The 144,179-nt window shown below is 43.1% G+C and overlaps 2 protein-coding genes, 3 long non-coding RNA genes and 2 pseudogenes across 8 annotated transcripts; 3 read left to right on the forward strand and 4 right to left on the reverse strand.

Moving 5' to 3' along the window:
- Window positions 1-878: 878 nt before the first annotated feature.
- Window positions 879-32,165, reverse strand: LOC139355507 (putative golgin subfamily A member 8G). 3 transcript variants are annotated; one of them, XM_071067287.1, is made up of 20 exons: window positions 32,089-32,165; window positions 15,638-15,686; window positions 9,757-9,876; window positions 9,108-9,167; window positions 8,854-8,934; window positions 7,963-8,001; window positions 7,654-7,701; window positions 7,481-7,565; window positions 7,276-7,385; window positions 6,158-6,244; window positions 5,945-6,052; window positions 5,672-5,759; window positions 5,175-5,293; window positions 4,744-4,812; window positions 3,316-3,391; window positions 2,670-2,884; window positions 2,486-2,586; window positions 2,306-2,403; window positions 2,060-2,215; window positions 879-1,935 (listed from the first exon to the last, which is right to left on the reverse strand). In XM_071067287.1, the coding sequence occupies exons 1-20, from the start codon at window positions 32,163-32,165 to the stop codon at window positions 1,754-1,756; spliced, it is 1,968 nt and encodes a 655-aa protein (XP_070923388.1). In that variant the 3' UTR covers window positions 879-1,753. The 3 variants fall into 3 exon arrangements, with proteins under 3 accessions (XP_070923388.1, XP_070923390.1, XP_070923389.1); XM_071067289.1 differs by lacking the exon at window positions 32,089-32,165 and adding an exon at window positions 20,135-20,731 and having other exon boundaries at window positions 880-1,935; XM_071067288.1 differs by lacking the exons at window positions 15,638-15,686; window positions 32,089-32,165 and adding an exon at window positions 11,902-12,317 and having other exon boundaries at window positions 880-1,935.
- A 13,995-nt stretch (window positions 32,166-46,160) lies between these two features.
- Window positions 46,161-56,516, reverse strand: LOC112428922 (golgin subfamily A member 6-like protein 25). Of its 2 annotated transcripts, XM_071067290.1 has the most exons (13): window positions 56,082-56,314; window positions 54,801-55,078; window positions 53,049-53,177; window positions 51,621-51,671; window positions 51,438-51,531; window positions 51,236-51,342; window positions 50,431-50,489; window positions 49,960-50,101; window positions 48,952-49,632; window positions 48,219-48,294; window positions 47,693-47,781; window positions 47,369-47,507; window positions 46,164-47,281 (listed from the first exon to the last, which is right to left on the reverse strand). In XM_071067290.1, the coding sequence occupies exons 2-13, from the start codon at window positions 54,882-54,884 to the stop codon at window positions 47,208-47,210; spliced, it is 1,725 nt and encodes a 574-aa protein (XP_070923391.1). In that variant the 5' UTR covers window positions 54,885-55,078; window positions 56,082-56,314; the 3' UTR covers window positions 46,164-47,207. The 2 variants fall into 2 exon arrangements, 1 of the variants encoding a protein (XP_070923391.1); XR_011606268.1 differs by lacking the exon at window positions 48,219-48,294 and having other exon boundaries at window positions 46,161-47,281; window positions 56,082-56,516.
- Window positions 56,517-58,039: 1,523 nt separating this feature from the next.
- On the reverse strand, window positions 58,040-62,686 carry LOC105468330 (uncharacterized). The gene is made up of 3 exons (XR_011606269.1): window positions 62,537-62,686; window positions 61,529-61,627; window positions 58,040-58,109 (listed from the first exon to the last, which is right to left on the reverse strand). It is a non-coding gene; the product is annotated as an uncharacterized lncRNA (long non-coding RNA).
- Window positions 62,687-63,196: 510 nt separating this feature from the next.
- LOC139364035 (U3 small nucleolar ribonucleoprotein protein MPP10-like) lies at window positions 63,197-64,396 on the reverse strand (annotated as a pseudogene).
- Window positions 64,397-65,993: 1,597 nt separating this feature from the next.
- On the forward strand, window positions 65,994-78,938 carry LOC139355508 (uncharacterized). Its single transcript, XR_011606270.1, has 3 exons — window positions 65,994-66,599; window positions 76,695-76,856; window positions 78,636-78,938. It is a non-coding gene; the product is annotated as an uncharacterized lncRNA (long non-coding RNA).
- An 11,110-nt stretch (window positions 78,939-90,048) lies between these two features.
- On the forward strand, window positions 90,049-90,733 carry LOC139364135 (uncharacterized; annotated as a pseudogene).
- Window positions 90,734-95,840: 5,107 nt separating this feature from the next.
- Window positions 95,841-126,718, forward strand: LOC105466238 (uncharacterized). The gene is made up of 3 exons (XR_011625433.1): window positions 95,841-96,595; window positions 125,384-125,511; window positions 126,412-126,718. It is a non-coding gene; the product is annotated as an uncharacterized lncRNA (long non-coding RNA).
- The last annotated feature ends 17,461 nt before the right edge of the window (window positions 126,719-144,179 follow it).

Here is a 144,179-nt window from a genome sequence, read left to right on the forward strand (position 1 = left end):
AATACTGTCTACTAAAACTCCTTTTTGTTTCAACTAAGTACTCTCACATATATTAGTTTATAATAATGTTTGTTATTAATTTTTAAAGTGTTTTCCATTCAAGGAAAAGAAGTAAATTCCTATGTCAGAGTAACCAAGGTGTTTGAAGAATAGGTATTAGCCAGAGAGGTCTAGATGGTAAAATCAATCTTCAAGCCTCAAAGAAGCTCCGTGAACAGAGGAATGCCAGGTGTCACACAGCTTTCCTTTAATTCATTCTTGACTAGAGCCTGTATGCCTGTTCCAGGGACATTTAAACTCGTAAAGGATTTCTTATGATCTTTACTACATACATTAAGAAGAATGCCAGCCAGCACCCTTTTGTGTACTGGGACATGTAGTCATGTGATTAAAACAGGTAACATGAACTCTGATTTTCAAATGTATTACAGATACAAATGCTCTAAGCTAGGAAAGGTTTTCCACATCCACAGTCAATCATGGGAGCCTTTCATTCCTCAGAAATAATCCCTTTTTAGGTCATCAGAAGAGTACAACTGCTGCAGCTCCTGATGCAATATCTTCATGAGCCCAGAGCACACACGAATCCTAAGGGAACTGCCATAGTACAGCGCTCATTCTTGGCGCCGGAACAAATGAAACACACTGTATCCCGCACATTCCTGCTGGAGCAGGCCACTGTCCTCTTCTGTGAGATTTAAAAAGCTCCCCAAAACGTTATTACTCCCATCACCAGTACACAGAAAATGGGGGAAAGGCTGTTTCCAGTTCTCGGACTTTAAACAACTCTAATGTCAGTACTCACTGATTTGTTTTGTGCGACCACCACAGCAGGCGCCACAGAAAAGGCAAGTAGGCAAAGTAAAAAGAAACTTTATTAGCTAGCCAAAGTGAAAGAAGAAAGGGCAAAGTTCACAGGTCTCCAGAGGTGGAAGCCAAGGAAGTCGCTCTGGCGTTCTGGGGCGAAGTTCCTGAGTCCGCATATGAGGAGGCGCGGAGGAAGTTCGTGCTGCCTGTCTGCCCAGAGCGGCTTTATGTCTTGGGCCTGGGAGTGGGCGGGCAGTAGGCCGGACATGGGCGGGTCGGGCCGTGTGGTAGGCGCGGCCAGGTAGGTTTGGGTTTTCTTGGTCTGACATCAGGTTGCCCCTGCGCAGTTGACCTGTGTCTTCCCCTGGGCGCAGGAAAGTTGGTGATGAAGAACCCGGAAATACGCCATCTTAGTCCCTTTTGTTCTTTGTTTCCCTCCTCCCTCCATCCAGACACTCACGGTGGCATATTACAAAGTAATCAACAGTGACACTTGCAGGTAAACCACATATTGAGCGAATGAAGAGCTCACTGTGATTTAGATCAAATAGTAGAACATAAGCAAATTTTATCTGAATTCTGTAATGAACATAGATGCTGCAATAACATTGAAAAAGCAAGGCAGCCTATTCCAAACCAGTGAGAATAGTTTTGTGCAAACAGTGGGTCTTTGTGTGTTTGAACTCCCACCACGTAACGGCAAACTCAATATACATGCTAATGACCTACAATTATGAAATTAAAACAGAAAAATGCTGAAGGATGCCAGAGTGAACCTCAGTGAAAGCCACAGAGACCCACTTTTTTAACTTTTTACAAATAAACTTAACTATAAATTAGAAACACAAATAATCATTCAAATGAAGGAAATGAATTGTGTAGGAGATTAACCCCCTAACTTTCTTTTTTAAAAAGGTCTTGAGCAGCTCTTTGATGACGGTGATGTTTATCTCCTCCTTCTCCGCAGCCAAGCCCAGCAAAAGAACGGCACAGAGCGGTTGCTGCCCAAGCCTGGGTGCTCCTGGTGCTCCTGCGTGATGGTCTGTGCAGCAGGGTTGTTGTGGGGAGACCCCTCCGTGGCCTCGTGAGCTGGCTCCTGGCTGTTGGTGAGGCTCATGTCACAAAGATCTTTGGAGAGAGGGAGTTGGGAATTTGGAGACAGTGAATGGGGGATCTGAGCACAGTGCAAGCCCCGCCCGTCCCCCCCCCACCCTGCTCCTGCCTGCCCGCCCCGCCTGAGGGCTCTACTCACCACCATGCTTGTGGGCATCCCCAGTCTCCTGGGGGGCTGGGGCTCCTGGACCGGGCTCCTCAACAGGGTTCTGGGAAGAGGTCAGGAGTTTGCTGTGCTCGTTGTTCTGGTCAGCATAAGCCGCAACATCATCTCCTGCAGCGCCAGCAGCTTCACCTGGAGGGAGGGGTGCTCAGCCGTCACACTGCTGCTGGCGCCCTTCACGCCCACCCCACCCCACCCCCGCAGAGATGTTGCACACGCTACCTTCATCTCCTCCCTGTCCTGGGCCAGCCTGATGATGTCCTCCCCGAGCTGCATCTTTAACACTGCCTCCTGGCTCATTTATAAGGTGACGAATTTTCCTGCAGGAGGACAGGACTCAGACGCTGGGGCCCCTCTGAGGGCCCTGCAGCTCCCCCTGCCATGCCCTGACCTCCCACTCACTGATGGCATCTCTCCCTCCAGTAGTGGATGAACTGAACTTCTAGTTTCTCCACACGCGCTCTCAGGTCTGTCTGCTCCTCCAGGAGGTCCATAAGGCCGCTCTGGAGCCAAAATAATGGGGTCACATCTCGGCAGTGACCTGCCCCACCCCTGCCCTTCTTGGCCCATGCCAGCACTCACTCACCTCCAGCTTCTCCATGATTTCCCGCAGGCCCCCCTGGGGCTCCCCGATCACAGACTCGCCCCCAGTCCCTGGGGCTGGGACCACAGAGGAAGGTGGCAAACTGGGTGCAGGGGGAGTCAGGCTCACCATGGCCTCCCAGCTCTCCAGGTCTTCTGGAACGCTCGGCACGGGCCGAGGTCCCTCCTCCTCCTCACTGTCCAGATGTCCTCCATGTCCTGTGGGGAGTGGCCAGAGGGCTCCTCAGACAACCCAATAAGGGAGGTACTGTGGGCCCAACTCTGCCTCCACCCTCACTGGGTAACCCTGAGCCAGCCCCTCCCAGAGAGGAATGAGCTGCTGTTCTTTATTTTTATTTTTAAGACCCAAGATCTTGCTATACTGCCCAGGCCCAGTCCCACTACCAGTCGGTGTGGGAGTTCTGACCTGCTCCATTTCTGACCTGGGCCAGTTCAGCCATCCTTAGGCAACTTGGTGGCCCCACCGCTCCCAGGAGGTCACCATATTGATGCCGAACTTAGTGCAGGCACCCGGTCAGCATAATGACCAGCTGTTCTAAAGATCTCTTCCAACTCCTCAATCCTATGCTGCTAACAGTCCCCCCTTCCTCCTGGGGCACTCTCCTCTTCCTCTGAGTGGTCTCCCATACCTTCCCCAGGGAGAGCCGTGAGGCTCAGTTGGTCCTGCAGCTGCTGATTCTGCTGCCTGGCAGCCTCCAGGTGCTCCTAAGGGGCCAGGAAAGAGTAAGAAGGCATGGAGTTTGCCAGGTCGTCCCCCTCATGGCCCCGTCCTCAGCAGGTCCCTCCCCTGGGTCTCCTACAACTTTTGGCGGGCAATCTCGGCCACCGCTTTGCCCCAAGCTTCCTGCTGCTGCAGCTGGTTCATTAGCTGGGTCTGCTGCAGTAACTGCCTGTGCAGCGCCTCCTTCTCAGAGGTCAGCTGCTGATAGGCGGCCACCTGCTGCTGATAGGTGGCCACGGACTGCTGCAGGTGACCCAGGTAATGGTCTGGCTGCTGCTGCAGACTCTGAGCCTCTTGGCTCTTCAGCTCCACCTTCAGGAAGACCCTGGGTGTGAGGGCACGTGGCGGCTGGCTTCCAGATTCTGGACTCATCAATAAGGTAGTGAGGGCACTGTGGGGCTCTGTCGTCTTCCCAGGCCGCTGGCCCCTTGCTCCAGGCCTAAGTGACTGCCTCCCTTTCCTAGAACACCATGCCTCCTTCCTCAGCCTCAAATCTCATACCCTCCTTCACCATTTAAACTGTAGGCCACAGACTGGTGGAAAAGCAGTGGGAGCCAGCCGCCATCTGCTAAGCGTGTTAAGAGGCCTAGTGCTTTCCATGTATTATCTCATTTAATCCTCAGCACCTCTGTAAGGAAAATGCTAACTTCCTTTTGAAGTTAAAGAAACAGAGACTTAGAAATGCAAAGTACTTGAATGGTGACCAGTGGAACTGAGGCTGGAATCCAGTTTTAATCTAAGGAGCCTTTTTGTTTTGTTTTGAGACAGAGTGTCACTCTGTGGCCCAGGCTGGAGTGCAGTGGTGCAATCTCAGCTCACTGCAACCTCCACCTCCTGAGCTCAAGTGATTCTCGGGCCTCAGCCTCCTGAGTAGGTGGGATTACAGGCATGAGCCACCATGCCAGGCTACTTTTTTTTTTTTTTTTTTTTTGTAATTTTAGTAGAGATGAGGTTTTACAATGTTGGCCAGGCTGATCTTGAACTCCGACCTCAAGTAATTCTCCTGCCTCAGCCTCCCAAAGTGCTGGGATTATAGGCGTGAGCCACCGTGCCTGGCATAAGGAGCCTCTTATCCCATTGCCTCTACCCCTATGATTGGGGGGCTCTATGCCTCTAGCTGGGATGATGATGTCCAGACCTGGGAGGAGCCCAAGGCTACCCACCTCTAAAAGTCAGAGGGCAGGAAGCAAGGAACAGTCTCAGGACTGCCCTGGAGGGTGGTGGAGTCACCTCCCCCAGACTGGAGCTGCTTCTGGCCTGGCACCTCCCATCCCCAGAGGCTGGTGCCCGCCTCCCAGGCCTTCTTGGATGGGGTGGAGGTTACCATCTCCTTTACCTCACCCAGCTTCCCCTGTAGCTCCTCTATTTGCTGCTCCAACTGCAGTGCGCTCTTGTTCTCGTTGTTCTGGACAGAGAGAAGCAATCAGCAGCCACCCACTGAAACTGGAGACCCCAGAACTTGGTGTCTGCCTCCCACGGCATGGGGAAGGGTGGAGGCAGGTTAGAAAAATCATCCCCTCTGTCCCACAGCCACCAGAGCAGCGCTTTGGCTCACAGGTGCCTTTAGAAGTAACATTTCACATGAGGGCTACGTTGCCGCATTTCACAGGTGGGGAAATAAAGGCCTGGAGGGCTAGGGAGGAGGGCAGGCTCCGCAGGTGGGGCAACGCAGCAGCTCCTCGACGCCGCTCTGTGGCTCGGGCAGCTGCTGAAGCCTCTCCTCCTGCTCCCGAGCCTCTCCTTTTGTGGCTGGTTCAGGAGACTTACGTGTTGATGGTTTTCCACGTGGGCCTGGAGCTCTGCTGACACCCTCTCTAGTTCCTTCCTCAGGTGCTGCAGCTCCTCCTCAGGGGGCACAGCTGGGGGGTCCGGGGACAGGGGTTTAGCTGAGAAAGGAAGTAGACAATAAGGGCCTCTGGATTCTCCAAAACCAAAAAACAACAAAAAACACCCTCCTCTTGGTGCACAGCTCCTCTCAGCCTCCCCAAACTTGGCCTCACTGCTAATGATTCCTCCCACCCGGATGGTAGCCAATCTTCCAACCACTTTCAGATGGAGAGCACTGTGGGTGGCTGACAATGGGCCCTCTGTGCTGATGGGGACACTGAGGCTCACACAGATGACAAGACTTGCCGTCTCCTGGCACAGACCTCTTTCCCTCTGCCTCAAAGCCCTTCCATCCACCCACCTCCCTGGGGCATTCTAAGCCCCCCACAGCCCTCTGATGCCAGGCCTGCTCCCAGGTCACACCAGCCCCATCTTACCCATCCGGTTCTTGAGTTTGGACAAGCTCCTCTCCAGCTTCTCCACCCGACGCATGTCGTCCTTCTTCTCCTTCTTCAAGGTGTAAACCTGCCCAAAGCACAGGGGAAAAGGGCCCTGGAGAGAGGGGCTGGTGGCTGCCATCTCCCTCTCTGCCCCCACCTCCACAAAGCCCAGACCCATGACCACCTCTGGCTGTATATTCCCATTTTACGGATGCCCAGAAAGATTCCGTGACCTATCTAAGGTCAGGGGGCTGAAGGATCAGATCTCACCTCCTGTGACATTTTCTTCATCCTCTGCTGCCACCGGGCCCTCTCTCCTTTTAGATGTTGAACATATTCATCCCTCTCTAGATGGGCTTCTTTTAGCGACTCCTTCAACTGCAAGAATGGGCACAGAAGTTAGGAAGGGCTGTCACTGGTCCTTACCTGTTCCTGGCCACCTGGGGTCATCTTGCTTCCCTCCCTCCCTCTGCAAAACCTCACCTGGGTCAGCTGTGCTTTCAGAAGTGCCTGCTCCCGTGTGGACCACTCTAACTTCCACTCCATACGTGCTTTCCTGTGGCTCGAGGACTGGATGGTGAAGAGTGAGAAGTTTCAATCTGGGGAGCCTGGGCCATTCCACACAGTGCCCCTTAAAAGAGCTAGGGCTAGACTCAGTATACAACTCAGTCAGTAAACATCGAGGCATTTCCAAGCCCATGGTCTGGTTTTTAAAAGAACTCAGTAAAGTTGGAAGGGACAGGGAAAGAGATCGAATTTATAGCTGGCTAACAGAGGCCCAGAGAGATCACATAATATTGCTATTGTTATTACTGTCATTACTACCACTGTCTGAACCTTTATGGAGTGTTTCACCAGGCACCATGCTAGCAATCCCCTTTAATCCTCACAACCACCATAGGAGACAGTTACTATGATTTCCTCTATTGCGTAGATGAAAAAACATGGAGTATTTGAGGTTAAATGCTTGCCTAACATCACTTAGGCACAGCTGGGATTTGAACACCCAGGTCTATCTGATTCTCTAAGCCCATTTTCTTGCTGGAGTTGAAAGCACAGATAGGAAGGGGAAAAATAATCTTTTGTTCAGTTTTTGAAATGATGATATCTTTGCATAGTCCAAAACTCAGAAAGTACAGAAGGGAAGTATCTCCCAGCCACCTTGTTGCTCTCTCCCGAGTTTTTTTGAACTGTTGCAGACATGTTTTATGTATACTATCATAATATGTGCACACACACACACACACATGTTTCTTCTCTACAGAAATGGTATTATACTAAAGGTACTCTTCTGTACCTTCACAGAACAAGTACCCAATACCCCACCTAGGACTTGGCCAAGACCACAGCCAGGTAAGGGCAGGGCAGGCACTTGGCCTCCAAGCTCTGCATCCAGTGTTCACCCCCCACCGCGCCCCCCAACTCACCCACAGCAGCTGACTCAGCCCCAGGCTACCTCTAACAACCACATACAAAAACAGCAAGAAATGGTCATGCTGCCTCCTGGGCAGGCCACTCCATCCTGCAGAAGGGACCTAGGGGCTCACTCCTCCATCTGCGAAGCCGGGCTCCCAGGGGACGGGGCAGGTGGTTGGACTCACCGGGTTCGCCTTCTTCTTCTGTGTGGCGGTGACAGCACAGAGAACCTGCTCTAACTCTCCTTTACGCTGCAATGAACATTGCAGGCGGTCGGCCAGATCCTTGGACTCCTCTGTAATGAGAGAGTTGAGATGGGGCCCAAAGGACTCCCCCTAAAGACCTGTCAAAGTGCCAGGCTGAAGGATGACAGGGCGCCCAGATTCCCACCTTCAAAGTATCTGAGCGAACGTTTCGCGTGAAACAGGTCCGTACTTAGTTTCCCTTTCTGTACGTTCAATGTCTGGATTTGAACCTTTGGGAGAAAAGCCAAGCAAGTGCTGGAAGAGAAGGAAAGAAACATTCCCCGGAGGACAGGAGAAAACTTCACACCCTCCACTCACCTGTAGCTCCCTTTCGGCTTTCTGTCTCTCATTGTTTGCCTTCTTTTCCTATAGGAAGAGGAAGACAGAGCTCTTAGCAGGGGGAGGCAGAGATGGCACAGCAAGAGACATGCCCCCAGAAAGCCACCACTGCCCCAGGACAGGCCCACCCATGGGACCAGGTTATCAGGGACCCTGTGGGGATGGGGTAGAATCTGAGGGGTAAGCCTTCTTCCCCAGGCTGGGAGTGGGCGAGATGAGACTGGGGCCTCTACGTCTGAGTGCCCCCCAAACCCAGCCGTCATGTCGTGAGCAAACAAATCACATTACTTCTTCCAGCTGATGTTCCACTTGTTTCTTCTGTTGTTTCTGTGGGGAGAGTCAAATTAAGGTGATGGAAGGTGGCTCCTCAACTCTATTCCCCAGGCCAGGAAGCGGTAGGCAGGGGCCAGGAATGGATTTTAAAGGCAAAGTTCTCAGACCCAATGGGAACACGAACTGGTAAACCCTCCTCAAGCACTCAAGGACAGAGGATTCCGGTCTTTGTTGGTTTTCACCCACAGCCACAGATCTCAAAGTCTGAATCTGGAATCTCTTGAGAGGACAGGAACATAAACCTCTAGCGATGGAGTTTGAGAAAGGCCCCCCTTCCGCCTGCTTGTGATTTAGAAAAGTGCGTTCATTCCATAAACATTTACTGAGCACGAACGGGCCAGGTACGGTTCTTCACAGCAGATACAGGATGGAAAAGGACAGTCAGGAGCCCTTGGCCCCGAGGTTTCCATTCTAGGTGGCCTTTAAATCTCGGACTCTCAGAGCTAACAGACACCTTTGATACTCACTACCTCCTCTGGAAACACGAGTCCAGAAAGGAGAGGCGGCTTGTCCAGAATCAAAGAGCAAATTAGGGACTGAGCCACAGCAGAAATACAGGGCCCCTGACAACCAGTCAGGCTGTCACTCCCGCGAGAGGCCACAACCCCAGGGCGTGTGTAGCAAGGACTCGAGCAGGGGTGTGTGGAGAGGAGACAGTCGGCAAAGAGGGCAGCAAAAGAACAGCCATGCTGCGTGCTCTGGGGTCCCTCCAGGTGAGACCTGAGCACCCCAGCTCCCTATTTGTCCTTGGCACCAGGTCCGCCAGCCCCTTTCTTCAGGGTCCCAAGGGGAAACTGGGGCCCAGGATTGGCAGTGTGGAATCAGGAGACCCCACAGGACTCTTACCAAGGATTTAATGGTGTTCTTCAGTTGACTGATTTTGACGGACCTCGAGTCCAGAGCTGCTGGTAGTTCTTGGCACGGGCTCTGAGACGCATGCAGAGAGGAGGAGGAGTCATGGAGAGGTAGAGAGAACAATCATTAGGGCTGGGGTGTGTGTGGGCTATCTCAGCTGGCAGAGGGGCACCCAGTCCCCACTGTGGGAGGAGGTTGGAGGATTGGCCTGCAGGGTCACTGCACCTCTGCCCAGAGCCTCTTACCTCCAGTTCCTTCAGGGGAGCAAATGATATAGGGCTGTCTCCGAGGATACCCGTTGCTGACTACAAGAGATGAGAGTGCACATGGAGATGTTCTGTCCCCCTCAGTGTCAGAGCCCTCTGACTTCCTTTCTTCCCCATCAACTGGCAACATTTTCTTTTCTGCCTATCTTGGACCCTTTGTCCCATAACTCCTTTGTGCCAACTTCTCTCATGCTTTTTATCTCCCCACCATCCCACCCTGGGGCCCTTTCAGTGAATCCTGATGACAAGTGGCTGTTCTCATTGTCCTGGCTTCCCCTTGAGACTGGGGATGAGGAAAATCGAACAGCAATGACCATATCCTGGGTGTCCTGGGTGTTTACCGCAGGCCGTGTACTAGGGATTAGCATAAAAACAACAGTAACAAATCTCATTTAAACTTCACAAATGGAAGTCAAACAATAATACCACCTCTATTATACAGATGTGCAAAGAGAGGCCCAAAGAGCTCAAGCAACTTGCCCCAAATCATATCCCTAACAGATGGAGAGGCAGGATTCAAACCCAGAATTCTGAACCAGTACCCAACAGTCTATCCACAATCTTAACTATTACCCTCTACTGCCCCTTGTGCCCCTTGTCCCCAGGAGCGTGGTCAGCCAAGACTCACATCCCCAGGTGAGTGGGAACCACCAGAAGTGGCTGTCTCAGGGACACTGCCATTTGTTTTCCCGTTCTTCTTCGCTCCTGCTGGACCACCAGGGCTGTTTCTCTGCCAGTATTCTTTTAACTGTGGGAAAGAAGAGCAGTAATACTCATGGGAACCATCAGCCCCTACAGCCACATCCTCCTTACAGTTTTTACAAAATACTCTATACACCATCTGATTTAATGACACCAACAACTGTACAAGGTGTTGTCACAATCATTTGGTGACTGAGAGGGATTGATATGGATAGGGAAAAAAAAAGAAGAAGAAAAGAAAAAGGCGATACTGGAACTTTAAAACTCAGTCTTCTGACTCCAAGCTCTGGGGTTTTGCCAAGGATCAGCAGCTGCCAGGGACCAAAACCAGAGGCAGAGGTAGAAAACTAAACATTAAGTAGGCAGGAACTGGTTGCCATGTGGTTTAGTCAGACATCCTCACACATCTGTTAGTGTGAAGAAGTGCACCAGTACCTCTCAAACTTTTTTTTTTTTTTTTTTTTTTGAGATGGAGTCTCGCTCTGTCACCCAGGCTGTAGTGCACTGGCCGGATCTCAGCTCACTGCAAGCTCCGCCTCCCGGGTTTACGCCATTCTCCTGCCTCCCTAGTAGCTGGGACTACAGCAGGCGCCCGCCACCTCGCCCGGCTAGTTTTTTGTATTTCTTAGGAGAGACGGGGTTTCACCGTGTTAGCCAGGATGGTCTCGATCTCCTGACCTCGTGATCCGCCTGTCTCGGCCTCCCAAAGTGCAAGGATTACAGGCTTGAGCCACCGCGCCTGGCCACCTCTCAAACTTTTATATCAATGTGTCCTCATGGCAGAAGGCAGCCTTTCTGTTAAATCTGGGAATTTATCAGAAAGAGGACAACCCAAACCTCATTTCAGAGAGAAGTCTGGTATACTCTTAGAAACCTATGTGACTGTCATCCCTAAGTGAATTAATGTCTTTTCTCTTGATCTCAAGAGAATCAAGGGAACCTGATGCTTCAGAAGGATGTCCCATATTTATCCTGTGGCACTCAAAATACTGCAGGATGAGATAATATGAGGAAGATTCAAGCTGTCAAGTTCAGTTTTCTGAGATCTATTCCTCAGAAGATGAGCAAATCTCACTTCAGAGACCACTGACTGAAGGGCAGTCTGGTCCCAGAACCATGGAGAAATAGAATATGAGGTGGAGAACTCAGAAAAAATTGTTAAAATCTCTCTGGAAAGTAGAAAGCTGGGAGAAAACCAAAACAAAACCAATTTTCCCATTGCCACCCAGAGATACTGTCAATGTTTTGTGCTCACGGGGGAAGTGTAGGCTTTTCCCACTGTCAATGTCAATGTTAAGGGAGTGAGGCAGCCTGGAACCTCTTCCTCCTAGGTCCCATAGTCTCCATTCCCCTTCCAGCTGGAAATTTGCACTATGACCAGAGGAACGAGAAATGGGGTGAGAATGCTTAGGGGACTGGGTCATAAGATCAAAGGCCGGTCTTCCAGTAATGACAGTTTCTAGGTGGATTGTGACATCACCACATTCTACTCCTCCAGGTCGGGGGGAGGGACCACATCAGTAGTGTGTCCGAGTCACTGCTCCACAATGGAGGAGGGAAACACAGGGTTGGGACCCAGGTCCTTAGAGATGCCAGTGCAAAGAGCCCAGGGAGGGTGACCTTGAGGTAGCAGGAGTGGAGAGCAGAGTCTGCAGCAGGGAGCCCCAGGAGTCACCAGCGTCCCGAAGTCCCGTAGTCCCAAAGTCACCCAGGGATGACCGGCAAGGGTGGGGCCTGGGGCTGGGGGACCCAGGTTCTTGGACACGTGAGCCCAAAGAGCCAAGGGAGGTCAAGCTTGGGGCAGCAGGAGATGAGGGCCCATTAATGGAGTGGGGAGCCCCAGGAGTCACCCACCCAAAGTCACCCTGGGGTGACTGCCGAGGGCAGGGACAGGGCTGCTTGGTGAAAGGGTGGGGCTGACTGACAAAACTTTGGTGGGGGTAGCCCAGAGGCACTGGGGTGGGGGACCCAGTCTGGTGTGCCTCAGAAGTGGTATGGACTCTGGCAGGAGTCTTGTCATCGGAGGGCATCTGTGACTGGGTTGGGGGGCCATGACCTAGTGTGTTTTTACCTTTTTCTTGGCTGCTGCCAATTTGCTCTCTCGAATTTCTCCTGCCATGGCAGGGTGGGGAGGGAGGCGGGGTTGGGGCCACATCAGCAAAATCCCAGCGAGCACTGATCAACACCTCCAGTCACCAACCAGGTTGCTGTGCGACTGAGCCAGAGGAGGCGTAACCAGGGCCCCAGTAGAATGCGGAATAGGGGTGTGGCCTTAATGCTCCAAGCCCATTGGTCAATGAGAAAGATGAAAGGGAAAGGGGGTGTGGCCAGACAGCAACATGGCCAGAGGGACCTGTGGCTCACAAGGAAATGTGCCCACGCAACCGCTGTCCCCACCCAGTCTAAGACGGGGAGAGGCCACCCACTCTGGGAGAGGGGAGGGGCTGGCTTTTGCTTTAAAAGCTTTAAAACTTTAAAAAATATATGTGTGTGTACTTTATATGTGTGTTTTTCACTTTTTGTGTATGTATCTGTTCCTCCAGAGTTATCTTCATGACCCAGCTTCTATTCAAGGTCTATGATTTTGGCCTATATTTTTCATAAAGCACAAAAATTTTAACTGAGATACAGATCATATAAAAATGGAAAATCCATAGCATGCTTGATGGTTAATGAAGCAGACTATATTATTCAACATTCCAATAAGATAAAATAATCACAATGGTTTCTCTCGTTTGGAAAAATGTTTCTCTTATTCTTCTATGTTATTGTTAAGATTTTTTTTTTCTTAAACAAAAGACATGCTTAATATCTGTAAAAACCAAAGCTTTTGGGCCAGGGGCGGTGTCTCATGCCTGTAATTCCAGCACTTTGGGAGCCTGAGGCAGGCGGATCAGGAGGTCAGGAGATTGAGACCATCCTGGCTAACACGGTGAAAACCCATCGCTACTAAAAGTACAAACAATTACCGGGCATGGTAGTGGGTGCCTGTAGTCCCAGCTACTTGGGAGGATGAGGCAGGAGAATGGCGTGAACCCAGAAGGCAGAGCTTGTAGTGAGCCAAGGTCATTCCACTGCACTCTAGCCTAGGCTACAGTGCAAGACTCCATCTCAAAACAAACAAACAAACAAAACAAAACAAGGAACTTCTATTTCTCTCACTTTCTAATATTATTTTAATACGTCCTCCAGGGATTTCACTAACACATATTTTAGACGTCATTCTGATCTCCCTGTCCCTGCCAAGCCCACCAACTTCTGCCCTGTCAACTATCCTCATGTCTCTCTGTGTAACATACTGATTTACTTTTTGCAGAGAATCATCTAACCAATTAATTATTTCTTCTCATGTCTAATCCATCCACTGAGTCTCTTATTTCAACAATTACATTTTTAATTTTATTGTATTCAGAGAGAGTGTCTCACTCTGTCACCCAGGCTAGAGTGCAGTGGCACGAACCTGCAGCCTTGGCCTCCTGGGCTCAAGTGATCCTCCCACCTCAGCCTCCTGAGTAGCTGGGATTATAGGCAGGTGCCCCACACCCAGCTAATTTTTTTTTTTTGGTGGTGGTGGTGGGGTATTTTTTGTAGAAATGAGTTCTTAGCATGTTGCCCAGGCTTGTCTCCAACTCCTGGGTTCATGCCATCCTCCCACCTCAGCCTCCCAAAAAGTGCTGGGATTTCAGGTGTGTGTGTCACCATACCCAGCTATGTATTCTATTTCTGTAAGTTCTATTTCATCCATTTTCCTTTCAGGTCTTCCTCATCATTTCTGGTGGTCTTACTGCTTGCTTAATTTTATGAATGAATTTGTATATATTTTTATATATATATTAGATTTCACATGTAACTATTTTCCCACAATTTTAATATTTGAAGTTTGTGTTCTGTATCTGATAATTCCAAAAACTACAGTCTTTGGGAAATATGTTATTCATTATTTTTAACAATTCTCAAACATGTTGGGTTGACTACTTGAATGTTATGATTTATCTGAATTCATAGTTGCCTGCTTTTAATCTTTGGCAACCTATAGGCTTCAGTTAGAGAAAACTTCCCTCAAAAAGTGTCGGTGTCTGCTTTTGATGAGAGCTGTGGAGACAACTAACATAAGCCCACTTTACCACCATGCATAATGCTGACATTCTCTTAGATTCTCTAGGAAAATCTCAGGATTACACAAGGTTTTCAAATTTGCCTCCCCAAACTTACTCATTTATACACAGGAGACTAGACTGCTTAGTATTGTTGGTGACTCCCTTCCTCCTACCCTGGAAAAAACAAAACAGATCTCTCATCTGAATGTGATCACAGACTAGGAAATTCTGAAGGTGAATAACTGGAGGCTGGGGGCAGCAAGGAAAGACAGGTGTCTTTCCTGACCACAGAAAAAGGTCAGAAGCTGCCCTGAAGGCTGTGTGCTCCAGCATTTCTATTTAGCTCAACAATCAGTCCCTCCGTAAAAGTGAACAGAAGCTTCTTAGAGCACCATGTGGCCTTTATACCAAAAATTATTGCTAAAAGTCATGGTCATGGTAAAAAAGCTATGGCTTTGGAAGGCTTTCTCAGTAATGTCCTAGAATTAAGGTTACAGCCTGCATTTCATGTTAACTGAACAGAAAACCGGCCTGAACAACATCCTTCTGTCCCATGGCGTGCTCTCAGCTCCTCTCGGTTGGGCCTTGGGCAGCCAGACTGTCTGGTTTTAATCTTTGCTCTGCTGCCTGTGACCTTGAATAAGTTACCTACCTTCAGTTACCTCATCTACAAGATGCAGATATTAGTAATACCCTCTTTTTAAGTTATTAAGAGGATTGAAAGAATTAATAAAAAGTAAAAATTAAAAAGACTTGGTAAGCATAGGCACAGAGGGGAAAAAAAAGGAAAAATCAATCCATAAATAAAAAGACTAGTGCCTAGCACGTAAAAGTTCATCAGGAATTAATTCCATAATATGAACTCAATTTTGCAAAACTTCAAAGTACATATAACTTTTAACTTACTAGGTATACATACCAATAATAAATTTACAACTGTAGCCATGTTTGCCTACAGTAAATATAACAAAGACTAAACAAGCAGGTACTAAATCATTAAGTGATTATCAGTTAGTATCTTCAATTTTCCTATACTTCTGTATTTTCTATAGATCGTCTTTGCAACAAGAAGAAAACAAACCAAATGAATGAAATGAATTCTCTCAAAAAGAATTAAATCAAGACAGGAAGAAGGCTCACAAAGTAATACAAAATATATCTTATGGTTTATGTAAAATTCTTAAGAGAAGTACCTTCTTTGCTCCAAGCTGCACTCTGGCTTTGCCTTTGAGTCAGGAGGCATTTCTTTGAACAATGACCAATTATCGAGTAGGCACTGCTTCATCCGTACAGGAAGAACAAAACATCTCTAGAACACAGCACCATTCCTGATTCCCACTTGAGAAGGCCTAACAAAATGGCATATGCCTCAACAGCAGCAGATCGGTGTTTAAAGTCTGGAGTCAAGGGGGAAAAGTAAAATTGGAACGTTTCTAGAATCTCACAAAAAGCAACAAACCAATTTTCTAAGTGCCCAACACGAGCAAATTAGAACCTTAAATAATGGTCACTCTTAATGCCTATCCTGGCATAGATTCAGCACCAAGTACAATCTCATTTTACTGGTTTACCTTTTTCATCCTTGAAAGTAGGAGTTATGAAAAAAAAACACTAAAATTTCTTTAAGAGAACCTTCTACTTACAATCTAACTTACATAATCAAAACACTCTATTGAGGGTGAAAATTGGGTATTATAAGAAAATAATCACCTGTTTTGTGAGAAGTTTCATGCATAATGCTCCTCCACCCAATACACACCTTAAAAAGAAAAAGGAAAACATACAAAATTATCTCAAGAATTATTCCTGCTTAAAAAATGTCTACACGTCATTACTAAGAAAGTATGCACACAGTAAAGATGAAAAGAGAACATGCAAGCATGAACATAATTGTTAGAGATACAGGACTATGAGTAACTTAAAAATTCTATTGGTATTACTCTCATGTAATTGCTCTGAAATTGTAGTCAATTGTTTGAAATGGCTCTTGGAACAAAATAGTTTGAAATTTTTGTGATGTCAAAAACTAAGAAATTAGCCCTAAATGTTCCAAAGAATAGGGGCAGAAGAACATGTTCCCTTAAATGGCATTGGAGAATTCTTTACAACTCAACTTTCTCTCCCATCCCGTGATGGCCAAAAGTTTTTCCTCTGACAATGGCATTGACCTTACCCTATCCAGAATACGAACATCTGCATGGTTTCATGGTTAAAATTGTTTTTACTTATTCTGTTGTGAGAATCAAATGGTTCAAACCATGCAGCTCCTCTCTGGGACTCCTCAAGTCCTTTCTAGGTCTGAAGACTGTTTTCTGAACCCAAGACAGCTTCTGGGGATGTACCAAATCTCCCCGTAGAAAATTATTTAGATCAAGATGTTTTAACCATAACTTTTTCTCAAACAAAATAATTTCATTTCTCCTTTACTGTTATTTTAAATTTCAAAATACACAGATAGCATGCCTAAAATAAAATCAAGGGGATGACAGTTTTAGAACACAAACTGTGGTAATTTTGAAAACACAAAAGCTAAGACCACTGATTAGGTCTATGTGGACACCAAGTCCACCACAACCTGTTCTGTCCACCGGGTCTCTGCCCACCTTTCCCTTGCCTGAGATTCCTTCTGCCTCCTACCCTTCCAAATGCTACATTTCCCCCCGGAAGAGTTGCCAAGACCACTCCAGCCTGCACATCTTCCATTCCAGCTAAGCAAAGGCATCCTTGCACTGACTAAATCAAATTACTCTGTAGAGAAGGCATCTAAAAACTTCTACTGGAGACCATTCATTCACCTTAATAATTGTTATCGTGACATTATTCAATAATAAAATGAGGGAAAGAAGTCCTCCTCACTCCCTTATCCTGGAGAATCCAAGCCAGTGTCTTTCCCACTTGCTTTGCCCAAACCCTGATACCTTTCGAAGTAACAGTTTAATGGAAAGGAAAGAAAATCTAAAGAAAAACGCTCCAAAAAATTAAACTTGGGCAAAGAATCATGGGATTAAAAATTTTTACTCTTTGTGTGTTTGATTTCTGAAACACAGAAATCTATCTTCCACTCCTTAAATCTGCCACTGGGCTAAGAGAGTATTGTAAAGAATGTACACTTACTGATTTAACAGAATTAGGACCTCCAGGCACTCACTGAGATTTTGCTTTCACAACCACTCAAAGTCCAGTCATTAGTTAATGAGTTAACACCACACTTGGTCTTCACGTTTTGGAAATGCTGACAGTAGACAGGGACTTGTTTTGGGAAAGGAAGTATACAGTAGACATTGCTACCCATTACCCAGCCACCACCACCTTTCCTTTAAAGTATCCCACTCTTCCTTTAAGGTTGCAGAGTCTCAGAAAGTGGGAAAAAAGGAAGTTTTTGCATTTTCAGGTCAAAAGAAAGTACATTTGTACAACCACATAATACCTCTGCAAAGGTTTCTTAAAATATAACACAAGACAGAAGTACTTCTAGCACCTCCACAAAAAGTAGGATAAGTAAACTTTTCCTCAATATACACTGTCAGCAGCATCGACACCTAAAAGTGGTCGACTCTACTACTGTATTAAGTTACATTCATTTTGTCAATATGTGTTCCAAATTCCTACTGCTCTTTGTCTCTGAAGGGTTCCTGCTGAATATTGAAACAGTTCAATAATACTAGGGAAAAAATTCTTAATAATCAAAGTAAGGTTCACCTAAGGATAATAAGCTACATATACAGACACAGTCAGATTTTCAACTTTAAAAAAAGTTGAGTTGTCAAAGTTGTACAACAAACACTATCCTAAGCTTAGGCTCTTCTGGCAGTTGATTTATAATCTCTGTAAAGAAAAGCCAGTCAGAAAATGGCACATTTTGTATGATTCCATTTATATGAAATGTCCAGGATAGGCAAATCTACAGAGATAGAAATTAGATCAGAGGTTTCCGGGATCAACGGTGTGGGAGACGGGTATAGGGAGTGACTGCTAATGTGTATGGTGTTTCTTTCTAGGGAGATGAAAATGTTTGGAAATTGGGTAGTGGTAATGTTTGCATGATTCCAAATATACTAAAAACCACTGAACTGTACACCTGAAAGGGAGGCTTATCATATAAAAACCGTATGACAATAAAGCTGTTAGTTTAAAAAATGTTTGGCTATGTCAAGACATAAAGAAATAGCGTCATACCTAGAAGATACAGGATATAAAATACATGGAACAAAACTGCTCAATAATCTGTCTACAATCACACAATGCTTAATCATTACCCTGACTAAAATTGCAAGCTTTGTATTTTATTGGTATTTCTCGGTTTTTACTTCTTCCTAAGTCAGTCAATAATTCCTCCTCCTCATTTAATTGTTGAGTACAAGACCCAAGACATTTTGATTCTGCCGCCAATGAGGTTCATATTTCATTCCCCGTTCCATCCCCAGGACTACCAAACCAGTGTATGTTCTCCTCACTTCACTATAAGACAACAGTGTGGCCCTCAACTACTATCACACTCTTCAAGGCTCTGTGAGGACAATGTGTCTCATATTCTCTTCCGCTGTCACCAGATTATTCTCAGACAGTTTCTTTACTGTTACTCCTCTGTTTCTCAACCAGTTACACAGAAAAATGAATATCCAGGGATGGTGTCATGTGCCTATAGTCCCAGCTACTCAGGAGACTGACGCAGCAGGATCGCTTGAGAATGGGAGGTTCAGACTGCGGTGAGCCATGATCATGCCACTGCAGTCCAGCCTGGGCAACAGAGTGAGATTATCTAAATAAATAAATACATACATAAATAAATAAATGTGGTCTATCCATGCCATGGAATATTATAATATTATCAGCCTAAAAAAGAAAGAAGTCCTATCACATGCTACAACATAGATGAACCTTGAAAACATTATACTAATTAAAATGAGCCAGTCACACAAAACCAAATAGTGTATGATTTCTCTTACATTAAATTTGACATTAGTCAAACTCATAGAAACAGAAAATCGAATGCTTGTTTCCAGAAGCCAGGGGATAGAGAAATGGGGAGTTGTGTAGTGGGTATAGTTTCAGTTCTCCAAGAGCAGCAAGTTCTAGCAACTCGTTATTCAACAACATGTATATACTTAACACTACTGCACTGTATACTTACAAATGGTTAATACGGCAAATTTTATGTTGTGCCTTATCAGCATTTCTTTTTTTTGGGGGGGCGGCGGAGTCTCGCTCTGTCGCCCAGGCTGGAGTGCAGTGGCATGATCTCCGCTCACAGCAAGCTCCGCCACCCAGGTTCATGCCATTCTCCTGCCTCAGCCTCCCGAGTAACTGGAACTACAGGCACCCGCCGCCACGCCGTGCTAATTCTTTTGTATTTTTAGTAGAGACGGAGTTTCACCGTGTTCATCAGGATGGTCTTGATCTCCTGACCTCCGGATCCACCTGCCTTGGCCTCCCAAAGTGCTGGGATTACAGGACTGAGCCACCGCGCCCGGACTATCACCCTAACATTTTTAAAAGAAGGGGCTTGTGATTCCCTTTGTTGTCATCACCCATTTTTTACTTCAGCATTTTGAACTTTAGGTTTTCTGTAGCTGTTTTCCTGAGCCCTGGATTTACTGGCTCAGAATGTCTCCACCACCTTGTAACAGCAGGTAGACACTTCTCAGCATCTTATTGGGCTCTGTGTGCTTGATGCTTAAAGTGACATGGAGACATGCCACTTGCTGAGAGGCAAAGCAAGGCAAAAGGTGACTGCCTTCCTGGCATCGATGAAGGCAGAGAGAAGGGATTTGGAGGCACAGAGGTTAAGGCATAAGCAATAAACAAGGGTTGCCAACAAAAGAACTAACCTCTCTCCTGGCAACATTTGCAGGTGTTTTCCACACGGCCAGTGCATTTCACAATGTGAGCGCTGTCCAGCACCAAAGGGAATGGCCAACGGGCATGGAGCAGCCTGCAGCGTCCAGCACCCAGGAGGATGGCCAGCAGGCATGGAGGAACCTGCAGGGTCCAGTTCCAAGGAGGGTGGCCAGCAGGCACGGGGCAGCCTGCAGCGTCCAGCACCCAGGAGGAAGGCCAGCAGGCATGGAGCAACCTGCCTGTCCCAGGAAAGCAGGAGTCACAGGACACAGCTGGACCCAGGTAGGCATGTATATTAGTTTCCTGTGGCTGTTACAGCAAATTACCAAAAATTTAGTGACTCAAAACAACAGAAATTTATTTACTCACAGTTTTGGGTAACGGAAGTCCAAAATCAGTATCACTGGGCTGAAATCTAGGTATCGGCAGAGCCAGTGCTCTCAGAGGCTTAGGGCAAAATCCATCCTTTGACTTTCCCAGCTTCTGGTGGCTGCTGGCATTCATTGTCTGGCAGCTCCAGCACTCCGGGCTCTGCCTCCATGGTCACAGGGCCTCCTTCTCTTCTGTCTGAACTTAAATCTCCTTTATCTCCCTAAGGAAGCATGTGCCAGGATTTAATGCCCACTGAGACAAACCAGGATAATCTCTCCTCAAGATCCTTAACTTAATCATACCCGAAAAGATGCTTTTTCCAAATAAGGTAACATTTACCGGTTCTAAGAATTAGGACTTAATGATTAGCTCCCACTTATCAGTGAGAACACGCAGTATTTGGTTTTCTGTCTCTGTGTTAATTTCCTTAGGATCATGGCCTCCGACTGCATCCATGTTGCTGAAAAGGACATGATTTTGTTCCTTTTTACAGCTTCATAGTGTTCCATGGTGTATATGTGCCACGTTTTCTTAAAAAGAGATTTATGCGGCAATATTCACAATAGCAAAGACTTGGAACCAACCCAAATGTCCATCGGTGATAGATCGGATTAAGATAATGTGGCACACACAAACCATGGAATACTATTCAGCCATAAAAAAGGATGAGTTCATGTCCTTTGTAGGGACATGGATGAAGCTGGAAACCATCATTCTGAGCAAACTATTGCAAGGACAGAAAACCAAACACCTAGCATGGTCTCACTCATAGGTGGGAACTGAAGAATGAGAACACCTGGACACACGACGGGGAACATCACACACTGGGGCCTGCTGTGGGGTGGGTGGAGGGGGGAGGGGTGGCATTCGGAAATATACCTAATGTAAATGACAAGTTAACGGGTGCATCACAGCAACATGGCACATGCATACATATGTAACAAACCTGCACGTTGTGCACATGTACCCTAGAACTTAAAGTATAATTTAAAAAATGGAGATTTATTATGGGGTCGTGGCTTGCATGATTATGAAGGCAAGAAGCTGTCATCTGGAAACTGGAAGACTCAGGAAAACTGGTGATTTAATTCTGTCCAAGTCAGAAGGCCTGAGAACCAGGAGAGCTGATGGTGTCCATCCCAGTCCCAGGGGAGGAGAAGATGAGATGAGATGTCCCAGCACACGCACAGAGGCAGAAAGAAAGGGGCGAATTTCCCCTTCCTCCTTTTGTTCTACTCAAGCCCTGACCAGGTTGGATGATGCCCATCTCCACGGGGCCATCTACGTTACTGAATCCACTGACTCAAAGGCTAATTCTGGAAACACTCACAAACACACCTAGAAACAATTTTTAATCTGAGCACCTGTGGCCCAGACAAGTTGGCACACAAAATTAACCTTCACACTGTAATCCCAGGACTTTAGACTGCCAAGTGTGGCGGATCACTTGAGACTGGGAGTTCTAGGCCAGCCTGGGCAACATGGCGAAACCTGTTTTTTTTGTTTTTGGTTTTTTTTTTTGAGACATAGTTTCAGTCTTGTTGCCCAGGCTGGAGTGCAGTGGGATGATCTTGGCTCACTGCAACCTCCACCTCCCGTGTTTAAGTGATCCTCCTGCCTCAGTCTCCCAAGTGGCTGGGATTGCAGGTGTGAGCCACCATGCTTGGTGGCAAATTTTTTATTTTTTTAATTTTTGGAGGAGATGGGGTTTCGCCATGTTGGTCAGGTTGATCTCAAACTCCTGACCTCGGGTGATCCGCCCGCCTCGGCCTCCCGGGGTGCTGGGATTGCAGGCATGAGCCACCGCACCAGGTGAAACCCAGAATGGAAAAACCAAACAAAAACCACAAAGATTAGCTGTCCCGGTGGGCTGCGCAGGTAGTCTCAGCTATTCTGAAAGCTGGTGTAGGAGGATTGCTTGAGCCTGGGCATCCAGGTAGCAGTGAGCTATGATGGTGCTGCTGCACTCCAGACTGGGTGACAGAGAGGGACTCTCTCTCGAAAACGGAAAGGGGAAAAGAAAAAGAAAGTAAATAAAACTGCTAAATCAAGGAACAGCTTGACAGTATATTATTGAGAGAAATAGAGGCAAAGGTTAGCAGACACCAATGTTCACTCAGTGGGAACTGCAGGTGTTCCCTGGACAGGAGGCTGCTACTTTTCCAAAAGAAGTCTGTTATTGACTACCGATTAAAAAATACACTGTACGTTTGTTACAATATACAAATGGCGAAACTTTATATAGCCAAGATCATATTCCAGCACTGCTCTAAGACTTTTCCTGCTCTGAAATAGCTACTGTTGTTACCTCCATTGTAGAGAAAACAGATGCCAAAGCTTGTTGTGGAAGAACCAAGGAAACTCATTACGAAATTGACTTGTTGTAAGTTTTGGCCTTAAAAGTTCTTCCTGCTCTGCTCCTACATTGCCACATTTTAGTTAACATCTCTCTTAAAATACTGGTCCTTTCTGTATTTGGAGGGACTCCTCTTGCAATTCGAAGTTTTTTCTTCCGGCTAAGCAGTTGTTCATAAGATCATCTGTGTTTTATGTCAGTTTAAGTACCTCTTTAGACATTGTTCAGTTAGAAATCTAAATAGGAGCTAACATTGTATGTAACAGTTGCTTACAACCATTTTTGTCTGCTAATACAAATATAAATCAGTGTTATTACAAATGCAGGCTGGGAAGGGAGGTAATATATGCAGAGAGAAAAGCCCCATCTCTGCTTGGAGTTCAGCACTGGGTCTCCTCCCTTCCTTGTCAAGGCTGCCACAGTGACAGAAGCACACAGGGCTGCCTTTTAGTGACACTTGCTGGGACAGACCTGGCACAAGGGATTGCAGATTTGCATGGTTCCTGGCTGCCTCTGCTAGCCTGACTCAGCAGCCCACTCCACTCCATGCTGAGCTTGGACAGCTCAGGTTTGAAAAATTCCCCCTTCCCTTGGACCAACCACCATGTTTCAGCAAGTTGCCCAGGCTGCTCTTAAACGCCTGAACTCAAGGGACCCCCCACCCTGGCCTCCCAAAACTGCTAGGACTACAGGTATGAGCCACTGTGCCTGGCCTACAGCAAAATGTGTCTGGAACTTGTGGGTTCTTGGTCTCACTTACTTCAAGAATGAAGCCACAGACCCTCGTGGTGAGTGTTACAGTTCTGAAAAATGGGGTGTCCGGAGCTTGTTTCTTCAGACTTTCAGATGTTTTTGGAGCTTCTTCCTTCTGGTGGGTTGGTGGTCTACCTGTCAGGAGGTAAGCTGTAGATCTGCCTAGTGAGTGTTACAGCTCTTAAAGCTGGCGTGCACCCAAAGAGTCAGCAGCAGCAAAACGTATTATTGCAAAGAGTGAAATAACAAGGATTCCACATTGCAGAAAGAGACCCAAGAGAATTTCCTGGGATTGCCTCGGGCAGCCTGCTTTTATTCCCTTATCTGGCCCCACCCACATCCTCCTGACGGGTCCATTTTACAGAGAGCTGATGGGTCCATTTTACAGAGAGCTGATTGGTCCATTTTGACAGAGTGCTGATTGGTAGGCTTACAATCCTTGAGCCGGACACAGAGTCACAGAGTGCTAGTCAGCTAGATACAGAGTTAGCTAGATACAGAGTACCAATTCGTGCCTTTACAAACCTGGAGCTAGCCACAGAGTCACAGAGTGCTAGTCCTCCGAGTCTCCACTAGGTTAGCTAGATACAGAGTACCCATTGGTGTATTCACAAGCCCTGAGCTAGACACGGAGTGCTGATTGGGGCACATATGACCCTCTGGCTAGGTATAAAAGTTCTCCAAGTCCCCACCCAGTTCAGGAAGCCAGCTGGCCTCACCCAATGGATCCTGCAACGGGGCTGCAGGCGGAGCTGCCCGCCAGTCCCCAGCGGCAGCCTGCACTCTTCAGCCCTTGGGCTGTCGATGGGACCGGGTGCCACCGAGCAGGGGGCGGCACCCCTTGCAGAGGCTCGGGCCCACGCGGGAGCCCACCTCAGGCAGAGGAGCTCAGACACTGCAGGCTGCAGGTCCCGAGCCCTGCCCCGCCAGGAGGCAGCCAAACCCCGCGAGAATTTGAGTGCAGTCCCAGCAGGCCAGCACTGCAGGGGGACCCGGCAGCTCCGTGTGCGGGTCCCACGGAGCCCGCGCCAGCACCTGCGAGAACTCACACTGGCCCGTGACCACAGCCCGCAGCCCCGGTTCCTGCCCACCCTCTCCCTCCACACCTCCGGGCAAGCAGAGGGAGGGGTCTCCGGCCTCAGCCAGCCCAGAGAGGGCCTCCTGTGGCGGGTTGAAGGGCTCCTCAAGAGCCTCCAGAGTGGATGCTGAGGCCGAGGAAGCACAGAGAGTGAGGGCCGCTAGCACTTTGTCAGCTAGCACTGGGACTACAGGTATGAGCCACTGTGCTGGGCCTACTGCAAACTTTTTAAGGAATGTGTGTAAGCTAGACTCACAAGGTTGCCAGTTCAAACCTCACATGGAGCAGATAAGCAATTAAGAGTTTTGGCTTAAAACTTTTCTCCTGCTCCCAGAAAACGAAAGGTGGTGTTGTCATTGTTCTTGGTCAATAAAGCACTTATTACACAAAGAAGGTAATAGGACATATCTGAGAACAATCTGTTGAAATGTAGCTGAGATTACAATCTGAAAAACTGAACAGAATTCCAAAAGAAAGCCGTGTTATTACAGCATAGTAAAATGTAATATAAAGTGTCCCATGTGTCTGAAATGTGATGTCTCTGAAGTAGCTAGGAATTTTTGTAGCTCCAACAACCCATTCTACCACATAATCATTGAGATTGCAATTAGAATAGTTACTAAAAATTTAACAAACAAGGAAAATGGAACCAACAGAAAACTATACTAGGTTAATTTGTAGAGAAATGATAACTGCATAGTTTCTTTTAAAGAGACAGACATTATTTTAAGGATTTTTACATTGAAGAATTCAAAAAGCAGTAATTTTTGGGAATTTGTTGATTTGCATTTCAAAGGAACTGCTGACAAAGATTCACCAGTAACAATATGAACAACTTGAAAACTACAGATGACACCACTGAAACACTACTAAAATATTTTGGGGACATAGGCTTATAAGACAGAACAAAACTTCTCAGATGCTGTCTTTGATGTGAAAATTGTCTGCTTCTTACTTTTCTAAACACACAGTGGTAAGATTAACAATATTCAATCACCTATGTTCTTTCCTGCATATATAATAATTAAAATACCAATTATAAAACTAATATATCTTCTCCTTATTTCTTATGGATATGATTTCAGTGTTTCACTCAACAGTGGTGTGGTTTAAGTGATTTATTTCATTTACAAGTTGAACCACAATCCACCCAAAGGGAACTGACAGTCTATAGGCTCATAGTGCAAATAAACACTTTAGGAATGCAGCAACTGACATTTTTAAAGTACAAAACGTACAATTCTTAGAAGATACATGCAAAAAGCTCTACTAAGCAGATGGCCACAGAACTAGAACATTGATAATTGTACTGGCGATGTCCATAGGACTCCAGATGTTTCCAGACTCAACTTGAACTCTCAACTGAGGCTTGTTTTGTATTTTGCTTTTCCAGTTTCACTAATGACACAAACATGCTATAAAATGAAAAGCCAGACATTCACATTTAAAAAGTATATTCTGAAATGAAAGGCAAGAACAGCATTTTACATATAAGAACACTGTTATGTTGCCAGGGTCCTTACTAAACAGAGATAGTACTACTGTATTTTAGACCAGTAACTTTTGGGGAGGGTATCTTCTGAAAACAAAGCAGTAGTCTGTACCATTAGTTTAATTTGTTTCTTGTCTTAATATGTAGATTTTTGGGTTTTGTTTTGTTTTGTTTCTTTGTGTTTTTGAGACACAGTCTTGCTCTGTCACCCAGGCTGGAGTGCAGTGGCGCAATCTTGGCTCACTGCAGCCTCTGCGTCCCGGGATCACATCATTCTCCTGCTTCAGTCTCCAAAGTAGCTGGGACTACAGGCACCCGCCAACACTCCCGGCTAAATTTTTGTCTTTTTCAGTAGAGACGGGGTTTCACTGTGTTAGCCAGAATGGTCTCGATCTCCTCACCTCGTGATTCGCCCCCCTCAGCCTCCCAAAGTGCTGGGATTACAGGTGTAAATCAGCATGCCCAGTTCATTTATTTCTTTCTTATGACCAGATTTATCATCTGAAATAATAATGCAGAAGTTATTATATGTTAAAGCTGTTCAACTATTTCAGCCAACAAGAAGTGTCTCCCTGGCCTGGCCAGGTTCCAGTTCTAAGGACGTCAGTACTAGACTACAGCTTTACGTGACTAATGGAAACCATCAGTCTGTTTAAACTATGAATTGCTGGAAGGAGAAAACAATTCTCCTTCCTAAATTTTTAAGCGGGTTTTGAAAAATGAGTGAGAAAAAGAAGCAATTACATTCAAATCCCTAGAGTCAAGGGCATATCCTACAACAAAATCATCTGAATTTCAAATCCAACAACTGAAAAGAATCATAAGTCATCATTTATATACAGAACACATCACTTTTCAATCTAATACTGGCAAATGCGCCTCTCTACAAATACTCTTTTTTTTTTTTTTTTTTTTTTTTTTTTGAGACGGAGTCTCACGCTGTTGCCCAGGCTGGAGTGCAGTGGCGCGATCTCGGCTCACTGCAAGCTCCGCCTCCTGGGTTCCCGCCATTCTCCTGCCTCAGTCTCCTGAGTAGCTGGGACTACAGGCGCCCGCCACCGCGCCCGGCTAATTTTTTTGTATTTTTAGTAGAGACGGGGTTTCACTGTGGTCTCGATCTCCTGACCTTGTGATCCGCCCGCCTCAGCCTCCCAAAGTGCTGGGATTACAGGCTTGAGCCACCGCGCCCAGTCTACAAATACTCTCTAAGCAATTGTAAGCCATTTCACATAAAACTCTTTTAAGTTAAAGATGGTTAAATGAGTGACAAAAAATGTAATTCCCTTACTGTCTGGCCTATAACCAAGACTTGGTGGGGTCCTTTTCACCAGCAAGCTGTTAGTTAAAAAATGTGACATATACAGAGAGACTACAGGGCATTACAAAGAGAAGATTAATGTTTCTAAACACTGTTGCATTTCATCCATGCTGAGTGTGCCATGGTCACTGTTAACACAACCAAGGAAAGTCTATGAGATGGAGAGCTTAATTGTGGGGATTACTAGGAAGGGGCAGCAATGAGTTGACACTGAAGACAAGGGCGTTGGTTGATCACTTGGAGCCTGAAGGACAGTTCTGAGATGGGCGCCCTGACTACCTGTGTGTCCATCGCAGGGGAGATAATCAGGAGGACGAATGGGGAATAGAGTGTCAATGAGCAAAGATGAAAAGATAAGGTTTCTCAGTCCAGAAGCCTTGGAAATACAATCCCTAAACTGTAAAAGGGTGTGGGAGAGGCGAGCATCACCTTTCATCACAGCATTCTCTGTTTTTAAAGAGTCGAGTCTCGCTCTGTGGCCCAGGCTGCCGTGCGGTGCTGTAATCACAGCTCACTGCAGCCTTGACTTCTTGGGCTCTAGCGATCCCCCCACCTCAGCCTTCCGAGTAGCTGGGACTACAGGTGTGTGCCACTTCGCCCTGGCTGCATCACAACTTTTAATAACTGGCTTACAAAGAGAAACTTTAGGCTAAAACAACTAGTGTGCCTAAAGAACCAGTATTTATTTTTGAGAGCAAAAGCTGCAGGAGGTATAAGTCTACTCTACCAAAAGCTAATTTTATAACCCAAATGCTGCCTGTTGAATAATATTCAGCCATTTAAAAAAGTTTTGGAAGCGGCCTTGAAAGTCTTTATAGATGTTAAAGGCAGTCTCAAGAAAACTTACGCTTTCATACCTTCCTAGATAAATACATGTGTTTAAAGAGCTGGAAAGGGCCTAAAGTGATTTTCAACCTGGACGGCACATCAGAATCACCTGGTACCATTAAAAAAACACAACCGGCCTGGCGCGGTGGCTCAAGCCTGTAATCCCAGCACTTTGGGAGGCCGAGACGGGCGGATCATGAGGTCAGGAGATCGAGACCATCCTGGCTGACACGGTGAAACCCCGTCTCTACTAAAAAATACAAAAAACTAGCCGGGCGAGGTGGCGGGCGCCTGTAGTCCCAGATACTCGGGAGGCTGAGGCAGGAGAATGGCGTGAACCCGGGATGTGGAGCTTGCAGTGAGCCAAGATCTGGCCACTACACTCCAGCCTGGGCGGCAGAGCGAGACTCCGTCTCAAAAAAAAAAAAAAAAAAAAAAAAACACAACCCAGGCTACCCAGGCCACAGCCCTGACCAATCACCTCAGAATTGCTGGAGATGAGATGCAGGCTACCCAGGACACAGGCCCGACCAATCACATCAGAATTGCTGGAGATGAGGCGCAGGCTACCCAGGCCACAGCCCGGACCAATCACCTCAGAATTGCTGGAGATGAGACGCAGGCATAGGTTGTCCTGGTTTTTGTGTTTTTTTTTACCTCTCAGGTGATTCCAATGTGCAGCCTAAGTAGCGAACCACTGACCTAAGCAGTAGGCTCCCAGGGATCATCTAATCATGTCTCATGACTCTTCCAGTAAATGGATAGAGCAGACACTTCAATTCCTTTTCCATTTAGAAAGAACATAACGAGCCAATCACAGCCAAAACCCTTTCCTCTACCTGAACTCAGGAATGCTCCAGAAAAGGTTCACTAAACTCAGTGCAATCTGTATGAGGAGTTCAGGAGAACTCAGCACCTTGTAGGCCTACAGATCTGAATGTTTAATAATGCTCCATCTCTAAGGCATCACTAGAGTTGCATCTGAAGCATTTTCCAAACTATAAATGAGTAACCACTCCTAAGAAGATATATGCAAATGGCCAATAAGCAGACAAAAACATGTTCACCATCATTAGTCATCAGAGAAACACAAATCAAAACCACAACGAGATACCACATCACAGCCACTAGGATGGCTATAATAAAAAAGACAGTAACAAGTGTTGTCAAGGATGTGGAGATATGAGAACCCTCATATTTTACTGGTGTAAAATAGTACATATACCTTGTTAAACAGTCTGGCAATTCCTCAAAATGTTAAACATAGAGTTACCATATGACCTAGCAATTATATACTCCTGAAAACAGGTATTCAAACTTGTACACAGACATTCAAATCAATGTTGTTTATAAGAGCCAACAGGTAGACACCCAAATGTTCACCAACAGATGGATAAACAAAATGGGATATTGTCATAAAATGAAATATTATTCAGTCAAAACAAGGGATGAAGTACTGATACACGCTCCAACCTGGATGAACCTTGAAAACACTATGCTGAGTGAAAGAAGGCAGGATATTGCATGAGTCCATTTATACGGAATGCCCACAATACACAAATCTGTATGGACTTTCTGTAAAAGTAGATTAGTAGTTGCCAGGGGCTGGGAGAAGGGAGACTGACTGCTAATGGGTACAGGGTTTCTTTTGGGTTTGATGAAAAGTTCTAAAATGAAATGGTGGTAGTAGATGCACAACTCTGAATATACCAAAAGCCACTGGATTGTACAACTTCAAAAGAGTGAATTTTATGTGACTCATAATTCCGTTAAAAAAGAGTATGTTTATAGTTCCAGAACCAACTGCGTATATAATATGCTAAAAATCTTGCTGTCTTCCCTACATTCTAAAGGCACAATTAAGCAGTTAGCCAGCTGCTCACTACAATGGGATCACATTGTAGCCAACAGTGAATCAGTGTTTGCAGTTAAAAAGATTTTCAAATATATTATCTCCTTGACTCACATAGTTCCCCTGAGAAAAAGATGTTAACAATCATTCCCCTTTAAAGATGAGTAAGTACGTTCAGAGAGATTAAATATGGAAGAGTTTCTCAGGTTAAGTTGCAGCGAAATGCCAGACTAAACTCCCACCTCCATGTCTTTCTCACTTTACTGCTCTGCCTAGAACAAGAAAACAGGAACTGGGTGGGAAGAAGCTTACACATCATCTAGGCCATGCACTGTCTCTTTTCTCTTTTTGAGACAGGGTCTTGTTCTGTCGCCCAGCCTGGAGTGCAGCAGTGGTGCAGTGGTGTGATCACAGTAGGCCATTTATTCTCAACAGAGGCGATATCACCTCCAAGGAAGCCACAACTAATTCTCAGCAGGGAGACATTACAAATCTTAAGACACTACAAGATTTGTGACTCTCCAAAACTCAACTCTCCCTGACAATCTTATTCCTTAGTGTTGAATTTCTCTCTGAGTATCCTATAAGTAGCACTGATGTGGAGTTCATGGAAGATACATGAAATGTATGCAAGATCAGTGCTACAAAACTATGGCAAATAGTTGGCTTGCGTCAACAAATGACCCAAGGATTTTTTGAGCATGTCCTACCTGCAGCAACACAAAATCTCTCTGTCACGTTCCAGTGTATCTCAATTCCACAGCATATACCAGGAAAGAACAACAAAAGAGTACCCAGAGGATTAAAGTCTATGCCACGGTAGGTTGACATTGAAAACCATAAAGAACAGGTAGAAAAATAAGCAAGTGCACTGGTAAGTTTCCATTAGGTTGGTGCAAAAGTGATTTCGGTTTTTGCCATTTCTTAGGATACTACTTAGTGTCCTATAACACATCACTCAGACTCTCATAGTGCCTCTCCCAAATCTATTTATGAGAAACTCACTGAGAAACACTTGAACTGGATATTAGAAAAGCCCATACGGTCAAATTACGGACGCATCGCTCACTAAAGGCTTACTCTGATTCAAAGATGCTCGACACATACTGTGATTAAAGGGGTTTATAAAAACCTGTCAATCACTTAGGAAAAAAAGTTAGATCACTACCTGACCCCCACACAAAAACTGAAGATTGATCAGAGACTTAAATTTTTTAATGACACTGTAAAAAAAAAAATATATTCTTAAATGTCAGTTTGATGTCATTCTATTAAAACTTAAAGTACTAAAAGCATAAAATCTGAGTCAGGTTCCCTGGATTCAAATCTCATCTCTATAGCTGACTAGCTCTGTGCCTTTGGGCAATTCCCTATGCCTCAGTATCCTTGTGTGTAAAGTGGGAATAACAGTGCCACTCCAGAGTTGTGGAGAGGTGGAACTAAAATGAGAAATAAAACCAGGTAGAACTATAAAAGCAAAAGTCAAACAGCACAGGTAAGGTGAGGAGTGGAGGCTGACTTAGTAAAAAAGGGAAGCAGGCATTATAAAATTTCACCATAGACAGGAAGAAGATGCAGCATCCACCACTCAATTCTAGGAGGTCCAGATCGTCAGGGCCCACCCCTTCCTATCACTTCCTCACCCCCTTTGGAATCCTGATTCTTAATTTTGTAAGGGGGGCCCAAAATTCTCTGTCATCCTGCTCAGGACAAACTGAGTTTTTTTTTTTTTTCCAGCATGCTGAATAAAACAAATGTTAATATTAGGCAAGGAAGTGACCATAATTATAAGTTTTATTAACACATGACAAAATTATTTAAAAGGATTATATCTTAAGTCTTATATAATTTTAAAGTACTTTTTAAAGATAAAATGACAGTTGAAAACATTTATCCTGGCCGGGCGCGGTGGCTCACGCCTGTAATCCCAGCACTTTGGGAGGCCGAGGCGGGCGGATCACAAGGTCAGGAGATCGAGACCACGGTGAAACCCCGTTTCTACTAAAAATACAAAAAATTAGCCGGGCGCAGTGGCGGGCGCCTGTAGTCCCAGCTACTCGGGAGGCTGAGGCAGGAGAATGGCGTGAACCCGGGAGGCGGAGCTTGCAGTGAGCCGAGATTGCGCCACTGCACTCCAGCCTGGGCGACAGAGCGAGACTCTGTCTCAAAAAAAAAAAAAAAAAAAAAAAAGAAAACATTTATCCTTACAAAGAAGCAATCACTTAATCCTCCTTCAAATGAGAAAAATATTATATGTCAAAATGTCATACATACCTGGTGACCTTGACCATCTTTGGGTTGTACTGCCTGACCAAGGAAAGCAAAGTTTGCATTATTTTGCCAGTGTCCATAATACCCTTTCAAAAAAGAAGACATTGCATACCTTTAAATTCAGAGTCACTTTATATAGATAGTAGCAAAACCCCCATGTATAACTGCAATACTGCCATTCTTTTCAGTGCAGTGATTCTCACCAAAATTCACACTGAGATATTCTGGAATCTACAAATCATCATCCCTCAGCAAACAGTAAGAATGCCTGTCCCCAGGACTGGATTTTGTAGGCACAGAGGTCAATGACAGCAAATTTCTATATATACAGGCACATTTTATTAGGTCCTTCGTCATAAAAAGTATTTTAGATTTTTGTCCCGTAAATTCAAAATAGAGACTCTCTCCTTCCAACTCTCCAATACAGGTGGCTAACAGAATACACTTTGAGAAACACTGCTTGATACCATTTTTAAAGGCACCCAAATTAATAAGGCTATAAAATGACTTTACGTAACAGTGAATCTCAGCTTTTCAGTCAAAAGTAGGACATTACTCTAAACAAACCCATCTCTATTAGGGAAAAGATTTTTTAAACCATAACCCTAATGCTTTTCAATAAAAATACTCTTTAAAAATGGAATAAAGCAGTGTGAGCCATCAGAAACACCATGGCTGCAGACTTGGGAAAAATGCAGATTTCTGGGCTGTGGCAGGTGGAATTCTGATGGCTCTCAAAATTCCTGCCTTTTTTAGGGAAAAAAGACTTTATGGGAGTGTTGTTTGTTTGTTTTTAAGTAGGACATTACTCTAAACAAACCTATCTCTGTTAGGGAAAATATTCCTGCCTCTCAAAATTTCTGCCTCTTTTAGGGATGAAAGACAAAAGAAAGAAAAGGAAGGAAGGAGGGAAGGAAGGAAGGAACGAAGGAAGGAAGGACAGAAGAATGAAGGAACAAAAAATTCCTGCCTCCTGGTGTACACAGCCAGAGGAGTTCCCTCCCCTAGAATGTGACCAAGATCTGTGAAAATAGTGGGATAGCCGCTCCTGTGACTAGGTTATGTGGCAGACTAGAGCAGGATTCTCCTGATGCTTTTGAAGAAGTCAGCTACCATGTTGTGAGAGTGTCATGGGCTGGGACATGAGCCTTTAAGTAGCTGAGAGCAACCCCTGGCCAGCAGTCGTTGAAAAATGGGCCCTCAGTCCTACAATCACAAGGAACTAAATCTGCCAACAACCTGAATGAACATGGACGAGGATCGTGAGTCCCTTGATTCAACTTGATGAGCCCCTGAGCAGAGGACACAGCTAACCTGTACTAGGAAAGTATAAAACACATGCATGGGAATGATATATTTCAGCTTTAAGGATAATTGTCACACTTCTGGGAACGAAGGGAAAGAAATGTATTAAGACCTTCAGTTTCTATAAAAAGTAAGATCAGAAGCAAATACGACAAAATGTTAATACTTTGTGGTGGGTGCTTATGTATTGAGCATTCCCTTTGTTCTGAGTTCAAAATACTTCATAATTAAAAGTAAATGCAGGCCAGGCACAGTGGCTCATGCCTATAATCCCAGCACTTAGGGAGGCTGAGATGTGAGGATGGCTTGAGGCCAGCAGTTCGAGACCAGCCTGGTCAACATGGCGAAAGTCTCTACTAAAAAAAAAAAAAAAAAAAAAAAAGAAAAAGTCAGGCATGGTGTCTCACACCTGTAATCCCAGCACATTGGGAGGTCAAGGCGAGTGGATCACGAGGTCAGGAGTTCGAGACCAGCCTGACCAATGTGGTGAAACCCCATCTCTACTAAAAATAAAAAAATTAGCTGGGCGTGGTGGCGCACACTTATAATCCCAGCTACTCAGGAGGCTGAGGCAGGGGAATTACTTGCACCTGGGAGGCAGAGGTTGCAGTGAGCCATGATTGTGCCACTGCACTCCAGCCTGGGAGACAGAGGAAGACTGTGTCTCAAAACAAAAACAAACAGCAACAAAAAACATATATATACACCAAAGAAATTAGCCAGGCATGGTGGCACACACCTGTAGTCCCAGCTACTTGGAAGGCTGAGGCATGAGATTTGCTTTAACCTGGGAGGCAGAGGTTGCAGTCAGCTGAGATCAAACCACTGCACTCCAGCCTGGGCGACAGAGTGAGACTCTGTCTAAAAAAAAAAAAAAAAAAAGAAAAATTAAATGCATAATGTTCAAGTGAGTTGAAGAGGAAAGAGGTATCAAGGAAGGTTTTGTGGAGGTGACTTTTGAGCTGGGTCTTCAATGAGTTGAACATGGGATAAGAAGGGAGGGAATAAGGACATTTCAGGTATGAGAAATAAGGAGCAAACAGTGGAAACAACCTAATGTCTGTCTGTCAGCCAATGAATGGATAACAAAAATGTAATTCAGATGGTCTCCAGCTTACGATGGTTCACCATGAGATTCTTTGACTTTAGAATAGATTTACCAAGGTAGTAAATCCATTTTCAACTTATGATATTTTCACTTAAGATGGGTTTATCAGGACACAGTTAAGTTGAGGAACACCTGTGAATCATACAATTTGGCAATAAAAAGGAATGAGTGCAGATCCGCTCCACAACATGAATGCACCTTGAAAACATGAAGCGAAGTGAGAGGAACCAGATACAAAAGGCCACATATTGCATGTTTCTATTTATACAAAATGTCCAGAATAGGCAAATCTTACAGAGAGCAAATAGGTAGATGATCACTTTGCTATGTGCTGGGGGAAGGTGAAATGGGAAGTGATGGCTAAGGGGATTGGGTTTCTTTGTGGGGCAAAGAAAATGTTTTAAAATTGAATGTGATAATGATTGCACAATGCTGCAAATATAATAAAAAATCATTGAACTGTACACTTTAAATGGGTGAATGGTATGATATGTGAGTTATATTTCAATAAAGCTATTATTTTTAAGAGAGAAATAAGGAGCAAACAACAGGGGCAGAAAAATAAAGGTATGAGCTCTGGGAATCAGTGAGAAGTACAGAGAAAATTAAAGGAAGATGCTGGAAAATGAGGTTGGTAATGTATATGGGGGTCACACCGAAAAACTCTAAAGAATGTAGCCTAAACACTAAAGAATGGGAGAATGGGGTCAGAGGAGGAGACAGGATCACAAGCTGTGCTTTACATGTTTGTAGAATTCAGTAAGACAGAAAGATTTCAATAGATGACCACAGACCAAAAATAAAGATACATATATATATATATATATGCATGTGTATATACACATATATATCTAATATATATACATTACATATATGTGTGTGTGTGTGTGTGTATATATATATATAGAGAGAGAGGCTGTTAGACTGTGATAGTAAATGCATAATAAGTGGGCTGGAAAAGAACTGATTGGAACAAACAGGTTGAACTATAAGGAGAGAAAGCAGAGAGGCTACTCAACAAGGCTGGGTTTCCAAGAGGGCATGATGAGAATATGACCAAGGTAGCAAGTCCTGGCTCCATGTCTCCTTAATGGCTTAGTACTATGTAGCTTGCTTTCTCCACATCAGACCTTCCTTTTAGGATCCTAGAATGGAATTTTCTTACTGGAAAACACTCATTCTCTTGACATTCAGGTAGGCCCAAGTCTACCACACTCAATCACATTTTCTCTTCATATAATCTCTCAATCATCCTCTGTCCTTTAACTGTTTTTCTATAACCTGATCAAATGGCAACAAAAGTGAGAATGTTATAATCATATCTTTTTAGCGGTAGACTGTATCTCAGATAAAAAAAATGGCAGATATTCAATTTCCCAAAATATATATGCAGAAAAAAATAAGTCTGGAAGGATATATGCTCAGATAATCAGTTAATTTATTTACTTGTATTTTATGAATTCTTTTAAATAAACACATTGCTTTTTAAAAAAAGACTAAAGGTTTCTGTCAGTTAAAAAATGACACTGATGAAGCAGAGTCCTTACAGATCATCCAGTCTGACCCTGGCCCATACGGTAGCCACGTGTGGCGTATCAGTTCCTTAAAAATGCAGTTCCTGTGCTGCACAAGATGTGTCAAGTGCTCAAAAGCCACATGTCACTAGTGGCTCTGTGCCACACAGCAGGGACATAAAAGATTTCCATCCTCAAAGAAAGTTCTATTGAACAGCACTGCTCTAATTAAATAAAAAATACCATTGAGGACAACATAGTAATAGAAAAGATTGAAGAGGTAGTGCTGATACTTAAAAACCTGGTATTTTCAGCCAGGCATGGTGACTCATGCCTGTAATCCTAGCACTTTGGGAGACTGAGGTGGGGAGGATGGCTTAAGGTCAGGAGTTCTAGACCAGCCTGGGCAACATGGTGAAACCATGTCTCTACAAAAAATACAAAACATTAGCTGGTCATGGTGACATGCGCCTGTAGTCCCAGCTACTTGGGAGGCTGAGGTGGGAGATCACCTGAGCTGGGGAGGTCAAGTTTGCAATGAGGTGAGATTGCACCACCACACTGCAGCCTGGGTGACAGAGTGAGACCCTGTCTCAAAAAAAAAAAAAAAAAAAAAAAAAAAAAAAGCAAACAACAACAACAACAAAAAACCCTGGTATTTATTTTTAAGTACACTTTTTCAAACATTCAGAAGTTATTTCATCCTTTCTTCATGGTTTACATTCTATGCCTGGTTTAGGATTGGAATCTGATCAAATAAACATGTTCAACAGAACCACTTCTCATGACTCTATAACAGATGATCAATATGTATTTGCTGAGGAAATTTTTCAATTTTCTTATTTTTTTTCACAAAATTTATGGTTTCAAAGGACCAAACTTGAATACTACACCTTCATGTTCTAAGAATCAGAGGACATATATAAAACCTCAGTTGCTTGATAAGGACTACATCAAAGTGAAAAGCCACGGGAAAGAACTAGAAAGTATACTTTTGACCCTAGTTCTGTAAAGTTTCCTTATGCCACAGATAATACACATCCCCATTCCTGCCAAATTCCTTCCCTCATCTCCATCTATGGTCTCAAAGTTATAGTTTTGGCCAGGTGCAGTGGCTGGCACCTGGAATCTCAGCACTTTGGGAGACCAAGGAGGAAGGATTGCTTGAGGCCAGGAGTTTGAGGCCAGCCTGGGCAACACAGCAAGACCCTATCTCTACAAAATCTTTTAACAAAATTAGCCAGAGGTGATGGTATGCACTTGTAGTCCCAGATACTTGGGAGGCTGAGGCGGAGGATCCCTTGAGCCCAGGAGTTCAAAGCACAGTGAGCTATTACTGTGCCACTGGACTACCGTCTGAGCAACAGAGCAAAACCTTTTCTCAAAAAATTTTTCTAATTAAAGATAAATGGTTATAGTTTTATGAAACTTGACTGCAACTGAGGGAAAAATCCCACAATTGGCAAAATGAATTCTACCTGCTTGCAAAACTTTAGGACTCACAGAGAATGAATAATAGGAAGCCCATATTAGAGGATCCACATCAGTTAAAAAGTTTTTCCAAATAAGAGTGACTCTGAGTTCCGCAGAGTTGAAAGACTGGGTTCAAATCAAAGACTTGTAAGATCTTGAGGAAGTTACTTAATCCCTCTGTGACTCACTGTTCTGAAATGTAAATGAAGACAATTTGTAACCCAAAAGCATAAACATGAAAGAGTTTTCTCGAAGATTGCAAATCCTAAGGATAATTTCATTTTAATATCAGTCATTTAGTCTGGATACACCATAATGCAGACTAATTTTCCCTCTGCGTAAGGTCCACACAAAAACATTACCAATAAAATTTACTTGTGGATCAACTTTTGCTCCTGAGGCTTCATCATTTCTTTGGTTTAAAAAAAAAAAAAAACAAAAAAACACTAGACCGGGCACAGTGGCCCATGCCTGTGATCTTACTTAGGAAGGCCAAGGCAGGTGGATGAGTTTGAGACCAACCTGGGAAACATGGAAAATCCCTGTCTCTACAAAACAATACAAAAATTAATCAGGTGTGGTGGCACATACCTGTGGTCCCAGCTACTCCGAAGAGTGAGGTGGGAGGATTGTTCGAGCCCGTGCAGAGTTTGCAGTGAACCAAGATGGCACCACTGCACTCCAGCCTGGGTGACAGAGCAAGACCCTGTCTCGAAAAAAAAAACAAAAAAACACTATAAAATTGAAATTCACCAAAAAATGTGCATACTTAACCTTCTTTTTATTTATTTATTTACTTATTTTTAGTATTTTGAGACAATGTCTTGCTATGTTGCCTAGGCTGGTCTTGAAGAGCTGGGTTTAAGCCATCCTCCCGTCTTGACTTCCCAAAGTACTGGGATTACAGGTGTGAGCCACCACGTCCGCCAGACCTGCTACACTATTCTTGGCCCCTCAATGACTATATGAATTTTAGGATCAGCCTGTCGAGTTCTACAAAAAAAAATTCTATTTGGATTGTGTGGGAATTTCTTGAATATATAGATTAATTCATTGAGTAGTATGTTTATAGCATTGAGTCCTACGACTCATAATATATATGGCATATATTTCAATTTAGTCAGTTCTTCCTTTAAGTCCCTGGGGAAGTTTTATATTTGTCTTAGTCCCTTTGTAGTGCTATACCAAAACACCTGAGACTGGGTGATTCACACAGAGCAGAAGTTTATTTTCTCAGTTAGCTGGAGGTTGTGGAGGTTGGGAAGAACAAGATCAAGATTCCAGCAGACACTGTGTCTAGTGAGGGCCTGGTCTCTGCTTCCAGGATGGTACCTTGAATGCTGCTTCCTCTGGAGCAGACAAATGCTATGTTCCCATGAGGCAGAAGGGACAGACTTACCACCACCCCCAAGCCCTTTTATAAGGCACTAATCCCATGCATGAGGGCTTGCCCTTATGTCTTCATCACTTCTCAAAGGCCCCACTTCTTAGTACTGTCATCTTGGGAATTAAGTTTTAACACTTGAATTTTGGGAGACACATTCAGGCTACGGCAATACTCTTCATGAAAGGCCTTGTGTATATTTTGCTAGATACCTTGTCAGGGTTTTGTTGCTATTGCGAATAGAATCTCTTTTTCTATTACATTTTCTAATTTGTTATTACTGATGTATGGGAACGCTAATAGTTTTTTAAGTGGATCTTGAATTCAAAAACCTTGCTAACTCTCTTACTAGTCTTAATAACTTATCTGTATGTTCTTCTGGATTTTCTGCATAGACAATCATATGGTCTGAAAATACAGGTAGATTTTTCTTTCCAATTTAAAAATTTTATTTCCTTCATCTCTTTCTTTCTTTTCCTTTGTGTGTGTGTGTGTGTGTGTGTGTGTGTGTGTGTGTGTGTGTGTGTGTGTGAGAGAGAGACAGAGCCTCGTTCTGTTGCCCAGGCTGGAGTGCAGTGGAACAATCTTGGGTCACTGCAATCTCCACCTCCCAAGTTTGAGATTCTCCTGCCTCAGCCTCCTGAATAACTGGGATTACAGGCACCCGCCACCACAGCTGTCTAATTTTTGTATTTTTTTTTTTAGTAGAGATGGGGTTTCATCATTTTGGCCAGGCTGATCTCCAACTCCTGACCTCAGGTGATCTGCCTGCCTTGGCCTGCCAAAATGCTGGGATTACAGGCATGAGCCATCTCGCCCGGCCAATTTATTTCTATTGTCGGTTGAATTACATACATTTCTGATGTTGTGCCAATGCATGCCACTGCACTCCATAAGCTAAAAAAATGGCAATTTCATATGTATTAGCCTAATGCATTACCTAGGACCTCCAGTGCCATGTTCAATAGAGACAGTGATAGAAAGTACCCTTGTCTACATCCTAACTTTGATGAAAAGTGCTTCTAAAATTTTACTATTAAGTATGATAATTGCTTTACATTAAGGAAGATAGGGCTGGGTGTGGGGGCGCACACCTGTAAACTCAGCACTTTGGAAGGCTGTGGGGAGGATTGTTTGAGCTGGCGAGGTGGAGGTTGCAGTGAGCCAAGATGTTGACACTGCAACCCAACCTCGGTGACAGTGACACCTTGTCTTTAAAAAAAAAAAAAAAAAAAAAGGAAGCTAGCTTGCTAAGATTGCATTATCTGATGTTGACTCTGTCCCTGCATTATTGTAATAAAACCTAATTCACCACGATGCATTGTGTGTGTGTGTACATTGCTGCATTTGACTTGGTATTATTGTATTTAAAATTTTGGAATTCATGTTCATAAAAGTTAATAACAGCTAACATCTATTTAGTTTTCTATGTTGTGGACATTGTTAAGTTACTTTCCTTAAATTATTTCATTTCATCCTAGAAGGCTTCTTGTAGAGGTTATTACCCCCTTTATCTACGAGGGAGTTAAGGCACAGTGAAGGCAAGTCATTTTCCCTAAGGTCACAGGGAAGATAAGCAGTGGCAGCAGGAGTACAAATCCGGATTGCCTGGTTCCACAGGCCGAGCACTAAGCACTGCCCTGTGCCCTCGCCCTGTGACAAAGACTCGTCATTCAGACTGTTCTACCATGAACTGTCCTTGTACATCCTTGTTCCAGTTTTGTACCAATATTATATTATTCTCTATAGATAATTAGATCACTCTTCTTTTTTTTATTTAAAAAAAACTTGTCAAACTTTTGTAAAAACCTATTTCATCCTATCACCTTTGCTAGTCTGATGTTGACAGTTTTGCAGTGGCCTCCAGGTTTTACAGCATTTGCGAGCTCCTGTCCTGGGGATACTGGGGAGGTATACAGCCCATAAAGCCAGGGACACAGACCACAGATCAGCAGCGGACTCCCCACCCTCTAGCACACTTGTGTGTGTTTGTTTGTTTGTTTGAGATGGAGTCTTATCGCCCAGGCTGGAGTGTAGTGGTGTGATCTCAGCTCACTGCAACCTCTGCCTCCCAGGTTCAAGGGATTCTCCTGCCTCAGCCTCCCAAATAGCTGGGATTACAGGTGCATGCCACCACACCCGGCTAACTTTTATGTATTTTAGAGACGAGGTTTCACCATGTTGGCCAGGCTGGTCTCCAACTCTTGAGCTCAGGTGATCCACCCACCTCAGCCTCCCAAAGTGCCGGGATTACCGGCATGAACCACCACGCCCGACCAGCATCCTTTCAAGTACTGGGGTCCACCCAACCTCCCAGCTTCCAGCTAGGAGTCATTTGATTCCTTTATCCCAAAGGACCTGTCACCGTTTTGGTTTCCAAAGCCCTGCAGGGTCCAGGCTGTTTGGCCTCCAACCACTTTGTATTCTTTTGTGCTTTTCATTCATGGAGATAAAGATTAACTTATTTTTCAGACTGGGTATGTCCTTTTTATTTACGAAATTTTAAATTTTTATTTATTGAGATGGAGTCTCACTCTGTCACCCCGGCTGGAATGCAGTGATGAGATCTCCATTCACTGCAACCTCAGCCACCCGGGTTCAACTGATTCCCCTGCCTCAGCCTCCTGAGTAGCTGGGACTATAGGCGTGCGCCACTATGCCTGGCTAATTTTTGTAGTTTTAGTAAAGACGGATTTTCGCCATGTTGGCCAGGCTGGTCTTGAATTCCTCATCTCAGGTGATCCACCTACCTTGGCCTCCCAAAGTGCTGGGATTACAAGTGTGAGCCACCATGCCCAGCCTTTATTTACTTTATACATCTCACCTATTACTGCCGCAGTCTGCAGAAGAGAGGATGCCCTCAACCCTAACTTCTCCAAACCATCCCAAAGGGGACATCTGCTTCACGTCAACAGTGTTGTTGTTTTTAAAGACCATCTGTCTGTCTACAAGCCAGATTATAGCAAAAGGATGTCGAGGGAGCGATATGAAAGCAAGCCTGAGAGTCCTGGAGAGAAGGTGGCCGAGCGGCCCTTTGAAGGTGGTCACTCCCTCAGACCCTGCCCTTCCTGCCTTGTTCCTCCAGTTGTCAGATTTGCTATTGGGGCCCTCACGGGGGAGGAAGTGAGGCTGGACTGGGAGGGAGACGGAGAAGCTGCCAGGGGCCCTTTTGGATCCAGAATTGAGGCAGCAGTTCCAGCCAGGTCTGGAAGTAGTGACTGCCCTCCAGCACATAAGGGAATGGTACTGATTCCAAAACGTGGCGAGAACTCCCTGGCTGGGAGAGGGAGGTGCTTGCTCCCTTGAATCATCTGAGCCCAGGCTGGGAGGCCCAAGGAGGACAACGAGGCCAGCCCACTCTAGCCCTATCCGCTCCCTTTAACCCTGAGCTAGTTACCCTCCCCGATTTGTCCTTTTTCCTAAGTGCCCTCCCTGCAAAGTCTGCAGAGAGCAGCCCTCCCTCGCACCAGCTCATACCACACTGTCCTTTCTTTCAGCAACCCCATGGGTATGAACTTGAGATGATGCATGTCCTGAAAGCCTCTTTGAGCTGAGGGAAGGTGTGGGTGACTCAGCGAGGTTTGGACTGGGGGCTGCCTCTTCTCAGAGCTGCTGTAAGGGCCAGGGCCACCTTCCCGGGTGGGTGTCTGTGGCCTGAGCAGCAGTGCTACTGGCTTTGCAGGCAGCCCAGGTCATCCCCAGCAGTCTGGGAGGCTGGGGGTGCACCGGCCCCCATTTCCGATAGGGCTGAGGCTCCTTCCTCACCTAAGAGCTGACTGTCTTGAAGAGTGGGCACAGAGGAGCCAGCAACCTGGGCGGTGTAGGCACCCGGGAGAACATCTGCAGCTCAGTCTCAGAGAGAAGTCTCCTCCAACACAGCTATTGTAGAGATGGGGAAACCGGGCTGAGAGGGAAGGGGGCGTGCCCAAATCACCAACCCTGGAATGTTTGAGCTTTGGGGGTGGATCTCCCAGGAAACGTGTTTTATGGCACCGCCGCCTCTGGTCACCCACCCCAAGGGGTGGCGGGCCTGGACAGACAGCTTGACTGAGGGCCGGGCTGGTGAAGCCAAACCTACCACTCAGGAAGGGGACCCAGACCTTCTCCAGACAGAGTTTAAATCTGAGGACTCCCTTCTTTGGGCCTCAATTTCCTCACCTGAATTCCAAGAACCCTTCTAGCTCCTACACTCTGGGCCAAGCTTTTCCTCTGAGCCCCAGTCAGCCTAGAGGACCAGTGCTACATCTTCCTTGGACAGAGACCCACCATAGGGGCAGCAGGAGGTAGGGGTGGGGGTGGGCAAGGTTCCTGTAGGGAGGTGGAGCTGTCATCAGAGATGGTGTCCGCAGGCAGTGGGTGTGTCGTGGCTCTGCTACTACTTGCTGGGTGACCCTGTGCCATTTCTTTCCCCACTCTGGACCTCAGTTTCCCTACCTGTTCTATGGAGATGAGATGCCTGCCTACGTATTTGGGGACTTGGAAGTGTGTGGGGAGTTGCAGTGTTTCTTAGGTGTGGTCCTGGGGCAGCCTGCACCACCCCATAGAGATTTCCGGGCCCCACCCTAGGCTCACAGGACCGGAATCTCCGAGAATGAAGCCTGGGAACTTACATTTACACAGGCATCCGGGTGATTCTGACATGATTCAAAAACCACTAATAGTATGTGGCAAGTTCTTCATAAACGGTAAATTCATATCTGCCCCGCACTGTGAGCACTCTGGATAAGCCAGTGCCGAGGGGAAAAGAGCTCTGAATGTCAAACCATGAGTCTCAACTCCACCTCCAGCTCTGAGAGCTGTGGGCAGGGAAGGGCGCTAGTCCAGTGTGCTGTGGAAAGACCAGTCTGCCACTGTATGGCACATGGATGGCGGGGACAGAGTGCGGGTGGAGAGACCAGAAGGTGGACAGGGCAGGGGAGGCAGGGACATGGCTGTAGCCGTGGAGATGGGAGGACAGACAGGACTTGGTGGCCACTTGAATGAACCAAGGGAGGAGTCTGGAAGAGACACCCAGTTTTTTCTCAGATGTGTGGAGCGTGGGATGCTGTTCATTGATCGAGGGAGGAGGAGGAGGAAGAGGTGTGGCATGGGAGGAGGTAACTGAGCTCTGTCATGAATGTCATTTGAAGTCCCCAGGGAGAGCCAGGCCCGCCACCGCCTTCACTGCTTCAGCTGGCCCTCGGGGTGCCTGTGCTCCCTGGCCCTCTCGGCTCCCAGTTCATAGCTGTCAGCTGCAGTGGGGGACAGCTGCTCAAGGGCCCAGCATGTCTGTGTGTTTAGCCAGGGGACTGCTGCATGGCCCATGCCGAGCAGAAGCTGATGGATGACCCTCTGAACAAAACCCGTTACAACAACGTGATCCACCCAGCCACCAGCTCCTCACAGCTCATCTCCATCGAGACGGAGCTGTCCCTGGCCCACTGCATCAGTTGGTAGGTGCAGAGGACACGTGTGGCTCAGGCTCAGGTGAAGAGGCAGCTCATGCCCAAGCCCCAGGCAATCAGTGTCCAGAGGAATGAAATGACTAGAGTTGACTTAGACTCACCAATACATGACGGGGAGGCTGAAGGAGGGTCCATGAGGTTTATAGGTTTCCAATATTTAATGAGGTCATGGTTTTGTTAAAGAAGAAACGAGGGTGAGAGCGGGATCAGCACTGGCTAGGCAGCCAATGGGTCTGCATAGACTCTGCTCCACTGAGTCTCCAGCACGACCATAAGCTTCTCCTCCTCATCCTCCCAGTCCCGCCCTACTCTCTCCCCCAGCTTGCTCAGCAGGTGACCTTACAGGCTCCCTACTTGTTGGGGGAAATAAGAACCAGACTGGGGGAACTGACGGGTACAGAGGCCCAGGTGTAGGGGCAGGACCCCAGGCAGTGCAGTCTCTACTGAGCCAGGTGGGTGAGGGTCTGGAGAGTGGGCATGGCTGCTGCAGGCATGGAAAGGAGGCGCAGATGGCAGCACTCCCAGGGACCACCGTCAGGGTCTCCATATGTGGATGTGTGCAGAGGTGGGTGCTGAGGGAGGAGGTGCAGGGAATTTCTCATCTTCTCTCCACTGCCTCTGAGTTGGAGATGTCAGAGGGAGCCATGGCCCACTGTAAACTAACACAGTGTCCCCACCCACAGGGTTAGAACCCCTCCCCTGGAAGCGGCTCTGAGGGGAGCAGTCACATGTGGAGAGTGCAGGGCGCTGTGTCCAGCCAGGGGAAGGAGGACACCAAGGGGGCTGACCCTCCTCTGGCCAGGTGGCTGCCTTCTGACACACCAGCCTCTCTCTCTAGCACAGTGGCCCCCACACACCTACAGCCCTCAAGAAAGTTTTGGCCAAATAAATGAACAGCTCCGTCTCCCAGGAGGAAGCACAGCTGAAGGATGCGGAGGGTAGTAGAGTTGTGGATGCTCCGCCCCCTCTCTCCACAGTCAGACCAGAAAGAAGGGGTCTTTCAGCCAGGCTCACCCAGGCTGGGGTCTGAATGTCACTGTCCAGCTATTGGCTTCTTGCTTAACGGGTCAGCCCAGCTGGTGCTGTACAGCTGCCACCCTAGTGAGGGTGAACCAGCGAGGGAGTGACATGTCTGATAGTTGGGGATACAGGAAAGATTAGGCTGTGGCTGCTGGGCCAGGAAGGGGTGGTTTTTTTCAGGGTTTGTTTATCTATTGACTTGATGAGGGAGGGTTATAGGTACAACCAGTTTAAAGATGGAAATTTTGAGAGAGCAGGCAGGGACTTAGTGCTGGGTAAGGCAAGCAGGCTTCTCAAAGCAGCTCTTTTGGGGAGGCCAGAATCCTGTACCAATGTCCTCAACACGTTCATCAGCTGCTGGGGGAGTGCCGGACAGGGTTAAAGCACAGGAGAACTTTCTGGATGATAGGAATGTTCTATATCTTCAAAGGAGGTGGGTTATATGGGTAATGCATTTGTTAAAACTCATCAAAATGTAAAGCAGATCTGTGCATTTTACTGAATGTAAATTATACTTCAAATTAAAAACATTTTTTAAAAGACAGATGGGCTGGACGCAGTGGCTCATGCCTGTAATCCCAGAACTTTGGGAGGCCAAGGCGGGTAGAGCACCTGAGTCAGGAGCTCGAGACCAGCCTGGAAAACATGGTGAAGTCCTGTCTATATTAAAAATATAAAAATTAGCCAGCTATGGTGACACACGCCTGTAATGCCAGCTACTCAGGAGGCTGCGGCAGGAGAATTGCTTGAACCCAGGAGGCAGAGGTTACAGTGAGCTGAGATCCTGCCACTGCACTAGAGCCTGGGCAACAGCGGGACTCCATCTCAAAAAAAAAAAAAGACATGAAGGTTTTCACTGAAGGCAGAGTAGCTTGTTATAGATTAGCCTCCCTACAAGAGCAGTTTAAAAGCCCGGACAAAAATGTGCCCCCCACCAAAAACAACTGTTTGAAGGTAATTGGAGACCTCAGCCAGGACTTGAGTGACCAGGCCTAGGAGGTGACCCTGACAGTCTGTACTGCTTTTCCCACATTTGGTGACTGGTAAACAACAGAGGGCTAAGAGGTTAAGAAACTGAGTCTGAAGTGGTAGTTAAGAGGCTGGAGAGCCTAGCTGAATGTTTGGCACTCACAGGGTTGAACTGACCTAATGAGAATTTGGGTCCCAGTAAGGAGATGGGACCTTGGTGGGGACCCTGGAAGGGTCACCCCTAGGAGTCCAAATGAATAAAAAGTAGACCAGCCATCACAAAGACTAAAGCCTGCTTTGAACCAGCTTAGTCCCAAACTAGATGAAGGTGATCTGCGCTTACTCCAATTGTGTGCCATAAAGTCAAAGTCAATACTCTCTGGAGGCAGATAAAAGTTTACTAGGAACACCGTAAGACAAGACTAAATGAGAAAGAACAAGGAAAACAAAAACAAAAACCCAAAAACAATAGAAACACACATGTAAGGAAGATAAGCAAGAAACTTTTTTTTTTTTTTTTTTTGGAGACGGAGTCTCGCTGTGTCACCCAGGCTTGAGTGCAGTGGCACGATCTCAGCTCACTGCAACCTCTACCTCCCGGGTTCAAGCGATTCTCCTGCCTCAGCCTCCCAAGTAGCTGGGATTACAGGCATGCGCCACCATGCCCGGCTAATTTTTGTATTGGCCAGGCTGGTCTGGAACTCCTGACCTCAGGTGGTCCATTCATCTCAGCCTCCCAAATTGCTGGGATTACAGGTGTGAGCAACCGTGCCTGGCCAGTATTTTGCCACAATTTAAAATAAATAAATTTTCTTTTCTTTTTTTTTTTTTCCAGGTTTGTGTTCTGACTATATTGTAAACAGTCACATGGCAGCTGACTCTTCTGCAGGCCTCGCTGCCGGCTTTTAGATGTTTATTATTTTTGCCTTCTTGTCATGTGCGCGGTAGAAGAATGGCAGGCAGGGCTTGCTGTAGAGATCTTTGGAGGGAGAAAGGCAGGAAACTGAGCACCGTGCGAGCCCTCCCCTGCTCCTGCCTGCCCCCCTCGCCCAAGGGCTCTACTCACCACCCTGCTTGTTGGCAGCCCCGAGCTCCTGAGGGACCGGGGTCCCTGGTGCAGACTCTTCCGCAGGGTCCTGGGCAGCTGCCCGCAATCCGCCACGTCCCTGGTTACAGTCGCTCACAAGCGGAAACACCAGCTCCACCTGGAGGGAAAGGTGCTCAGTTGCCACACCCGTGCCCACACCCACCTCCACACCCACCCCCGCAGAGATGCTGCGTGACTTAGAGGGTCCGGAGAAATGAGAAGGCGGGAAACCAAGAGCTAAGGGGGTCTGGGAGGGGCCACCAAGGGAGACGGCAAAGCTGGGGTAGGCAGAGTCAGGCTCACCGTGGCCTCCCGGCTCTCCAGTTCCTCTGGGATGTTTGGCATGGGCTGAGGTGCCTCCTCCTCCACCTCCTCCCTGTCCAGTGCATCTCCTGTGGGGAGTGGCCAGAGGGCTCCTCAGACAACCCAACAAGGGAGGTAACAATGGACCCACCTCTGCCCCCATCCTCACTGTGCAACCCTGGGCCAGCCCCCTCCCAGAGGGAAATCAGCAGCTGTTCTTTACTTTTATTTTTTTGAAGAGCCAACGTCTCCCTACGTTGCCCAGGTGCCGTCCCACTACCAATCAACACGGGAGTTCTGACATGCTCCATTTCTGCCCTGGGCCAGTTCCCCCATTCATAGGCAACCCTGGTGTTCCCCCACTCCCAGGAGGTCGCCATATCTATGCCGAACTTAGCGCGGATACCCGGTCGGCATAATGACCAGTTGTTCTAAAAGTCTCCTGCAACTCCTCAATCCTACGCTGCTAACAGTCCCCCCCCTCTTCCTGGGGCTCTCTCCTCTTCCTCTAAGTGGTCTCCCATACCTTCCCCAGGGAGAGCCATGAGGCTCAGCTCGGTGTGTAGCTGCTTGTTCTGCTGGATGGCAGCTTCCAGGTGCTCCTAAGGGGCCAGGAAAGAGAGTGAGAAGGCACGGAGGCTGCTAGGTCACCCCGCTCCGGGCCCGGCCCTCATCAACTCCCTCAACTGGGTCTCCTGCAACTATTGGGGGGCCACCTCGGCCACCGCTTTGCCCTGAGCTTCCTGCTGCTGCAGCTGGGCAGAGCCTCCTTCTCAGAGGCCAGTTGCTAATAGGCGGCCACGTACTGCTGCAGGAGACCCAGGTAATGGTCTTGCTGCTGCTGCAGACTCTGAGCCTCTTGGCTCTTCAGCTCCACCTGCAGGATAGGTGTCAGGGTAGGCAGTGGCTGGCTTCCAGATTCTGGGACAATAAACGGGGTAGCCAGGGCACTGTGGGGCTCTGTTGCCTGCCCAGGCCCCTGGCTCCTAGCCCCTTCCTCCAGGTCTAAGTGACTGCCTCCCTTGCCTAGAGGCCCATGCCTCCCTCCCCAGCCTCAAATCTCACACCCTTCTTCCCACCATTGAAGCTGTAGGCCACAGACTGGTGGAAAAGCAGAGGGAGCCAACCACCATCTGCTAAGTTGTGGTGAGGTCGCTCTGTATGATCTCCAGGGTTTGCACCCACCTCCGCCTGCTCCCCCAGAGCTCGGCCTTCCGCCCCAGCTCCACCAGCCTCTCCTCCAGCTCCTGCAGCCTCACCTCCTGCTTCTGCATCTTCTCCTCCTGCTGCCACAGCCTCGTTTCCTGCTCCCGCATCTTCTCCTCCTGCCTCCCCATCTTCTCCTCCTTCTCCCGCATCTTCTCCTCCTGCCTCCACATCTTCTCCTCCTGCTCCCGTATCTTTTTCTCCTTCTCCCATATCATCTCCTCCTGCCACTGCATCTTCTCCTCCTGATCATGCATTTTCTTCTCCTGCCTCCACATCTTCTGCTCCTGCTCGTGCATCTTCTCCTCCTGCCTCCACATCTTCTCCTCCTGCTCCCACATCTTCTCCTCCTGCTCCCGCATCTTCTCCTCCTTCTCCCGCATCATCTCCTCCTGCCTCCGCATCTTCTCCTCCTGCCTCTGCATCTTCTCCTCCTGCTCCCGTATCTTCTCCTCCTGCTCACGCATGTTCTCCTCCTTATCCCGCATCTTCTCCTCCTTCTCCCGCATCATCTCCTCCTGCCTCCGCATCTTCTCCTCCTGCCTCCGCATCTTCTCCTCCTGCTCCCGTATCTTCTCTTCCTGCTCCCGTATCTTCTCCTCCTGCTTCCACATCTTCTCTTCCTGTTGCTGGTACAGGCGGTTCCACAACTCGTTCTCTTCCACCTGGGCTTGGAGCTTCGCGGACACACTCTGCAGCTCCTTACCCAGGTGGTCAGCCTCCTCCTGCAGCTGCTGCTGGAACAGTGAAAGTGTTGGTTTGAACCTCAGAAGGAAACAGACTCATGAGCTACCCATATAAATGTAATCTATAAAACAATGGTTTTTTTATCTATGATCCTATAAAATATTTTGTCAAGCCCTACTCTGAGATTCTGATTTCCCAGGCAGGGCCCCAATTTGTAGATTTTTAGCACACTCTAGAGGATTCTATGGCAGGACCAGAACAAGGACCCAAATATTCTAGCTTTTGGCTGGAGACTCCCCATATCCTGCTTGATCCCTAGACCATGGTCCCAGCCGGACGGGGATCCCACAACCCCCGGGGCTGCAGCCACTTGCCTGTGGCAGCAGGAGCTTGGCCCTCTCCAGCTTCCTTTCTAGCTCCTTTACGTTGAGCTGGATCTCAGACTTTTCAGATTCTACAAGTCGAAGTTTTTCTTGTAGTTCGGCATTTTTCTCCTTCAGCTCATCATCGGTTATGCTACGACCAGAGGCAGTAGATAAAGGAATGAACGAAGAACAGAAAGGACTGCTTTGGTGATCAACCCTCTACTTTCACCCCACAACCACAGAACCGTGGCATTGGATGGGACCCCAGGAATTAAAAATCACAGGTGGCAGGCCAGAGAGAAGACATGAGTTGCCTGAGGCTACCCCATGAGTCAATGGCACAGCCGGCACTAGAGCTTCCCTGTGCACACATGAAAACCTGTATGAGCCTCTCACCATGCTCACCTGTACCCCCACCTCCCAGCACACCCCCCACGCTAAGAGCCCCCAGACCTCCCATCCCACCGTCCCCCATCCTACGTGTTCCTGTACAGTTCCAGACTCAGGGCGTCCCTCTCCTTTGTTAACTCCTCGATGTACTGCAAATAGAGAAAGGTGAAGTCAGGATAGAGCAGGCAGAGGAGCGGCTGGCCGACCAGGAACAACAGCCACCGTGACCACTCCACACACCACTCCCCACTCCCAGTCACACCTCACATGCTCTCAAGGCACTTCCAAGCCCACAGTCTCATTTGTTTTTCTGTCTTTGTTTTGTTTCTTTCTTTTTCTTTTCTTTTTTTTTTTTTTTTTTTTTTTTTTTGAGGCAGAGTTTGGCTCTTGTTGGAGTGCAATGGCGCAATCTAGGCTCACCACAACCTCCGCCTCCCGGGTTCAAGTGATTCTCCTGCCTTAGCCTCCCAAGTAGCTGGGATTACAGGCATGTGCCACCACACCCGGCTAATTTTGTATTTTTAGTAGAGATGGGGTTTCTCCATGTCGGTCAGTCTAGTCTTGAACTCCTGACCTCAGATGATCCACCCTCCTCGGCCTCCCAAAGTGCTGGCATTACAGGCATGAGCCAGAGTAAAACAAGTCAAGTATGGGAAGGACGGGCACTTGGCCTGCGAGCTCTATGTCCAGTGCTCACTCCCCACAGCACCCCCCAACTCACCCACAGCAGCCGACCCAGCACCAGTTGGCCTCTAACAACCACACACAAAAGCAGCAAGAAATGGCCATGCTGCCTTCTGGGCAGGACACTCCCTCTTGCAGAAGGGACTTTTAGGCTCACTCCTCCATCTGTGAAGCCGGGCTCCCAGGGGACAGGGTAAGTAGTTGGACTCACCCTGTCCGCTTTCTTCTTCTGTGTAGCGACAGCAGAGAGAGCCCGCTCTAACTCTCCGGCAAACTTCCATGAATCATGCAGGCGGCTCACCAGATCCCTGGACTCTCCTGGAATGAGAGACATTCAGATGCGGCCCAAAGGTCTCCCCATAAAGGCCTGTCAAAGTGCCAGGTTGAAGGATGACCGGGTGCCAGATTCCCACCTTCCAACTGCTGGACAGCACGCTGGCTGTAATAGAGTGCCGTCTGAAGCTCAGTTTTCTCACATGTAAGGATTCGTATGGTATGAACCTGGGCCTTTGGGAGAAAAGACAAGCAAATGCTGAAAGAGAAGCAAAGAAACCTTCTCCAGAGGACAGGAGGGGAACTTCACACCGTCCACTCACCTCTAGCTCCCTCCTTAGGGCTTCCTGATGTTGGTGGCTTGCCTTCTTTTCCTATAGAAAGAGGAAGACAGAGCTCTTACTAGGGGGAGGCAGAGATGGCACAGCAAGAGACATGCCCCCAGAATGGCACCACTGCCCCAGGACAGGCCCACCCATGGGACCAGGTTATCAGGAACCCTGTGGGGACGGGGTGGGATCTGGGGGCTGAGCCTTCTTCCCCAGGCTGGGAGTGGGCGAGACGAGACTGGGGCCTCTATATCTGAGCGTCCCCCAAACCCAGCAGCCATGTCATGAGCAAACAAAGAAATCACGTTACTTCTTCCAGCTGAGCTTGGTTCTGTTGTTTCAGTCAAAGGAAGGTGACTGAATGTGGCCCCTCGACTCTATTCCCCAGGCCAGGAAGCAGTAGGCAGGGGCCAGGGGTGGATTTTCAAGGCAAAGTTCTTAGACCCAATGGGAACACAAACTGGTAAACTGTCCTCAACTCCCAAAGAAAAAGGATTTGGGTCTTTGTTGGGTTTTGTCGACAGCCACAGAACTCAAAGTCTGAAACTGGATTCTCTAGAAAAGACAGTCAGAAACCTTCAGAGATGGAGTGTGAGAAAAGCCCACTTTTCTGCCAGCTTGTGATTTAGAAAGGTGCATTCATTCAACAAACATTGACTGAGCACATACGGGCCAGGGACGGTTCTTCACAGCGGGAGTATAGGACGGAAAAGGCAGACAGGAGCCCTTGGCCCTGAGGTTTCCATTCTAGTGGGCCTTTAACTCTCAGACTCTCAGAGCTGACAGACACCTCTGATACTCTCTATCTCTACCTTAGGAAATGCAAGCCCGAGAAGGAGAGTTTACAGCAGGCCTTGGACTAGGGATTAACATAAAAACAACAATGATAAATCTCATTTAAACTTCACAAATGTAGGTAAAACAAGACCACTCCTATTTTACAGATGCGAAAAGAGAGGCCCAAAGAGCTCAAGCAATTTGCCCTAAATCATATCCCCAGCAGATGGAGAAGATTCAAACCCAGAATTCTTTTTTTTTTTTTTTTGAGACGGAGTCTCACGCTGTTGCCCAGGCTGGAGTGCAGTGGCGCGATCTCGGCTCACTGCAAGCTCCGCCTCCTGGGTTCACGCCATTCTCCTGCCTCAGCCTCCTGAGTACCTGGGACTACAGGCGCCCGTCACCGCGCCCGGCTAATTTTTTGTATTTTTAGTAGAGACGGGGTTTCACTGTGGTCTCGATCTCCTGACCTTGTGATCCGCCCGCCTCGGCCTCCCAAAGTGCTGGGATTACAGGCTTGAGCCACCACGCCCGGCCCAAACCCAGAATTCTTAACCAGTACCTGGCAGTTCTTCCACAATCTCAATTACCCTCCACCACCCCTTGGGCCCTCTGTCCCCAGGAGCCTGGCCAGCCAAGACTCACATCCTCAGGTGAGTGGCAACCACCAGAAGTGGTTGTCTCAGGGTTAGTGCCATTATTTATTTTCTTCTTTTTGGTGTCAGTTGCTCCTGCACCAACACTAGGGCTGGTCTGGGGATGATAGTCTCTCAACTGTGGAAAGGAAGAGCAGTAATACTCATGAGAGCTATAAGCTCCTAGAGTCATATCTTGCTTTACCGTTTCTACAAAATACCATTATAGACCATCTGATTTAATGCCACCAACAACTGTAGGAAGTGTTGTCACAATCACTTAGTGACTGAGAGGGATTGATACCATGGCTGAAAAGAAGGCAATAATGGAACTTAAACTCAGTCTTTTGACTCCAACCTCTGGGGTTTTACCAAGAATCAGCAGCTGCCAGGGACCAAAACCAGAGGCAGAGGTAGAAAAGCAAATATTAAGTAGGCAGGAACTGTACACTGTGTGGTTTAGAGTCATACATCCTCACATGTCTGTTAGTGTGAGGAAGGGCACCACTACCTCTCAAAATTTATATTAATGTATCCTCATGGCAGAAGGCAGCCTTTCTGTGAAATCTGGGAACTTAACAGAAAGATGACAACCCAACCCTCATTTTAGAGAGAAGTCTTGTATACTCTTATACATCTATGTGACTGTCACCCCTAAGTACATTAATGTTTTGTCGCTCGGTAGAATCAAGGGAAACTGATGCTTCAGAAAGATGCCCCATATTTATCCTGTGGCACTCAAAGTACCCCAGGTGGAGATGAGATGAGGAAGATTCAAGCTGTCAAGTTCAGTTTCCCAAGATCTGTTCCACAGAAGATAGGCAGATCTCACTCCAGCAACCACTGACTGAGGGGCACTCTGGTCCCAGAACAATGGAGAATTCAAATCTGAGGTGGAGAACTCAGAAACAATGTTAAAATCTCTCTGGAGAGTAGAAGCCTGGGAGAAAACTAAACCAAACCTGTTCTCCCATTGCCACCCAGAGACACTGTTAACGTGTTGAGCTCATGGGGGACTTGTCGGCTTTTCACACTGTCAATGTCTGTATTAAGGAAGTAAGGCAGCCTGAAACCTCTGTCTCCTAGGTCCCACGGTCCCCATTCCCCTTCCAGCTGGAAACCTGTGCTGCAACCAGAGGAACCTGAAATTGGCAAGAACACTTAGGGGACTGGGTCCTAAGTCCAGAGACCGGTCTCATTGCAGTAATGACAGTTCCTAGAGGGACTGCGACAGCACTACATTCCACTCCTCGGTGGAGTGGTGGGGGGGACACAGGAGTGCAATGCCCAAGTTGCCACTTTGAGATTGGGGAGGGGGGTCACAGGATTGGGACCCAGGTCCTTAGAGACGCAAGCCCAGAGAGCCCAGGGAGGTCAGGCTTTGGGCGGTGGGAGGTGAGGGCCGAATATGGAGCAGGGAGCCGCAGGAGTCACCTGCCCAAAGTGACTCTGGGGCAACTGGTGGAGGGCAGGTTCTGGGGCACCCAGGTGCTTGGAGACTTGAGCCCAAAGACCCCAGGGAGGTCGGGTTTCGGGTAGCAGGAGGTAAGAGTGGACTACGGAGTGGGAAGCCCCAGAAGTCACCAGCTCAAAGTCACCCTGGGGGGTTGACTGGCTCACAAGATTTGGGTGTGGGGAGCCCACAGGCACTGGGGGAGGGGCAGCCAGGTGTGCCTCAGGAGTGGCACAGACTCTGGCAGCAGTTTGGCTGTCAGTGGGAGCCTGGGGCTGAGTTGGGGTGCCGCAACCTGGTACATTTTACCTTTTCCTTGGCCTTAGCCAATTTTTTCTGTAGGGTTTCTTCGGACATCATGGGACGGGTAGGGCGGTGGGTTTGGGGCCACATCAGCACAGTCCAGGCGAGGACAACTATACACCTCCAGTCACCTGCCACGTAGCTGTGTGACTGAGACAGAGGAGGCGTAACCAGGGCCACAGTAGAATGCAGAATAGGGGCGTGGCCTCAATGCTTCAAGCTCATTGGTCAATAAGATGAAAGGGAAATGAGGCGTGGCCAGACAGCAGCGTGTCATGAAGGACCTGTGGTTTCACAAGGAAAGCCGCCCATGCAACCGCTATCCCCGCCCACTCCAGGACAGGGGCGGGACTGGCTTTCACTTTAAAAACTTTAAAACTGTATAACCTCAATTGAGGTACAAATCCTATTAAAATGGAAATTTATAGTGTGCTTGATGATTGATAAAGACTATATTATCCTATATTCCAATAAGATAATATAATCACAATGATTTCTCTTTTTTGGAAAAACTTTCTCTTATTCTCCTACATTATTGTTAAGGTTTTATTAAACAAACAAACAAAAAACAAGAAACCTGTCAACATCTTTAAAAACACAAAGCTTTAGAGCCAGGTGTGACGGCTCATGCCTGTAATCCCAGCACTTTGGGAGGCTGGGGCGGGTGGATCACCTGAGTTCAGGAGTTCAAGGCCAGCTTCACCAACATGATGAAACCCTGTCTCCATTAAAAATACACAACTAACTGGGCATGGTGGCAGGTGCCTGTAATCCCAGCTACTTGGGTGGTTAGGCAGGAGAATCCCTTGAACCTGGGAGGCGGAGGTTGCAGTGAGCCAAAATCATGCCACTGCACTTCAGCCTGGGCTACAGAACGACACTTTTTCTCTAAATACATATATACTTACATACACGCATAGATACCTACACACACACACACACACACACACACACACACACACACACAAAGAAAGCTTTCCATTTAATAAGCACTCAAAGGTCTTTACAAGTTTAAAACAAATACAGGACCCTCTAAAGTAAAGCTAAATGCTAAGTGATGCGGGAGAGAAAAAAGACATAAATAACTCCCACTCTCATGAGGTTAATCAGTAAATCCTATTTTTCTAGAATCACCTGGCCTCTCTAATCCCTGAAAATGAAACTGCATTTCTCACTCGATACTTGGCTATGACTTGCAATCATGAAAACCAAGAGTTGTGTTCTGTCACTGTGTAGTGCTTGCTACCTGGGATCAAGGGTTGACTTTTTCATGATTTGCTCCATTACCTGTGTGCTGCTTATCCCAGACCAAAGTAAGCTTTTCTCTAGAGTTCTACCATTTTCAGTTTTACTGTATTACTTCTTGCTTTCCAATGGATACAAAGCAGAGTCCTGGTAGGCACATTTTGTACACCTGCAAAGATGCAAAACTAAAGAGTTCCCTCTGTTCAATATTAAAACAAAAGTCCTGTAAACCTCATATGGTGAGTGTAATACTTCGGCACTAGCATGAAAGTCTCAAATACAAAAAAATGCCAAGAACACTCCTAGCAAACAAAAGTAAGCTCTTGGCCGGGAGCAGTAGTTCACGCCTGTACTCCCAGCATATTGGCAAGCCAAGGTGGGGTAAGTCAGGAGTTCAAGACCAGCCTGCGCAGCATAGCGAATTCCATCTCTGCAAAAATTTTAAAAATTAGCTGGGCATGGCGACACACACCTGTAGTCCTAGAGCTACTTGGGAGGCTGAGGTGGGAAAATCACTTGAGCCCAGGAGTTTGAGGCTGCAGTAGCTATGATCATGCCATTGCACTCCAGTTGGGGTGACAGAATGAGATCTAGATATTACATTCTGTCCTGCTCCTATTTACACTAAAATCACTAAGTTAAAATATTTTCATTCAGCAGGATAATAATTAAGTGAAATTTGACTTTGGTGCTTTGCTAGCAAAAAATAAATAAATAAAGTGAAATGACAAATTACTTACTGGGAGAAAGTCTTTGTAACCTCAATGACAGATAAAAGGTTTATATCCTTAGCCTATAAAGAAATCTTTAAAATTACTCAGAAAAAAAAATGAATGATTTCCAGCAGGAAATGGGCAATGGAGAAACCGGCACTTCCCACTAGAAGAAAAATGGCCAATGAGCATATGAAAAAGATTCAAAACCACTAGAAATCAAAGAAATGTAATGAAAACAATGAAAGGTTCTGCTTAAAGACCAGTAGAAATGACAAATGGCAGGGGGAACCTGGAGCTCCGTCCCTGTTTGTGGGAGTGTAAACTCAACCAATTTTCCTGCAGGATAATTTGATAATTTCTTTTAAAAATCCTAAAACTGTTTCATATTATTTTCCTCTAGAAATTCTACATCTATGAATTTGGTGCAAAAATCCTTACTCAAGTCCATTAAAAAGTATATGGAAGGAAATTCACTCTGGTGTGGCACCGATGCACTTAACATATATCCAGCTATTTAAAATGATGATGCTAGGATATATTTCTCCCATAGAAACATGCTTAAAATATAGTCAGTGGCAAAAGACCATATATTATGATTCTACTTCGTTAAAATGTTTCTAGGCATAAAAAGTGTGAAAAGCAAAAAACCAGAATGTGTTGAGTGGCAAAATTAAATATTTTTCTTTATATTTTGTCATCCAAATTATTACAAAAAGAATGTGATTTCCTTTATAATCAGGGAGAAGAGTATTTTCATTGATTTATACTTACATTTCTTTTTGTTTTCTTCTTTCTTCTTCTGTATGTATCCCATGTAGGCTAGAGAGCTTAAATCCCTGCCTCTCGAGGGAAATCAGCCCATTTTCAGGGCGTGCAGTACGCAAAGCTGCCCCATCTTCCTTTTTTAATTTTTATTATTTATTTATTTATTTACATATTTATTTAGAGACGGAGTCTTTCTCTGTTGCCCAGGCTGGAGTGCAGTGGTGCATCTCAGCTCACTGCAACCTCCATCTCCCGAGTTCAAGCGATTCCCCTAGCTCAGCCTCCTGAGTAGCTGGGACTACAGGCATGCACCACCATGCCCAGCTAATTTTTGTATTTTTAGTAGAGGTGGAGTTTTACCATCTTGGACAGGCTGGTCTCAAACTCCTGACCTCAAGGGATCCTTCTGCCTTGTCCTCCCAAAGTACTGGGATTACAGGCATGAGCCACTGTGCCTGGCCTGTCATATTATTTCTAAACATTTCAGTGATATTTCAATTAAGTTAAATTTAATTCTTACTGACCTGAACTCTTATCTTGTTTAATGATATCTTCCAGGTGAAAAGTGTTTCCTCTGTAATCACAGGTGCTAAGGGAAATAAAACATGTATTCATTAGGTAGACGTCCACTAAACCACTAATTCTTGCATTGTAGTCCTCAGACCCTCAGCATCAGCAACACGTGGGAACTTGTTAGACATGCAGATTCCTGGGCCAGCCCCACACCTCCCGAATCAGAAAGTGGGCAAGAGGGACAGCTATCGGTGCTTTAATAAGTCTTGAGATGCTCCCTGGAGTTTGAAAACCACAGAACTAGAATACGTGTGGTAGTAAGTGCTCATACTTTCTCCCAGGTACCTAGGGACTCTTCCCCTCTTTTCCGTTCTCTTTTCCACTGAAATAAAATGAGAGCTCATTTTGACTTAATGGGTATAAGAAAGAAGGCAGTGAGATGACCAGGGTTTCAAGTGAGAGTTCAAAATTTAATCAGTGGACGGTGACAGGATGCAAGTCTTCTAAACAGATTACTGCAAGAAAGCTGATAATAATCTATACAGTAGGTATCATTAGTGTATTGATGTTAAATTTTGGGGGTAGATTAATGGTATTGTGATTATATAGGAGAATGTCCTGGTTCTTAGAAGATATCTACAAAAGTACCTAACAGTGAAATGCTCTGATACTGGGAACTTACTTTGAAATGATTCAGGGGTTAAAAGGGCACATATACAATCTTTCATACACGGAAGAGAGAAACAAATATGACAAAATGTTAACTAGTGAATCCAGTTGAATACAATACAGATGTTCACTGTATGATTTTATCAACTTCTCTGTTTGCAAGTTTTTAAAATAAAATGTTGAGGGAAAAGAAACATCACCCCAAATGTTTCTATGAAAGGGAACTATAGAAAAAGCACAGAATTGAACACTCTGCAGAAGAGGGCACCGTACCCATCCGGACAGCATGGTCACAGCGCAGGGTCCCCTCCAGGAGGCTATTCTCTGGCCTCTTCTGTGCTGTCACTGCCCTGACGCTGCCGAGGCTTTATTCTAACAACTCTTTTTCTAAAGGTATAACTTTTTTCTTTCATCTAAGAAAGAGACAAAAGAATGAGTATACACTTAGAAAATAATATTACACTTATACTTGTGTAAAAGCAAAAAATACTTTGAAAAGTGGGGAAGCAAGAAACATACTGTTCCACAATTCTGTTCTTACTGTCTTTTTATTCTGCCAATGACTTCCTATTTCTGCTGCCTATGGGGGGGTGAGCTGCAAATGATTTCTTTTCCTCATTGATTTAAAATGTCATGTTTATAATATACTTAACTCCCTCAGAAGCATTTGGGTTTATATCTGAGCTCTATTCTATTCAAGTGATCTATCTGTTCACAAGCCACTATCAATTTTGATTATTAGAGCATCCTAAAGTTAAGTAATTCTTTTTTTTTTTTGAAATGGAGTCTCTCACTCTGTCGCCCAGGCTGGAGTGCAGTGGCACGATGTAGGCTCACTGCAAGCTCCGCCTCCCGGGTTCACACCATTCTCCTACCTCAGCCTCCTGAGTAGCTGGGACTACAGGTGCCCGCCACCATGCCCGGCTAATTTTTTGTATTTTTAGTAGGGACGGGGTTTCACCGTGTTAGCCAGGATGGTCTTGATCTCCTGACCTCGTGATCTGCCCGCCTCAGCCTCCCAAAGTGCTGGGATTACAGGCATGAGCCACCATGCCCAGGCAAGTAATTCTTTGATTAGAATATTAGTATTTGATGGAGCCTGACCCTTTTGACTCTAAACTCAAATTCTTCTTATCTCTAACTTATAAAAGACAACAATTATGACTTCAGTGTATAAAATCCCAGCTTTTTCAGCTACCTTACAGAATTATCTTGTGTTCCCAATATCGATTCAGCTTATCCATTCAGCTTTCTCTCCAAACAATAATGTTTTCATTTTAGTATCCCTAATCTTTTTTTTTTTTTTTTTTGAGACACAGTCTCACTCTGTTGCCCAGGCTGGAGGACAGTTGTGCCATCTCAGCTCATTGCAGCCTCTGCCTCCCAGGCTCAAGCAGCCCTCTCACCTCAGACTCCCAAGTAGCTGGGACCACAGGTGCATGTAATATGCCAGCTCATTTTGTATTTTTTCACAGAGATGAGGTCTCACCATGTTGCCCAGGCAGGTCTCAAACTCCTGAGCTCAAGTGCTGTGAGCTCCTGAGCTCCCAAAGTGCTGGGATTACAGGTGTGAACCACGGCTCCCCGTAGTTTTCCTAATCTCTTATCTTTATCTTTTGTAGTTGCACTGGCTTACGTGGCGATTAACTGTTAGTGTTAATTAACGGGGGTAACTGTAACACTGGACATTTTGTCTTCTTCCTGATCTTTAAGGGATGTTTGCAGAATTTCACCCATCATGCATGATGGCAGCTTTTGGCTAGATGTGTTTATAATCCACTAGGGGTAAAAAAAAATTAGAAATAAATACTGAATTTTATCAAATGTCTTTCTAACATATATGGAGGGAACTGTGTATTTTGTCCTTAACGTCTTGCAACCAGGAATCATACCAGATCTTCTAAGAGTGATTCCAAAGAATAAGGTTCACGTGGTTGTGTGGCATAATTTTTCCACTGGGCTACGTCCGCGTCATGAGTCATGAATAAGAGTGTGTGTGTGTGTTAATGCTACCTTTGTCAGGTTTGGGTTTTCATATTCTAACAGTTTCAAACGAAAAAAGCTTGAAAGTTCTACTTTATATGTGGAAATTGCAATAAATTATTTGTGATTTACTGAAAACTTCACTTGAAGGTCTAATAAAATTTCAAAGCAAAACCAAACCTTTCTTTCTTTTTTGTGGGGGGAGGGTGGGAGGAGTGGGATGGAAGGACACTAACTTATTAATACTTTATGGGGTTTTTTGTTTTTTGTTTTTTGTTTGCCTTTAGAATTTATCCTCTAGGGACAATCTGGCAATGATGAATTTAATTTAGGTTCGAAGATTTTAAAAATAATTCTTTTGATATTCTTGGTATGGCTTATTTGCGTATTCTCCAGCTCTGTTGCCCAGGCTGGAGTGCCATAGTCCAATAATAGCTCACTGCAGCCTTGAACTCCTGGACTCAGGCGATCATCCCAGATCAGACTCTCGAGTAGCAGAGAATATAGGCTCACGCTACCAACCCAGCTCATTTTTAAAATTTTTAGTGGAGACGGAGTTTCACCACGTTGCCCAGGCTGGTCTCGAACTCTTGGGCTCAAAGAATCCTCCTTCGTCAGCCTCCCAAAGTGCTGGGATTACAAGTGTGAGCTACTGTGCCTGGCACTATTCTCATTTTTATTATAATACAATTTTAAGATTGGATAAATAATATAGCCAAATTATTGGAGCCAGACTACATCTACTAAATTTAAATGAAATTTCACTTGTCTGAAATCAGACATACTTTGGAAGATATGTTTGTTATGGTATTAATTAAAATTACGGCTATTTTTTGCACTCACCAAAATCTGTGGAGCACCTTAAAGACACAGGCGGTATCCTCCAGAGCAGTGAAAACAGTTACAAGAGGCTCTCAGGACAGCTTTGTCAGGAGAGACATGCTATACATATAAAGACATAAGGAGAGAGAAAAGAAACAACCATTTTACACACAGTCCCCACATTGAAAGCTATAGGCTGGGTAATGCAGGCACTGATTTTTGCAAATCAGATGCTTTCCATATGGCATCTCTATATAGTGTGCTTTTGCTTTAGAGAGTAGCCCCAAGATTTTCGGTTTTCTGTTTGTCTGTTTGTTTGTTTGTTTGAAGACAGGATCTTGCTCCACCGCCCAGGCTGGAGAGCAGTGATGTGATCGTAGCTCACTGCAGCATCGACCTCCTGGGCTCAAGTGGTCCTCCCGCCTCAGCCACCCGAGTAGCTGGATGACAGGCATACAGCACCACTCCCCACTAATTTTTGAATATTTTTTAGAGACCAGGTCTCACTGTGTTGCACAGCCTGGTCTTGAACTCATAAGCTCAAGTGATCCTCCCGTTTCAGACTACCAAAGTGCTAGGATTACAGGCGTAAGCCACTGCACCTGGCCAAGATAATTTGTTTTCAAAGGATGGATGGTTAATAGTTACAAGAAAAATAGGGAACGCTGAGGCACAGTGGCTCACGCCTGTAACCTCGACACTTTTGGAGGCTGAGGCAGGAGAATCACCTGAGGTCAGGAGTTCGAGACCAGCCTGGCCAACATGGTGAAACCCCATGTCTTCTAAAAATAGAAAAATTAGCCAGACATTTTGGAAAGCACCTCTAATCTCAGCCACTCAGGAGGCTGAGGCAGAATCACTTGTACCCGGGAGGTACAAGTGAGCTGTGATTGCACCATTGCACTCCAGCCTGGATGTCAGAGCAAGACTCCATCTCAAAAAAGATGGAAAACAGGGAAGGTTTGTTAGTAGTCTGTCAGTTCCACAATCATGTCAAGCATATTAAAAGTTCCTTAAATTCCTAATTACCTTTTCCTGTCTTTTTACAAAAGAGGATTTAACGTCATCAGAATTTTTCTTTACATTTAAAACACCTGCATTGTCAGTTGCCTCATCATCCAGCAAAGCAAAGGTCACTCTTTTCAAGCTTTCTTTATATTGTTTACTGTCTTCACTTTCTTCCAGGTCATCGTCTTTATCCCAACACTACAAAAACTCTTATAAAAAGAAATATACTGCTTTCCAATAGAAAAACAAAAGGAAACATATTTTCCCTCAATAAAGTTCTTCTTTTATATGCCTAATGCAATCAAATACTCAGAACTTCCAAAATCATCCAGGTATTAAGGAAGAGAAGGTATCATTTCAGTGAAATGCTATGTAAGAAACAGAACAAAAAGTGTGTAATATATAGAAAATAAATCATTCATTGATCTATAATACAAACCTCCTATCTCACAAAAATAACAGGATTTTGGGGGCACAAAACCAAATCAAAGTTCCTGGTAAGAAAGGTTTGATTGCTACTGCCAGTAATATTTTTCTTCATTAATTGATCTCTAATGTCCCTTTAAATCCAGAGACTTTCCTCTGGCTATCTTGAAAATATCTGATAGGACAGAATCTAACTTCTTAAAACAAACAGACGTGCAAACCACAAGTACAAATACATGAGTGGGCAATTCCAGCTCACCTTGTAAAGGATGGTTCAAAATAGATTTCAGAAATGCTTAGTTCTTCTGCTGCTTCTTCAGCAATTTCATCATCTTGTTTGAACCCAGCGCATCATCATGATCACTTGCTATGTGTTCATCATTTTCAACTGGATCAAAAAAATCTTTGTACTTCACATTTCTGGAACTTTTACCTGACTAAGATAAAAAGATTTTTAAAACTATTAATTAGGAATAGAAAAATACATCATTAACACATGCATATATATTTGTATGTGTACTGTATGTTTACATTACTTTCTAACTTAATAACACTACAAGTCAAAAAATAGTTACTAGGTGAAATTGGCAACTAAAAACACTACCATAAAACTATTACAGGAACAACTGGAACATAAACTGAATGGAAGTATAGATTCATTTTAACTGATAAGATACAGCATAATATTTATTAGCTCTACATCTTCTGACTACAATTACATCTCTCCTAGAAAAACAGAACAAAAGCTAATTAGAGGAGGAGGAAAGGGCTCTGTCCTCTCTCAACACTTTACCTTAACTTTCTTACTTCCAGAGAGTCCCCCTTCATCTTCATCAGCATGAATATCTTTTAAAAAATCAGTATCTTCCACCTCATCGTCATCATCTTTTTGTTCTTTTCCTCTGTTTTCTAAATAGGCCTCCATTTCAGAGAGTTGGAGGAATATCTCGTCTACTATGGACTTCTCTCTTGGTTTTCCATGTCCTTTGTTTTGCACCTTGCTCTGCTGTTCCAATTTGTTGATACCAAAGTCAAGGTCAGAATCCTCAGCACTGAAAACTGGGCTTTTCCTCAGATCGCATTTGCTTGAGTTTGCTCTCTCACTCACTTCAGGATTGTCACCACCCGTATCTGACACTTCCTCCTCCTCCTCTAAATCTTCTAGGTCCTCCTGGCCACCAGCCTCTGTCTCTGAACCATCCTCTTCACACTCCTGTTCTTCACTGTCTGGGAGACTGATATCTTCATCTTTGTTTCACTAACTGCATTTTGGAAGCTTTGTGAAATTGGGTCACTTCGCAATTCCAGTTGTTGCAAAGTCCACTCATCATCAAAACTTTGTATCACACGTTTTTGTAAAGGGCTTCCATGGAGCCTACCATTCTCTAATATTTTATTAAAGTCATAAAACACTTTTGTTAAAGAAGTGAACTTTCATGCCAATCTGTCTTGCATCCTATTGGGAGGAATTAAATGAGATTTAGAATTACAGATAATAATTTCACAGCTCTGTTAATTAAACGAAAAATGAAAACCCCAACTCTTCGGTAAAATCAAATTGGAATGAAGTGTAAGCATAGATTCTGGCCCCAACAACGTATAAGCTGATGAGCCACACTGATCTATAAAACCTGTCAACCAAGTATTTGTGAATCAGCTGTATAGATTTTAGGCAGGAAAAGAATTACAAATCTATTTGCTTGGAGATACATAGTGAATTAGCCTTAAATTATCGACTCTGCGACACTATACACCACTCCACTCAGTCATTCCCTTTTTCCTTCCGTGATCAACATTTGCTTTGGCTACAGTGGTCAAGGAAAACCTCTCTTAGATGTGACATCTGAGATGAAACCTACAGGTAAGGATAGTCCTATAAAGACTGGGAAACACGTATTCCAGGCAGAAGAAACAGCAAGAACAAATTCTCTAAGATGCAATTGAGCTTGGGAAGCCTGAGGAATAAAAAAGTGAGCGTGGCTGGAGTGTGAAGGAGGCAGAAGGTGAAGCTGGAGAGACTGATGGCTGCCAAATTCCGCAGGGCTCAAGGTAAGAGTTTGCCATTTTAAGTGTAATAAGAAAACAAGAGAAGATTTTAAGCAGAAGGATGAAATGATAATTTACACGAAGGAAGAAGAAAGGGAGGAAGGAGGGAGAGGAAAGTAGAGTGATTAGAAGGTTGATGCAGCATTCCAGGCAAAGGATCATGGTGATTTAAGCTGGAGTTAGAGCAGTGAATATGCTGAGTACAGTTTGGAGGTAGAACTGACAGGATTGCTAAGGAATTAGATACAGAATAGAGAAAAATGAAGACATCAAAATAGCAGCCTCGTTTTATGTGTGAGCAACTGGAAAGAGAGAACTGCCATTTACTGCGATAGGCAAGGCTTGAGTGGTGGACCATGGGGAAAGGACTTCAGGGGATGGCAGAGTATGGGTGGGTAGAAACAACATTCTACTCTATTTTGGACACTGAATTTGCGATGCTGACAGTACCAAAATTTTAAAAATTGTTAAAAGCCGGACAGTGCGGATATCCCAGTTGTGTGCTACTGAATTCCAACTAAGCTCAGTCTGTAGTTGCTGTGAGCCAGGAACTCAAGGGAGAGGTTGGAGTTTGAAACATAAATGAGTCATAATTTTATAGATCATATTTGAAGTTCTTCAACAAAATACGCATAAAACGTTTGTGCTGGGAAGAGACCTGAAAGTTCTAACTCTCAAGAAGCTTAGTTGGGGTGGACAGACAAGTGAAAAGTTTGTACTTTCAATGAAGCATGATGACAGGTAAACACTGAGTGCTTTAGGAGCAACATAGGCGAAGGAGAAACCAATACAGTTTGTGTGGGGGGGGGATGGGGCCGTAACAAGCCTCAGGGGGAGCTTCTAGGCGTTAATAACTGAGGTTCGGTTGATTTCAATAACATTCAACGGACAGAGCCATACTGTAAAAATTCTAACAATTTTTAAAATGTTGGTAGCCTAGGTCCTCTGAAATGTGGGGAAAAGTGAATTACATTTCCCCTTACCTTCCCCCAACTCAGCAATTTGCCAGGGGCCTGCAACCCGCGTCCACGTGCGACCCCAGTCGCACCTGAGCCCGGGATCTGCGCACTTATGTGAGGATGTGCTGGGGCAGCCGGTGGCTTTGCTCACCCCCGACCCCCGTCAGACACCGCTGCAGGGTCTGTCAGCGCCAGGCCCGCGGGGCCAGGGCTGTCTCCAACTCCCCACACAAGCGGCAAGCGGGGCCAGAGAGCCGCTGGGAAAGCGCACCGCAAGGACGCGCCTAGCGGAAATTGGAGCTCCGAGCCCAGAGTTCCGCGGCTCACAGGTTCCGGACTCACCCCCAGCCAGAGCCGCTGGCAGCGCGAGGGCTGTCCCCTGTGCAGAGGGACGGGAAACAAAAATTGCCACTGGCCAACCCAAGCGCCTTTGAACTGTCTGCAAACTTGGTTTTGTAGTTTTCAGGGGCCCACAAGGGGTGGTGCCTCCTGGCTTTAATTTCTGCTTTAGGTGAAGCGGGTGTGGTGTTTGCGGTAGGAAATCAGCAGCCTTCGCCACGCCCCCTGCCGGGTCGCCCCGCCCCCCACCGCGCACCTGGTTCAGGTCAGCGGCTGACGGACACAGTGGAGATGGCGCGTGGCAAAAGTTTTAGGTAAACACAGGGGCCATTGAAGGTCTCCGTGGGTCAGGGCATGTGGGAAGGAGGCCAGGGGGAGGCCTCAACGTGGCCAAAGCACCTTGATGATGCGCTCTGTCCCCCGGGGCGGGTTCCGCGGCCACTGCCGGCACCTAGGCAGAGGGTACCTTCCAGAAACGCCTCAGCTTAGCGCGGGGATGGCCTTCTTGTGCATGAGTCCCACTGCCACCCGGGAGCTGTGCGCCCTGGGCGCTGCACCTTCCAGTTTGTGGGCCGGAGAGGTGGGGGATCCTGCCCAGCGGGTCTGGCAGGGCAGGGATGGAAGTAAATGGAAGCCGGTGGGTATCTAAGTGTTATTTTACCACACACCCATAAAGAGGCTGGGAAGAAACCAGAAAGAATAGCAAGTAGTGTTAAAAAATAAAAATAAAAATAAAAATAAAAATAAAATTTCAGCTGAACTGCAAGCATGACCAGCATCCTGTTGGGACCACTCAAAGGTAAGTGTTGTAAGGAATACAGAAGGAGTTACTTTTCCACGTGCCCTAATAAGTTTATCATCGCCTGCATAAATGGAAAGGTAAAGCACGTGGATTTAGCAACTTCCTTGATTTCTCTCTCCCTTCATTTTTTTAAATTGTCTAGATAAAATCATTTATGACTGAAACTTGCGTTTTCTGACTCTTACTTTCTTTTTATCCTTCTTTTCCCTCTTTCTCTTTTTATAAGAGAGGCAAGTGTTTCCATTAATCTGAGAATAAGTGTCAGGTGGTAAAGCCCCAGAGTTACTCCGGGACATTCGTGATAAATCTTTCTAACACCAGAGCCCACATTCTTAACCATGAGGCATACTCACTTCTTAGGTGATACACAAAATCGGAAGGTGAAAATATAAATAAAAAATGAATATTCGGGAAAAGGTATTTTTATATCTGTATTTTTAGAACTGCACACTTTAATGATTGATGGTTTGGGAGGAGTATGACTTCCAACAGGCCATACACTTACTGCAAGACCTGAATACAGTTAAAGATGCATTTTTGTTTTGTAACTTACACATCTTGGCATAAAGTAAAGGAAAAATGAAAATAGTATATTCCAAAGACTGGTTTTGATTTGTCCTATTAAGATACTTGAAACTTCGTGGCTCCGTTTTGTGTGTGTGTAGTTGAATGTATGTAAAGTAAAATTTACCATTTTAACATTTTTAAGTTATAGTTCAGTGGCTTTGACTACACTCACTTGGTTGTGAAACAGTCACCATCACCCCTCTCCTGAGCTTTTTCATCTCACCAAAACTGAAACTCTGTACCCATTACACAACACTTGCCCATTCTTCTCTGACGCAGCTCTTGGCAACCACTGTTCTACCTTCTCTGTGAATCTGACTACTCTAGGTACCTTATGTAATGTGGAATCACATGCTGTTTTTATTTTTTATGTTTGGCTTGTTTCACTTAGCATAATGCCCTCAAGGTTCATCCATATTGTAGAATGTGTCAGAATGTATTCTGCTCTTTTTTTTTTTTTTTTTTTGAGAATGAGTTTCGCTTTTGTTGCCCAAGGGTGGGATCCTGGCTCATTGCAAATTCTGCTGCCCCAGTTCAAGCCATTCTTCTGCCTCAGCCTCCCAAGTAGCTAGGATTATAGGCATGCACCACCATGCCTGGCTAATTTTGTATTTTTAGTAGAGACAGGATTTCTCCATGTTGATCGGGCTGGTCTTGAACTCCCGAGCTCAGGTGATCCGCCTGCCTCGTCCTCCCAAGTTGCTGGGATTACAGACATGAGCCACCGCACCCAGCCTACACTCTTAGTTTATTAACACTTCTGTTCTTAAGTATCTCATCCATTTATCCACACATGGTTGTACACTGTAGTTTATTCATGCAAAGCAATCTTTATTGTAATAATTGGAATAATCACAAATTATACATTACAGTATTCAAAATAATGCAATTCTGCTGCACGATTCTGAAATGGGAGGCAGAGAGACCTAAAACTGGAGAGTTGTGAATTTCTACCAATTGGGGGCCAACCTGAAATAAAAATATCTTTAAAAAATTAGCTTAGGCCGGGCGCGGTGGCTCAAGCCTGTAATCCCAGCACTTTGGGAGGCCGAGGCGGGCGGATCACAAGGTCAGGAGATCGAGACCACAGTGAAACCCCGTCTCTACTAAAAATACAAAAAATTAGCCGGGCGCGGTGGTGGGCGCCTGTAGTCCCAGCTACTCAGGAGGCTGAGGCAGGAGAATGGCGGGAACCCGGGAGGCGGAGCTTGCAGTGAGCCGAGATCGCGCCACTGCACTCCAGCCTGGGCAACAGCGTGAGACTCCGTCTCAAAAAAAAAAAAAAAAAAAAAAAATTAGCTTAGAGAGGGGCGCCCAAGATGGCCAAATAGGAACAGCTCCAGCCTCCAGCTCCCAGCGTGAGCAACACAGAAGAAGAGTGATTTCTGCATTTTCAACTGAGGTACCGGGTTCATCTCACTGGGGTGTGTCAGACAGTTGGTGCTGGTCAGTGGATGCAGCCCAACCAGCAAGATCTGAAGCAGGGTGAGGCACTGCCTCACCTGGGAAGTGCAAAGGGGAAGGGAATTCCCCTTTCCTAGCCAAGGGAAACAGACACACAACATCTGGAAAATCGGGTAACTCCCACCGTAATACTGCACTTTACCAAGGGTCTTAGCAAACAGCACACCAGGAGATTTTATCCCACTCCTGGCCCAGAAGGTCCCATGCCCACAGAGCCTCCCTCATTGCTAGCACAGCAGTCTGAGATCTAACTGCAAGGTGGCAGCAAGGCTGGGGGAGGGGCTCCCACCATTGCTGAGGCTTAAGTAGGTAAACAAAGCCACCAGGAAGCTCGAACTGGTTGGAGCCCACCACAGCTCAAGGAGGCCTGCCTGCCTGTATAGACTCCACCTCTGGGGATAGGGCATAGCTTAACAAAAAGCAGCAGAAACCTCTGCAGATGTAAATGTCCCTGTCTGACAGCTTTGAAGAGAGCATTGGTTCTCCCAGCATGGAGGTTGAGATCTGAGAACAGACAGACTGCCTGCTCAAGTGGGTCCCTGACCCCTGAGTAGCCTAACTAGGAGACATCCCCCACTAGGTGCACAGACTGACACCTCACACTTCACACGGCTGGGTACACCTGTGAGACAAAGCTTCCAGAGCAAGAATCACGCAGCAACACTTGCTATTCAGCAATATTCTATCTTCTGCAGCCTCCACTGCTGATACCCAGCCAAACAGGGTCTGGAGTGGATCTCAAGCAAACTCCAGCAGACCTGCAGCTGAGGGTTGACTGTTAGAAGGAAAACTAACAAACAGAAAGGACACCCGCACCAAAACCCCATCAGTACGTCACCATCATCAAAGACCAAAGTCAGATAAAACCACAAAGATAGGGAAAAAGCAGTGCAGAAAAGCTGGAAATTCAAAAAATCAGAGTGCATCTCTGCCTCCAAAGGAACGCAGCTCATCACCAGCAACGGAACAAAGCTGGATGGAGAATGACTTTGATGAGTTGAGAGAAGAAGGCTTCAATCGATCAAACTTCTCAGAGCTAAAGGAGGAACTATGTACCCAGTGTAAAGAAACTAAAAACCTTGAAAAAAGAATGGAAGAATGGATAACTAGAATAACCAATGCAGAGAATTCCACAAATGAACTGATAGCGATGAAAACCATGACACAAGAACTATGTGACAAATGCACAAGCTTCAGTAACCAACTCAATCAACTGGAAGAAAGATTATCAGTGATTGAAGATCAAATGAATGAAATGAAGTGAGAAAAGAAGTTTAGGGAAAAAACAGCAAAAAGAAATGAACAAACACTCCAAGAAATATGGGATTATGTGAAAAGACCAAATCTACATCTGATTGGTGTGCCTGAAAGTGATGGGGAGAATGGAACCAAGTTGGAAAACACTCTGCAGGATATTATCCAGGAGAACTTCCCCCACCTAGCAAGGCAGGCCAACATTCAAATTCAGGAAATACAGAGAACGCCACAAAGATATTCCTTGAGAAGAGCAACTCCAAGACACATAATAGTCAGAGTCACCAAAGTTGAAATGAAGGAAAAACTGTTAAGGGCAGCCAGAGAGAAAGCTCAGGTTACACACAAAGGGAAGCCCATCAGACTAACAACAGATCTCTCAGCAGAAACTCTACAAGCCAGAAGAGTGTGAGGGCCAATATTCAACATTTGTAAAGAAAAGAATTTTCAAACCAGAATTTCATATCCAGCCAAACTAAGTTTCATAAGTGAAGGAGAAATAAAATCCTTTACAGACAAGCAAATGCTTAGAGATTTTGTCACCACCAGGCCTACTACAAGAGATCCTGAAGGAAGCACTAAACGTGGAAAGGAACAACAGGTACCAGCCACTGCAAAAACATGCCAAAATGTAAAGACCATCAATGCTAGGAAGAAACTGCATCAACTAGTGAGCAAAATAACCAGCTAATATCATAATGACAGGATCAAGTTCACACATAACAATATTAACCATAAATGTAAATGGAATAAATGGTCCAATTAAAAGACACAGACTAGCAAATTGGATAGAGTCAAGACCCATCAGTTTGCTATATTCAGGAGACCCATCTCACCTGCAGAGACACACATAGGCTCAAAATAAAGGGATGGAGGAAGATCTACCGAGCAAATGGAAAACAAAAAAAGGCAGGGGTTGCAATCCTAGTCTCTGATAAAACAGACTTTAAACCAACAAAGATCAAAAGAGACAAAGCCATTACATAATGGTAAAGGGATCAATTCAACAAGAAGAGCTAACTATACTAAATATATATGCACCCAATGCAGGAGCACCTAGATTCATAAAGCAAGTCCTTAGAGACTTACAAAGAGACTTAAACTCACATACAATAATAATGGGAGACTTTAACACCCCACTGTCAACATTAGACAGATCAACGAGACAGTAAGTTAACAAGGATATCCAGGAATTGAACTCAACTCTGCACCAAGTGGACCTAATAGACATCTACAGAACTCTCCACCCCAAATCAACAGAATATACATTCTTCTCAGCACCACATCGCACTTATTCCAAAATTGACCACATAGCTGGAAGTAAAGCACTCTTCAGCAAATGTAAAAGAATAGAAATTTTAACAAACTGTCTCTCAGACCACAGTGCAATCAAACTAGAACTCAGGACTAAGAAACTCAATCAAGACCACTCAACTACATGGAAACTGAACAACCTGATCCTGAATGACTACTGGGTACATAATGAAATGAAGGCAGAAATAAAGATGTTCTTTGAAATCAATGAGAACAAAGATAGGACATACCAGAATCTCTGGGACACATTTAAAGCAGTGTGTAGAGGGAAATTTATAGCACTAAATTCCCACAAGAGAAAGCAGGAAAGATCTAAAATTGACACCCTAACATCACAATTAAAAGAACTAGAGAAGCAAGAGCAAACACATTTAAAAGCTAGCAGAAGGCAAGAAATAACTAAGATCAGAGCAGAACTGAAGGAGATAGAGACACAAAAAACCCTCCAAAAATTCAATGAATCTAGGAGCTGGTTTTTTGAAAAGATCAACAAAATTGATAGACCACTAGCAAGACTAATAAAGAAGAAAAGAGAGAAGAATCAAATAGGTGCAATAAAAAATGATAAAGGGGATATTACTACTGACCCCACAGAAATACAAACTACCATCAGAGAATACTATAAACACCTCTACGCAAATAAACTAGAAAACCTAGAAGAAATGGATAATTTCCTGGACACTTACACTCTCCCAAGACTAAACCAGGAAGAAGTTGAATCCCTGAATAGACCAATAGCAGGCTCTGAAATTGAGGCAATAATTAATAGCCTACCAGCCAAAAAAAGTCCAGGACCAGATGGATTCACAGCCTAATTCTACCCAGAGGTACAAGGAGGAGCTGGTACCATTCTTTCTGAAACTATTTCAATCAATAGAAAAAGAGGGAATCCTCCCTAACTCATTTTGTGAGGCCAACATCATCCTGATACCAAAGCCTGAAAGAGATACAACCAAAAAAAAGAGAATTTTAGACCAATATCCCTGAGAACATCGATGCAAAAATCCTCAATAAAATACTGGCAAACTAAATCCAGCAGCATATCAAAAAGCTTATCCACCATGATCAAGTGGGCTTCATCCCTGGGATGCAAGGCTGGTTCAACATACACAAATCAATAAATGTAAGCCAGCATATAAACAGAACCAAAGAAAAAACCACATGATTATCTCAACAGATGCAGAAAAGGCCTTTGACAAAATTCAACAGCCCTTCATGCTAATTCGGTATTGATGGAACATATCTCAAAATAATAAGAGCTATTTATGACAAACCCACAGTCAATATCATACTGAATGGGCAAAAATTGGAAGCATTCCCTTTGAAAACGGGCACAAGACAGGGATGCCCTCTCTCACCACTCCTATTCAACATAGTGTTGGAAGTTCTGGCTAAGGCGATCAGGCAAGAGAAAGAAATAAAGGGTATTCAGTTAGGAAAAGAAGAGGTCAAATTGTCCCTGTTTGCAGATGACATGATTGTATATTTAGAAAAGCCCATCATCTCAGCCCAAAATCTCCTTAAGCTGATAAGCAACTTCAGCAAAGTCTCAGGATACAAAATCAATGTGCAAAAATCAAGCGTTTTTATACACCAGTAACAGACAAACAGAGAGCCAAATCATAAATGAACTCCCATTCACCATAGCTTCAAAGAGAATAAAATACCTAGGAATCCAACTTACAAGGGATGTAAAGGACCTCTTCAAGGAGAACTACAAACCACTGCTCAGTGAAATAAAAGAGGACACAAACAAATGGAAGAGCATACCATGCTCATGGATAGGAAGAATCAATATTGTGAAAATGGCCATACTGCCCAAGGTAATTTATAGATTCAATGCCATCCCCATTAAGCTACCAATGACTTTCTTCACAGAATTGGAAAAAACTGCTTTAAAGTTCATATGGAACCAAAAAAGACCCCCCATTGCCAAGACAATCCTAAGCCAAAAGAACAAAGCTGGAGGCATCACAATACCTGACTTCAAACTATACTACAAGGCTACAGCAACCAAAACAGCATGGTACTGGTACCAAAACAGAGATATAGACCAATGGAACAGAACAGAGCCCTCAGACATATTACCACACATCTACAGCCATCTGATCTTTGACAAACCTGACAACAACAAGAAATGGGGAAAGAATTCCCTATTTAATAAATGGTGCTGGGAAAATTGGCTAGCCATAAGTAGAAAGCTGAAACTGGATCCTTTCCTTACTCCTTATACGAAAATTAATTCAAGATGGATTAGAGACTTAAATGTTAGACCTAAAACCATAAAAACCCTGGAAGAAAACCTAGGTAATACCATTCACGACATAGGCATGGGCAAGGACTTCATGTGTAAAACACCAAAAGCAATGGCAACAAAAGCCAAAATTGACACATGGGATTTAATTAAACTAAAGAGCTTCTGCACATCAAAAGAAACTACCATCAGAGTGAACAGGAAACCTACAGAATGGGAGAAAATTTTTGCAATCTACTCATGTGACAAAGGGCTAATATCCAGAACCTATAAAGAACTCAATCAAATTTAGAAGAAAAAAACAAACAACCCCATCAAAAAGTGGGTGAAGGATATGAACAGACACCTCTCAAAAGAAGACATTTATGCAGCCAACAGACACATTAAAAAATGCTCATCATCACTGGCCATCAGAGAAATGCAAATCAAAACCACTATGGGATACCATCTCACACCAGTTAGAATGGTAATCATTAAAAAGTCAGGAAACAACAGGTGCTAGAGAGGATGTGGAGAAATAGGAACACTTTTACACTGTTGATGGGACTGTAAACTAGTTCAAGCATTGTGGCAGACAGTGTGGTGATTCCTCAAGGATCTAGAACTAGAAATACCATTTGACCCAGCCATCCCATTACTGGGTATATACCCAAAGGATTATAAATCGTGCTGCTATAAAGACACATGCACATGTATGTTTATTGCAGCACTATTCACAATAACAAAGACTTGGAACCAACCCAAATGTCCATCAGTGACAGACTGGATTAAGAAAATGTGGCACATAAACACCATGGAATACTATGCAGCCATAAAAAAGGATGAGTTCCTGTCCTTTGTAGGGACATGAATGCGGCTGGAAACAATAATTCTCAGCAAACTCTTTCACAAAGACAAAAAATCAAACACCACATGTTCTCACTCATAGGTGGAAATTGAACAATGAGAACACTTGGACACAGGATGCGGAATATCACACACTGGGGCCTGTCATGGGGTGGGGGAAGGGGGGAGGGGGAAGGGATAGCATTAGGAAATATACCTAATGTAAATGACGAGTTAATGGGTGCAGCACACCAACATGGCACATGTATACATATGTAACAAACCTGCACATTGTGCACATGTACCCTAGAACTTAAAGTATAATAATAATAATAAAAACCTGAAACACACCATTGTAACCTGTACCTAGATTAGGAAACTGAGCATGACGGCACCCTCCGAGCTCCTCATGACCTCTACCATGATTCCCTCCCCTATACTGACCACTCTCTTGAGTCCTACGCCATAGATTAGTTTTGCCTGGTTTTGTATTTCATATACATAGAATTATATAGAATATAATCTTTAAAAAATCAACATACAAAAATCAGTAGCATTTCTATATACCAACAGTGAACAATCTGAGAAAGAAATTTTAAAAAGTAATTCCACTTACAATAGCCATAAAAATGTTGAACACCTAGGAATTAACTTAACCAAAGAAGTGAAAGATATCTACAGTGAAAACTATAAAATACTGATGAAAGAAATTGAAGAGGACAACAAAGAAATGGAAATATATTCCATGTTAATAGACTGGCAGAATCCATATTGTTAAATATCAATACTACCCAAAGCAATCTAAAAATTCAATGCAATTCTTACCAAAATACCAATGACATTCTTCACATAAATGGGAAAAAAGTCTTAAAATTTATATGGAACCACAAAAGACTCAAAATAGCCAGTTATTTCAGCAACAAGAACAACAGTGGAGGAATCACATTACCTGACTTCAAATTATATTACAAAGAGAGCTATAGTAACCAAAACAGCATGGTACTCATATAAAAACAGACACACAGACCAATGGAACAGAATAGAGAACCCAGAAACAAATGTAAACACCTACAGTGAATTCATTTTTGACAAAAGTGCGAAGATCACACACTGGGGAAAATACAGTTTCTCCAGTAAATGGTGCTAGGAAAAGTGGCTATCCGTATGTAGAAGAATAAAACTAGACCCCTATCTCCTGCCATATACAAAAATCAAATTAAAATCAATTAAAGACTTTAATATATCAAACTGTGCAACTACTGCTAGAAAATATTAGGGAAACTATCCAGGACATTGGTCTGGGCAAATATTTCTTAAGTAATACCCCACGAGCACAGACAACCAAAACAAAATGGAAAAAATGGGATCACATCAAGTTAAAAAAAACTCCTGTACAACAAAGGAAACAAATTACAAAGTGAAGGGACAACCACAGAATGGGAGAAAATATTTTCAAACTACCCATATGACAAGGGATTAATGACCAAAACATGTAAGGAGCTCTAATAACTCTATAGGAAAAAATCTAATAATCTGATTAAAAATGGGGAAAATATTTGAATAGGCATTTTTCAAAAGAAGACATACAAATCACCAACAGGCGTGTGAAAAGATGCTCAACATTATTGATCATCAGAGAAAAGTAAATGAAAACTACAATGAGATATTATCTCACCCCAGTTAGAATGGCTTTTACTCAAAAGACAGGCATTAACACATGCTGGAGAGGATATGGAGAAAAAGGAACCCCCATACACTATTGGTGGGAATGTAAATGATACAACCACTATGGAGAACAGTTTGGAGTTTCCTCAGAAAAATTAACAACAGAGCTACCATATGATCCAGCAATTCTACTTTTAGGTATATGCCTAAAAGAAAAGAAACCAGTATATCTAAGAGATGTTTTTACTCTCATGTTTGTTACAGCACTGTTCACAATAGCTAAGATTTGGAAGCAACATAAGGGTCCATCAACAGAGAAATGAATAAAGAAAATGTGGTACTTATCACAATGGAGTACTATTCAACCATTAAAAAAATGCAATCCTGTGATTTGCAACAACAAGGATGGAATTGGAGGGCACTATGGTAAGTGAAATAAGCCAGGTGATATGGTTTGGCTCTGTGTCCCCACCCAAATCTCACGTCAAATTGTAATGCTCATGTGTCGAGGGACAGACCTGGTGGGAGGTGATTGGATCATGGGCAGATTTCCTCCATGCTGTTCTTGTGATAGTGAGTGAGTTCTCATGAGATCTTGTCCGGAGCTGCACGCCCCGGCCATAGCGAATAATAATTAAAGATTAAACGCCTGAGCTATATTCATTTCCACCCCACACCTTCTCCCTAGATTTACCTTCTTCCCTGTATTAATACCGCCATTAAAAGATGGCGCTCTTCCCGCTTCTTCTTCATTCATTTTTCCCGCGCCCGCGAAAAGACTACCTGACAGCGCAGGCGCAACATGACGTCCGACCAGAGAAACCGAAGCCTATCTGGCCACGCCTTCCGCAATGAGGTCATTTCCGCCTTAGCCCAACCCCTTCCCCTCCAAATGTATATAAGGCATTGCATTACCACCATTAAACGAAACTTGATCAGAGCACTGTCTTGTCTCCATTTCTCGTGTCTCTTGTTCCCCAAATTCCCACCCCCTCCTCCAGGGCCTACACTGACTATCCCGCGGGCCGGGATAAGATCTGATAGTTTAAAAATATAGGACTTTCCCCCTCATTCCCTTTCTCTCCTGCCTCCATGTAAGATGTTCCTTGCTTCCCCTTCATTTTCCACCGTGATTGTAAGTTTCCAGTCGCCTGCCCAGCCATGTGGAACTGTGAGTCAATTAAACCTGTTTTCTTTATAAACTACCTGATCTCAGGTAGTTCTTTTTAGCAGTGTGAAAATGGACTAATACACCAGACACAGTAAGACAAACTTCACATGTTCTCACTTATTTGTGAGATCTACAAATCAAAACAGTGAACTAATAGAGACAGAGAGCAGAAAGATGGTTATCAGAGGCTGGCAAGGATAGTGAGAGGGTGAATGGTATGTAGGGATGGTTAATGAGTAACAAAAAAAAAATTAGAAAGAATATAGAAGATGGATCATTTACATTTACTTGGTTACTGAAGACATTGGTCTATTTTCCAGAACTCCTCTCAAGTTATTTTAGCCAGTTTCAGTTTTTTTTTTTTTTTCAATACATCTGTGGGTGGTATGGACTGGGAGCATCCTGGTCTTCCATGTTGCTGATGTCACTCTTCTCAAGTCAATAAATTGATGACTGTCAACTTCTAATCTCCAAGGAAGTCTTATCCCTGAATCTCAGAGTCGTATTCAATTGCCTTTCTGTCATCTCATTTTAAACTTAACTCATAATCTGCTTCATTGTCTCAAATTTACTCCTGCCACCTTCTTTCCCATCTTACTAAATGGTAACGTCATTGTTTTATTTGCTCAAACAAAAACTTTGGAATCCTCATGAGTTTTCATGCAAAGTCTCAGCAAGTCCATTAGCTGTTTATCAGAAATATATCCTTTATCTGACTTTTTAAAAATCATCTTCATTGCCACAACTCATGTGTGAAATTATTATCATCTCCAATTTGGATCATCACAATAGTCTCTTGTCTTTTATTATCTTTCTCCCTTCCTTGCCGCTCTGTCAGAAGAGTCAGAGTAATACTTGTAAAATGTAACTCATATCAAGTTACTTTGGCGTTCTTGAGAATCTAGAGCAGTGCAGTCCAACCAAACTTTCTGTGATGATGTATACTGTGACAGTTTGGAATGTGGAAAGTATGACTGAAGAACAAAATTTTTATTGTATTTAAGTTTAAATAATTTTATTTTAATGTTACATAGTCATATGTAGCTACTTGCTATCTTATGGAAGTACCACTACAGATGGACAAATATCAAATCCCAGGGACTGGTAAATATGGAAAATGCTGAAATGGTACGCAGAGCTGAACTGGAGCCATCAATGCATACACTTCGCTGAACAGACAAACCAGAAGTGTTTTCAACATGCCTGTCTACAAACTTCTATCAGACACCCAATCTGCTAGCACATTGATCTTGGACTTCCCAGCCTTCATAACTATGAGAAATAAATTTCTGCTATTTATGTTTCCTGATTTATGATGTTTTGCTATAACAGCCAGAATGTAATAAAAGAAGGGGTAAATTCTGCCCACATTACTCCACCTTGGCCAGAAGCAGGCATCCTCAGTTTATTTAAATTGATGCTGTGTAAATTTTTATCTAGCTTTTAAGGTGTTTATAGAAAAGAGGATTAGTAAAAGTCACCTTAGGCTTCCACAACTACTTGTATTCTATTGCTGATATTGTATTTTCTTTTCTGACTAACCGTCATTATGTGCTATTAATCGTAACTGGCAAATTATTTTTATTAATAACTTGAAGTCTAAAATGATGGTATATTCCTCTAGAATGACATACTATTTTCTGATAAACTTTTATTGATACCATCATGTTTCTTACCAGTTTAATCTGGGTGACTGATGAGGGCCAGCTTTCTGGTCCACAGGTGCCATCTAGCTGTGTCCACACATGGTGGAAGGGGCAAGGCAGCTCTCTGGGGCCTCTTTTTAAAAAGCACTAGTCCTGAGGGCTCTTCTCTCATGACCTAGTCACCTCTCAAAGGCCCCACCTCCCAATGCTATCACATTCATATGTTGATTATGTTTCAACATACAAATTTTGGGAGGCACAAACGTGTGGACAATAGGACCCTCTCATGTTAAACAAGAAAATAAGCAGAGAAAAATATAAAATATTGGTTTCAGACACTGGACCTCAGGCACTGTATTAGTTTGCTAGGGCTGCCATAACAAAGGAACACAAATTGGGTGCCTTAAACATCATACATGTATTATCTCCCAGGTGCAGATGCTAGAAGTCTAAAATCTAGATCCTGGCAGTGTCGATGGCACCTGTGAGGGAAGCATTTGTTCTCAATCTCTCTCCTTGGCTTTTAGATGGTTGTCTTCTTCTCCTCTGTCTATTTAAATAATCTTTCTTCTATGTGTGTCTGTCTCTGTATCCAAATTTTTCTTTTTTATAAGGACATCCGTCATAATGCAGTAGAGCCTACCCTCATTGTATCTTGATTAACTCTGTAAAGATAGATCTCTAAATAAGATTACATTCTGGGAGTTAGAATGACAAACTTTTTTGAGCAGACAAAAATATATCCTGTAACAGGCACTGAATAACTATGATTCCCTGAGCGACAAGAAACAAATGCTATAATCCCTATAATTTTCCTCTTTTACTGCTCGAGTTCCCAAACCATGGTGCAGGCAGGGGTAACCCAAGTGTAGGATGGTAGACTACCAGATTTGGGGATATGGAACTTAGTCTTAGGAGACTAAGAGGACTATAACTCATGTGGGAGAGTATCAGAAAGGAGACAGCTGCACAGAAGACAAAGCCAGAAATTTCCAGAAGGTTCCCACCAAGTATTCATCTGAGGACACATGTACAAGAAAACTACCTGTATTTAAGGGTCCCCAAGACCACCCTCAGGTTAAATGATTGCTACAAGAACTCACAGAACTCAGAAAAGCTGTTATGTTCATAGTTAAAATTTGTCCCAGTGAAAGGATACAGAGTAAAATCAGCCATGGAAAAAAGAGTTGATGTCTTCTCATTTCATAGTGCAGTTACTACCTCTAGGTTTTGAGGACTGGTTTCAGTGGGGTGAGACACCTACAGGAGATGTGAGTGCACCAGCTGTGTGGGGTGCATTAGTTCTCATTCCAGTGAGGGCACAGGTGTATAGTTTCTATGCAGCATGATAAGCTGAGGTCAGCATGAGTAAAGATGGCAAACGTCCTCAATGGCTGAGGCTGCAGATGTCCATAGTGGCAGCAAGAATTGTTGGGGTATTCAGTGGCAAGTGATTCTGGAGTCCTCCTAAACTCTTTTTTTCCCATGATGGAAGCATGGCCAAGGGTGTGTCTCTTGGTACTGGGTCTGGCTTGCAAGCACACTTGTAATGGTGGGGCTGCTGGTGTCGGATGCATATTACCCATGGATCAGCCACAGAGATGGGGCCTGAAGCATTGGCATGGATGGAGGACTTTGACTCCAGGGTCCTGGGCAGTGTTGGCACCAGTGCTTGGAGCACAGGCACTCAGCTGCAGCATTGGTATTGGTGTGAGAGGAGTGGGTACCATGTAGCAGGCAGGGAGCTGGGTTTGGAACTTGGGCATGTACAGAGCTGCAGTGACTCTGGGGTCTGGAATGTGGGCTAGCCATCCATGGTAGTAACTCCATTGGTCGATGCACAGATACACATAGAATGGTTGCAGAGCTGAGTGAAGTCCAGGGTGCAGGCATACACAAATTGAATGCAGTGCAAGGGTACAGGGCCTGCATGGGTTTGGGTGGTGTGACAGCCCCATTTCTGTGGCAGCACAACAGTTTCTCCTTCTTTGTAGGGGGATGATATGCAGTGCTTTCCTCTCCAGGGTTCCTGTGGCAGCAATGGCCGTTGGTTTAGCTCGGTAGCAAAATGCCTGGAATTCTCTGTGGGGCAAGCCACTGGGTTTGTGCTAATAAACTCTAGGGAGTCCTCTGTGTGAAAGAGGCAGGGAGTCTTCAGCTGCCACTGGGCCGTTAAGATCTTCAGTAGAAAAGGCTGCCAGATTCTTCTGTAGGGCAGACCATTCAGGATCAAGGTGGTACCCACTGTCTGTCTGATATTGATAGCCTCCCTCTTCTTGTTCCTAGCTGTCTCCAGACAGCTCAAGTTTGTAGACCTCTCCAATAATATTTTGTACGTAGTTATTTTCCTTTTATTGTTAGATGTATGGCTCCCCTTTCTTAATTGGACTTTTGAGCCCTCCCCGGGCTATGTTTATTTGCAGATAGTTGTCTGATTTTTATTTTTGCAGGGGAAAAATGCTGATGTTTCTCACTGTGTCATCTGGCTGATGTCCTGCAAAACCACAGAAGTTTGTTTTTTGTTTATTTATTTGTTTGAGACAAGGTCTCTCTTTGTCACCTGGGCTGGAGTGCAGTGGTGTGCAATCACGACTCCCTGCAGCCTCCAACTCCTCAGCTCAAGTGATCCTCCCACCTCAGCCTCCCGAGTAGCTGGGACTACAGGTGTGCACCACCATGCCTGAGGATTTCAATTTTAATTTTTGTAGAAACGGAGTCTCACTTTGTTGCCCAGGCTGGTTTCAAACTCCTGGCTGTAAGTGACCCTCCCATCTTGGCCTCCCAAAGTGTTGCAATTACAGGCACAAGCCATCATGCCTGGCACACAAAAGTTTTTAACTAGAAATTTTCATTAACAAATCAAAGTATTGGCTGGGCACGTTGGCTCATGCCTGTAATCTTAGCACTTTGGGAGGCCAAGGCAGGAGGTTCACTTGAGGTCAGGAGTTCCAGACAAGCCTGGCCAACATGGTGAAACCCCATCTCCACTAAAATACAAAAATTAGCCAGGCATGGTGGCGAGTGCCTGTAACCCCAGCTACCCAGGAGGCTGAGGCATGAGAATTGCTTGAAGCCAGGAGGTGGAGGTTGCAGTGAGCCGAGATTGAGCCATTGCACTTCAGCCTGGGCAACAGAGTGAGACCCCCTCTCAAAAAAAAAAAAAAGAAAAGAAAAGAAAAATAAACAAGAAAAAACAAATCAAAATATTTATTACATTTTTTATTTTTTCTTTGAACTGTTATTAATATAGAAATATGCATATTGAGATTTAAATGTCAAATGTAAGAATAATTTTCTAGTTATTGTTTGTTATTGATGTCTGACAATCTCGGACTATCATTAGAGAATATATTCTGGATGATGTCAAGTCTTTGAAATTACTGAGATCGGTTTCAAGCTCAGCATGTTGCCAATGTGTACTTGAGAACAGTGTGCCGTCTAGATCGGGGGCCTGGTGTTTTACATACATTAGCTCAAGTTCACTGATCATGTCGGTCAAACTTTCCAAGGCTTGCTGATTTTTAAAAATTATTCAATCACTTGCTTACAGGGACACCTAGTGGTTCAAAATACTCATAAGCTAACCCAAGTTATTACACACTGGATATTCAATGAAAATCAATTAGTTTGGTTATTGGTAACAATTTTTCTCCCTTTTGAAAAATAATAGCCACAAATATTTTGATGAGGAAAGGGGACAGAAAATGCACTAGGATATATTTTACAAGTATTTTAACCTCTTATTTTAACAAGAATCTCCCAGGAGGCACAATATGGATTAATTCTGTTGATTCTTACTCTGTGGCCTTTCCAGTGCGTGCTTCCATGCAACACAGTTTCCAGCTTCTATCACTGCCAATATCTTTCTTACTTGACATCTGAAGGAGGTATCGTGGCTCAAATGTGTGTGTGTGTGTGTGTGTGTGTGTGTGTGTGTGTGTGTGTGTGCGCGTGCGCGCGTGTGTGTTCTTTATCCCTGTCTTTCTCTCTTGGTAACTCTCTCTCTCTCTAGTTTGCCATACATTTATTAAGTTCAAACATTGTGTTTAGTCTGTAGGGTTTCCTTAAGAAAGCAGAAAGCAACTTTGTAAAAAACAACAACAAGAAAGAGTACTTTCACCTACTTTTTTTCATTGCAGAAACACATCACCCAATTACCCATTATTCCTCTCACAAATGTTTAATACAAACTTTCTATGAAGCATAACATATATACAAACATTTATTCTCAAGTAATAAGCACACAGCTTTATAAATACTCACAAATTGAATACACACATGCAATCATATGATATTTAATGAATTATAATTAACATAATTATCATAATTAACAGCCCAAAGGAGTCCCCTTCCAATCACTAAAATTGTTACCTCCTTTTATGTTGGTTTCTAACACTATAGATTGATCTGGACTATATTTTTTTTTTTTTTGAGATGGAGTCTCACTGTGTCACCAGGCTGGAGTGCAGTAGCGAGATCTCAGCTCACTGCAATTTCCTCCTCCAGGGTTCAAATGATTCCCCTGCCTCAGCCTCCCGAGCAGCTGGGACTACTGGCACACGCCACCACACCCAGCTAATTTTTTGTATTTTAGTAGAGACAGGGTTTCACCATGTTGGCTAGAATCCCAATCTCTATGTTAAACCAAGGGGTATCCAGCATTTCCAGCTTGCTCACAGAGGTCCATCTTTGATCCATATTTTAGCCAACCAACCCACCAGTTAGAGCTCTTTCTAACTCCCTGAGCTGCAATGATAAGTGCAGAATTTCTGCTTAGTGAGCCTGTATTAATAAATTAATACAGATTCAACTTTATATTTCTTCCCTCATTGAGCCACACCCTTAATATCTATTCCCCTACACACTTGCTGGATTTCTGCTTGTGTAAATTAGAAAACCACATTCTTGGGGATCGTTAGTCCCTACTGCAGTTAGATATTCTATTTTGATGGTTGTTTGCATGCGTGTGTGTGTGTGTGTGTGGTGTGTGTGTGTGTGTGAGAATATAGTCATGGGAAATCAGAATTCAATCCCAGAATGCAGCCTGCTTGGGTACACTCTTCAAAAGTAGCCTGAATATAATCAGGAGCCAGTGGAACAAAGGAAAGGGATATTCTTTTGTAATGCTGTTTGGCTGAAGTGTTCTTTGCAGTTCAGAAAGTTTTGGACTCTCCATGGGTCTTTGAAATGTCGTGCTGTGTTACAATTGGGTTCATTTTGCTGCTGAACAGGAAAGTGAGGTGGAGCTCTGCATATCCAGGCTTTGATGCTGCTGTTCTCAACAGGGTCGGGCCTGGTGAGTATGTGATGTCCTTCTTTAGTGTATTTGGCCCCAGTTTTCTTTGGAGTCTGAGGAGGTTTGGCCTTAAAAATTCAAACTACCATGGAAACTGCTTTACCCAAAATTTTGTTTCCCAGCCTTCACAAGATTGCCTACTGAGGAGAGTTTAGTCATGTGAACATATTCATAAACTGGTGAGTTTGTAATGCTACCTTATGGCTAGAATTCTGAGGTCAAGGTATTGAATCTTTGTAGGTGTGTATATGTTTCTGGATATTATGTGTTGTTTATATAAGGTACCAAATTGACTTATAAGTAGAAGATCACTCATAAATTAAGTAAATAAGTCCAAGCATTTAAAAAGTTCATTTGACGTAAGTAAATCTTTACTAAACAAGATGCCTTTAATATTCATGGTAAAATAAAAATGCTTTTCAAATTTTTGGCATACATTTTTGCCTAGATTTTATATTTGTCTCTGCCAGGTATTTTAAGGTGTCAGAGTTTGGTACAAAAGTTTGTAAGATTGTAAACCCAGCCAAGAGGAAAATGATCTGTGTTTGTGGGATTTTTTTTGAGAAATAAGGCTAATTTAATGTGGCTGGTTTAATGAAAGCAGCTGAATCTTCAGAGTTATTAGCAATAATGTCCACGTAGTTAATTTTAAGCCCCTTACTTGGGTAAACATTTAATATGTGCAGGTTATAAGGATGGTGAAGAAGAAAATGACTACATTTGTCTGATATCTCAGTTCTCATAAATAATCTAGATAAACTGCTAAAAATAAATAAAATATAGATGAGGTAATAACTGTAGGTGACCTTTTTGTGTAATTTAAAGTCTTGAAATTGTTTTGGATGCTAATCCAAACATGTCTGGGTCATTTCAAATTAAGAAAGTTATGATATGGGGAAACATGGTTTCTTTAAAAAATTGTAAAATCATCTAACCTACAAAATGCTAATATCTGACAGACATTTCAGGGTTTCTTGCTTCCTAAGTATTGCAGTAAAAATTAAGGTTACTAAGAATAAAAATTCTAGTTATTATACAATCCTATATATAAAATATGCTAAAAAGATACATTTGTATTTAAAAAAAATTGTCTAATTCAAAAGTTATCTGAAGATTCATTTAAATTATAGACTTGGAAGGGTTATTTATGAACCCAGGTAAAAAGGAAGCTGTAAACAGGAGAGAGAGATGTAAAAAGGTTAACACTGGCCCTTTATGTTAGAACAAGGCTTCCTTAAAATATTTATTTGTTCTTAATAAAATTACAAGGAGTTTTTATTTTGATTCTATAATATGCTACTTTTTGAAAACTTCTCAGATTCTTGTCTTAGAAGTGCAACTTTGCTGTGTCTTGCTGCTTTCAGCTTTTATTCTCCACTTGAAGAGGCCTCAGATGATGATAAATATCTTTTTTTTTTTTTTTTTTTTTTGAGAGGGAGTCTCGCTCTGTTGCCCAGGCTGGAGTGCAGTGGCGCGATCTCGGCTCACGGCAAGCTCTGCCTCCCAGGTTCAGGCCATTCTCCTGCCTCAGCCTCCCGAGCACCTGGAACTGCAGGCGCCCGTCACCACGCCCGGCTAATTTTTTGTAGTTTTAGTAGAGATAGAGTTTCACCGTGTTAGCCAGGATGGTCTCCATCTCCTGACCTCGTGATTCACCAGCCTCGGCCTCCCAAAGTCCTGGGATCACAGGCGTGAGCCCCCGCGCCGGGCCAATAATTCTCTCTTACAAAGGTTTCATAGGCTTCTGTAATGTTTTTCTTCTGGTTCTAGCTGCTGTTGTGGCCTGATGCTGAAATGTTTATCTTGAATGTTTATCTAGAAAAGCAATGTTTTCCTCTAGGATAACTTGATTCTGTACTCTTGGCTTTTCTTGATATGTCTAAATTTTTTATCAGATATTGAGACAGCCAAGTGTAAAGGGGTCCCCAGAGAAATTCCAACTAGCCTGTGTGCTGGGAGGACTGCGCACTGGGCTGGAGTCACACAAGTTTGTGCCCTTCACGGTGGGGAGGAGCCTGGCCCGTCCTCCTCCTGGGTAGAACCCGAGATTCATCTGCAAGGCAGGAAGCACACTAGCAGGACTCTGGCTTTGTGGAGGGTCCCTGTTTCCCCTTTTTTCCCAATAAATTCCATTTTTTTCTCACCCTTCAAAGTGTCTGCAAGCCTAATCTCTGATGGCTATGTGACAAAAATCCGGCTTTTAGCTGAACTAAGGAAAAACTCCTGCAACAGCTTCGTTGCCCAGAACATGGGGCTTGAGAAGGGGTGAGGGAAGTGGGGACTCAAAACTTCTCACTGTTGTTTCTGAGCCTTTTGGTCCTGTGGCATTCCTCTTCTCTTTTTTAGTAATGGCACCTCTTTTTTCTTTTACAATACTGGAAGGGGTTCACATCCACCCCAACATCCACAGGAGTGCACGTGAGACGGGCAGGGCTGCTCTATTCTCCTGCTTTCCTGTCAGCTGGGGTGCACGGCCTTATCTGCCACATGTATGCATGATGTCCAAACATGGCCACGCAGGGTGGGAATCAGCCACAGTGGCTGCCTGGGCCCCAAGGCACCCCACGCGGCTGGCTAGCATTCCCTGCCACATGCCCACGGAGTCTCCTCCCCTGGCCAGGGAGGCCAGCTCCTTGTCACAGCAAGTAAGCTTTTCTCCCTGATGGAGGAACCAGTTGCATGAGAATAAGAGGTTCTTCCCCCAAGAATCCTTTTTTCTTTTCTTTTGGTTTCCTTTTTTTTATTTTTACTTAATTATTTTTTGAGACGGAGTCTCACTGTGTTGTCCAGGCTGGAGTGCAGTGGCACGATCTGGGCTCACTGCAAGCTCCACCTCCCGGGTTCAAGCCATTCTCCTGCTTCAGCCTCCCGAGTAGCTGGGACTACTATATTTCACCAAGAGATTGGTGAAATATTCAATCTCTTGGTTGTTGTTATCCATAATAGCTAAAATAAAAGTAAGAATGCTGAGTTGGACCCTGAAGGGAGACCAAATTCAGACATGGGTTGGTCTGAGCCCAGATCACTAGTTTCAAGGCTACCCTCAAAAGGGGGAAATCATGTCAGGGAACCAGAATGTACCTCTGAGACCTGTGGTTTCAAAGAAGGTAGTCAATGTGAGGGAAGGGCAAAACCAAGTAACTACTGAAACCAGAGGATATAATTTTTTTTAAAAATGTTCCATTTTTATACATTGGTGTCATCAGCTTCCTGAGGAACCTTTACTAAAATTGATTGCAATATTGGAGCAATGTCTTTGGTTTTAAACATTGTAGAATGGAAGAGTATGTTTTGGTTGATGCATGACCTGCACCTCACTACTGAATTGTTGTAGATGGAGATATATGTATATGTATGCGTGTGTGTATATATATGTATGCATATATATGTGTATATATGTACACATATAAAATACATATTTATACATATAAAATTTGTATATGTGTTGCAGATGGAGATGTGTGTATACATACTGTAGTATACATACTATATATACTATAGTATGTATAGTATATATGGTATATAGTATATATTTATATATGTATATATACTATAGTATACTATATATACTATGTATATATGTAAATATGTATACTATGTATATAGTATATATAGTATATATGTATACACATATATATGTGTGTATATGTAGTATGTATACACATATCTCCATCTGCAACATATGTGTATACACACACACACACACACACACACACACACACACATATATATATATATATATTCATTCCAGACACACAGGAGGTTATTTCTGAGAGAAAGCCAGCCTGGTGAACTGGATGAAAGTCACTGTAAGATCTGTTGATCCTGAGAAGAGGAATTGCACAACTCTACCTATCCATGCCAAGTGGAGCACCCAGATGACACAGCTGATAGACTTCCTATGCAAGCCAAGGGGGCTTAGCTTGATGACAGGTATCAGGGGAACCCACCCCCGATAGTTAACGTGGGTTCTTTTCTATTTCCCTAAGTGTCAGCGGGTCTGAGAAATAAAGGGAAAGAGTATGAGAGAGAAATTTTAAAGCTGGGTGTCCTGGGTGTCCTGACATCACATGTCGACAGGTTCCGTGATGCCCCCGAGTCATAAAACCAGCAAGTTTTTATTAGCGATTTTCAAAAGGGGAGTGAGTGTATGAACAGGGTGTGGGTCACAGAGATCACTTGCTTCACAAGGTAATAAAATATCACAAAGCAAATGGAGGCAGGGCGAGATCACAGGACCACAGGTTGAAGCGAAATTAAAATTGCTAATGAAGTTTTGGGCATGCATTGTCATTGATAACATCTTATCAGGAGACAGGGTTTGAGAGCAGACAATCTGTCTGACCAAAATTTATTAGGTGGGAATTTCCTCGTTCTAATAAGCCTGGGAGCGCTACAGGAGACTGGGGCTTATTTCATTCCTTTGGCTTCGACTGTAAAAGAGAGCCACCCCCAAGGGGGCCATTTAGAGACCTACCCTCAGAGGCGCATTCTCTCTCTCAGAGACGTTCCTTGCTGAGAAAAAGAATTCAGTGATATTTCTCCTATTTGGTTTTGAAAGAAGAGAATTGTGGCTCTGTTCTGCCCGGCTCACTGGCAATCAGAGTTTAAGGTTATCTCTCTTGTTCCCTGAATATTGCTGTTATCCTGTTCTTTTTTCATGGTGCCCAGATTTCATATTGTTCATACACACATGCTCTACAATGTGTGCAGTTAATGCAATCATCACAGGGTCCTGAGGCGACATACATCCTCCTCAGCTTACGAAGATGACTGGATTAAGAGATTAAAGACAGGCATAGGAAATTACAAGGGTGTTGACTGGGGAAGTGATAAGTGTCCACGAAATCTTCACAATTTATGTTCAGAGATTGCAGTAAAGACAGGTGTAAGAAATTATAAAAGGATTAATTTGGGGAGCTAATAAATGTCCATGAAATCTTCACAATTTATGTTCTTCTGCCGCAGCTTCAGCTGGTCCCTCCGATCGGGGTCCCTGACTTCCTGCAACAGACGGGAATATTAACCTTACTTTTTGACTTTTGGGTTTTGGCTATTAAGTTGTTTAAAAGGGTTTTAAGAATCAATGAGTGCCTACCCACCTTCATTCCTGTCTGGCCTAACATGCCTACTTGGGTATAAGTCTTTTCACTCTAAGTCTCTTGGCCATAGGTGGTCTCACTGAGAGACAGGTTGGACTCAGGCCAGGTAGCCACAGCAACCTGGCAATAATATACTACAAAATAAAAGCTTTGCCATTGATGGGCTCTCTTGCATGTCTTGACCATAAGGGGTCAAACTAAAATAAATTCCTAAGTTTGGGGAAAAGAAAGAGAGATCAGACTGTTGCTGTGTCTATGTAGAAAGGGAAGACATAGGGAATTCCATTTTGATCTGTACCTTGAACAATTGCTTTACTGAGATGCTGTTAATTTATAACTTTGACTCAGCCACTTTGCCCCAGCTTTGAGCTCACAAAAACATGTGTTGTATGGAATCAAAGTTTAAGGGATTTAGGGCTATGCAGGATGTGCCTTGTTAACAAAATGTTTACAAGCAGTATGCTTGGTCAAAGTCATCGTCATTCTCTAGTCTCGATAAACCAGGGGCACAATGCACTACAAAAAGCCAGAGGTATCTCTGCCTTGGGAAGCCGGGTATTGTCCAAGGTTTCTCCCCATGTGACAGTCTGAAATACGGCCTCGTGGGATGAGAAAGATCTGAATGTCCCCCAGTCCGACACCCGTAAAGGGTCTGTGCTGAGGTGGATTAGTGAAAGAGGAAAGCCTCTTGCAGTTGAGATAGAGGAAGGCCACCCTCTCCTGCCTGCCCCTGGGAACTGAATGTCTTGGTATAAAACCCGATTGTACATTTGTTCAGTTCCGAGATAGGAGAAAAACTGCCCTATGGTGGGAGGCAAGACATGCTGGCAGCAATGCTGCTTTGTTATTCTTTACTCCACTGAGACGTTTGGGTGGAGAGAAACAAAAATCCGGCCTAGGTGCGCATCCAGGCATAGTACCTCCCCTTGAACTTAATTGTGACACAGATTCCTTTGCTCACATGTCTTCTTGCTGACCTTCTCCCTATTATCATCCTGCTCTCCTACTGCTTTCCTCTTGCTGAGATAATGAAAATGATAATCAGTAAAAACTGAGGGAACTCAGAGACCAGGGCCGGTGCAGGTCCTTGGTATGCTGAGTGCCGGTCTCCTGGGCCCACTCTTCTTTCTCTATACTTTGACTCTGTGTCTAATTTCTTTTCTCAGTCTCTTGTCCCACCTGACGAGATATACCCACAGGTGTGGAGGGGCAGGCTACCCCTTCAGTAAGTGCCCCACTGACTGAATGGACCTACTTGTGACCAAAGGGACCACAGTTATCAAGACACAACCTTACCTAGGAATAGGTCTTTTCTCTTGCTTTGCTGAAGACACAATAGCCCCACTAAAGTGAGTTGCCTCTTCCCCTTCAAAGTATTTTCTGAGAGACTACTTCTCTGAGCTCCCTGAGACTTGTGGATTTTTATCATATATAAAACAATTAAAAATAGTCTTCCTGAATTTGCTTCCAAAATGCTCCAGTTTCTTATAGACGTGCCTCTTCACACTTTAACACCAGGAACCAAGTCCTGCTGAAGACCTGAAAATCCCACCTGGGTGAGGGCCAGCTGCAGCCACAGTGGTCCAGTCCATTTGAGATGCTGCTAATCACCCCCTCATCTGTCAAGTTAGCCAGTGTTAAACCATGGATTCATCACACTTGGTTAAAACCTGTCCCTCTGGGATCCCTACAGGAAAAACAATCACAGTCTTGTAAACCTCAGTGATTGGCTTTCTGTAAGGCAAATAGTCACAAGATTTGTGTATGTGATTTTTAGCAAGTTCAGCCCTGTAGCTACTGCAGATGAGAGTCTTTTTAAGAGTACAGATAAATTTTTCTGGTCATTGATGCTGCACTTGAGCTGGGAATTCTAATCCCTGATATCACTCTTTCAGCACTCTGTCCAGTAACTTTAGAAGCAACCAGCCAACCTTGTTAATCATGTGTCACTTAACAATGGAGATACATTCTTTCAAATGTTCTAGGTGATTTTGTTATTTTGTGACATCATAGAGTGTACTCACGCAAACCCGGATGGCATAGCTTACTACAAACCTAAGCTGCACGGTATAGCTTATTGCTGCTAGGCTACAACCTGTAAAGCATGTTACTATATTGAATACTGTAGTCAATGGCAAGTATTTGTGTATCTAAAAATGTCTAAATATAGAAAAGGAATGCATTGCACTATGAGGTTATGACAGCAATAGAAATTTTTTCAGTTCCATTGTAATCTTATGGGACTAGTCATATATGTGGTCCGCTGTTGACCAAAACCTCATAATGTGGCACATTGCTGCATATTTGTCACTTCTCCAAAAGTGTTCAGAATTATATGCACATTCATACTGCTTCTTGCTTCTTCTAAGTGTTTGATTAGTAGTATCCAATGAAGATATTTTATATCTCTATTGCCAGATCATGTCATAGACTGTGTTTTCTTTACTACTATAAATAGAGTGATTGGTGTCTTTAAATCTAATCAGATTAGAGGGTCAATTCCAGAGACCCCAAAATCCATTCAGAAAACTCATTCTTAAAATTCTGTTCCTCCAGAACCACTCTTGTTACAAAAACCAGTGTTCTCCACAGAAACAGAGCCAATAGGAGATAGATTGGATAGATGGATGATAGACAGATAGCTAGATAGAGAGATAGAGATAGATAGATAGATAGATGATAGATAGATAGATAGATAGATAGATAGATAGATAGATAGATAGATAATAGATAGATGCAAGATTGCAATCCTGGGTACTGGGAGACCTGATGGTATAAATTCCATCCTGAGCCTGAAGGCAGAACAAGACTTATGTCCCAGCTTAGAGACCTGCTGGGAGAGAGTGAGTTTGCTTTTGATCATCTTGTTTCTGTTCAGGAATTCTTGGACTGTTATCAGGCTCACCCACACTGGAAAGCACAATCTTCTTAGTCACCAATTCAGATGTTTAGCTCATCCGCAAACATGCTCACAGACACACCCAGAATAATGTTTAACCAGAAGTCACAACCCATGATTCAGTCTAGCTGACACATGAAATTAATTCTCACATGCATTTCAACCACTTTATTGAATATTTGGTCCCATGCTGGAATAATTTTGCATTAACCTGATCATTACTGACACTGAGTGCATTTTCATATGTTTATTGACCATTTCAATATGCTCTTTTGTGATTGTCTACTGGAAAGTCTACATTTTTCTTATTGATTTTAGGAGTTTTACAAATATGCACATTTGTGGATATATGTATTATAATTATTCTCTGTCACAATGTGTCTTGATGTTTTACTTTCTTTTGATGAACAGTAGTTATTAATTTTATAATCCCAGCACTTTGGGAGGCCGAGGCGGGCGAATCACAAGGTCAGGAGATCGAGACCACGGTGAAACCCTGTCTCTACTAAAAATACAAAAAATGAGCCAGGCGAGGTGGCGGGCACTTGTAGTCCCAGCTACTCAGGAGGCTGGGGCAGGAGAATGTCGTGAACCCAGGAGGCGGAGCTTTCAGTGAGCCAGGATCGCGCCACTGCACTCCAGCTTGGGCGACAGAGCAAGACTCCGTCTCAAAAAAAAAAAAATTAATTAATTAATTAATTTTAATAAAATCTAATTTAGCAATATTGTGTCTTGATAATGTTTTTGCTACTTTTAAATAAATGTTTGACAAATCCCAATGTCATGAAGATACTCCTCAATGTTTTCTGTGGAGAGAGAAGTTAAAACATGTATCGCTGTGATGTGTGACTGCACAAAGAGAGAAAAGGGAGTTACACTGCGGCAAAGTTAAAACATGTATCGCTGTGATGTGTGTTACAATAACTGCACAAAGAAGAGAGAAAACGGAGTTATATGTGGCAAAGTTGCTGTGTTTCATCAGACAGACATCATGATAAACCTAAAGAAGTTTGGGATAAATATAGATGTAGAAATATTCCTAGAACAACTTCTAGGAAAATATCTTGAAAAAATAGAATTAGAAATCAACAATCGAACTAAAATAATACACTATAAATATCAGTAAAGAAGGAGAAAAGAACAAAAATACATGAAAACTACATAAAACAGCAATATGGTAGATATAAATCCAATATCAATAATTATATCAAAAATCATAAACGTTCAGACAAGATTTTTTTAAAAACGAAGATGAAGAATATGCTGTCTGCACAAGAAATCCTTCAGATTAAATGGCACAAATACATAAAAAGTAAAAGGATAGAGAATGTGGACCATGCAAACAGTAATGATGGGAGAGATGAAGCAACTATATGAATATCGGACAAAATATAGTTTAAGACAGTAAATACAACTACAGACAAAGAAAGACATTTGTTAATGATAACTGGTCACACATAGAAAGATATAACAATTACAACATCATACATGCTTGAACAAGAGAGTCCCAAAATACATGAACATAACTGACTGAATTGAAAGAAGCAATAAAGAGTTTAACAATCACAGTTAGATATTTTAATATATATCCTCTAGGAGTTGATAGAAGAATAGAAATAAAATTAGTAGGGATATAGAATATGTGAACAACACAATAACCCAACTCAATTTGACATTTATAGCTCACTACATACCAAAACGGCAGAAATACCCATTCTTTCTAGGATAGCATGACACATTCTCTGGATAAATCATATCCTAGGTCATAAAACAAGTCTCACTATATTTAAAAGGAGCAATTGTACAAAGCATGTTCTCTGATCACAACACAATTATATTAAAAATAACTTTAAATTTATTTTGGAAATCATTATTTAATAATTTAATTATACAGATTTTAATAAAATATCACAAGTAAATTAGAAAATATTTTCACCATAATAAAGATGAAAACAAAATATTACAAGCTGTATGAGACACACCTAAGTAGTTGTCAGAGGGAAATTCGTAGCTTTAAATGCTTATATGAGAACAAGTAAAACATCTAAAAATCAATAATATAAGATACCACATTATGATGCCCCCAAATGAGTAGAAATTAACTTGAATTAAGTAAAATAAAGGAAAAAATAAATACCAGAACAGAAATCATCAAAATAGAAAACAGAAAAACAATTAAAAATATCAAAAAATATCAATGAAACCAAAGTTTGTTCTTATCAATGTTTTTTTTTTGGAGGGGGAGGTGGGATTAAAATCTATATAGCTGTAATGCATATGTCAATATACAGGTAGCCAAAAAAATGAAAAAATGTTCAACATCATTAATCATAAGGGAAATGCAAATTAAAACCATGATGAGATGTCATCTTGACTGAGATACCAGTCAGAATGGCTATTATTAAAAATAAAAAAACAACAACAGATGGTGAGGATGCAGAGAAAAGAGAATACTTATTCACTGTTGATGGAAATGGAAATGAATGCAACCTTCATAACAGTATAGAGATATCTTGAAGAACCAAAAACAAGACTCCCATTTAATCCAGCAATCCCACTACTAGGTATCTACCCAAAGGCAAAGATGTCATTATATCAAAAAGATACCTGCATTTTTATGTTGATCACAGCACTATTCACAATAGCAAAGTCCTGGAACCAACCTAAGTGTTCATCAGTGAAGGGTTGGAGATATATATATATATATTTAAATGCAAACACACACACAGAGCATGGAATAATATTCAGCCATACAAAATAAAATTATTCATTTGCAGCAACATGAATGGAACTGGAGGCCATGATCCTAAGTGAAATGACTCAGAAAGCCTAATACTGCAGGTTTTCGCTTATAAGCTGGAACTAAACAAAGAATAAACATGGACATACAGAGTTAAATAATAGACATGGGAGACTACAAAAGGTGGAAGCATGGAAGAGGGGTGAGGGCTGGAAGACTCAAGCATGAGTGTTCATAAGCAGTATTCATAGTAACCAGACATTAGATACTATTCAAAGGTTTTTCCACTGATTAATAAACTATGTAGCATGCTTATACAATATAATATACTATTTAGATGTAAATAAATTGTGCTGAAGGAAAGAAATCAGACAAAAAGACAATTTATTGTAAGATTCAATTTATATTGAATTTTAGAAGGGCAAATCTGTAGAATAAAAACCTATACATTCCCGAGTCTGAGAATGAGAATGGGGATTGACTATAAACAGCCATGAAGAAATGTTTTGGGGTGATGCAAATGTTCTAGAACTGATTTATGGTAATGGTTGAAAAACTGAACGAATTTACTAAAATTCATAGTAATGTACATTTGAAATGTGTGGATTTGATGGTATTCAGATCATACATCAATAAATTTGTTTTTTTTAAGTGCAGGCAAGAAGGGACTGACATCAGCAAGATGGCGGAGTAGGAGACACAGCCTTTGCTCCCCACAAAATAAACAAACAACAATTATCTAACCATGAGCAAAATTGCTCTGGTAGAGCTCAAATATCCAGTTAAAAAGCTTTACCAACACAGTGGAGAAAAAAACTGAGAAAACTGCACAGAAAGATGCTGGAAGTGGAGTTTCATTTTGCCTGCATCAGCCGATGTCCCTGGCCTGCATAGCTCAGCCCTGAGAGCAATTTCCTTGGCCCATGAGTTCCCCTCACAGCAGAGAAGGAGAGCGGGGTGAGTGACCAGCTTCCCCAGCTTTTGGGGGTACCGCTTGAAGGGCTCACTTTGGTTTAACGCTGCCAAGATTGCTGGGGAGACAGGCACACCCAAGGTGTCTACAGATGGCTAGGGACAAAGAAGTGAAGTTATCAGCATCAGCCGCACGGTGAAGCCACCATGGCCCCCAGGCTGCTCTACAGAACACCCCAGCAGCCTTGGCCACTGAGGACCTCAACAGCCACAGCAAAGGCTTCATCTCTCACCACGGAGGACCCTGCAGTAATCACCTTAAGAGACTCCCGTGGCCTTCTCCTGGAAGACCCCAGCAGTTTTCACCTTTGAGAAAACCAACAGCCTCATCTTGTTTAAGTAAGAAAACCAAATTCTGCCTTTGCATTAGTGTATTATTGAAGCTAAAGCTAATTTTAACAAAACCTTATAAACAAGTCCATCCAAAACACAAGAAAAGGTTTTCATAAACCTTTTATAAACTCTTACACTTTTTTTTTTTTTTTAGACAGAGTCTCGCTCTGTCGCCCAGGCTGGAGTGCAGTGGCCGGATCTCAGCTCACTGCAAGCTCCGCCTCCCGGGTTCCCGCCATTCTCCTGCCTCAGCCTCCCGAGCAGCTGGGACTACAGGCGCCGCCACCTCGCCCGGCTAGTTTTTTTGTATTTTTAGTAGAGGTGGGGTTTCACCGTGTTCGCCAGATGGTCTCGATCTCCTGACCTTGTGATCCGCCCACCTCAGTCTCCCAAAGTGCTGGGATTACAGGCATGAGCCACTGCGCCCGGCCTAAACCCTTATATTTTTAATTAATGAGCAGATCCACGCTCCAAGAAAACCTTGTTACTCCGACACAAGGGTCCCGGCTCTGGCCGTGCATTGGTCTCTGCTTTTCATATTTAGGTTTAATTTTTAGAAAAACTAAATGACCTCTTCTTAATTTCAGCCAACATAATCATATACAAAATTATTTTCACAAGATCCGTCTTTCACAAACTTTATACAACTTGCTTAAACCTTCAGTTGTGTCTATTATGTCTTACCGTTTTACCCTAGGACAAAGGTTTACTTTATTTTCCCCCTTATCATTTTGACCACACAGAATTCTCTCTCATGTAAATGAAAAACTACTCTCTCTCAAACTCTCTCACATTTTACTTTTCCTTTAACAAAAATCACATTCTCTTGCCTTCTTATAACATTTTTAAAATTAAAAGTGCATTCTATTTTCTTTAGAGCTTTTGGATGTAAAATTGCTTTGCTTTACTTTGCTTTTCCTTTTTTTTTTTGAGATGGAGTCTCGTTCTGTCACCCAGGCTGGAGTGCAATGGCGCGATCTCCGCTCACTGCAAGCTCCGCCTCCCGGGTTCACGCCATTCTCCTGCCTCAGCCTCCCGAGTAGCTGGGACTACAGGTGCCGCCACCACGCCCGGCTAGTTTTTTGTATTTTTAGTAGAGACGGGGTTTCACCGTGTTAGCCAGGATGGTCTCGGCCTCCTGCCCTTGTGATCATCTCCTCTTGGCCTCCCAAAGTGCTGGGATTGCAGGCGTGAGCCACCGCACCCAGCCAAAATTGCTTTGCTTATGTCTAGTAGTCTTAATTACATATATTACTTACAATGTAAACTCTTAGTAACTCTTATTTTCAGTGACAAACCCAGGAAGCAAGCAGTTTTAATTATGTGTCAGGTGTGTAGCCAAGGCCAAAAGACCAGACTTGGGGATAGGTCTCATCATGGCCTAACAGCTCAAATCTAAAGGCATAAGTTTATTGAAAGTTTAAGCAAGTATCAAAAGCACTACAGAAGCAACCATTCTATGATCTTAAAATATATAACAGAGATAGTATCTGATCAATACATCTAGGCAAAAATGTCCAAATTCAATTCTGAAGATGCTTTTATTTTATTTTAAGAACAATTTTGAAACTATCTTTTTTACTGAATGTCATTCTTAAAATCACATTAACCTGAAAAGCATTTAAATTTATGTATTTAATTTATGCATATTCTTTTATTTATAAGCCAATTTGCTATTATAGACAACATACAAAGACATACATGCGTGCATACATAAAGATCAAAACAGACATAAACAAAGCCCCTAGACTCTTGATTTTAAAACTCTAGCTATTAGACTGGCAAAGGTCGCCAGTCCAAAAATGGCAGCTGGATTCCAGTTATGTCTCTGTAAATGGAACAAGTCAAAATCCACCTGTTCCACATGGCTCAAGCGCTCCCCAGATCCCAGAGGAAACAAACTGGCAATCCATAACTCAAAGCAGAGAGAGAGAGACAATTTATTCTCCTTTAAGAAAGAGTTTAAGGCCAAGGCAGGCAGATCACCTGAGGTCAGGAGTTCGAGAACAGCCTGGCCAACATGGTGAAACCCCGTCTCTACTAAAAATACAGAAAATAGCTGGGCATGGTGGCATGTGCCTATAGTCCCAGCTACTTGAAAGGCTGAGGCAGGAGAATCGCTTGAACCCAGGAGGCAGAGGTTGCAGTGAGCCAAGATCACGCCACTGCACTCCAGCCTGGCTGACAGAGCAAGACACCATCTCAAAAAAAAAAAAAAAAAAAAAAGAGTTTAGGCCTTGTTAGAGTTAGACTCAGAATTGATACCAAAGCAACACAAAATCACAGGAATTTACCATAAGATTTTATAAGGCAAGTTTTCTCATAATATGGAGTCATTTCTGGTACGGCAAAAGCCGAAGAGAGAAGGTAGAGTAATTTTAGATCTGGGAGGACTCTGTCCTCTTGAGATTCCCTGAGGAAAAACGGAAGTTCCTCCCCAAGAGAGGAATCCACCACATCTTTTTCTATTTTCCTTAAGGAATTTCAGTCTGTTAGAAAAAATTTTTTTGTCCCCTCATGTGGCAGCGAGGGTGGCAAGATGCAAAAGGGGCTGACAGAAGGAAATGGAGAAACAGGCAGAGGGAGCACATATGGCTACCATGGGTGCAAGGAGAGAGAAATTTACCCAGTGGAGAAATTCTTACAGACAGAAACAGAGGCCTTAAAACAAAGACTCTTATGCATACATACATGTGCACACATGTGTACGTGCACGCACGTGCGCACACACACACACATAACCTAAATAGTAGTTTCAATTAAGTTGACTTTTGACTATCAAGCTCTTTAAAAATCCTTTCAAACTTCTTATTAGAGAATTTTAACCAGGACAAACAGCTGATATTTAAGAATTTGTATCCTTTTTATTTCTTTTTTTTTTTTTTTTTTTTGAGATGGAGTCTCGCTCTGCCGCCCAGGCTGGAGTGCAGTGGTGCGATCTCAGCTCACTGCAAGCTCCGCCTCCCGGGTTCACACCATTCTCCTGCCTCAGCCTCCCGTGTAGCTGGGACTACAGGCGACTGCCACCACGCCCGGCTAATTTTTTATATTTTTAGTAGAGACGGGGTTTCACTGTGTTAGCCAGGATGGTCTCGATCTCCTGACCTCGTGATCCGCCCGCCTCGGCCTCCCAAAGTGCTGGGATTACAGGCGTGATCCACCGCGCCAGGCCGTATCCTTTTTATTTCTTAAAGACACCATTTAAGTTAAGCTTCACCAAGATTATGATTTAACCAAGGACGCATGAAGTGTCTCCAGAGAGGTGAAAAGCAGTATTCACAAGATCCAAAACCACTCCGTCTTTTGACAGTTCAAAGAAATGAAAATTTTGCTAGCTACAAATGGATTATAATCCACATTCCTGTTTCCCAAATTCTCTAGAGTCTCAGGTTCTTAGTTGACTATGTGCACACAAGGCTCAAAAGCCTCAGATGCCCCCACAGATGGAAATCAAAAGCTGTCCATGAAAGAAAAATGCATTACCAAATGGCAAAAATCTCACAAATGTCAAACCAAAAGGACTTGTTCCTTGGCTGGGAATCAAACTCAGGCTATCACAGTGAAAGGGCAGAACTTTAGCTGGTGGATTATAGCATGAGACTGCCTTCCCTATTGTTCACAGGGAGGATCTGAAGTGGGCAGTTCTAGGCTTGCAAATAATTTTTAACTTTGTTTTAGGTCAAGAGAATTCCTAAAGCTAACCATGGCACTATTATGTGTCCTTTGTGAAATTTGATTTTCCCATCAATTGTTTAGAACAAGAGATCTCTAAAATTTTTTTAAATTTAGGAATCTAAAGGATCCCTTTTTCAGGCTGTTTTCCTCGGGAGTCTAAAGAATATTGTGGCCAAGTAGTGCTGCAATAAAAAAAAAATCTTAGTCCTTTTTATGTGTCCAAAGCTAAAATGTTTTGCACCCTGCAAATAAGTATCTTCTTTTCTCCTAATGAAAACCTTGGTGTTGATGTTTGGAAATAATACATACCCTGGGCAAATAGACCTCAGTTTAGTTTGATAACAATTGGTGACTGCAAGGTACAAAAGTCCTGAGTGGGCATCTCATTTGTGGCACAGTGACCCCTGGCTGCAGCATTGTATTCTACAGAATGCACCCTCATGGGCTACAAGGAGGAATAGAGCTCATGCTTTCTTTTTTAGATGACAAAGCCTTAGGTGACAAACCCTTAAGGACTCAGCTGGGCTTTGGACAGAATTTCAAGAAAGCAAATCAAAATCGAAACGCAATTTCTCAAGGTCTGGATCCCTCCAGTTCTCTGTAGAGATTCCCCACTAAATACGCTGTCATTCAGCAGAGGTGTGGGCCTTTCCAAAGCAAGGCCGGATGTCCTGCTGAAGCAGAACCCAGCACCTAAAGGAAAAATTGTTTGGGGCCATTGTTAAAAACTCCACTTACCAAAAGCAGTGCCTCATTTCTGGCACTGCAAAGAGTAAAGCACCAACAGATGCTGGCAAATATGTGGAGAAAAGGGAAGCTTCAAACACTGTGGGTGGGAATGTAAATTAGCACAACCACTATGGAGAATAGTTTGGAGGTTCCTCAAAACTGTAAATAGAGCTGCCATAAGATCCAGCAACCCACTGTTGGGAATACACCCAAAAGCCTGGAAATCCGTATATCCAAGAGGTATCTGTACTCCCATGTTTGTTGCAGCACTGTTCACAATAGCCAAAGTGTGGAAGCAACCTAGTCCGTTAGCAGATGAATGGATGAAGCAAATATGGTACATACACACAATGGAATACTATTCAGTCATAAAAAATAACTAGATCCTGTCATTTGCAACAACATGGCTGGAACTGGAGGTCATTATGTTAAGTGAAATAAGCCAGGCACAGAAAGACAAAAATTTGCATGTTCTCACTCATTTATGGGATCTAAAAATCAAAACAATTGAATTCATGGAGATAGAGAGTACAAAGATGGTTACCAGAGGCTGGGAAGGGAAGTGGGGGTGGGGTGGGAGGGAGGTGGGGATGGTTAATGGGTACAAAAAATAGAAAGAATAAGACCTAGTATTTGATAGCACAACAGGGTTACTATAGTCAATAATACTTTAATTGTACATTTTAAAATAACTAAAAGTATAATTGGATTGTTTGTAACACAAAGAATAAACACTTGAGGGAATGGACTCCCCATTTTACATGATGTGGTTAACACATGTTGCATGCCTGTATCAAAACATGTCATGTACCTCATAAATATACACACCTACTATATACCCACAAAAATTAACATTAAAAATTGAAGGCTGGGCACAGTGGCTCATGCCTGTAATCCCAGCACTTGGGGAGGCCAAGGCAGGGGATCACGAGGTTAGGAGATTGAGACCATCCTGGCTAACACAGTGAAACCTCGTCTCTACTAAAATAAAAAAAAAAAAAAAAAAAAAAGTTAGCTGGGCATGGTGGCGGGCACCTGTAGTCCCAGCTACTCGGGAGGCTGAGGCAGGAGAATGGTGTGAACCCGGGAGGCAGAGCTTGCAGTGAGCCGAGATCGAGCCACAGCACTCCAGCCTGGGCGGCAGAGCGAGACTCCATCTCAAAAAAAAAAAAAAAGAACAGAAAGCACCATAGGCCTTTCTTTCATAATGGTGGTCAGTTGCCAGATGCAAGAATCCATCCCTGAATACTATCATTCAGGCAGCCTCTGGACAGGGTTTGAGCATGGCTGTGGCCAGCAGCCAATGTGCCACAAGTGAGATGCCCACTCGGGACTGTTGTTCCTTTGCAGTTACAATTGTTATCAAAACAAACTGGGGTCCACTGCCCAGGACAGTAAGGCTAAATGTCCACAATGAGGTTTTCAGCAGGAAAAGAGGAGGGTGTTTATTTACAAGGCACCAAGCAAAGAGACTCAGGCAGGTCTTGCTTAAGTCCTGACCTCTCTAGTTGCTTGCAAGTGAGGGATTTTAAAGGTAGGGGTAAATTTCAGGAAAGCAGAAGTAAAAGGGGAAAATCATAAATCCATATATGGATGTTACACATTGGTTTGGCCTAAAAGGGTGAGATATGTTGAAGTGGGGGCTTACAGGTCATAGGTAGATTCAAAGATGTTCTGATTTGCAATTTGTTAAGAAAAGAGATCTTTTGTTTAAAAATTTGGAGTCAGCAGAACAGAATGTTAGCTCTAGCTCCTGGGTATGGCTTCCTTCAGGCCTCTCAGGAAGAAATTTAGAAAAAAGAATGGTGGTCACAGTTTAGTCCTCAATTTTCCCTTGATTGAGGTCTGCATGCCAGTGGAGTCATTTGGTGGAAATCTGGGTTTCTGAAAAACTATACCAAATGTTAAGATGGAACCTTAGTTTCCATAGGAGATTCCAGCTTCTTTGGATGTTGTTTTAAGCTATAATTACCTTCTTGCTTATCAAGTCGCTTATATACATCTCAGGGCTACCTTGAAAGAACTGAAGATTTTCCTTAATTTTCATGCTTGAAGCAACTCACAGGCCCCTAAGAGGAGTCCAATCTCCATCTTATATACCAGAATCATTGTCTAGCAAAAAGTGAGCTCAGAAAATGTATTCGAATTCCTAATATCAACGGAAGAAACACAATAAATATCCCATTTCCAATTGGTTAGTGCCTTAGGAAGAGCAGCCCATGGGCATTGTTGGGAAGCCGTCTAAGTGTCCAAGGTAAAGTAATCTCCAATGCAGGAGGTGAAGTCATCTCCATTGGTGAAGTGTCGCTCTGGGGCAATGTTCTCTGAAGCTAAGTCATCTCCAGCAGTGAATTCCTGGGCTAGACAGACCACTGTCATCTGGGATGTGAGACTGGGGTATCCTTCCCAAGTGGATAGCCACTAGGGTTGATGTGAATCATGTTTTTGTTCCTCTATTGTATTATAATAAAGCTGAGCCACTTGTGGAATTTGAAGGCAATGTTGTACCTGGAAATTTGACTTGCAAATATTCGTAAGGTCAAGGTGCTTTGTGGGTACACAGCTAGCTAAGGTAATGTCTGCATCTAACATGCTGCTGTACCTGTACCAAAGTGCTGGAACTCGACTGGCACAATTAACACTATAATTAATAGCAGCTAAATCTGAATCTCCCAATAGTGGTGATAAGAAACATTTTACTACAAATAGGGTTTAAATCGCACAGCCAGATTTGCGTGTACGTTGTTAATAAGGTGTCAGGATTTTTGCCAATTAAAATCCTGAGGCTGAGGTTGGATATCCATCATTAGATTGTAGGCAGGTCCTCCAATTTAGCCACTTAGTATGAACCCTTTTCCCCAGTTGTTGGTTTGTTGGTGATAAGCAAGTGGATGAGGTTTTTCTTTTTGAGATGGAGTCTGGCTCTGTCCCCCAGGCTGGAGTGCAGTGGCACGATCTCAGCTCACTGCAAGTTCCACTTCCCGGATTCATGCCATTCTCCTGCCTCAGCCTCCCGAGGAGCTGGGACTACAGGTGCCCGCCACCACGCCCGGCTAATTTTTTTTTTTTTTTTGTAGTTTTAGTAGAGATGGGGTTTCACCGTGTTAGCCAGGATGGTCTCGATCTCCTGACCTCATGATCTGCCTGTCTCAGCCTCCCAAAGTGCTGGGATTACAGGCGTGAGCCACCGCGCCCAGCCGTGGATGAGGTTTTGGGTTGTATTAGCAATACTTGATGACTTGTGGACCACAGCGTTTGCTATGTCTGTTTGAAACAATGGCTTACTTGGAGGGTTTGGACTACCAGATTGCAAACCAATGAAAGCACCCAAATCAATAGTAATAAACCCAATTGTCAACATAATAGTGCACAGCGACACATGACGCTTTGGTTATCTAACGATGATTATTTTTCTAGCATATATTATTACCAGGTAGGAATATGCATACCTACCCTCAAAGGCTGAGGGAACTGAAAGACCAAAGAAAGAGGCTGACAAATCCAGTTTCTTAGAAAGAAATATTTAATATGAACAGAAGCTATGTTTCAGGCGGCCACTAGAGGGCGAATCCTTGCACTGGCCCTCTGGAAAGTGTTCTTTATACAGCAAGCCTTCTTTGGGTAAAACATATGCAGCTGGTTATGTCTGAGACCCTTTAGTGAAACTGGTGACTATTGGGGAAGTTAGATAAGCATCTTTATGAAGGGTTAGCTATGCTGCAGGGATTGTTCCTTTAGGAGGGGTTAGCTATGTTGAAGGCATTGCTTCTATATGAGGAATTAGCTATGTTGCAGGCATTGTTTCTTTATGAGGGGTTAGCTATGTTGCAGGCATTGTTTCTTTATGAGGGGTTAGCTATGCTGCAGGCATTGCTTCTATATGAGGAATTAGCTATGCTGCAGGCATTGTTTCTTTGTGAGGGGTTAGCTATGTTGCAGGCATTGTTTCTACACAAGCAGTTAGCCATGTTGCAGGCGTAGTTTCTTTATGAGGGGTTAGCTATGCTGCAGGCATTGCTTCTATATGAGGAATTAGCTATGCTGCAGGCATTGTTTATCAGGGGTTAGCTATGTTGCAGGATTGTTTCTTTATGAGGGGTTAGCTATGTTGCAGGCGTAGTTTCTTTACAAGGGGTTAGCTATGCTGCAGGCATTGTTTCTTGACCTTGCTGCTGGAATGCCTTGATATGCTGGAGTGAAACATCTGTCCTTACAGCAGTTTTGCTGCAAGATGGCATTATTCTTGCCATGCAACAGGCTGTTTTCCCACAATAATTTTGGAATATAGTGTTTATTCTCTTAATATCTGAATGTGAGTTTAAGTTACTAAGTGGAGTTTTCTATCTTTCATTCTGCCATTTTTGGGACTGGCTTTTGTTCAGTAATTTTAATTTCTGAGTGTAATCAGAGGATGAGCTCAGATAAATTATCCATCCCTTATAAAATGAATATTGAGGAAGATTTGGGGGAGTAAGTTTAGGTTCAAGTGAGTTCTATATCAGATGAACAGGTGCCTGACCTGTGAAACAATCTGATTAGCAAAAGTACCTAAGAGAGTGGTATCCTCAATCTGGGATCACTTTGAATCTGCCTTTAAATATAGACAGTGGTGATGGGAAGATTTTTTAAACTTGCTATAAGCCAGTTCCACTTCTTTAACTTAAGAGAGATTAAGGTCTGGGGCAAGATAGAGGCCGTTTAGGAATTCATTTAGTATTTTGTAACTTAAGTAGGAGTAATTTGAAGAGCCCACAAGACTTCCCAATTAATCCAGCTTCCTGGGGCCTACTGGGAAAATATAATTTCATTGAATGTTGTCTCTATGAGCCCACCATTGTTTTTGAGAGTAAAATGTGTACCTTGGAGCTATAGACCGAATGTCTGTGTCCTTCCAAAATTCATGTGTTGAATTCCTAACCCCAAGTGTGATGGTATTGGGAGGCGGGATCTTTAATAGGTGATTAGGCCATGAGAGCAGAGCCATCACAAATGGAATTAGTGTGCTTACAGAAGAGTCCCCAGAGGGCAAGCTTGACCCTGCTGCCGTATGAGGACTCAATAATATAGTACCACCTATGTGTGGGAAAATTAACCCTCACTGGACACAAATTTGCTGGCACCTTGATTTTGGACTTCCCAGGCTTCGGATGGTGAAAAGTACACTTCTTTTGTTCATAAACTATTCGGTCTATTGTATTTTGTTAGAGAATCTCCCAAAGGCTGAGACGGAATATTGGTTCCAAGAAGTTAGGGTGTTGCTGTAATAATGGAAATGTGGTAGCAACTTTGAAACTGGGTAATGACTAGAAGCTGGAATAGTTTTGAGGTGCATGCTAGCAAGCACCTATGTTTCCACAAGTGGCCTTAAATGATTAATTCCAGCGAGGGCTCAGAAGGAGAGAAGGAGAGCTGCAGAGAAAGGGTAAATCTTCTTTGAGAATGCCAAGATGGCCATAAACCCAATGTTCATAGAAACATGGATGACAAAAGCCATTTTGATGAGGTTTCAGACAGAAATGAGAAACATGTAGTTGGAAACTGGAGGAAAGGAAATGCTCATTATAAAGTGACAAAAAAATTGGATGAACTGTGTTCATATTCTAGTGTTTGATGGAAGGTAGAACTTCTGAGAAAATGAATGGATAGTTTACTCAGGAAATTTCTAAGCCAAGTGTTGAAGGTGGAGCTTGGTGTTTCTTGAAGGCTTATAGTAAAATTCAAGATGAGAGAAATGGTCTAAAATGTTGTTAATCAAAAGGGAAGCAGATCTTAAAATTTTTGATTCTCAGCCTACCCACATTGAAAAAAAAAAAATAAGAAAGCTGGCCAGTTGTTGTGGCTCACACCTGTAATTCCAGCACTTTTTGAGGCCAAAGTGAAAGGATCATATGAGGCCGGGAGTTCAAGATCAGCCTGGTCAACAGAGCAAGACTCTGTCTCTACAAAAAATTTTAAAATAATTTAAAAATTTAGTCAGGCATGGCAGCACACACCTGTAGCCCCAGATATTTGGGAACCTGAGGCAGGAGGAAGAGCTGAGCCCTGGGGCTCAAGACTGCAGTGAGCTATGATTGCACCATTGCACCCTAGCCTGGGCAACACAGCAAGACCCTGTCTAGAAGAAGAAGAAGGAGAAGGAGAAGGAGTCATCCTCCTTTTAGGGAAAGAACAAGGGCATGGTCAAGTGACCATTTGATAAGGAGACTGATAAGGATTGGGCATGTAGCACAAGCCAGGTGCTCTTTCTCAAAACAAGGAAAGAATAACCAGGAAGGAAGTTTGGAGATTACAGAATCCGTCTCTCTCTTTACAGGCTTATGCAAGGACCTGGAGGGAAGAATGATTTCAAAGCTCTGCTCCCTGAATTTGAGCACAATCATCCTGGGCTCCAGTGGGCCCAGGTGCAGCACAGGTCATGGTGGTCTCCCTCCACACAGCATAGACGGTAAACCTCGGCAGGGTACATGTGGCGCCATCTCCAAAGAAGCACAAAATGCATAAACCATGGGGGTATGGCTACCCCACCCCCTAGATTTTGAAGAATGAAGCCAGGCAGAGCCTCAGGCTCAAGGCTCAAGCAGCGGGCTACCGTAAGTTTGGGGCCGTCACAGAGAGTCACCACTAGTGTTATGCCTAGCAAAGCCATGGGGCCCCTCCTCCAAAATTCGTATGTTGAAATATTAATTCCCAATGTTATAGTATTAGGAGGTAGAGTCTCTGGGAGGTGATTACGCAGAACTCTCGTGAATGGTATTAATGCCCTAATAAAACAGACTCCAGAGAGCTAGCTCACCCTTCTATCATATAAGGACACAACAGAAAGGCACCATGGATGCATCAATAAATGGGCCCTCATCAGATATCAAATCTACTGGCACTTAAATCTTGGACTCTCCAGCCCCTGGAACTGTGAGAAGTAAATATCTATTCTTTATAAAGTACTCAGTATTTACTATTTTGTTATGGCAGTCTATACCTCTGTTTCTGGAGAAAACTGGATTTAGTTAAGATCTTTCCTGCAAAGATTGTGTGTGATGAGGAAGCTTTTGAGGTACCACACCGTAGTCTGGACGGGCTTATTGTATCCCTTCCAGGGTGAAGCCAAACTGAGGCTGAGAAGTTTTTGAAATAGATACTGAACAATACGTATTAGTCACTTCCATAATAGGAAAATATGTATTGGTTGTCGATTGAATAGAATCAGAAATGTAAATACATATGGTGATGGGCCCCCCCACCAGGTTACTTTAGGGTGTAGGTCCTCTGCTTGGCCCCTGAAGACCAAGTGGTGAGCCAAGGCAATGGTTACCAGCAGAGGACCAGGTGTTCCTGGGAACCCAGACATCCTGGAGCGTACAGGTTACCTACCAAGAAAAACTAATCCATTGCATGCAGTAGGCAATGAGCCAAAAAATAGCTTAAAAGCAGCTTAGAAATATGTAGCAGGGAAGGTCTCTGGAGTTTTCCTGTTGCTGCCCAGGAATGTCCTGTATATAAGTCCTAAAACCCTCATGTACTCGTTGAGTTTGGTCACTTAGCTCCTTCCCAGGGTGTGGGGACATTCTTCTAAATATTCTTGTTTTTTTTTTTTCTCATAACAAAATAATATTGGGTATTGAATAAGGGAGCCTTAACAAATGGGACCACAGCATTTTAGCTGTAGTAGTCTACCATGAAGCAATTTTCATTCTTCCCAGGGTTAAGAATAGGCAAAATCGGGCTGTTAAATGGAGAAGCAACGGGAATGATCATTCTTGTACTAATTTTCTTTTATATAAGAGATTTTAATCCTTGAAAAGTCTGTTTTTAGTTATATTAAATCTTATAAACTATTTTAACTGGGGGCACGTGGGGTCCTGTTTAATCGATCCAATTTGTAAATGCCAAATAATCGATTTAAGTTTAATTTGTTATTCATTGTGTTGGAACATAATTTAGAACAATGGGTATTATGATTGGGAAATTTAGGAAAAGAAATGAAGTGAAATATATCTATTTTTCTCTATTTTATATTTAGCTATTCTCATAAGATGATCAGGGTGTCTTGTTTAAATCTAGCAGGATCCCCAAGTGTAACTCTAATTTGAGCTCCAGTATTAAAGCCATGAACTTTTGTCAATTGCTGTATTGAAGTCAATACTAAAGTTAATTCAGGAACTACGTTGCAGAGGTATGAAAGCCAATCAGTGCATTTTTATCTGTTATATCAATTATTTTAGTACATTTTGGATTTCCAATTGGGTTAAATTACAAAACTTTGTTTCATCATCATCATCATCATCAATGAATTATTTTAGGAGTATCAGTAGTATTTCTTCCCCTTATATAATTTTTCTTTCTTTCTTTCTTTTTGTTATGGGCTTCTAGCCAAATAAAGACATGGTTTTTTTCCTATTTATGTCTGATAACTCATAGTACTGAACTTCTAGGTGGTTAGAGAAAAGGGGAGTGGGAGAAGAGTAAAAGTGGACCGCCATATGAGTATCTGTCTCTTGTTCCAAGGCTTCCTAGTTCACTTCACAGAGATTGGAGTTCGTACCTTGAGATTCATAGTGGTCTCTCACTGGGACAGCACAAGTTAGTTCGTTTGTCCAAAGTGTCAGTCTGTTAGGTTAATATGCAGATCCATTTACTAAAACCCAAACAAATGGTTAGAGGTCTTGCAATATTTAAGCAATGGGGTAACTTTATTAGGTGTTCTGGTAGGGGTTTTAGACATTAGATATTTTTTCCTTGCCCCTTTGGGTTAAACACTGGGTTATTGGTCTCCAAGGGTGTGACCAATGCTAGTCCTCAGGGTCTGGGGAGCTTGAAGATTGCTGCTGATAACAATGAAGTACACAGCAGCAACAATGATAGGTAGGCCACTGCTTCTATCAGAGCAATACTGATTAAATCAAAGTGTCATTTTTGTACATTGGGTGAGTACAATCAATACCTTCCTCCACAGGGATCAACTGAAACACAGGGGAAAACTAGAGTTCTTCACTCAGATAATGATTGTCTTAGTCTGTTTTGTGCTGCTGAAACAGGTCAGGGTTATTGGTCTAATTGTCTAAGGTGTTATCTGAGCTCATTGTCTCATGACTGAGAAAATTAATGAGCGTCAACACAAAAGGTGAGGTTGGAGTGAAAGTTTAATGAGCAAAAGAAGAAAGATCTCTGCAGCAGACGGCGGGAGCCCTAGTGGGTTGCTGTTTTTACAGTTGAATCCAAAAGCTTTTATAAGAAACTCCTGTCATCTCTGTAGCCGTTTGAGTAACTTCTCTTATCTGAAAAGCTGTCTGCACAACTCCCCCTTACCTATGTAGTCGTGGGTATGTCTCTAGGCAAGCGCAAAGCACCGCTTTTGTTTGTGTAACTGTGGTTTGTGTGAGGTAAGCCCCACCCCTCCCTGTGCAAGTTCCCATGGAGCCCACCATGTAAATATCTGAAAAGGGGAGGAAACTTTTTCCTAGGGGCCTGCCAATTACACAAAGAACAAAAAAGGCTTTTATGCTGGACCTGCCTGCTTATCGATGCAGGTGCGGCCTGAGTTTTCAGGATGTTTTTGCCTGTAGCTGTAATTTTTCAGGAAGACTGCTTCTCTGAGGACCAGCCTCAACTGTTTGCTTAATTGATTTTTCCTTTTCTTCTCCCTCATTCCATGCCCCCTTGGGGAGGAGACCCTAACTGCTGTTAGGAAGATTGGGTGTTGATCTTTCTGGCTACTTCCTGCCAGAGAGGGGCGTTGTGTGGGGAACAGCAGCCGGGATTCCTCCTGGGGCTGGTGTACGGGTTCTCAGGAGAAAGGCACATTTATGTATGGTTCCATTTGCATTGTCGTTTAAAGCTTGATAGCCTCGAGGTGAAAAGAAACAATTTAGCTTATTAGAGGACATGTATTAAAATGAGAACAGGAGGGGAAGGACAGCTTGAAAATCTCGAGGTTGCTGAAATGCCCTGATTACTCGTTGCTATAGTTATTCTTGTTAAGATTTGGGTGAATGGGGTTTGGCTTTGGTTAGCTTCCTTTGTCTTCTCCTTCCAAACAGAGACCTCTGGGTTATGGGCACTCTATTTACTCTTATTACCTGGCAGTATTTGTAGGATAATTGCCCAGAACTAGAACACTGTTCCAGATTTTTACATCACCCATTCCTTTCTGTCTCCTCAGAGCTGCAGCCAGAGATTGCTGGTTGGTTCACAGGAATAAGTGGGGTTCGTTTTAAATGCAGGCAAAAACTTAAAAACAACTAGTGAGAATAGATGTTAATGACAGATGTATGATAAGTTTTGAAACACAATTTCTCTCTCTCCATTACACATTTTTGTTAAAAACAAATCAAAATAGGACTGAGTTGTTTGCAGAATGGACTTTAGTCTTATCCTGGGCCTGATTATTTGTGTAAAGTGCAGCAAGAATCATTCTTTTCACATACACCTTTTAGATTGGCTTTGATGGAACTCTGTTCTACAAGGAATCTCAGACAGGATTTTCGGAAGCTGCACCCAGCCATGGGTTCGTGTCCTCAGATACCTGTGAGTTGGGTAAACTCCTCTTTTTTTGAGGTCCCAAGAGCATGTGTTTCCTGGGCCTGTCAGAAAGTGACATTCTTTACTCACTGCAGGTTAGGAACCAGGTACGGGGACCGTATAGACAAGGTATGAGGTCAGTTTTCCCAAGGGGCTTTCATTGGCTCTGCAAATGGAGCTTGACTCCTTAAAGAGAAACACACCCTTCCAGTCAAAGCCTTGGTAAAACAACCAGTTTTCCCCATTGCGTCTTGTTGCAAAAGAAAATGAATTCTTATTGGACTGATGCAAACAACTATATTGTTATAAGTCAAGAATACTCATAACCAGTTTCTGAATTCTAGAGGAACCAGGAAGAGAGAAACAAGCATGTTTCAAATTTTGTTCACAGGAGTATACCTTACTTAATTGTTAAAAGCTGTAGCTAGTTCAAAAGAAAGTTCCCTCAACTCTGAAAAACAAAATAAGGATCAGCAATGTTCCAATCAAAATCAAAAAGCTAAGTTCAGTTTTCTATTACTTCAATCCATTCAGTTAACTCTTGTTCTGCCTGATATTCATAAATGTTTCAGCTTTCCATGAATCCTATGCATTTTTCTGTTGTCACAAACCTGCATTTGAGAGTACCTGTTAAAGTCCTACAGCTGATTATAAACCATACTGTAAAGGGGATTAAAACAAGACAACAATTGTCTGTAAACAACAAAATGTCCAGGGTGGTTACAGTCAGAAACACAATTGACAAAGAAATTTGGTTACTGCTGTGGTTTACAATAGCTTAACATAATTTTAATTATAATTGATAACATATGTTCAGACATCATAACCTTAGATATTCCATATGGTTTTGGAACATACTTTTTGTTTTTCATTTTTGTTTTTGAGACAAATTCTTGCTCTGTTGCCCAGGCTAGAGTGCAGTGGTGTGATCTCAGCTCACTGCAATCTCTGCCTCCTGGGTTCAGGTGATTTTCCTGACTCAGCCTCCCAAGTAGCTGGGAATACAGGTATCTGCCACCGTGCCCAGCTAATTTTTGTATTCTTAGTAGAGACAGGGTTTTACCATCTTGACCAGGCTAGTCTCAAACTCCTGAGCTCGTGATCCACCCACCTCGGTCTTCCAAAGCGTTGGGATTACAGGCGTGAGCCACTGCACCCAGCCAGAACATATGCTAATATTGTGCACTGAAATATATAACCTGAGGGTGGTTAAATATCATTTTGGCAATCCCACATATCCAAACATGTCAAATAATCCTGTTTACCTCTCTTCTGGATGCTCCAGGGGCCCTCTGTAGCACTCAAAAGCTAGGGGTCAGGAAAGACAACTTTGAGATTGAAGTTTGATTTGGGGAAGCCGGTTGAATATATTAGAAGTTTAAAACAGTTGATATTATGAAATACAATTTTAGATTACCATAAGTCATTTATTCTGACAAAATGATGACTCAAAAATTTGAAAAGGCAAAAACCTTTTATTAGCCTTTACTATTACATGAAAATCCTGTTCAAGACAGAGAAGGCCAAATTTCACCATTGCATTAGCCTACTGTTAGTGTTAACCCCAATTTTTAGTGAAACCTTCTAGACAATTCTGTCTAATCTTAACAAGTTTCACCATGAGGTGAGATTTTCACAAACCTTTTATAACACTTCACAAGTTTTGCTAAAGAGCAGATTAGTGCCTTAAGATAACCTTGTTGTGCTTTTATTTCAATGCTCAATTTACAAAAAAAAAAAACCCTTTTGAATTTAGTCAATATGTTCACACAGAGTTTTCTTTGCAAGATTAATTGTTACAATTTTTCCCCAATTTGCTTAAACCTTCACTTTATCTCATTTAAGACAATCCTTTATCTCTAGGCAAAATGTATACTTCCATGCCTTTTTTTTTTTTTTTTTTTTGAGATGGAGTCTTGCTCTTTTGCCCAGGCTGGAGTGCAGTGGCATGATCTCGGCTCACTGCAAGCTTTATCTCCCAGGTTCACGCCTGGGAGATCACAAGCTCAGGCGATCGAGACCATCCTGGCCAACATGGTGAAACCCTGTCTCTACTAAAAATAAAAATAAAAATAAATTAGGTGGGCGTGGTGGCACGTGCCTGCAGTCCCAGCTACTTGGGAGGCTGAGGCAGAAGAATCATTTGAACCCAGGAGGTGAAGGTTGCATTGAGCTGAGATCATGCCACTGCATTCAAGTCTGGTGACAGAGTGAGACTTTGTCTCAAATAAATAAATAAATTAATTAATTAATTAATTTAAAAATAAATAAATAAATATACCTATAGCTTGGATTCCACTTTCAATTATGCTGAACACTCTTTAAGAAAATCCTTTTTCGGCCGGGCGCGGTGGCTCACACCTGTAATCTCAGCACTTTGGGAGGCCAAGACGGGCGGATCACGAGGTCAGGAGATCGAGACCATCCTGGCTAACATGGTGAAAACCCGTCTCTACTAAAAAATACAAAAAAATAGCCAGGCGAGGTGGTGGGCACCTGTAGTCCCAGCTACTCAGGAGGCTGAGGCAGGAGAATGGCATGAACCTGGGAGGTGGAGCTTGCAGTGAGTTGAGATGGCGACACTGCACTCCAGCCTGGGCAACAGAGCGAGACTCCATCTCAAAAAAAAAAAAAAAAAAAAAAAAAAGAAAATCCTTTTTCATTGATCAGAACTTTATAGAGAACATAAAGTGATCCTTATCATTTCTCTTACCAGTTAGCACCACTACCTGTTCACAATCATGTTCAGGTTCTCCAGTTTCCTCTGGGAGGAAAGTGGCTGGGTTCAGGCAAGGACAGATTTTCCATGAACTTTGAGGAGGCGATTGTTAACCAGAGACTTTCCTTAGAGGACAGCAGTCCTGCTGTGTGGGGTATAAACAGGTTATTTTCCCATGGTTAACTTGGTGGCCTCTGGAACCAGCAAAGCCACTGCTGCCACTGCTCGGAGGCAGGCTGGCCGTCCTTTAGGTACCAACTCGCTTAGGTAAATGATGGCTGCTGCGCTGGACCTCCAGCCTGAGTCAAAACTCCCAGGGCCATTCCCTTCCTTCCTGGTAGATAGAGACTGAATCCTTTCCCTATGGGAAGACTGAGGGCTGGTGTTTTAAGTAAGGTTTGCTTTAGCTGGTTGAAGGCTTTCTGAGCCTCAGTTTCCCGGGTCAGAGGGTGAATTTTAACTGTCTAAATTTCTTTTATGAGGTGATATAAAGGGCAAGCTATTTTACCATAACCCGGTACCCATATTCTGCAAAAACCTTTAATGCCCAAAATGCTCTTAGCATTTTATGAGTTTTGGAAAAGGGAAAGGAGGAAATGGGCTTAATCTTTTCCTCACCAGGTGCTGTGGTCCCTTTTGATAAGACTAGACCTACACACTTCATTGAAATCTGACAGAGCTGAGCTTTAGATTTTGAGATGCTATATCCTCTTTCAGCTAAGAAACTGAGGAGAGCCTCAGTGCCTCCCTGACTTCCTTGGTTGGGGCACAGAGGAGAGTGTTATTTACATACTGCTAAATTTCAACTTGAGGGTGAGAAAAATTAAATAGATTTTTGGACAGGGTCTGCTTCAGCAACTTCCTTCTGATGTCAGGGGCTACCTAACAAATCTGTTCGTTATTGAATTGGGAGACAGGGAGGTGTGTTTCACTAAGTTCTCTCTCAGCCTTTCCATAAAGGCCAAGACATTTTCATCTGTTTTTTTTTTAATCTATCATGGATAACTTAGAGTAATTAAGAGGTTTGGCACTGGTTCTTTGCAAGCCTTTTAATATGCACATCAGAAAATGTTTTCTTTCCCTTGCAACTATGGGATTACTAGACTCCAATTAGGGTTTTCAAGGGGGCACTGTCTCTCTTCCTATTGGGAATGAAGATGCCGTCTCTTTTTCACCCTCTTTCCCGTTTTGACTGGGTTTCTTTTTTTGACTGGCTATAGGGGACATGCTATTTGTCTCTGAATTTTTCTGCTGAAGTTAGGGTTTGGTGTAGGAGTAACCTAACATGTCGCCATGTAAGATCAAACACTTGAATTAGATTTTGGAAAGCCTCTCTATATATCTACTGGGGTCATCAGAGAACTTGCCTGGGTCTCCCCTTTGTTTGTCTAAGTTTTTACAATGAGAAGGGAACTTGAACTCTAGTAGCACCATGTCCATTGGACATTTCTTGCAGGGGCAACAGCAGAATTGGGGGTTGCTCAGAGTGAACTTCAGGGTCTGAGAGTTAAAGAAGATTCAAGCTGTACTTGAGGGAAGTGCAGGGTTGAAGACAGGTTGTTACCCATCTAAAAAAGGAGTAGGAGACAAGGCATCCCTAAGCTTCCTTTTTTTTGGAGTGACCCAGGGTAGAAAGAAAGATGAAAGGGCATCCCCCTTCACTTCTTTCCTCCCATCCTCTGGGTCCCAGTGACCATCATAGGTGCTGCCCATGGATGCAAGCATGGTTTTCACCCATGGATCCAGAAGAGCTATTTGGCGGGAATAGTCACACTTAACTGTTCATAGCCCTAGTCTTCCTCTGGTGCTTCCCCTTTAACTTCCTAATCTTGCATAACCAATATAGCCACTAGGTCACCCACGTAAGGGGAGACAAATTGTATGGGTCCTGGGAAAAACTGTGTAATAGTTGTTGCTGGGAAAGTCCCCCTAATGAAGGGAGGGTTCTGGCTGTACCTCCATATTCCACTATTATGGCCCAGACTACAGTATTCATTCCTACAGAACAGGCCCGGCTGACTTCCAAACATAAAACCCTTCTTTGTTTAAATGCCAACGTAGTTGGACGCAGAACAGGTGTCTCAAAAGAACATAAGGATTAAATGGCTGTCATCCCTTTGATGGGGACAGCACTGATGATAGAATTTGTCTCTCACGGATAGCTTCCTCCAGATATTGAAGGAGGAGTTTTTCTGTCTACAAATGGGACATGGAGCCTGGTACCCAGTAGAGGGAATAGGAGGGAAATGAATTGGGAAACTAAAGGTTTTGGACAAAGGGAAAAACCTTTGTTTTTTCCGTGGTGAAAAAATTCCCATTCCAACAGGTGGCGTGGCAGAGATTGGAACACCAAGTAGTAGTCTCCAAATGCTCTCCAGACGAAGGTTAGAGAGGGAAGTTTGAGGAGTGATAGGCCATCCCTGCAACGTGCCCCCAGTAAGAAAACATTGGTCCATCTCATAGAGAGGCTGTTTAGTTCTTCTGGCCAGTGCTGGCTTCTCACATGCAAAATGAAACAGCTTAAATGGATGGTTGGGGGATAGTCACTCGGGGAGAAATAACCCCCCATCCAACACCAGTGAGTACTATTATTGGGAAATAAATAGGTCTTAGAATCCCCCAATTTCAAGAAAATCACAGAGACAGCAAGGTTTTAAATTACATTCTTGATTTCTCAGGCACTGGCTGACTTTACCCAGTAAGATTATATCCCCAGGTTGTAGAAACACCCACAACATTGCATACAAAGAAGGGATAGGAGATATAATAGCCATGAAAAGAATGGAAGAAAATGTGATATAAAAGTCTGGAGGTCCTGTTGTCAACACTCAATGGGCAGTCAGGAACTGGAGTTAGTCCAAGGGTCTTCAGGTAACACTGAGGTGTAGCTTCAGCCAGAAACCTTCAGTTGCCCCAGGACCTCCTTCCAGCCCCACACAATGGCCAGGCCCTGTGTGAGAGGAAACTGGATTGGAACAGAGCCAACATTCCCAACACTCAAGGGCAACTGGGGGATTGACAAAGTCCTCTCCAGCAAGTTTGTCCCCTGAATTTTAAGGCTGGCAGCCACACTTATTATATCTAAATGGCTGACAGGGCCCCAGTGTTTTTTTCACTCTTGAGAGGAAAAAAAGAAACAGAGGGCGAGAAACTTTGAAAATAAAACTAGAGTTAAGGTTCTGCTCCTACTCACCCTTTTGATGATCCCAGATGAGCCCCCACTAATGAAACAGATCAGGGTCACTGACCTTGTTGTCTAAAGTGTTGTCCAAGCTCATTGTCTCATATCTAAGAAAATTAAGAGGCGTGATTACAAAAGATGAGGCTGGGGTGAAAGAAGAAAGCTCTTCAAAGCAGAGATGGGGAGCCAGAGTAAGTTGCCACCTTTACAGTGAATTCAAAGCTTTTATAAGAAACTCCTCTCATCTCTGTAGCTATTTGAGTATCTTCTCTTATCTGAAAAGCTGTCTGCACAACTCCCCTGTACAGGACCCTGCCTGCTTATCTGTGCAGGTGCAGCCTGAATTTTCCCTAGGCTGCTCAATTTTTGCCTGTAGCTGTACTTTTTCAGGCAGGCTGCTTCTCCAAGGACCACCCTTAGCTATTCACCTAACTGATTTTTCCTTTTCTTCTCCCTCACTGTTGTAACAGAATATCAGAGATGGGTAACTAACTTATAATGAAAACAAATGTATTTCTTATAGTTCTGGAGCTAGTAAGTCCAATATTGAGGGGCCAGCATTTGGTAACCTTCTTGCTACATAACATGACAGAAAAGATCACATGGACAAAAGAATGAGGAAGAGATCAAACTCACGGACTAAGCCCTTTATAATTTGCATTAATCTATCCATGATGGTGGAGAGCTCATGACATAAAAACCTCCCAACATGCATTGGGGATTAAGTTTCCAACACGTGCTTTTGGGGAACACATTCAAACCATAACATTTTGTCCCTGGCCTCCCAAATCCATGTCCTTTTCACATATACAATATACTCCTTCCACCCAATAACCCCCAAATCTTAATTTATTCCAGCATTAACTCAAAAGTCTGAAGTCCAAAGTCTCATCTGAATAAGATACGGGTGAGACTTAAGACACAATACACCCTGAAGCAAATTCTCCTCTAGCTATTGTCTTGTGAAATCAAAACAAGTGCTTCCAAAATACAATTATGGGACAGGCATGGGCCATACATGTCCATTCCAAAAAAGAGAAATGGGGAAAAAGAAAATAACAGACCCTAAGCAAGTCCAAAACCCAACAAGAAAGATAATATTAAATGTGAAAACTTCAAAATAATTTTTTAGTCCATGGGCTGCCTTCTGTACACTTTGGGGTAGGCTGGGCCTGCAATGTCTTGAGCAACCTCAGCCCCATGGCTTTACTGGGCTCAACCAATGCTTCAGCTACCTGAGGTTAAAGTCTCGTTCTGTTACAAACTACAAAATGTTAGGCTCCCTATGTAATGGAAGTTAACACGAGGCCAATCAGATTTCCCAGACAAGGCTTTAATTGTGGGGCTTGAGCTCAAGCGCAAGAGAGAGAGCAGAGGCACAAGGACCTTCTGGCTGGCCCCTTTAAAAAAGCGAGCAGGAATTTTTTTATCAGGCAAAGCATAGGCATTGAAATCAGGAGTGGGTTTGCAGTGGGCATTTCTTCCCCTTGTATACAAGGTTGAACAAAACATGTGAGGGGTGGGGTATGTAGGTCAGCATACCTGGTTGTGATGGCTATCTTAGGTAATGGTCCACTTGGGGGTCTGGATGGTGGCAACAAGGCTACAAATCAGTAGTTCAGCATTCTTTCCTGAGGTAGGACACTCCACAATCTTGGTTATTTCCTAAGGTATGTTCCTGGAATTCTTTGAGCAAAAGGACTATTAGTGGGTATGGCATCAGTGAGGTAGTGGTGTGGGTTTTCTGATCAGTAGGAATGCATGAAAGAATGCCCTAGTGGGGCTGAGTTGAAGCCAGTTCCCATCCCTACTCTGTTTCAACCCTCCCTGAGAAATGTTATCCTGCTTATTTTTAAAGACAAAGGGCTGAAGGTCTCCTCTTCTGAGTCTGCTTCCCGCTAGTCAGGGACATCATCGCTGCCTAATTTTTGAGGTCATAAAAAGTCCCTTGCTGACTAATTTAATGTGTTATAGGGGCTTAGCTCCTCCCCATAGGATGCTAGGGGTTGAAATCCTTGCACCACCATCAGCGTGGACTGAGACCTAGAAGACATAAGCTTTAACAGTCTGCACCTCTGTTGAATATAACAAATAATTATTTTAAAAATCAAATAGCACCCAATGATCATTAATAAAATGTTTAAGCCTAGTTTAACAATGCTTATAAAAATAGATCAGATGTCATTTAGAATCTAAGTGAATAGGCTGGAAAACCAGTCTCTTGTTGTCTGAAATATAAGGCAAACAGATTTTTAGTAGAGGTATTTCTATAGAAACAGAAGAAAAACAAATGTTAATGGTGGGCATAATGTATCCAGATGTTAGACTCAATGCATTTTTAGTTACAGAGGAGGAAATTAGTGGCATTCTGGCACATTATTCTCATCTATACTAGAAGGAATAAGCTTCAGGTTGTAGGGTCTTAGAAAAAAGGTAATAGCAATTCTATTAAGTCAGAAAACTGTAAGGTAATTTTTTAAGTGTTAGTGTGGAGACTTGTAGCCCAGAAAGAATTTAAGATTCAGTCCAAATTGCAGAAAATCATAAAAACCAATAAACAATGGACAAGGCTGGAATCTAATAACAGGTGTCTTATAAATTATTGTTGTAGCATAATTTTTATCTCTCTAGCCTCTCACTTTTATCAAAGACAAATCATGATAGGACTGATTTGTTTGCAAAATAAATTTCAGTGTTATTATGTATGGCCTTATTATTTGCATAAAGACTGGCAATAATAATTATTTTCCTTATGGGTTCTCTTCTTAATTGGCTTTGCTAGAACTTTGTTCCATAAGGAATCTTGGATAAGACTTTTTAAGGTCATGAGGTCAGCCACAGATTTATCTGTGCCTGCAAATACTTGTATTCTCCTCTCAATGCCTCAAGATAATCTGAGGCTCTTGGACTTGTTAGAAAGTGACATTCTTTACTTACCGAAAGTCAGAAACCCTCTACAGGACCATATAGGCAAGGTATGAGGCCAGTTTTGCAAAGGGACTTTTATTGGCTTTATGAATCAATCACATGTTTTAAAAAGTAGTTTGAAAGCAGGCTACTCCAGTCACACAACCTTGGTAAAATAAACAGTGCTTCCGATTGTTTCCTGTTACCAAAAAAACACAGATTCTTATTGCACTCATACAAGTAACCATATTCCCATAAGTTAAGAATACTCACAAATTTGGGAGAAATCAAGTGGAGAGAAAGGAATATGCTCTAAATTTTGTTCACAGGAGTATATTCTACTCAACTGTTACAACACATAAATACTTCAAAAAACTGTTTATTTATTCTGGAAAATAAAATAAAAAAGATAAGCTGCATTTCAGGAAAAAAGTGACAAAAATTATTTTAATTTTCTATTAGTTTAGTCCATGCAATTAATTCCTGTTCTGCTTAATGTTTATGAAAACATTAGCTGCCCCAGAGAGCATTGGAAGTTGTTTTCTCTAATCTAATGGCTCGATTTCCAAAGTTATCAGAAATCTGCATTGAAAAGTGCCCATCATAGTCCTATATCTGATTATAAAACTGCCTTTTGAAAAGGATCAAAGTAAAACAACAACTGTGCATGACGAGAGTCTCAGAAAAGCCATGGTTAATAACGCAACTGATAAGGAAATTTGATTATTTTTGTGGCATCCAAAAATTTAACATAATCATAATGAGTTCTGGTAACATATGGAAACATATCAAAATTATCAGGCTTGCACAATTCTGGAACACATATATAAATAAAAACACATGGATACACATATATCACCCCCCCCCAAAAAAAAAAGCCAAACTCCACTTTATGCCTGATGATGCTTTTTGTATGATTTTAACATGCTAAATAAGCCACATGTGTCTTTGGACTTCAGGAGACCTAATATCTAAAAGGTTAACAACGTTGAAAGGGCTATATTTACAATATTATTTTGGAAAGCTTGTCAAATATTAAAACACTTGATATTGGCTGCTCTGCCTAAGGAGTAGCCATTCTTTATTCCTCTACTTTCTTAATAAACTTGCTTTCATTTTACTTTATGGACTCATTCTGAATTATTTCTTGCAAAAAATCCAAGAACCTTCTCTTGGGGTCTGGATTGGATTCCTTTTCCAGTAACATCTTTCTGGCAAATCCTGAAGGGCCTATACTGAAGAGACCCCTGACCCAAAGGAAAATCGTCTGCACACAACACCAATTGGCCAAGTTTGGGTAAGTGGGTGCATTTACATGGGTAAAGAATGGGATTGAGTTAGACACCCAACTTAGGGGAGTTAAAGAGTCTCTCCTAGGACAGATGGGGTTAAAGGCCCATCTTGATAAAAGGCAAGGACGCTTTACCAAACCTGGGATCAAGGCCTAACTTAGGAAGGTTAGAGTCCTTCCTAGGATTTAGGGAGTTGGAGGCCCCTCTCAGTAAATTCCCTCTCAGCTAAGAACAGGTTTGGCACTACAGGATGTTAACTGGTATTCTCTTTGGATTAATCTCTCTTGTATTCTTTGCTGATGGCTATGGGTGACAGGATTAGGTATGTACAGGATTGTGGGACATGGGGTGCTTTTTCCACCCTAAAGGGGAAAGTTGAGAGCTGATGGGACTGCTGGAAAAGATTCCTTTGTTACCAACAAGCGGCCACCTGAGCTTTTGAATCAGTGTTGCTACAATGGGGTGGGGGGTCTTTCTCTGGCCTCCTGAGCTCTTCGCCTTCCCCACCCCACCACAGGCAATGTTTTTCTCCTTTCCCTTTCCTTTCTTTCTTTGTGTAAACTGTTGAATGAATAGTAAAAATCACTGTCTACATCTGTCAGATGTAACCATGTGGTGGTACTTTCTCTTAGTCTCCACCTTCCAGGGGACAGAAATGTTGGGATTCATGTCATATCTCTAAAAATTATCTTGAGCATTTAAAACCTTTTGCAAGCTCAAAACTGGCTGCTCTAGACTCCCTCTGGGAAGAGCAAGGAAACCAACCCAATGCTGTAGCTCAGCAGCTAAAGCTTTGCCATTTTACAACGGTGACCCGGGTTCACTTCCCAGCTTAAATAATAAGTCCTTACTGCTGGTTTGGTACCTGCATGACTCATACCATTTGTTGATTATCTTCTCCTCCATGAACTATCTTGAATTTTCCTTTCTCTGAGCCAGAAATATTTGCTATGTGGCCTAAATTCAGGTAATAAGGGATTTAAAAGAATTTTTTAGAGTGCTATAGTTAAAAGTCAGCTTAATTAAAAGTGGATATTCAAGCTCTAACAGCTTGGGACTCATTGGGAAAATCAGAGGAGGCACCAAAGACCGTTTTGGGAAAAACCTCTGTTTTCCTCATGAAACCCCAGGAATTGGAAGTGGATAGATCCTTCTCAAAACCTAAGGCTCTGTTCTGTTTTGCATTGCATTATCTTATGGTTTTGACTTTTGGGGGTATCAGAAATTACTTCACATTATGAAAGAGATTTGGTGTGTAATAAATAGGTAGGGAATATACTTTTAGGGATGGCTAATGTCAGTTATCGGGGGATACTCATATCTTTGCATGTTTGGATCAGAGAAGCATGCTCTTGGCCACCTGGAAAGTATGAAAATATCCCCACCTCCCACTGAGAGATAAGACTTCCATGGGAGATGGGCTGATTCCCTCTTTTGGGGTTCCATGATCTGATATAAAAATCAAACCCTTAATTTTTGGGAATCTCGTTTTTGCCTTCCAGTTGTGCCTGTTTATTAGGCCATAAAAGCTACATACTTTCCTGGCCCTGTTCCTCCAAGGGCTCCATCCTGAAGCCAGTAATCTATTTAAGAAACTGGCTGTATTAATCTGTTTTCATGCTGCTGATAAAGAAATACCTGAGACTGGGAAGAAAAAGAGTTTTAATTGGACTTACAGTTCCACATGGCTAGGGAGGCCTCAGGATCATGGCAGGAGGCAAAAGGCACTTATATGGTGGCAGCAAGAGAAAAATGAGGAAAAAGCAAAAGCAGAAACCCCTGATAAACCCATCAGATCTGGTGAGACTTAATCCACCATCACAAAAATAGCACGGGAAAGACTGACCCCCATGATTCAATTACCTCCTACTGGGTGTCTTCCACAGCACATGGGAATTCTGGGAGATGCAATTCAAGTTGAGATTTGGGTGGAGACACAACCAAACCATATCACTGGCAAATGAAAAATCTTTCAAGTACTGTATCTTTTGTCTGTCTGTGTATTTATATGTGTTGTATATGTGATGTCTATATATGAGAGAACTTTGATTAGTTGGCTTAAAAATAATGAGAGCTTAAATCAAATATTTTTTCAGAAAAGTAAAAACTGTAATGTCTTTTAGGTCATGTGACTTTAGTAATCTTTGGGAAATTAAAACAGCTTTAAAGATTATTGGTAAAATAAAGGCATTTTGTCTAAATTAGGCAGGTACTAAATGCTTTAAAAGTCATAAATTGCTTGACTTTTGAAAATTATTCAATTTACCTATCTAGGAGCCATTAGATTCTAGATAAGGCCTGGGGACATGTGGAGTTAGCTATGCCCCATAGCTATGAAAAGGTTAATAAAGAAAAGATATTTTATACAAGAAATGATCTTGTATGGCAAATTCTTGATTTAAAGTAAAATGATTCATTGTTTAAAAAGAGGGATGTTTAGGACAAGTCAGAAAGTCCAAGCATGTCTTTTTAAGTCATGAAAGGATTCGTGAAAGGAAATTTATGCAAGAAATGTACAATGTAAATGTTATTAGGCCTCTTAGATGTTCCATAAAATGCCACTATGACTCGTAACTGTATAACTTACCTGCTTTACAGTGAGGTAGAGCCTGAGGACATGTGAAGTTAACTCTCTAGGCATTTCGGAAAGAGTCAGTTATCTGCACTTCTCTCTGATGTCCTAGGCTCCACACCTAGTACATAATTAACATTGCTTACTTATCAGGTTTTTCACCAAAAACAAAAGTTTCTAAGAGTTAACATTGTAACATGTAATTGAGACTACTGGAGGAACAGTTTTATATGCAAGGTGTGTAAGGAAAGTGAAATGTGTTTTTGGTAAAAGATTATAAGAAGGCATGGGAATTTGGATTTATTTTGCCCAGTTTAAAGGGTTAAAAGATTGTTTTAAGTGAGATAGAAAAATCTAAAGGTTTGAACAAGTTGTGAAAGGTTTACAAAAAATTAATTGTAAAATAACTTCTGTGTGTGAATATATTGGCTAATGTTAAAGGTGTATTATTCAGTTTTTCTGTAAATTGAACATTAAAATAAAAGCACAATAGGTTTTTCTTAGAGCACTGATCTGCTCTTTAACAAAAATTGTAGGGGATTATAAAAGGTTTATGAAAATCTTACCTTATGGTCAAACTAATTAAGATTGTTTAGATTTGTCTATAAGTTTTAATAAGAATTGGGATTGAAATTAATATTACACTAATATAATGGTGAAATTTGTCTTAGTTGGTATAAAAATCATACAGGAAACATTGTCAAATATGAAATGGTGTTTGGCTTTCTTTGGGCTGTATTTGTGTAAATATGTTATTGGTATGTGTCCTAAAATTATGGGAAACTCATATAATTGTGATATAACTTAGTGTATGTTATTAATAGTTGTAATTGTTATGTAAAGTTGTTGTATGCCACAGAAGTAACCTACATTTCCTTATCAATTGTGGCTTTAATACTGGCCGTCCTAATTAAGACTTTTTGTCATTCAGATAATTTTTGCCTTGTTTTGATCGTCTTTAAAAGCTGGGTTTATAATCAGCTACAGGACTTTCACAGGTGTTCTTAAATGCAGGTTTCTAATAACTATGGAGACTGTGACATTGGAGTAGAGGAAAACCTTTCAAGACTTATGGAGAGCTGAAATGTTTGTGAATATCAAACAGGACAGGAGTTAACTACATGGACTGAACTAATAGAAGACTAAAGTAATCTTTTTTACTTTTTTGCTTAAAATGTGGCTTATTCTTTGCTTTATTTTTCAGAGTCAAGAAAACTTTACTTTTGAGCTATTGAAAGCTTTCAACAATTGACTAAATTATACTCCTGTGAACAAAAATTGGAGCATATTTGTTTCTCTCTACCTGATTTCCCCAGAATTTGGAGAGTATTTGTGAGTATTCTTAACTTATAGTTAAGGCAATATAGTTATTTTCATAGGTATAATAGGAATTTTTTTGGGGGGTGGGCACAGGATGCAATTGGAAAAATTGGTTATTTTACCAAGGCTTTGACTGGAATGGCATGCTTTCCTTGGCCGGGCATGGTGGCTCACACCTGTAATCCCAGCACTTTGGGAGGCCAGGGTGGTTGGATCACAAGGTCAGGAGATTCAGACCATCTGGCTAACATGGTGAAACCCCATGTCTACTAAAATTACAAAAAATATTAACCATGTGTGGTGGCAGGCGCCTGTAGTCCCAGCTACTCAGGAGGCTGAGGCAGGAGAATGGTGTGAATCTGGGAAGCAGAGCTTGCAGTGAGCCAAGATCACACCACTGCACTCCAGCCTGGGTGACACAGTGAGACTCTGATTAAAAGAAAAATCAAACTTGATTTATAGAGCCAATAAAAGCCCTTTGGGCAAATGACTCATACCTTGTCTATGCAATTCCTGGTCAGGGTTCCTGACCTGTGGTAAGTAAAGAGTGTCACTTTCTGACAGGCCAAGGAGGCCCAGGTTATCTTGGGACCTCAAAAGGAGAGGAATTTACTCAACTCACAGAGATTTTATGGAACAAATCTAAGGCTGGGCTTGGCTTTGAAAAGGTCTTATCTGGATAGTTCCATCAAAGCCAATTTAAAAAGCTTAAATGTAAAATAATTATTCTTGCTGCACTCCATACAAAAAATCAGGCCAAGTATAATAAAGTAAATCAGTCTTACCATGATTTGTCTTTAGTAAAAGTGGGGGACTGGAGAGAGGAAAAAAATAATGTTTCAAAAACTAGGGTACACCCGTTATTAGATTCTAGTCTCATCAGTTGTTTTTAAGACTTTTTCTGCAATTTAGGCTGACTGCTTGTTCGTGTAAATCAACTGGTGATCTCCGACTATAGCTCAGAAGAAAGAAGAGTGATGAGTAATGTAAAAAAAAGAAAGAAAGAAAATTGAATCAACATTCCAGTTCTGGGCGCACATTGGAATCAGCTGATGACCCCATGTCAGCTTGGTTCCCACCCCATGTCTGCTTGGTTCCAACGGTTGCTGAGTTCATGGAAAACCTTATTTCGTTTACTTGGGAAATTTTTACTTATTTTGCTTTACTATTGTGAAATATATTGCGTTTGTACTCTGTGTAGAAATGCAGGAGAAGCTTACTGAATGTTTTCTTAAATTGAACAATTATTAATCTTCCAATTATTACCTATTGTCAGAACTCAGATTTATGAAGGTCCCTCACCATACTGATGCTTTCTGACTGAGCTGCTTTCTATCCCAAATACAAGAGACCCTAACAGTTAGTCAGAAATAGCATCACCCCTATTCAGCCTGAAGAAGTGACAGAAGATGAATCTTTGTCCATCTACCATCCCTAGGATTAAGGGTTCTCTTAAAAAAGGGAGGGAGGAAATATTAGAGGCCTTTGAACTGGAGTGCCCCTATCTTGATAAGGAACTGGGTAAGATAAGGCTAGACCTCTTGGGCTGTGTTCTCAGTAAGTTTGGCATTCTAAATCACAGGATGAGATAGAAGGTTGGCAGAAGATACAGGTCATAAAGACCTTGCTGAGAAAACAGGCTGCAGTAAAGAAGCCAGCTAAAACCCACCAAAACCAAGATGGTGATGACAGTCTAACCTCTGGTTGTCCTCACTGCTCATGATGTGCTAGTTATAATGCATTAGCATGCTAAAAGACACTCCCACCAGTGCCAAAACAGTTTACAGATGCCATAGCAATGTCAGGAAGTTGCCCTATATGATCTAAAAGGGGAGGAACTCTCAGTTCCAGGAATCACCTGCCCATTTCCCAGAAAACTCATGAATAGTATACCCTTTATTTAGCATATAATCAAGAAATAACTGAGACCAGCCTGAAAAACATGATGAAACTTCGTCTCTACTAAAAAAATACAAAACTAACCAGGAGTGGTGGCCGGCACCTTTAATCCCAGCTACTTGGAAGGCTGAGGCAGGAGAATCACTTGAACCTGGAAGGTGGAGGTTGCAGTGAGCCAAGGTCACACCATTGCACTCCAGCCTGGGTAACGAGAGCAAAACTCCATCTTGAAAAAAGAAATAACCATGAAAATGGCAGGTTGCTGCTTTACCTATGGAATGCCCATTCTTTATTCCTTTACTTTCTTAATAAACTTGCTTTCACTTAAAAAAAAAAAAAAAAACGAGATCAAAAATATTAGATCACAGATCATTCATTCAGCCTAAATTATTACTCAAAACTTTTCAAAAAGGCTAAAACCTTTTAAAATAACAGCACCCAATAAAGACAACATGAGGCCAACTGAATCTGTCTGTTCTTTCCCCTCTTTTTCCCTTTGCTTCTGCAGTTTACTCTAAAGGCAAACAGAAATGTTTCAGTATTTTTTAACATTCTATTAAACAGAAATAAATCTATTCAATTTTAATTAGTTTGATCATAAGGTAAGATTTTTGTAAGCCCTTTATAATTTTTTTATTAAAAAGCCAATTAATGCTCTATAAAAATGCTGTTATTTAGGCAGAGAGGCCCAGATTCTGGGTCTGCATCAGTGTACTTTTTACATTAATGTGACGTCCATAGAAAAACTAAATTATCCCCTTTATATTTTGGCCAACTTGCTCATATACAGGACTTCATTTGTAAGATCAATGTTTTATAGTTTTTTTTATACACTCTGTTCCCCAGGATGGAGTGCAGTGGCATGATCTCAGCTCACTGCAACCTCTCCCTCCCAGGTTCAAATGATTCTCCTGTCTCAGCCTCCTGGGATTACAGGTACCCACCACTACGCCTGGATAATTTTTATATTTTTAGTAGAGATGGGGTTTCACCACGGTGGTCAGGCTGGTCTCGAACTCCTGACCTCAGGTGCTCTGCCCACCTTGGCCTTCCAAAGTGCTGGGTTTATAGCATGAGCCACCATGCCCAGCCTTAAATCTTAAATTTAATCTTATCTCTATTTTCAAATTGTATTTTAGGTCTGGGGCACATATGCAGGTTTGTTATGTAGAAAAATCGCATGTTGTGGGGTTTGGTGTACAGATTATTTTATCACCCAGGTAATAAACATGATACTAGGTAGTTTTTTGATCCTTACCCTCCTCCCATCCTCAAGTAGATCCTTGTGTCTGTCGTTCCCTTCTTTGTGTCCGTATGTACTCAGTGCTTAGCTTCCACTTACAAATGAGAACTTAACATCTCCAAACTAGACAAAATTCATTCTCTTTAAAAACTCACACTCCTATGCCTCTTTGTAATATTTTACCAAAAGCACATAACTCTTATTTTTAGTGAGAAACATAGGAGGGAAATTATTTTAGTTATATGTCAGGTGCAGAGCGTAGAACACAGGAAAGAACCGCAGATAAGAGCTGACTCTTTTCAGCACAGCTAGTGGACGTGGCTAACTCCATATGTACCCAGGCCTTACCTGGAATCGAGTCACCCTAATATAACCAAGTTGAACAATTATCAAAAGCCATAAAAGCAGTTTATAAACATAAAGCATCTAGCAAAGACAATATCTGATCTGCCTAATTTAAACCAGATGTCTAAATTTTGAAGACTTCTTATTTATTTTACCAATAATCTTTAAAACTGTCTTTATTTACCAAAGATTACTAAAGTCATGTGAACTAAAGGCCCTAGTTTCCATTTTTCCGAGAAAATATTTTATTTAAGTGCTTATTTTTCTTTAAGTCATTAATTTTATATAAATATTCCACATACAACACATGTAAATAGACAGAAGCAAAACTAGTAGAATTATAATTTTTTTTTACTTTCCAGTGTTTAAGTTTCTATTTTCCATTTTAGACCATCAGTCTCTTGATTACCTGTTCCTTGCTGTAAACAATTGTCAGCTAGAAAACTTTAAATTTGTATTTCTAAATGAAAACTTTTAGGTAAAACAGGACAGAGGATTTATATTTTACCCTAACTAAGAAAAACTGGTGTGAGTGAAAGTTCAGCTAAGATGTCCAGGAAAAGCAGACATTCTAATACATGAAGATTCCCTTAAACATGTAAATGTTTTCATTGTATTATTGGCTTTAGGGCAGAGCCTTTCAAGAAACAGGGCCAAGAAAGCATGCAGTTTGTAGGGCCTCATAAGCCAGCACAGTTGAAAGGCAAAACGGTTCCCCAGGAATTAAGGATCTGATTTTTACACCAAATCCTGGGTCCCCCAAAAGAGGGAAATGCTACGGGACAAGACAGTGCAATGCTTCCACAATGTATATCATCTCAAAGACATTTCTCCAAGGCTGGTGGGCAACCCAAAGTCAATCAGCCCATCCCCCCATTTCATGCCTTAAAGGGTGCCCAAGTGCATGCTTTTCTCATTTAAATGTGTGAAGAAGGAATTATTAGCCTGTAATAACCACTCCTGTAAGCAACTGCCATGAGCCATTCCTAGAAGTATATCTTCTACCTATATGTCAAGACTAAAACTTCTTTCATAATGAAAAGTCATTTCTGATGCTCCCCAAAGTCAAAAAAGTTCAGTATCGATGAAAAACAGAGCAGGGCCTTCGATTTTGAGAGGGATCTGTCCACTTAAAATTCTTGGGGTTCCATGAGGAAAGCAGAGGTTTCTCCAAAACCAGGGTCTATGGCACCACCACTCTTATTCCTAAGGTCGCCAGGCTGTCAGAAAATACCTGAGGTCCTTTTGTGTGGGCATTGAGGATGGCAAGAAAACAGACAGAAATCAATGGAGAAATTATTCAGCTGACTGAGAAGAAAAAAAAAAATTTCTCCAGAAACAAGATTCAATAAGAGAAAAAAGCATAAAGTTCTTTTAAATATATATATAACTTGGATATCTTTCTTAAATTACGCTGGCTTTCAACTATAGAGCTCAAAAAAAAAAAAACTTTTAAATTGCCCATTACCAAATTCTAGCTAGGGCAAATAGCTGACAGCTGACACCTCTGGCTTTTAAACTGCTTCATGCTCAGATATTCTCCCAAATGAAACCAATAAGCCTTAACTATGATTAGGACATAACCACAGACACATGAGGTTTTTCCAAAGACAGAACAATAGTTCTCGCAAGATCTATAATCACTGTTAATGTAGCTCAGAAAAAAAAAAAAAATATATATATATATATATAAAGACAGTAAATTAGAAGCAGTCCATGGAGGGAACATGAATCAATAAATGGCAAAAGTCCTACATGCATCAAACCAGAAAGAATTTGGTTCTCAAGCCAGGAATTGAACCCAGGATGCCATCATGAAAAGGCAAAACCTTAGCTGCTGAGCTACAGCAGAAAGCAGTTCCTGGTGCCTTTCCCAGAAGGAGTTAGAGCAGTCATTTCTGAGCCTGCAAAGAATTTTTAACTGCTTGAGAGAATTCTTAAGGCTAGCCATGACATTATCATGTGTTCTTCCAGACAGGACGTCCGATGTAAACCTGAAAACTCCCACCCTCCAGATGGCCGAGACCAAGAAAGAGTACCTCAACATGGTCACAAAGTCAATTTCTCAAGGACATAAAACAAGACAGAAGGGAAACCTTACCGGTTTTTGTTTCTGGGACCTGAAGCAAAGTTTGAAACTAATCAGACTGCTGGGCCAGCTTGAACAGCAGGCTTACAAGGTCCTAGGCCCACCTTCTATCCTGTGGTACCCCTTTCCATGACAAAACAACACAGAAACACAATCGCATAGCACAAAGCACACCGGATTTGCTACAGCCTCACAGTTTGGCTCACGGTTTTGTTTTGTTTTTTAACCATTAATTAAAATCTTGCTGAGGAGACAAACAATGTTTTTTACTATTCACTTAACTGGCTTGCACAGAGAAAGGCCAGAAGCCTGGCTGGTAAGAAATTCTTACTGTTTTGCTGGCATTCCAGGATTCCAGGTTCCCTTTCTCTGCAGCTTCCAGAAAAGTAGAGTGGCTTTTGATGATCCTGCTCACTGCACCACAGCTGTGGGGGCCAAGCTGTGTTACAAAGGAAAATCATCTTTCTCTGTTTTAAGGAACCATAGGCAAAAGTCTCTCATTTTTGCAAGATGCTGTCCAATGGGTTGCATGGAGACAAAAAAAAAGGGGGGGGGGTCGGGCGCGGCGGCTCACGCCTGTAATCCTAGCACTTTGGGAGGCCGAGACGGGCAGATCACAAGGTCAGGAGATCAAGACTATCCTGGCTAACACGGTGAAACCCCGTCTCTACTAAAAAATACGAAAAACTAGCCGGAGGAGGTGGCGGGCGCCTGTAGTCCCAGCTACTCGGGAGGCTGAGGCAGGAGAATGGCGTGAACCCGGGAGGCGGAGCTTGCAGTGAGCGAGATCCAGCCACTGCACTGCAGGCTGGGCGACAGAGCAAGACTCCCTCTCAAAAAAAAAAAAAAAAAAAAAGGTGTCAAATTCAACACACAAAAGGAAAAGCAGATCAGGACGTGAGCGATGCAGACTTCAAACCCTGTCAAATGCTGTCAAGTTCTCTCCTCACAAAGACAGCACAGAGTCAGTAGGCTTACAGGCTGGAACAGACAGATGACAGAGCAGCCCACGGACTTCCCTTCTCCGCAAAGTGTGGCAAAGGGAGGAAAAGAACTCAGAAGACTTAAAGAAGATTGCAGAGTTCAAGCCAGGGTGCCAGACAGTTTCCTCTCAACTGAACCAACTGGCCGTTTCAATCCCTCCTACACGATGTCTATTGAGACAGAGCCAACTGTTTCAACCCATCCCACACAGGGACCTTTACAGGTCAGGCCGACGAAGTTAATGCAAAGCAAAGAAGAAAGGGAAGCTGGAAGAAGGAGGAAAAAGACACAACAAATTGGGGACAGGAGGGGAGGGAAAGTGTCTGCAGGGCTGGCAAGGAGTCTCCAGGAAGCTGGAGAAAATCTCACCAGTTGCCACAACGCTGAATCAAATGTTTTGCCAGCATTCCAGGCATCCACTTCTCAGCTGCGAAGGGGTCATGTCTGGACATCCCACTGGCTCATGAACCTCCCTCTCCAGGGAGGAAATGCTGCTCACATCCCATGGTCTGGCTGCAGTCACCAGAGAATCACCCACATAATGGAAATTAACATGGGGCCACGCAGATTTCCCAGACAAAGTTTTCATTTCTGGGCTTGTATTCCAGTGCAAGGGAGACAGTGGAGGTGCAAGGATCCTTTAGCTGGCCCTCCAAAAAGAGACAGTATAGAATTTTTAGTAGGCAAAGCATGGGAATTGACATCAAGGGTAGGGTATGGAGGCTGGGTCAGGCACCGCACGTGAGGAGTAGGGTACACAGGTCAGGATATCTGGTTGCGATGCTTGTCTTAACCAGCTGGTTTGGTCAATAGCAGCAAGGCTGTAAATCAATTGTTCACCATTCCTTCCCAAGGTGGGACACTCAACAACCTTGGTTCAATATTTCGGATCTCCTAAGGCCAGGTCCTGGAATTAAGTAAAGGGACTATTCACAGATATGGAATCAATGAGGTGGTGGTGTGGGTTTTGTGATCAGTGAGAATGCATGAAAGAATGCTCCAGCGGGGATGAACTGAAGCCAAACCCCATCCCTGCTCTGTCTCAATTCCTGTGTGTCTTCCAGGTTGGCATGGCACACTGGTAGTTCAACAGTCCTGGGGTCTCAGTGGCAGCCCCACCCCTGTGGCTCCACAAGGCATTGCCCTAATGGGGGACTCTCTGTGGTGGCTTTGCCCCAGTGGAAGGTTTCTGCCCCCAAGTTTTCCATAGCATCCTTTGAAATCTACCAGTCAAGCAAAGTGTGGCATGGTTGTTTTTTTTTCCTCTTAGAGTAAAATGAGAGAAGGGAGAAATTATTTAAAGCAGAATTTATAATTAAAAGGGAATCAGAATGGAAAGATGAAAACCCTAAGCTTGGCTATCAGGGGAATCCCACCCCCAATGTTTAACACAGGTTCTTTTCTATTTCCTAGGTGTCTCGGCTGGGTTGAAAAATCAAGGGAAAGAGCACAAGAGAGAGAAATTTAAAGCTGGGTGTCTGGGGGAGACATCACATGTCGGCAGGATCCGTGGTGTTCCCCGAGCCATAAAACCAGCAAGTTTTTATTAGCGATTTTCAAAAGGGGAGGGAGTGCACGAATAGGGTGTGGGTCACAGAGATCACATACTTCACAAGGTAATAAAATATCACAAAGCAAGTGGAGGCAGGGGAGATCACAGGACCACAGGATGGGGGGGGGGGATTAAAATTGCTAATGAAGTTTCGGGCACGCATTGTCGTTGATAACATCTTATCAGGAAACAGGGTTTGAGAGCAGACAATCTGTCTGACCAAAATTTATTAGGCGGGAATTTTCCTCGTCCTAATAAGCCTGGGAGAACTACAGGAGACCAGGGCTTATTTCATCCCTTCGGCTTCGACCATAAAAGACAGCACGCCTTAAAGGGGCCGTCTATAAGCCTACCTTCAGGGCACATTCTCTTTCTCAGGGATGTTCCTTGCTAAGAAAAATAATTCAGCGATATTTCTCCTATTTGTTTTTGAAAGAGGAGAAATATAGCTCTGTTCCGTCCGGCTCACCGGTGGCCAGTTCAAGGTTGCCTCCCTTGTTCCCTGAACATCGCTGTTATTCTGTTCTTTTTTTAAGATGCCCAGATTTCATATTGTTCAAACACACAAGCTCTACAAACAATTTGTGCAGTTGACACAATCACAGGGTCCTGAAGCGACATTCATCCTCCTCAGCTTATGAAGATGACAGGATTAAGAGACTGAAGTAAAGACAGGCATAGGAAATCACAAGGATATTGATTGGGGAAGTGATAAGTGTCCATGAAATCTTCACAATTTATGTTCAGAGATTACAGTAAAGATGGACATAAGAAATTATTAAAGTATTAATTTGGGGAACTAATAAATGTCCATGAAATCTTCACAATTTATGTTCTTCTGCTGCGGCTTCAGCCAGTCCCTCCGTTCGGGGTCCCTGACTTCCTGCAACACTTGGCCATGTAAAGAATAAAGAAGTATGTTCAGGAGAGAATGCTAATGGTGTGGCAAAGTGACCATTTCCTGGCCGGACGCGGTGGCTCAAGCCTGTAATCCCAGCACTTTGGGAGGCTGAGACGGGCGGATCACGAGTTCAGGAGATTGAGACCATCCTGGCGAACACAGTGAAACCCCGTCTCTACTAAAATACAAAAAAAATTAGCCGGGCGAGGTGGCCGGTGCCTGTACTCCCAGCTACTCGGGAGGCTGAGGCAGGAGAATGGCGTGAACCCAGGAGGCGGGGCTTGCAGTGAGCTGAGATCCGGCCACTGCACTCCAGCCTGGGCAACAGAGCCAGACTCCGTCTCAAAAAAAAAAAAAAAGTGACCATTTCCTAAAGAGATTAATATGGATAAAAGAAAGCCAGGTTCTAGTCATCAAGCAATTGGAAAATGAGCTTGAAGGTAGTTCAGAAAAATCTTAGAGGCAAGCTGGGACCTGGAGGCCACCAGGGAGCCACAGCTCTTGGGTGCTGCACACCTCTAGAATTAGCACCACGTGCATGCTGCAGAGTTTACTGCTTCTACTTTAGGAAGCAGTAGGTTGAGCAGAACTTGAGCCCAGTTGAGCCAAGGCTGGGGTGACCAAAGAGTGCTGCACCAGAATGTGGGGAGCAGAGTCTTGAGGTAGCCCAGGGTAGCCAATTCTGAGATCTTGTATGTGCCTCTTTTTGAAAATGTAGCCCTCAAGGTCCTAGCTTGCCAGAAATCCTATTTCTCCAAAGTTCTGCCTTCCAGAAAGTCCTAGGATATGAACAAAATTATGACAAGTTCTTTGCAACCATTTAACAAGAATGGCCTTTAACTCCAGCTTCCAATGCCTTGTTCCTCAGTTCCATCTAATACTTTGTCAGAGTAGCTTTTACTGTTTATATTTTGACCAGCATTCTAATTATTACCACTTAAGTGATACCTAAGAAATTCCAGATTTTGGCTGGGCGCAGTGGCCCATGCCTGTAATCCCAGCACTTTGTGAGGCCAAGGCAGGCAGATCACCTGAGGTCAGGAGTTTGAGACCAGCCTGGCCAACATGGTGAAACCCCATCTCCACTACTAATAAAAAAGTCTCCAGTTGTGGTGGTGTGTGCCTGTGATCCCAGCTACTTAGGAGGCTGAGGCAGGAGAATCGCTGGAACCTGGGAGGCAGAGGTTGCCATGAGCTGAGATAGTACCACTACACTCCAGCCTGGGTGACAGAGGGAGACTCTGTCTCAAAAAAAAAAAAAAAAAAAAAAAAAAAAAAAAAAAAAAATCCAGATTTTCCCTCCAGTTCTCTTTTTCTGAGCCCTCAACAAAATGGGTCCCTAATGCTCTGTTCATAGTGATAAAGGCTTTTTCTAGCCTATTTCTCCAAATTCTTTCAGCCTCTGCCCATTATCCAGTTCCAAAGTCACTTCCACATTTTCAGGTGTTTGTTACATCAACACCCCCACTTATTGGCATCAATTTTTTGTCTTATTCCATTTTGTGCTGCTAAGTCAGAATACCACAAACCGAGTAATTTATAAACAATTGAAGTTTATTTGACTCATAGTTCTGGAGGCCAGAAAGTTCAGGGGGCTGGCATCTGGTGAGGGCCTTCTGGCTGTACCATAATATCTCTCACATGGTGAGAGAGATCAAACTTTGATCTCTCTCAAAAAGAGCCTCAAGCTCTTTTATAATCCACATTAACCCATTCATAAGAGTGGAACCCTCATGACCTAAATACTTCCCATTAAGCCTCACCTCCCAAAACTTTTGCATTTGGAATTAAGTTTCCCTCACATTCTTTCTTAGAGGACACATTTAATCCATACAAATAACTAAGAAATACTGACCCCTGAAATAGGACTTTGCCAAACACAGGCTGTGACCAGAAACATACCAGAATGCCCAGCCGTGGAAACTGTGGCTTCAGTGGCCTGTCACTCCGCGGGTCACCAACTGAGCCAGTATCTAGCTCCCAAAGTTTAGCCAATTAGTAAAGTTCATCATTAATATTGCAACAACTAGAAAACTTGGGCAAAGAACAATGTGGCAAACACCAGAAAGCACAGAAATAAGCAACAAGGCTAAAGCACAAGATTGCCATAGGTGGAAGTTCTGTACCAAGCCTCTTTGACGGTGGACTGGAATTGATTGACAAGCCAAGTGAAGTCCCTCCCCACAGCCATGCAAGATTCTGTGGTCATGGCCTAGCCATCCTGTTTGAGATGCCAACTGCTTTTTAAGATTAAATCGTTGTTTTGATGGCAGGACGCAACACAATGACACTCAAATAGAAGAAAATTAGAAGTTTTTGTTATATACAGCTCCAAAGGAGAGGAGATTGCCAGGTAGAGTGAAACAGGGGATTGCATCAGAAGACAGAGTAAGGTATCAGCAACCTGGAACTGTAGGGGGAATCTTATATGGCAAGTAGGATGGGGTTAGCTAGGTTTTGTGAACTCCTTATGGATTGTCTAATTTGAATGCCCTTTTAGGCCCCAGGGTATAGGAGGTGCCCGTAGATGTCTGGTACTTGAGTCTGGTGCAATTAAGGCTGATGCATGATCGTCCCGAGTGTGAGATTCTAATAAGGAAAGTGGTTGGGGTATGGATTTACGGAACTGTTTAAGAAGAGGAACTGACCAGCCTCTAGAAAGAACCTCAAAATTGAGTGAAGATTAAAAACAGGCAAACAAATGAAAACCCCACTATATAACAGATATTCTGTCCTAGCTAACTCGATGACACAGGATGAACCTCTCACCCAAAATTTGGTTTGGATATCCAAATTGACAAGACACACACAACTCAAGAGGGTATAAATATGTTTATGGCTCACATAATGAAGATTTCTGGGGAAAGCAAGGCAGCTCCAAAGCAGGTCCAAAAATGGCTTAAGAGAATGGAAAAAGAAAATGGACTTGTAGTTTGGAGGTAGTAAGGAGTGTGGCTGGGATGAGGATTCCAATGCATGGTTTTAATTTCCTCCACCTGTACCAAAGGAAGGAGTATCCAAATTTTCTTATCATATTGCCTATATGTGAGGCACAAAAGGAAGCGTGAGCTATGGAACTTGAAAGCTGTCAGAAGTCAGATATCAAAAATGAACGACGTCTTTTAGACACATAGCTTGAACTACAGAATATGGCTGAACTATGATGCAAGATAAACACCTGACTTCAGTCGTCCAAGATTAAACAAAGTATCTCCTTTAAGGTATTTCAGGCCCACATCAACTATAGCTTCTAGAGGCCATAGCCTTCTACCAATCTTTCATCTGTTGCAAAAAAGTAATTGAGAGATTGAGAAGCTACATAGGGACTGCAAGATAGCAAGCAAGGCCCTCTGGAATATAAGCTTTTAGGTGTTAAAGCTGTATTTTAGCTCTTAGGTCTGAAATCGCATTTATTAGTGTACTTAGGCAAATGTGATGTTGAATATGAATTAATATTACATTTTTATATCTGTGGTTACTGTAGTTTTTATTCTTTATCCTTTCTAATAAGTTTCATAGATTTTTACAAAACCAGTTATCAATTTTGACATTATTGACAGGAAATGAATAATAAGCAAGTTTCTTCTATTTGAATTTTACAATCTTTTTAAAAAAAATTGTTTTCTGCCTGGGTGTGGTGGCTCACGCCTGTAATCCCAGCACTTTGGGAGGCCAGGCAGGCAGATCATGAGGTCAGGAGACTGAGACAATCCTGGGAAATACAGTAAAACCCTGTCTCTACTAAAAATACAAAAAATTAGCCAGGCGTGGTGGCGGCGCCTGTAGTCCCAGCTACTCAGGATGCTGAGGCAGGAGAATGGTGTGAACCCGGGAGGCGGAACTTGCCATGAGCTGAGATCGCACTACTGTACTCCAGCCTGGGCGACAGAGAGAGATTCTGTCTCAAAAACAAAAACAACAACAACAACAAAAACAAACAAAAAACTGTTTTCTACTACTATATCCTCAACACAGGTCACTTCTGATATCAGATATGTGGGGATCTTTCCCCATATACCAAGAAATTCTCTAGCAAACTCACAGAAGCCAGGAAAACAGTTTACTTATTATTGCCAGCTTATTACTTATTTTTCTTTCTTTCTTTCTTTTTTTTTTTTTTTGCTGGATGGATCATCACATAGGCATGATCAATTATTAACTCAATTTCAAGCCCAATTAGTCATTAACAGTCAGTCCAGTTCATCATACAGTGTGACCAGAATGTTTCCTAGAGGGAAACCCACTCAAGTTTGCACACTGCCATTCAACTTTGTCAGTTTTCATAAGCAGGGGTGGTCTTGGAAAACACATTGCTTCACCCTTCTGGGCATCTGGTATAATTGTGCTAAGAGATAATATCATTCTCTTGCTCTGAGCCTCTTTTGAGGTATTAATACAACATTAGGCTTCTCTCATTGCATAATCCACTTATTTATTCTTTTATCCTCAGCTATTATTTCTCCTTCTCTCCCTTTGACATTTATTTTTACTCAAACTCTCCACCTTTGGGAGGGATGCTATGCTCAACCCATCTTGATCTACAGTACTGCTAGCAATACTGTTCTACCAAGTGCCTTCCTCTCAGCTCAGTCCCACTGATACAGGCTGAGGTTACATAGAGATAAAAATACAGAGCTATTCTAACCACGAGGAAACATGGTAGCATTCACTGTCAACCCCAACGGTGCCAGATGAAGTGAAGGCACAGTCCATCCCCCTGGTCTTGGAATCACTTCATCAGGTAGGAAAAAAGACAATGAGGAGATACGGGGAAGAATTGTATAGCTGTATTAGAATCGTTCCCCAACCTCTTGATATGGTTTGGATTTGTGTCCTCTCCAGATATCATGCTGAAATGTGAGCACCCATGTTCGAGGTGGGCCTAGTCGCGGGGGTGTGGGTCATGGGACTGGATCCCTTATGAATGGTTCAGCATCATACTCTTGATGATTAGTGAGTTCCTGCTCAGTTAGTTCACACAAGATCTGGTTGTTTAAAGGAGCCTGGGAGTTCCTCTTCTCTCTCTTGCTGCTTCTCTCACTGTGTGACATGCTGGCTCCCCCTCACCTTCTGTCATGACTGTAAGCTTCCTAAGGCCCTCACCTGAAGCAGATACCAGCACTGTGTTTCCTGTACAGCCTGCTGGAACTACAGGAAAAAATAAACCTCCTTTTCTTTGTAAATTACTCAGCCTCAGGTATTTCTTTATAGCGTAATCAAAATGCTGGTTCAGTCACTCACCACTTGCAGAGTCCAACTACTAAGAGTGAGGTTTGGTATAAGGAAAGTGACTTTGTATTTCAAAGCTAGCTTAGGGGAAAAATTGCCGGCTTCCTGCTTTTAGGGTATCACTTCACTTTTGGAGAAGAATTTGAGCACATTTAAAGCGTACCTAACATGAACAGCATGTGGGTGGTGGGCAAGCAAGCAGGTGAGGGGTCTGCATGTTAGCTTAGTGTCTTATCTACAGGGAGGTCAAGCTGGTGACTGCTGGCATCTTCATGGGCAGGCATACTACTGGTTGTAAATTGACTGTTATCTCTCGAGGCAACCTGCTGGTGGGTTAGAATTCCTTTCGGGATCTCCTAAGCATGTAGTTACATGAACTTGTTCTGTAGGGAGTGTCTGGTGAAGGGCAGGTAAAAGGCTATATCTGTAATCCTAAAGGGCTAAATAGAAATTGGGGAAAATGAGGAAAGAGAAAATGAGAGAGAGAAACAAAATAATCAAACTCTCTCTTTGAAAAATGGGGGCCCTTGGTTACTATTCCCTACTGCCAAGTTCCATTTTATTTCTGCAGGACTTTTGTGGCATATGCGCTCTGGCTGCTTCCTGCTGAAAGAGGGTATACGCATTGGTGTCAGGATGAAACTGCTCTCTTTGGAGGTGGGAATATTCACAATACCTGGACTCACAGACGATACGTTTGGACCATTACGGTGCAAGCTCTAGAAAGTCTCTGGGAAAGGCTGTCTTGTATTCTCACTACAGAGGGCGCAACAGCAGAAAACTTCACAGCACAGGAATGTCCACTTCGCAATCAGGGCCAAGGTCACAAGCGGCTTTTTCCACCTTGTCCTGACCTGACCAGGACACTAACCATTGGTCAAGTGACAATGTGGGAAAAGGCACAGCTTTCTTTTATTGGTGCACATCTTGCAGGGCGATCTGAGACATTTTCCAAATTGTCTGGGATGTATACACAGATGTTAGTTTTAATTATAATGCATGCCCCCCATTTCTAATAGTAACTGGTTGTGATGAAAGGTTGGCTACATGTCTATTCAACAGGTTACAGGAAGAACTGTGAATACTTATGAAAGCAGTCATAATCCTGTCTAGTTCTTGATAATAGATTAGTTTTGTTAAATAGCTGCATCTCATCTAGGAAGTGATATTGCAGATGGGTGAGGCCTCTGTATATAATAAAGGCAAACAGATTTTTAATAAGAGACATTTCTGTGGAAACAGAAGAAAAACAAAGTGTAATGCTAGGCACAATTTATCCAGATGTTAGACTCAAAGCATCTTTAGTTACAGAGGAGGAAGGTGGTGGCAGTCTGACATGTTTTTCTTGCCTGTATTACAAAGAATAATGTAGTAGTCATTTCATTTAGTCAAAATCAGAAAAAAGGGAGAAAATTTTAAAAGTGTTAATTTGAGACTTATATCCCAGAAAGAATTCAGGATTCAGGCCAAATTGCATAGAACAATAAAAAAACAGTGGACTAGACTGGAGTCTAACAACAAGTATACTATAGTTTTTACTGAAACGTATTATTCTCTTCAGTCCCCGTTTATACTAAAGACAAATCATAGTAGGAACAATTTATTACAAAATAAGTTTTAGTCTTATTACGCTTGGCCTGAGTATGTGCAAATAGTGCAGCAAGAATAATTATTGGCCACATCGGTTCTTTTTAAATTTGGCTTTGCTGAAACTTTATTCCGTAAGGAATCTCAAATTAGACTTTAAAAGCATTGAGCCCAGCCATGGCTTTATCTGTGCCTGCAAATATTTGTATGAATTGAGTGAATTCCTCTGCTTGTGGTCCCAAGATAATTTGGGACTCCTTGACCTGTCAGAAAGTGACATTCTTCACTTACCATAAGCCAGAAACCCTGTGCAGGGACTGCCTAGACAAAGTATGAGGCCAAATTTCCCAAGAAGCTTTTATTGGCTTTATAAGTCAACTTTGTTCTTTAAAGGAGTCTGTTTGTGTCTGAAAGTATGCCATCCCAGTCAAAGCCTTGGTAAATAACCAGTTTCTCCAATTGTGTCCTGCTACAAAAGAAAACAGATTTATTGGATTATGCAAATAACTATACTGCCATAAATTAAATATGCTTACAAGTAGTCCTTAAATTCTGGGGAAATCAGGTAGAGAGAAAGAAATGTCCTTCAAGTTTTCTTAACAGAAGTGTATTTTACCCAATCGTTAAAAGCTGCAAATAGCTTAACAGAAGAGAAAGGTGGCCGGGCGCGGTGGCTCACGCCTGTCATCCCAGCACTTTGGGAGGCCGAGGTAGGCGGATCACGAGGTCAGGAGATGGAGACCATCCGGCTAACACGGTGAAACCCCGTCTCTACTAAAAATACAAAAAAATTTAGCCGGGCATGGTGGTGGGTGCCTGTAGTCCCAGCTACTCGGGAGGCTGCGGCAGGAGAATGGCATGAACCTGGGAGGCGGAGCTTGTAGTGAGCCCAGATCGCGCCACTGCATTCCAGCCTGGGTGATAGAGCCAGACTCCGTCTCAAAACAAACAAAAAAAAAAAGAGAAAGATTTTTAGACACTGAAAAGCAAAACAAAAAGAATCACCAAACGTTTTAAACAAAAAATAGTAAAAGATTATTTCACTCCTCTATTAGTTGAGTCTATGTAATTAACTCCTGTTCTGTGTGATATTCCTGAACACATTGGCTCTCTATGGGAGTCTTGGAAGTTTATTTCTTCTATTTTAATGTCACAGTCTCCAAAGTTATCAGAAACTTGCATTCAAGAGTGCCTGTCAGAGTCATATATCTGTATTATAAAACTGCCTTTGAAAAGAATCAAAGGAAAATAACTGTTAGGACGATAAAGTCTCAGAGCAGCACAGTTAGCATCTGGTCGTCTCTGTGGCACACAGTTTAATAGAGCTATCATAATTATTACTGATAACGTACACTGAGACGTATCAGAGTTACAGGAATCTTATATTATTTTGGAACACATACTAATAACATCCTTACATGAATATATCCTAAAGAAAGTTAAATAATGTTTTATATTTGATAATGTTTACTTTATGATTTTAATATACCAAATAAGCCCAATATGTCTCTTTTGGACTTGAGAAAACCTAATATCTAATAGGGTTAACCAGATCAAAAAAGGCTTAATTTAGAACTTAACTTTGGAAAGTTTTTCAAATATCAAAGATTTAAACACTTAATATTATAAATTAGAAACCCAGGTCCTTATAAATTAGAGGGAAAGTATTTAGCCATTGATAGAGGGTAGAATCACCTTTCCAGACAAAACCCAATATAAACTCTGTAAGGCCAACTGAATCTGTCTTTTTTTGCCTTCCCTTTTTTTCTTCTGTCATTTATTCAAACGGCAAACAAAACTCTTTCATTATCCATTAATATCAGATGAAAATGAAAATCCTGTCCAAAAGAGGAAGCCAGATTTTACCTTTGCAATAGTGTACCGTTAATTAAACCCAATTCTTAATAAAACCTTATAGACAAATCTATTTAATCTTAGTTTGACTATAATGTAAGATTTCAATAAGCCTTAAATTTTTTTGTTAAGCATCAGATCAACTCTATAAAAAAACCTGTGCTGTTCAGACACATGGGCCTAGATTCTGGCCCTGCATCAGTGTGCTTTTATTCTAATGTATAATTTCCAGAAGAATGAATGAATCCCCTTCAAATCATAGCCAACTTCCTCTTATCTACAGAACTTCCTTTACAAGATCAAAATTTAACAAATTGTTTACAACTTGTTTAAACCTTCGGTTTAGTCCTATTACTATTTTAGGTTAGGACGACCTTAAAAACCTCTGAACCAGACAAAATTATATCCCCTTTAACAAAATCATATTTCCATACCTTCTTAAAATCTTTTACCAAAAACACATTCTACGTTCCTTATACACCTTGCCTGCAAAACTATTTCTTCAGTAGTCTCAAGTACATATTAAAATGTTAACTCTTAGCAACTTTTAGTTCTAGTGAAAAATCTGGTAAGTAGCAATTTTAACCACGTATCAGATGGCAGAGCCCAGGACAAGGAGCAAGCCACAGACAATGACACTTTCCAGCCTGCCCAAGGGACCTGGCTAACTCCATATGTCACCAGGTCTTACTTAGAATCTACTGGCTATAAAATAGGCAAGTCAAATGATTATTAAAACTCAGAAAAGCAGCTCATGACCTTAAAGCATCCAGCAAACAGTATCTGACCTGCCTAATGTAAACCAAACATCTAAACATTGAAGAATTGCTTATTTTATTTACCAATAACCTTTTGGACTGTCTTTAGTTTTCAAATATTATTAGCATCATGTGACCTAAAGTCATGCAAGTTTCTGTTTTTTCTGACCAGTATGTTTCACTTAAGCACTTATTTTTCTTTAAGCCAAATAACTGGCGCTCTTACATATACAAGTTCA

The sequence above is a fragment of the Macaca nemestrina genome, chromosome 7 (assembly GCF_043159975.1).
Source record: "Macaca nemestrina isolate mMacNem1 chromosome 7, mMacNem.hap1, whole genome shotgun sequence".
Lineage (NCBI taxonomy): Eukaryota > Metazoa > Chordata > Mammalia > Primates > Cercopithecidae > Macaca > Macaca nemestrina.

Bases quoted from the DNA above. Each gene is read 5' to 3' on its own strand.
- LOC139355507 (XM_071067287.1), bottom strand. From the start codon at position 32,165: ATGGACACTGGCAAAATAATGCAAACTTTGCTTTCCTTGGTCAGGCAG. The intron at 9,168-9,756 runs GTGAGTCTTGGC...CATCTCTTGTAG, and splicing joins GTTCCCACTCACCTGGGGAT to TCAGCAACGGGTATCCTCGG. The intron at 7,386-7,480 runs GTGGGAATCTGG...CTCTCATTACAG, and splicing joins TTCGCTCAGATACTTTGAAG to AGGAGTCCAAGGATCTGGCC.
- LOC112428922 (XM_071067290.1), bottom strand. From the start codon at position 54,884: ATGTGGCCCCAAACCCACCGCCCTACCCGTCCCATGATGTCCGAAGAA. The intron at 51,672-53,048 runs GTGAGTCTTGGC...CTCTTTCTATAG, and splicing joins GTTGCCACTCACCTGAGGAT to GAAAAGAAGGCAAGCCACCA. The intron at 47,508-47,692 runs GTGAGCCTGACT...CTTTCCCTCCAG, and splicing joins TGGAGAGCCGGGAGGCCACG to GTGGAGCTGGTGTTTCCGCT.